Source organism: Chanodichthys erythropterus, chromosome 17 (assembly GCF_024489055.1).
Source record: "Chanodichthys erythropterus isolate Z2021 chromosome 17, ASM2448905v1, whole genome shotgun sequence".
In the NCBI taxonomy this organism is placed as follows: Eukaryota; Metazoa; Chordata; class Actinopteri; order Cypriniformes; family Xenocyprididae; genus Chanodichthys; species Chanodichthys erythropterus.
In genome coordinates this window covers 24,424,545-24,568,723 of record NC_090237.1, presented here as the reverse complement: position 1 = coordinate 24,568,723, position 144,179 = coordinate 24,424,545, and the positions used below count along the sequence as shown (strand labels likewise).

Genomic DNA, 144,179 nt, shown 5'->3' with positions numbered 1-144,179 from the left:
CTGAAGAAGGGAGGGTGCGGGGGCTTCTGTATAGGGCTGGGCGATATATCGAATGCTTTTGTCATGAGCATTTCGTCAGTAAAGCCGGTTCCCTGATTGCCGTTAAATCGCCATCACCTGCTTTCAAATGGAGCGGCATTTAATAGACAGAGCCGTAGATCACTGACAAGCTTCACAATATCGCGTTCAATATCGACGGCGATTCATACCGATATTGAACGCGATATTGTGAAGCTTGTCAGTGATCTACGGCTCTGTCTATTAAATGCCGCTCCATTTGAAAGCAGGTGATGGCGATTTAACGGCAATCAGGGAACCGGCTTTACTGACGAAATGCACGTGACAAAAGCATTCGATATATCGCCCAGCCCTACTTCCGTACGTGGCGGTACGTTAAAGGTAAAAATTGTAAAAATTAAGTTTATATGTATAGTTACATTTCAGCTAAGTGCTGTATAATTTTAATGGTGATTTTAATTCATTTTAATGATTAACTTAATAAGTTTAATGGTGCAACACAAAAATATTTAGAAAAAGTCAAAGTCAGTGTCAAAACTAGTCTAAGTGGCTAAGTTGTAGTGTGATTTGAATATATATATATATATATATATATATATATATATATATATATATATATATATATATATATATATATATATATATTCCACAAAAATAGTAAAGGGTTAGTTCACACAAAAATGATAATTATGTCATTTATTACTCACCCTCAAGTAAGTCTTTCATTCATCTTCAGAACACAAATTAAGATATTTTTAATGAAATCACATGGCTCAGTGAGGCCTTTATTGCCAGCAAGATAATTAACATCTTTCAGATGTCCAGAAAGCTACTAAAGACATATTTAGTACAGTTCATGTGAGTACAATGTTTCAATCTTAATATTATAAAGCGAAGAGAATACTTTTTGTGAGCCAAAAAAACAAAATAAGACTTTTCAACAATATCTAGTGATGGGCGATTTCAAAACACTGCTTCATGAAGCTTCGAAGCTTTACGAATCTTTTGTTTCGAATCAGTGGTTCGGAGCACCAAAGTCAGTTCAGTAAATGAGGCTTCATTACGTCATAAGTGTTTCAAAATTTCAATGGTTCACCACTGGGGGGGCGTGACTTTGGCAGTTTGATATGCACTCCAAACCACTGATTCGAAACAAAAGATTCGTAAAGCTTCGAAGCTTGCAGTGTTTTGAAATCAGCCTTCACTAGATATTGTTGAAAAGTCGTTATTTTGTTTTGGGTTTTTTTTTTGGCGCGCAAAAAGCATTCTCATCGCTTCATAACATTAAAGTTGAACCACTGTAGTCACATGAACTGTTTTAAATGTGTCTTTAGTAGCTTCCTGGGCATTGAAAGTTTTAATTATCTTACTGGCAATAGCAGCCTCACTGAGCCATCAGATTTTATCAAAAAAATATCTTAATTTGTGTTCTGAAGATGAACGAAGGTCTTACGGGTGTGGAGCGACATGAGGGTGAGTAATTAATGACACAATTTTCATTTTTGGGTGAACTAACCCTTTAAGCGGCACAACATGTTTCTTGAGCACCAAATCAGCATTTTAGAAGGATCATGCGACACTGAAGACTGGAGTAATGGCTCCTGAGAATTCAGATTTGACCTTTTGTGACAATTATTTTATTAAAATATAATAAATTAGAAAACAGTTATTTTAAATTGCAATACCGTTTCATGATATTACTATTTTTAGTGTATTTTAATCAAATTAAAGCAGCCTTAATACATACTGTAACATAATATACTAAAATGAATATATATACAGTTTTGATATGGAGTACATTGACCATTTCTATTCATATTTCTGAACTTCTAGAAGGAATTTTTCCTCACGTTCTTTTCTTCGCTGTTGGATAGCAGAAATATAGTGATACTTTCCACATGGCTGCCTGTTTCTCTCAGATCTTCAGATCAGATTACATTATTTGAGCAGGCATCGTGACCCCTGTTCCTGAGTCGAACCTAAAATAACTATAATGTGAGCGCATTATTATTTGACAGACAGCATCGTAAAACAGCACAGACTGACATTTAATTGTTGCCAAATGTGATTTCTCAAAATCGTGAGAGTCTGCTTGTGTCAAATTTTGCCACGAGGGTCAGGCTTAGATGAGATTGTTTAAGTTTGATGATCTCTTGTTCGTATTTAAAGTATTTTAGTGAGAACTGGTATTCTCTGTTCCTCTCATTTCAGTTGCACTAATGATTATAATTCTGTGGGTTTGTCAGCGTGAAACACAACTTGCATCCCATTTAAGTGAAATGGGGTATTCGTTGACAGAATTTAGACTAATGTGAGTTATGAAAGTAAATAGAGTCCATTTTTATTTTGTGTTGACTTTAAAGTAAAAGTCAACTATTTTAAAAGAAACTGTGAAAGTGAAAAGTCATTTAATATCACAAATTTCTCCAAATTGCAATATATGTAAACATGTAGTGAATGCAGCATTCAAATTTTTGAATTCAGGCTTTAGAGTTCAGTTCCGATTCTAAGCGTGTAGGTCATGTGACATGTTTAACATGCAGATCTGGACGGTGTGGTGACATGGATAAAGCAGACGTTTGATCTGACACAAGAGTCCAGGCTTCCGAGCGCTGAGGGAGAGCTGTTCTGTTAGACTGTGGGAGGCGCTCCACGCGGGAAGGAAAGATTGATGGGATCAGAGCCTCAGAACAGCCAAGGGGAGCTTGTAGGTGTCTGTCAATGCTACCGTGCACAGTGGCACACGCGCAACTCTCCACATCTCCTGGGCTCCACACACATACACAAACAACCACAAACATACACTCTATCAATAACCAACACACAGCGACATGCATCTGTCAGCGTGACATAACATGAGGGATGTGTGAGGACTGAAAAATGAATGGCTTTCTGTGCTTTCTTCAATGATGTTGACCCCTTCATCTGAGTTTATGGCTTAAATCACATAACGGGCAAAAAGAAACCTAAATCTTTGTGTAATTGTAACACTAGGTCAAGTAAACTTTAAACAGTGACTAGGCAACAACCTTGGTTAAAATGGTTTTAAATGGATTATAGCATGTTATAACACGTGTCAACTTCACAAAAGTACACTATTCTGCTCAAAAGTTTGGGGTCGGTAAGAATTTTTGAAGACTTTTCTGAAAGAAGTCTCTTAGGTTCACCAAGGCTGCATTTATTTGATCAAAAATACAGCAATATTGTGAAATTTAAAAATCCCTGTTTTCTATTTTAAAGGCCATTGGACGTTTTTTTACAAGATGTAAAATAAGTCTAAGGTTTCCTTATTTGGATGTTTACATTTGATTCTGAACAAGTTTGATAGTGCTCCGTGGCTAACAGGCTAACGGCTAATGCTACACTGTTGGAGAGATTTATAAAGAATGAAGTTGTTTATGAATTATACAGACTCCAAGTGTTTAAAAATGAAAATAGCGACGGCTCTTGTCTCCGTGAATACAGTAAGAAATGATGGTAACTTTAACCACATTTAACAGTACATTAGCAACATGCTAACAAAACATTTAGAAAGACAGTTTACAAATATCATGATATCATGGATCATGTCAGTTATTATTGCTCTATCTGCCATTTTTCGCTGTTGTTCTTGCTTGCTTACCTAGTCTGATGATTCAGCTGTGCACAGATCCAGACGTTAATACTGGTTGCCCTTGTGTAATACCTTTCATAATGTTGGGAACTTGGGCTGGCATATGCAAATATTGGGGGCGTACATATTAATGATCCCGACTGTTACGTAACAGTCAGTGTTATATTGAGATTTGCTTGTTTTCCGGACGTCTTTTAAACAAATGAGATTTATATAAGAAGGAGGAAACAATGGAGTTTGAAACTCAATGTATGTCTTTTCCATGTACTGAACTCTTGTTATTTAACTATGCCAAGGTAAATTAAATTTTTAATTCTAGGGCACCTTTAATGTATTTTAAAATGTAATTTATTCTTAATCCACTCTTCAGTGTCACATGATCCTTCAGAAATCATTTTAATATGCTGATTTGCTGAGCCAATTCTTATCATCAGTGTTGAAAACAGATGCTTAATATTTTTGTGGAAATTGTGATGTACTTTTTTTCAGAATTCTATGAGTAGAAAGTTCAAAAGAACAGCATTTGTTTTAAATGCAATTATTTGTGACATTATAAATGTATCTTCTATCACTTTTGATCAATTTAATGCATGTATTTCATGTCAGTTGCCCATTTATGAATTTAACAGTTTCATTTGAAGTTACTACTTGTCATTATTATGATCATTTTGATATGACATGAACAAATAAATCTACATTTTAAATTCCAAATTCAAGTTTTTTTTTTGTTTTTTGTTTTTTTTGCAGGAATTGAAAATTAACATCCACAGATTTGTCAGTGACTAAAGATTATCGTACAATAACTGGATGTATGTCTATAGTATTTGAGTGTATATAATTATTCGTATATAGTATATGTTTATATAGATCTTCTGCTCTCGCGTCTGTACAACTTTAGCTTAGTCTGAAAACTTGATATTGTGGCACTATATAGTATATGAGGTTGTTTCTGAGTTGCATCTGATGTTTTTCGTTTCTTGGATAAAATGTCTGCTAAATTACTAAATATAAATGACATAATGATTTGTATCTGTGCTTTAGACTCAGAAAAGGATGTAATCATTCTCATTACATTATTATCCTTTTAGACTTTTAGTAGTGTGTTTCTAATCTACTATTAGTATTAACCCTTAAATGCATACCATGGGTCTTTAGTGACCCGGGACGTCATTCACTACCCTCCTCCTCATAAATTTTTTAAAGTTACACATCAACCTTCTTGGTATTCCTCAATCAATTCATTATAAAGAATATAACAAGAAAAAAAAAAATCATAAAATTATAAAATAATTCCTATTTTGTATTCATTTTTTGTAAAAAATGTTTAGGGACCCAAGCTGTGTATGAGTGTACGTATATTTTTTCTTCACAACAATAATTGAATCTTAGATGACGGAATAAGTGCAATTCACCTTTATTCCACAAGGTGGCAATGTCTGATACACAATGCTGAAGTGACGACTCATTTAGACAGAAAACTAAATAATAAGAAAAACGTGAAATGGCTCAGCGATTTATTGCAGAACAAGTACTGAACGCAATCAAATATGACGGTAACTCTTACTGGATGGATCTGGTGAAGCTGTTAGCGATCGAAATATTGATTTTGAAGATGTTGAAAATTATATAGTTTTGAGAATACATTTGAGATCGCGAATGGGCTCATATTCGTGACCTCAAACATAAAACTAGCCTATTATTTGCTGAATTTACTGGCAAATGAGCTCTGACAAGGACAGTGATTATGGCATAAAACATCTGCACAAACTGAGCCCTTTCAAGCTCCAAAAGGTAACAAAATATGTTTTATTTTATTCTTCTGTAATTGTTACTCTAATATCAGAGGAGTTTTATATTATCGCGACAGGTAGAGATCCTTCCGTGTTAGATATTGATCCGGGTCGATAAAGACCCGAATATGTAAGAATGAAACAGTCATGCATTTAAGGGTTAATATTATTATTACTAGTCTTGTTCCTATTGTATATTGTATGTATGTGTGTGTGTGTGTGTGTGTGTGTGTGTGTGTGTGTGTGTGTGTGTGTGTGTGTGTGTGTGTGTGTGTGTGTGTGTGTGTGTGTGTGTGTGTGTGTGTGTGTGTGTGTGTGTGTGTGTGTGTGCACACTCTTTCTGCCCTTTGTCTCTGGCACAATAACATCTGAGAGGGAGGGTTCTGCCGCAGTCCTGGCTGTGCGTCAGTCCAGGTTAACGTCTGCTCGCCGAAGGGGGGGGTGTATGTGGACCCTGCTCCTGGAAATGGGAACGGTTAACTGAAGCATGTTAATAAGGAAAGGCTTGTCTCTTCCATACTAACACTTGGATGACTCTGCAGGCTTTGAAGGGGGCAGGGGTGGGGGTAGTTTGGGGTGGGTTTTGGAACTCACCCACTCATCGTCACTAACCACTACCCCCCCCCCCCCCCCCACCCTAAGGCAAGGTTGGAGGGGGAGGGGGTTATGGGGGGATTTGCTTGCATTGTCAAGTAACGCATTGACCCATCACTTTGATGTGTATCGATACTGACAGCCATCTCTCTCTCTTTCTCTCTTTCTCTTCACCCTCTCTCCGTCTATCTTTTCCTCTGTATCATTCTCTCTCTTTTGCTGCAGGCCACCGAGGCTCAGATCCAAAGTGTTGGACAGACGCCATCTCAGTTGCTCATCGAGCCTCATCCTCCCCGTAGCTCCGCCATGCACCTGGTGAGAACAGTGTGTGTGTGTGTGTGAGTGTGTAATAAAATCATTGTGTGCGTATTTGTTGTGGGTTTTTTTTTTTTCTGCCCGGCAGTAGGGAAGTTATTATTTTGAACAAGGGCAGTGACGCCTGACCTTCGGACCGCTCCCCAACACCCAACACAGCAGTCTCACTTCCATATGCCCAGAACTTTTGCAGCCATGTTGTAGTTCAGAACAATCTGTGGTTGTGATCGGTCAATAAATATAGTGACACTACTATTTCAACTGTAACATTTGAAATTTATTCATTTAACTGCATGATTAGAATATAATGTATTTTTTCAAGGAAAAATAATCTACTTTTTCTAGGGACAAAACACTTAATCACTGTTTTTAATGTAGTGTTGGGAAGGCCAAATATATTCTAGTGAAATGGTTCATTTGGAGGGTTCATGAAACCATAATGGAACAATAATTAAAAAAAAAAAATATATATATACATATATATATATATATATATATATATATATATATATATATATATATATATATATATATATATATAATATAAATTAAATAATTTGAATATAAATTACGCACACACACACACACTTTATAATACTTTATTAGCTTGTAATTTATCTAACAACTTTTTCTAAATAATAGCTTTGGCTTCAAAGTAGCTTCCTCAACACTGATGATTTTATTAACATGTCCAGTTGATGATAACACACTGTCATATGACAGCTATTGCTTCTTGATCATTAATCCAGCTTCAGCAGGAGTGGTGTTTCAGTGGTGCCAGAGCATTTGTGTCAGTTCTTCTTTGAAAGTGTAGGCTTTAACCAATTTGGAGTTTGGCCCTTGCACCGAAGTCAAGCACTGCTACTTCCAGGTGGTCACTGGTCTTGTGTACAACAACCCTCACAGAGCCCTAACACAAATACATGACATACAGACCTGGCATACTTACAGGAGCACACAACTCCATCACAGAGGCTCAGAAGATAGTTGAGTCGGGAGAACAGTGCTCCCTACTGGTCTTTGAAGTCCTCACACCTGAATACTAATCATTCCCATCTCAATCAAGCATCTGTCATAACAATCACACTGAAGTTTAGAGAGTGAATGTTGTAATGCTGTCAATACAAGTTTTATAATTACTGCTTGTTTATATTCCAAAGTAAATGTGTGCAGCCTAATGCTTTAAGTTTCATCGTCAGTTGAGCTTGTGGTTGCCAAAGATGTCCATAATTAAATATTTTGAATATCATGTTCCTCCAATCAGAGTAAAACCCAAAAATACCCCCAGATAGCACATTTACATCACTGTGACGTCTATTTAAAGTTTTTTTTTTTTTTTTTAATCCAGGCTATATCATTTCATTTTATACTTATACTTTTTCTCACTTCAATATGCAATATATTTATGGGATCAGTATTTACTATTACTTATTTTTTGTGGTCAGTAAGAATTTAAAGAAATTAATACTTTTATTCAGCAAGCATGCATTAAATTGATCAAAAAATATTGATCACTTTTACATTGTTATAAAACTGATAAAACTTTAAAATAAATGCTGTTCTTTTGAACTTTCTATTCATCAAAGAGTTTTCAAAAAATGTATCAGTTTCTACAAAAATATTAAGTTGCTCAACTGTTATCAACATTAATAACAGTATTAAATGTTTCTTGAGCAGCAAATAAAACATATTAGAATGATTTCAGTAGGATGATGTGACACTGAATAATGATGCTGAAAATTCAGCTTTGATAACACAAGAATAAATTACATTTTAAAATATATTCACATAGAGAATCATTATTTTAATTTGTAATAATATTTAACAATTAAACTATTTTTTTACTTTTTATGATCAAATAAATACAGCCTTGGAGAACATAAGAGATTTATTTCAAAAACATTAAAAATGATAATTCAGACTTTTTGAATTGTAGTGTGTGTACCATAGATAGATAGATAGATAGATAGATAGATAGATAGATAGATAGATAGATAGATAGATAGATAGATAGATAGATAGATAGATAGATAGATAGATAGATAGATAGATAGATAGATAGATGTTAGCTCTGTCAAAAGATTAATAAAAAAAATCTAAATGAAAGTTGTATATTTCTAAAATCATTTAAGTTCATTTTTTTCCTCATTAATGTACACACAGCACCCCATATTAACAGAAAAACACAGAATTGTTGACATTTTTGCAGATTTATTAAAAAAGAAAAACTGAAATATCACATGTCCTAAGTATTCAGACCCTTTGCTCAGTATTTAGCAGAAGCACCCTTTTGATCTAATACAGCCATGAGTCTTTTTGGGAAAGATGCAACAAGTTTTTCACACCTGGATTTGGGGATCCTCTGCCATTCCTCCTTGCAGATCCTCTCCAGTTCTGTCAGGTTGGATGGTAAACGTTGGTGGACAGCCATTTTTAGGTCTCTCCAGAGATGCCCAATTGGGTTTAAGTCAGGGCTCTGGCTGGGCCATTCAAGAACAGTCACAGAGTTGTTGTGAAGCCACTCCTTCATTATTTTAGCTGTGTGCTTAGGGTCTTGATGGAAGGTAAACCTTCGGCCCAGTCTGAGGTCCTGAGCACTCTGGAGAAGGTTTTCGTCCAGGATATCCCTCTACTTCGCCGTATTCATCTTTCCCTCAATTGCAACCAGTCGTCCCTGCAGCTGAAAAACACCCCCACAGCATGATGCTGCCACCACCATGCTTCACTGTTGGGACTATATTGGACAGGTGATGACAGTGCCTGGTTTTCTCCACACACACCACTTAGAATTAAGGCCAAAAAGCTCTATCTTGGTCTCATCAGACCAGAGAATCTTATTTCTCACCATCTTGGAGTCCTTCAGGTGTTTTTTTAGCAAACTCCATGCAGGCTTTCTTGTGTCTTGCACTGAGGAGAGGCTTCCGTCGGGCCACTCTGCCATAAAGCCCCGACTGGTGGAGGGCCGCAGTGATGGTTGACTTTCTACAACTTTCTCCCGTCTCCCGACTGCATCTCTGAAGCTCAGCCACAGTGATCTTTGGGTTCTTCTTTACCTCTCTCACCAAGGCTCTTCTCCCCCGATAGCTCAGTTTGGCCGGACGGCCAGCTCTAGGAAGGGTTCTGGTCATCCCAAACGTCTTCCATTTAAGGATTATGGAGGCCACTGTTCTCTTAGGAACCTTAAGTGCAGCGGAAATTTTTTGTAACCTTGGCCAGATCTGTGCCTTGCCACAATTCTGTCTCTGAGCTCTTCAGGCAGTTCCTTTGACCTCATGATTCTCATTTGCTCTGACATGCACTGTGAGCTGTAAGGTCTTATATAGACAGGTGTGTGGCTTTCCTAATCAAGTCCAATCAGTATAATCAAACACAGCTGGATTCAAATTAAGGTGTAGAACCATCTCAAGGATGATCAGAAGAAATGTACAGCACCTGAATGAAAAATTTAAGTTTTTCTTTTTTAATAAATCTGCAAAAATGACAACAATTCTGTGTTTTTCTGTCAATATGGGGTGCTGTGTGTACATTAATGAGGAAAAAAATTAACTTAAATGATTTTAGCAAATGGTTATTGTTATACAATATAACAAAGAGTGAAAAATTTAAGGGTGTCTGAATACTTTCCGTACCCACTGTATATATATATATATATATATATATATATATATATATATATATATATATATATATATATATATATATATATATAGCATGCAAAAATAAAGAAGTTAAATAAGTAAATACATATTTTCTGGCTCAGCTTATTCCTTTAAAGGCCTCTTCTCCCTGACTCTCCTTCTACGCTACCACACACAGTCTTTCCTCTGTGTTCCGACTCTTTTTTTTACCACTTTCTTCTACTCTAACAACCTCTCCTCATCTATCTCTCCATTCCCTCCCTCTTTTTCATCCTTCTCTTCCTTTGCTTTCTCTGTTCAACAGTGTTTCCTTCCGCAGAGTCCGCTCATGTTTAAGGATCAGATGCAGCAGGATGTCATCATGGTGCTGAAGTTTCCCTCCAACTCTCCCGTCACTCATGTGGCCGCCAACACTCTGCCCCACCTGACCCTCCCCGCCGTCGTCACCATCACCTGCAGCCGGCTCTTCGCCGTCAACCGCTGGCATAACACAGTGGGTGAGTGGGAATGTTTTTACATATTATAATACTAACTAACTTAATTTCACCTAAAAACACAAACACACACACACACTCACACCCCAACAAAAAAACAGCTACAGCAAATTCCACATGTTTCCACTTGGCCATGTGTGAACAACATTATCCAACTAGCCGTTCCCCCGGAGCCCCCCTCACCTGCAGGTCAGAGGTCGGGCGCCGTGGCGACGGCCAAATTAGCCTATCACGGCCTCTCCTTTCGCCTCACACTTCCCCAGCTGTCACGGCAACACATAGTGATGTCAGGACCAAATGTGGCAACCTCGCTCTCTCACACTACTAATGGCTGCAGCTGCAGGACCAGCCCACTCCGGACGTGTGTGTGTGTGTGTCGGTCCCCCGAAATAATAAGGCCACCACATTGAGCTCAAAATGGCGATCTCTGCCTTATAGGCCTGCCTCAGGGGTGCCATAGCTCTGGCCTGCCTGACACAGGAGAGGGAGAGAAATCAATAAGCACCATGGCTGGTAATCTGGCTGGTGGGTCTCCACAAGGCCCCCATGTCAAATGGGATGGGGTCAGGAAGTGGACTTGACTGTGGCGGCAGGGCAGGTGTTTGCTTGAATGATGTTTGTAAGGGTGCGCTGCATAAAAGTATTGTTGTTCAAATATTTAAACATTCTTGAATCAAGATCTAGTTATTTTAGAAGCAAGATGACGTTTTCTTAAAAATGTATCAAAATAAAGCAACATTAAAAAAAATGTCTGGCAATGGAATAAGAAAAAAAAATTTGATTACAGCTCGGAAAGTACTGCATAATTACAACAAATTTACAGCGTAACTTTCGATAATAATAGTGTACCTATAAAGTAAGTATGTGTAAGTATAGGAGAACATACTGTATGTAAAGTCTTGGCTGTAAATTAAAGTGGAGTTTGTTACACTCTTATTCCATGTAGTTACCGGATAAGTAATAAAAAAAAAAAAAACGCAAACAATCTGATATCGCTCGGAAACCTTTATTTGAAAAACAACTTAATTCAGATTTAAAATATCAGAAATAATATCATAATATAATGTCAGATTTAAAGTTACAACACTTCTTATTCGTTTCTCTTGCTTGGCTTCCTCCTCCTCTTGTTCCTCTTCTTATTTTTCTTTCTTTCTGATGAATCTTAAAGGAACACTCCACTTTTTTTTTTTTTTTTTTTTTTTTGAAAATAGGCTCATTTTCCACCCTAGAGTTAAACAGTTGAGTTTTACCGTTTGAATCCATTCAGCTGATCTCCGGATCTGCCGGTTACCACTTTTAGCATAGCTTAGCATAGTTCTTTGAATCTGATTAGACTGTTAGCATCTCGCTCAAAAATGACCAAAGAGTTTCAATATTTTTCCTATTTCAAACTTGACTCTTCTGTGATTACATCGTGTACTAAGACCGACGGAAAATGAAAAGTTGTGATTTTCTAGGCCGATATGGTTAGGAACTTTACTCTCACTCCGGCGAAATAATCAAGGAACTTTGCTCCCGTACCATGGGTGCAGCAGTCGCAAAAGTTGATTTTTAAAAAAGGAATAAATGAATAATAAGTGTTGTAGACCTGTTTTTAATTAAGTTGTTATTCAAATAAAGGTTTTGGAGTCAGATTGATGATATCAGATTGTTTGCGTGTTTTTTTTTATTACTTACCCTGTAACTACATGAAACAAGAGTGTAGCAAGCACCACTTTAATTTACAGCATGCAATTTCACACTTACCCTGTAACTACATGAAACAAAAGCATATTTCCCCATGTATTAAAAAAAAGATTGCAACAGTTCTTTCTATTTGCCTTTAAACAACTTAATAAGTGCACTTTCTCACTAAATTGCTCCCAAATGTAAGACTGTTGTCTATCATAACAGTCTAAGTACCCCTTAGTTCTAAAATACTTACAGTATAAATAATTTGTTATTTTCCTGGTTGTTACCCCTTTATTCCCAAGACTTTACATATTGTTCCCTTATACTTACTTACTTACTTGCTTTATAGGTACACTATAATTATCGAAAGTTACACTGTAAATTCGTTGTAATTATGCAGTACTTTCCAGGCTGTACTGAGGCGTTACCTAAATTTTCTCTTTAAATTAAGTTTATTTTTCTTAACATATGTGTGTGAAGGTACTGAACAATGGGTTTGTGACGTTTTTACTGTCTGTGTGTGTGTGAGACAGGTCTTCGAGGTGCTCCAGGATATTCACTAGAGCAGGCCCATCACCTCCCCATTGAGATGGATTCACTGATTGGTGGGTTTGACTTTTTTTTTTTTTTTGTTAAATACTTTCTTCTGTCCCAACCTTAACTAAATTAAGTGATCCATTCGAACAGTAGGTTTATTTCTCTGAAAAGTGGCTTTGTGGTGCTTTAAAAGCATCTGTTTTGATGAGTATCCAAACTAAAGCGACACAGCAACATTGATTCAACCATGAGTTTGGGGTGTGGCTATCTGTTTCTCCCACCAATAGCAGATGTGAGGAGTGTTTAAAAGGCTTGTTTGAAAACAGTAATTTCTGCTTATTTGTTATAGTGGCTGCGTCTGAAAGATAAAACTCGCTGCCTTATCAGGCAATGACTTTGTAGGCAGCATTTCCGCACGAAGGCAGCTCACAAAACTGATTTCGAACACAATTCAGAAGCAACGTAATGGTTTATAAATCCACAGCAAAATAGAGCAAGCTTTGGTGAAAACTAAGCAAATATTTAAAGACTACAATAGTAATTACTCGCTAGAAATGACATCAGAAGTAGAACACGTACATTTACACACAAACTGACCACCAACCGCAACTTTCAGACACTATCTTTTTTTTTTAGCTCATCAGAATGGAACACATATCTATAGGATACATGTATGCTGCCTTCAAAAATCAATCAGATGAAGGTATCTCAGGAGATAGGAAGTGAAGCTAACATTGGATTCGGACATGCTTTGATGCCTTCCTACCTTGGAATACATTCTCCGAAGGCAGCATTTTTAAGCTTTTGGACGCAGGCAGTATTAGTGACAACAAAAGTGCATGCTTTACCATTAATAAAGAAGGTATACTACATATGTAATTACTAAGTACATTTGAATTTTGCATATTTATTTACCAGTACAATTGCTTATTACATTACACTTCACCTCTAATAAAGTCTTGTACATAGACTACTAAAGTCTTGTAAATACCCTAATGTTAAATGTTTGTGATCAGTAAAAAAAAATACAAAAATCTTTTATTCATAGAGAATGCATTAAATTGATCAAAAGTGACAATACATATATTTTTATTCTTAAACATGATTTCTATTTCAAATAAATGCTATACTTTTTAGCTTTCTATTCATCAAAGAATCCTAAAAAAAAAAAAAAAAAAAAAAAAAGATTGGATGAATCACTGGAGTAATGGCTGCTGAATATTCAGTTTTGTAATCACAGGAATAAGTTACATTTTAAAATACAAAACAGTTATTTTGAATTGTAATAATATTTCACAATATTACTGTTTTTACGGTATTATTGATCAAATAAATGCAGCCTGGGTGATGAGAAGAGACTTAAAAACATTGCACTGACCCCAAAGTTTGGAATAGTATTGAATCTCTTGAATATTGTAATAATTTAGACTTATTTACTTATTAAATATCTTTTTCATTTATTACATGTCTATTCCAGCGAACAACTCGGGCACAAACAAGCGACAAATCACTGACCTGGTTGACCAGAGCATTCAGATCAACACTCAGTGTTTTGTGGTGACGGCAGATAACCGCTACATCCTGGTGTGCGGCTTCTGGGACAAGAGTTTCCGCATTTACTCATCAGACACAGGTAAGAGACATTAGGGGCTTTCGCATCGGAGGAACCTTTTCATAGTTCCTAGAACTATTGGCTGAAGTACCCAGATTTTGTCGTGTTCGCACTGCAGGAACTAACTAGAAATTATTTTAGTTCTATGAACTCCTTTTGGGGGAACTAAATTAGCTCCTATTTCAGAGTAAGGTCTAAACCAGCACTATAGGAACTATCAATGACGTGAGTGTACAGTAGGTACGGAAAGTATTCAGACCCCCTTAAATTTTTCACTCTTAGTTATATTGCAGCCATTTTCTAAAATAATTTAAGTTCATTTTTTTTCCTCATTAATGTACACACAGCACCCCATATTAACAGAAAAACACAGAATTGTTGACATTTTTGCAGATTTATTAAAAAAGAAAAACTGAAATATCACATGGTCCTAAGTATTCAGACCCTTTGCTCAGTATTTAGTAGAAGCACCCTTTTGATCTAATACAGCCATGAGTCTTTTTGAGAAAGATGCAACAAGTTTTTCACACCTGGATTTGGGGATCCTCTGCCATTCCTCCCTGCAGATCCTCTCCAGTTCTGTCAGGTTGGATGGTAAACGTTGGTGGACAGACATTTTTAGGTCTCTCCAGAGATGCTCAATTGGGTTTAAGTCAGGGCTCTGGCTGGGCCATTCAAGAACAGTCACAGAGTTGTTGTGAAGCCACTCCTTCGTTATTTTAGCTGTGTGCTTAGGGTCATTGTCTTGTTGGAAGGTAAACCTTCGGCCCAGTCTGAGGTCCTGAGCACTCTGGAGAAGATTTTCATCCAGGATATCCCTGTACTTGGCTGTATTCATCTTTACCTCAATTGCAACCAGTCGTCCCTGCAGCTGAAAAACATCTCTTAGGAACCTTAAGTGCAGCAGAATTTTTTTTGTAACCTTGGCCAGATCTGTGCCTTGCCACAATTCTGTCTCTGAGCTCTTCAGGCAGTTCCTTTGACCTCATGATTCTCATTTGCTCTGACATGCACTGTGAGCTGTAAGGTCTTATATAGACAGGTGTGTGGCTTTCCTAATCAAGTCCAATCAGTATAATCAAACACAGCTGGACTCAAATGAAGGTGTAGAACCATCTCAAGGATGATCGGAAGAAATGGACAGCACCTGAGTTAAATATATGAGTGTCACAGCAAAGGGTCTGAATACTTAGGACCATGTGATATTTCAGTTTTTATTTTTTGCAAAAATGTCAACAATTCTGTGTTTTTCTGTCAATATGGGATGCTGTGTGTACATTAATGAGGAAAAAGATGAACTTAAATGATTTTAGCAAATGGCTGCAATATAACAAAGAGTGAAAAATTTAAGGGGTTCTGAATACTTTCCGTATGTTGATTGGTCAAACACCAGCACCTGGCATTTTTAAAAAGCTGTGTAAACATATTTACTTCACGAACATGGACAACAGTGATAACAGCATTGACCTGTTGTCTGTAGGGTTGTGTTCTTTTCTCCGCCTCGTTGATTTGTAAAACTTAAAGTTGCTTTAGGAGATTTTGTGTCTTAACCCTACTTTTTGCTATTTTTGTGTTTACATTCCATCTCCGTTATCATGAAACCCACAACACAAAACAAACACAGCTCTGATCACGCCGTTTTCCATCCACCGGTTTTTAGTGTTTGTAAATGCTGTGCTTAAAGACGCCACTGTCAGACGCTTCACAGTTCCTATTCCTGGTGCGAAATCAACCAGGAACATGGCCCGGGGAGAGATTAGTTTTCAGGGAACTATCCCAGTGGCTAGTTCCTATAGGCCTAACTAAATTCCTAGAACTATTTGGTGCGAAAACCCCTATTCATAAGGGTATAGTTCACTCAATATGTAACGTTTTATCATCATTTACTCACCTTAAATAAAAGTATCCTGAAAATAGGCTATAATATGTTTGTATGTTATACTTCTGAAGCTTTGTGTGAAATTTAAGTTGTTGTTTACTGATTATCTTCCCCTTCAGTAGCCTGTTAATTCCCTTCGACCAGATCAAGTCAGTGAGTTTAACAAATTCCTGAATTAATCATTTTGTAGTTCAGTTATGTGAACTGAATCAACTGATTCAATAAAAATATCTGAAAATAATGATTTATTCACGAATACAAAGTTCTGTAATAAAACTCAAGATGGCGCAGGCTAAGGTCCTTAACTCAATCTGCTTGCAATCACATCATTCTTTATAGGGCACAGCTGATTGTTTCATGTTGTATCAGTAGCCAATGAGCTCTCTGCTCAACATTCAGCTTTTGCTGTAGCAGTTTGCAGCGCGCTTTCAGAAACACTCCACCTTCCCCAGCTCCACCTGCATAGATCTGCTACGGAAAATTCATGTATGCTTGTAACACAGTTCGTAAATGGGAAGAAGGAGGCGGGAACCGGCGAACATTCAACGTAACTTTAATTCAAAATAAACAAAGAACAAAACGAAAGTAATGCCGGCAGACCCTCGCGGACGTCTGCCGGCCACACAAACATAATAAAACATAAAATAAAGTCCAGGCCTGGTCCTCTCTCGTCCTCCACGGTAGTCGCTACTCCTTTTATGCTCCCGGAGCTCCTCCGTGACGGACTCAAGGCCGGTGCGCCTCCCAGGTGGAGCTCGTTAACACTCGCGCCACCCTGGTCGCCACATACCCCCATCGCCCCTCGCAGGCCGGGGGGTACTCCCGAGACTGCGCTCTACTCCCCCCCCCCCGGGGCCTGTCTCGGCGGCCGCAGCACCTGGGGGTAAGGACAGACGAGACGAGAGAAAGGAGACGGAAGCAAGGGGAGCGACAGGACGAGAGCGGGGAGAGAGGAAAAAGAAAAAAAAATTCTTGGTCCGGTTCCCCGACACACTGCCGCTTGGTCCTCAGCCTGCCGAGAGGCTCTTCTTCGCGGTGCCATGCGGTGGCACTGGACGATCGGTGGACGGCCCGATCCTCGACCGCCTCCTGGCGGCCGGCGATGGCTCCTCCGACTGAGGGCAGCCGGCAGCGAGTCCCCCGTTCCCTGCTCCTCCCCTTTATAGCGGACGGCAGCAGGCTCCGGCCCACGGCGAACGGCGGCGACTCCTCCGCTCCCTCTTGGACGGCAGCCACCCCACCTCGTCCCAGGGGCACGGCCTCGAGCTCTCCGTCCCACCTTTCACTAGGCTCCAGTACCACCGCCTCGGGCAGCCTCTCGCGGTCTTCACTCCCGCGCTGCCCGAACTCCGCAGCACCGCGATCCCCCTCAGCAGCGAGGGCTCTCCGACAGCATGTCCCTCCTTCCTCCCGGGTTTCGGCACCAATGTAACACAGTTCGTAAATGGGAAGAAGGAGGCGGGAACCGGCGAACATTCAATGTAACTTTAATTCAAAATAAACAAAGAACAAAACGAAAGTAATGCCGGCAGACGTCCGCACAACCATAATAAAACATAAAATAAAGTCCAGGCCTGGTCGTCTCTCGTCCTCCACGGTAGTCGCTCCTCCTTTTATGCTCCCGGAGCTCCTCCGTGAGGGACTCAAGGCCGGTGCGCCTCCCAGGTGAAGCTCATTAACACTCGCGCCACCGGCCTTGCGCCGTTCCCTCACGGCTCTCGCCCGCCCTGGTCGCCACAATGCTATATTGTACAGCAGCAGAATGTCTTAACTGCTCAGTAGCAGCAGCAGCATAGCAGATCTATTCCATCAAATCCAAACATATCAACATTACCATGCCAAACACTCTGAGAGTTATGACAAAAATATTTATCTCAAAAACTCTCATGAAATGTTTTAGAACACTTTTCAGAAGACTCTTACAGTGCAGTTTTGTGATACTTTTATGGTTCTTTTTTTGTAATTTTGTAGGCATCCCCAGTCTTCATTCACTTTCATTACATTGAAATGAGTGGCCAAGATGTTCATGTTTATCACTATGACCAACATATTTGTTGACTCTCCATGTGTTTGTTTGCAGGCAAGCTCACTCAGATAGTGTTCGGTCACTGGGACGTGGTCACATGTCTGGCACGCTCAGAGTCTTACATCGGAGGCGATTGCTACATTGTGTCTGGATCCAGAGATGCCACTCTGCTGCTCTGGTACTGGAGTGGGCGCCACCATATCATAGGAGACAACCCTAACAACAGTGAGTGACAAATGAACTTGAGCACAATAACACCAATATTAAGCATACTGCTTTATAGATGTTACATTAATAATGGAGGAGATTATTAAATATTATTATAATGATTATATTTTTAAATTTTTATATTAATCACTGTAGTAACAAAACCTATTATTGCATTACTAATGAATGCATTATAGCTCATAATTGTTCCACGTCATCTCTCTAATGAAACCCGAAAGCTTTTTTTTTTCTTTTTTGGTAACATGAGCTGCAAACATGTTAACAAGAAAACAAGTCTGCACGTCTGAGCTTGCTTTTGTATGTGTTTTGCAAGAAATCTGTGCATTTGCACCGTTGGTGTGTATCAGATGTATTGTCCTCTTTGCGCGTTGTTTCTACGTGTCATGAGCTGTGGTTTAGCTGAGCGTGTTCTCTAATTAACTTCAGTGATGCTCAGACAGTTAATTAAGGATTTCGGCTCGACTGCCTCCAATTAGCGAGGTACAGCCTCGCTCCTGTTTTCAAAGCAGAGGAAACAAAACTCCCATGATATTCACACACAACTGCTCACTGTGTGCCCTCACAAAGGCGACTAATGGTCTGTATGCTTAAAACTGGTGGGAATTATGAACAAGAACTATTTATATATTTAATGAGGAATAAACCTTTATCAAGCCCGCGGTACACCAATCTAGTACCAATCTGGTGTCATTATGCCATATGCAGTATGATAATGTAATAATTTCAATACCACTTAATTACAGTCATTTCTGAGAAAAAACTAATGAACGCTATTTGTATGTAATTATTTTATAATACTTGTATTATACTTTATAATACTTTATATCATAATACTTTGTCATTATTAATATTTACATGTATTTCATTTTACGTAAAAAAAACTAGTTCAAAATGTTTCTACAGCAGTATTTTTTTATTATTTTTTTTTTTTTATTAACCACCTTCTTGCAAAACATGTACAAGTGCAAAGGTACATAGTTATGATTATACATAAACTTTAGTAATATTACTGCATTTTTAAAGCATGACAAGAAGAATAAAGAGAAAAGAAATGGAAAAAAATAATTTATATATATATGGCATCTAATAGATGAATGTTTTAGAAATGAACAGTGCCCTCTAGTGGTGTATTTCAGAACTATCTTTAGTAGCATTTTACAATAAGGTTCAACAAATTTCATTAGATAATGCAGTTATCACAAACTTATCACAAACATATCTATCTATCTATCTATCTATCTATCTATCTATCTATCTATCTATCTATCTATCTATCTATCTATCTGTCTGTCTGTCTGTCTGTCTGTCTGTCTGTCTGTCTGTCTGTCTGTCTGTCCGTCCGTCCGTCCGTCCGTCCGTCCGTCCGTCCGTCCATCTGTCCGTCCGTCTGTCCACATGATGCAAAACTTCCACAGTTACACAAATGTAACATAATCCTTTGGTGATCTAAAGTGGAATGCAGACTAATTATATAAAAACACAGGCATTTTTTAAATATTCCCTCATTATATATTCCAGACTTGTAGCCAGAATTCTTTGAGTTTGTTAAGATGATATCAGTGTAGCAGGAAGTAAAGAAAAACAAACCCTCATCAGAGTGTTTTTTTGTGTCAATGATAAGTTCAGCTGTGCCTCATCAAGCTTCTCAACACTGCATATTTTTTTATCTGTTCCTCAGTGTTGGGACAGGAACTTCCATGAATATTCAGCAGATATCCGAGTACCGGCCCCCGCGGCACTCCGACATGGTGTAGAAATTGATTTCACAGATGCCCGTGAAAGCCGAAGTGTGTCTTAAATGTGCAATGATTAAAATCCCGTCCGGCTCAATCAAAGCCCCGGTGCTTCACGACCCCAGCAGCCGTTCTCCAATTTACACCTCTTAATTGTGTTGCTGTACCGTTGGGGGTTAGCGCGAGGGTTTAGAAGGGCCCGGTGCGGACTGATTAAATCTTTTGTGGTGAAGGTGATCTGGGATCTCCCGAGGGATCCTGTGCTGACACACATCCCCACCCAGATCACTGACAGCTGCCAGACGGGCCCCTGTGGAGAACTCCGTGAGTGAACACGGGACCATATTGATGAAGGACTGAGTAACCTTTGATTGTTCGCCAACTTTAAAAAAACATCTGCATTTGGAGCCGTCATTCTATTGATTCCTGGGTTCATTTAACGCTGCCCTGCATGCAAGGTAATGGCATGTGTCTTAATTATGTGGAAGGTAATGAACTTAGTGTTAATTAAAAATTGAAAAGGTCTCAGGCATTTAATGGGATGAACCTGTAGTTGTGAGCTTTGTTTTAGAAATCCCTCTGCCTGTACACCAATTAGAACATACAATGTGGCCACTTATAGTCATGATTTTATGCCGGCATGGGAGTCGAGCGCTCTAACAGAGAGACTCTCGTAGTCTCTAGCATCAGTTGCTAGAGTGCCTCTTGATATCAGGGGAGTGAGGTTTACACAACCAGCTCTTACCGGCTTATGTCTGTTACACCAACACTGAGCTCCTTGCCACATTCAAGTAGAGATTACTGATTCATGAACAAATAGTTCATTGAATCAGCTTATCCAGTTTTTCATCCAAAGAACTTTATAGTTTATTAAAGTTATTATAGATTCAGTGTTGTTTAAAGTCATATCGTTCCAAAAATGGTCTTCATGTGGAGATTTGTATTTGTCGCTCTTGCATGCAATTGCAGTGGACTGGGATTGAGGCTTACAGGATTCATAAAGGACATAACAGTACAATAAAAGTAGTCCAGAAGTTGTCTGAACTCTATGATGAATTTATGCCAAATTTTAAGTCTCATTTACTGAAAATCTTGACATTTTGACATCAGCTCCAGTGTTGAGGGTAACGCATTAAAAGTAACTTGAGTTACGTACTCGGATTACTTTTTTTTCAAGTAACTGCATTACTTTTAAATTTACAATAAAATATCTGTTACTTTTTCAAATAAGTAATACGAGTTGCTTTATTTTCCTGTGTATTGACTGACATCTCTCCTGTGGTCATGTTGGGAGAAATCGAGAGCAAGTGTTGTGTGCGCTGTGTAAGCATGATGGTTATTGTAGTTTTAGACTAAATGTGAACATTTACTCATCTCACTTGCACAAAAACAGTCAGTATTTCTTTAAAATGAATAAAAACAGTGAAATGCGATCTCAGAATATCGCACAAAGCTGCAATAATTAAATATATTAAACAAATACACTTTATGTATTTAATCTCACTTTATTAACAAATGTCTTTGCTGCTAATCTTCGATGATCCAATTCAACCATACTAATAAGCAAAAATTACTTTAGATAAACATCAGCTTGAAGCTTATTTATTTCACTTTTGGGTGTGAAAGGGCCTTTACATTTGCAAAAAAAAACAAAAAAACTTTTTTGTTGTTATGAAAAAATAAACTAGCACAGCCCAGGTGAGAAATAGTAATGCAAAAGTAATGTAATACATTACTTTCCATAAAAAGTAACTAAGTAATGCAATTGATTACTTTTTTAGGGAGTACCTCAATATTCCCAGACAGCAACATAGTGTCGGCCCACATCTGGTCCGCATGTAATCCACATGTACCAGATGTGGGCTGGATCTGGGTCACACTATTTTGCTGTCTGGGTTGTAATGCATTACTTTTAAAAGTAACTTTTCCCAATGTAATCCCTCCTGTCCGAACCACCCGCTCTAATGGCGCTTTTTTGGTTTCGGATTCGTTTGGCATGGCTTGGCTTGCTTTACTTTCGGTTTGCTTTTCCGCCGCAGTTTATTACCGCTTCATAGTGGGTGGGATTATAGACTGATCATTATAGTTGCACCGCCTCTACTGCCGTGGATCTGCTCCTTGGCTACTAACGGGTCTGCATCTCATCTACTGACCACAATATACCCATTTATTTTTTCAATTTGCTTGCAACGGTTGTTTGAAGCAAGTCGTTTAAAAAAAGTCGCGCAGATGACACTGCAGTGGCTGTTACTGACTATTTAAATCTAGCGGGTTTGGAGTCTAGTGTTTCACTGGTAGTGACGATTCTCTCTGACCAATCAGTGATCTGCAGTTTTTACACATCACATTTAGTATCGACACGCATTGACGCATTCAAGTAGAGATTTCTGATTCATGAGCTAATAGTTCAATATAATCCAATTTACTAAAATAATTATTAAATTTCTCCTTTTGTGTGCCACAGAAGTCAAATGTGTTTGAAATGACACTATATGCACAAGTACTGTAAATGATGACAGAATTTTGGACCATTGAAACACACACACCTTCTCTGAAAGCGATGTTTAATCCATCCAGAAACATAATGTTGATCCCCACGGCTAATAATTACTGTTTTGCTTCCTCACTGCACAAATCAAGCTAATTACACCACAGGCCCCGTTTGCCTTATGGTTGAATTGCTTCTCTAACTTACTGCAGTGTGTACAAATATAAGAGTGTGTTCAAGCGTGATGGGTACAGACCCAGGGGGCCGAGCAGTTTAATGATTCTACCTGTTATTTCTCAAATGAACTGCTTTGGAAATTGCATGGGATCTTATAATAAGGAAAATGCAGACATGATAGTTTATATCACATCTTGGCAGATTTTAAATGAGTTTTTCACTTTTTCCAAAATGAGCCGTCCAGCTGGTGCTGGGGTACCACAGGTGTTTTTAAATGACCTCATATCACCTCTTCCCTCCCCTTCATCCATCATGTGACAATGTATGGGGTCCAGAGGCTGTTGGGCCAATGCCGGTGATCATTTGGAAGGGGACGCCTCCTTAAGCAGATGTTCTCTAGTGCTCCTGACCTGCTGTGTGGTTTCCTCACATCGGTTATTGTGATTGTGGACTTGTGTTGTATTCTGACCAGAATTACTTTCCAGACACATTCAGATTCATTTATTTTGGTCACATGCACTGTTAGAATCGGCTAGAAAAACAAAACAAAAAAACCCAAGTTGCTTTTATATCAGTATAGCATGTACAGCAGGATCTTGTGGGAGTACTTCTATTTTTTCTATTTTGAATTTATTTATTATTTTATTCATGATTTCATTTATTTTTGTACTTGTTTTATTATTGTTGTTATTATTATTATTAATATAATTGTCATTATCATCATCATCATTTTAATTTTAAATTTCAAAATCCTAAAAGTCTAAGTGCTTCTGTTTTATTTATGTATTTATTTGTTTGTTTATTTATTTATCATTTTCATTTTTTTATATGTCAAAATCCTAGAAGTCTTGGACCACTAATGTGTATGCTTCTATTTATTTTTATGTATTTATGATTTTGCTTATTTTTTGCTATCTATTATTATTATTATTATTTTGTGTGGTTAAAGCTAAAACTATAAGATGACAAAAATGCTTCTATTTTTGTATTTGTTTTATTTTGACTTAGTCATAATTTCGATTTTTTTAATATCATAATTTCGACATAGTATCTCATAATTTCGACTTTTTATCTCATAATTATGACTTTTAAAGTAATAATTTCGATTCAGTAAGTCATAGCTTTTACTTTTTATGTCATAATTATGACTTATGTACGGAAGAGGATTAGGGCCAAGCAATAATAAAAAAATAAAACCATCTCGAGATTAAAGTTGTTAAATTTCGAGAAAAAAACTTGTTAAATTTTGAGAAAAAAGTTGAGATAAAATGTTAAGAATAAACTCGTTAAATTACGAGAAAAAACTTGTTAAATTTCAAGAAAAAAGTCGAGATAAAATGTTGAGAATAAAGTCATTAAATTAAAAGAAAAAAAGTCATTAAATTACGAGAAAAAATTCGTTAAATTATGAGAAAAATGTTGTTAAATTTCGAGAAAAAAGTTGAGATAAAATGTTGAGAATAAAGTCATTAAATTATGAGAAAAAAAGTCATTAAATTATGAGAACAAATTCGTTAAATCATGAGAAAAATGTTGTTAAATTTCGAGAAAAAAGTTGAGATAAATTGTTGAGAATAAATTCATTAAATTATGAGAATAAAGTCATTAAATTACCAGAACAAATTAGTTAAATTACGAATTTGTTCTCATAATTTATCGACTTTTTTCTCATTATTTAACAACTTTAATCTCGAGATGGTTTTATTTTTTTATTATTGCTTGGCCCTAGTCCTCTTCCGTACTTATGTATTTGATAATTTACATTTTGTTTTTCTTATGTGGCAGAAATGGGCTTCCATAATGTTTTTATTTTATACTTTTATTAATGTAGTTATAATTTTATTTTTGTAATCTATGATTATTATTACTATTATTATTTATTGTTATTATTATTATTTTAATTTAATATTTCAATATCATAAAGATAAAATCCTAAAAGTCTAAGACCACTAGTGAGAAAACTTCTTTCTTTTTTTCTGTTTCTATTTTTAATTTGTTTTATCCATTTACTCTAAAATTTATATTTCAAAATACTAAAATTCTGTTAAATTTCCTGTGCTCATTTGTAGGCGATTACCCAGCTCCCCGTGCGGTTCTGACCGGTCATGACTATGAGGTGGTGTGTGTGTCAGTGTGTGCTGAGCTGGGGATTGTAATCAGTGGAGCAAAAGGTGAGTGAGAAGAGCATTGTGGGATATGAAATCATATGAGGCAGTGTGTAATTCACTCATCATACATCTGTGTTTGTCAGAGGGGCCCTGTCTGGTCCACACCATCACTGGGGATCTTCTGAGGGCTCTGGAGGGCCCTGATAGCTGTGTGCTTCCCCGCCTGATCTCCGTGTCCAGTGAGGGCCACTGCATCATCTACTATGACAGGGGGCAGTTCTGCAACTTCAGCATCAACGGCAAACTGCTGGCCCAGATGGAGATCAACGACTCCACACGTGTATGTTCTTAACTCTTTTCATTATCATACAGTACACACGCTGGTCTGGTTACACTGATAGAAAACATGCTAGTGTAAAATGAAGCATGTGAACCATCTAAATCAGGGGTGTCCAAACTCGGTCCTGAAGGGCCACTGTCCTGCAGAGTTTAGCTCCAACTTGCCTCAACACACCTGAACTGAAGTGTCTAGTATACCTAATGAGACCTTGATTAGCTGGTTCAGGTGTGTGAACTCTGCAGGATGGAGGCCCTCCAGGAGCAGGATTGGACACCCCTGATCTAAATGAACTATTTAGATTTCTAAAGCAGTGCCTCTGTGGTCTAGTTACTAGTATTGCCTTATGGCAGAAATACTGTTTGTCGAAGAAAAAAAATGAACTGAAAGTGAATTCTGGTAAATGAAAAAAAAACTTTAAAAAAAATGTTTTGTTTTAATTAGTTAAATATAAGAATGTATTATTAAAATGAAAAGTACTGGCTCAAAATATTATTGTAGTTTGACAGACATAATATTTTAATTAATACATAATTAAATTCATTAGCAGTGTTGTTGTTGTAATAATAATGCTGTTTTAATATTCCAGTTGAATATATTATAAACATTACATTATCTATACAGTACATTTATATATTTATTATTAATAATAATAATAATAATAATGTGTTTAATTGGAAAACATTCAAAACATAATTGTAAAATTATAATTATATTTAATACATTTAATAAGTATATTTCATAAAAATATTGTTAATAGTATTAATACTATATATCTTTAAATAGTATATAGTAAAAAACCCAAACTTTTTAAATGTTTTTTTAAGTATCTTATGTTCATCAAGTCTACATTTATTTGATCAAAACGAGTAAAAACAGTATAATATGATTACAATTTAAAATAACTGTTTTCTATTTTAATATATTTTAAAATGTAATTTATTCCTGTGATGTCAAAGCTGAATTTTCAGCATCATCTTCAGTGTCACACGATCCTTCAGAAATCATTCTAATATGCTGATCTGCTGCTCAAGAAACATTTCTTATTATTATCAATGTTGAAAACAGTTGTGCTGCTTAAAGGATTAGTTCACTTTCAAATAAAAATTACCTCAAGCTTTACTCACCCTCAAGTCATCCTAGGTGTATATGACTTTCTTCTTTCTGACAAACACAATCTGAGATATATCTGACGCATCCAAGCTTTATAATGGCAGTGAACCGGAAACAACGAGTATGAGCTGAAGAAAGTAACTCCATCCACATCCATCCATCATAAACGTACTCCACACGGCTCCAGGGGGAAAATAAAGGCCTTCTGAAGCGAAGTGATGAGTTTGTGTAAAAAAAAAAAATCCATATTTAACAAATTATAAAGTAAAATATCTAGCTTCCGCCAGACCGCCTTCCATAATCAACTTAGAAAGAAAGTGTAACTGACGCAACATGAGTTGTGCTTTTTTCCTAAGTTGAATACGGAAGGCGGTCTGGCAGAAGCTAGATATTTTACTTAATAACTTGTGATAATTTTCGTTATAATTTTTAAATATGGATATTTTTCTCACACAAATGCATCACTTCGCTTCAGAAGGCCTTTATTAACCCCCCGGAGCCGTGTGGAGTATGTTTATGATGGATGGATGTGGATGGAGACACTTTCTTCAGCTCATAATCAAATACTTTGAATGTTGCGATCCTATCAGACTTATGATAGCAACCTGAATCATAACAAAGCACTGTTCGCCAGAGGAGAACTGGCCTCCCGACTTGTTTGCCACCTGTTGGTGTTTGGGTTCCTTGCCGCTGTCGCCTTTGGCTTGCTTAGTTGGGGACACTTGACATTTGATATTCAACAGTGCTTTAATCTGCCTGCATTGACACTATTCTTTAAGAGAAATTATGTACCAGTTATCAATGTAGAGCTGCTTTGACACAATCTACATTGTAAAATGCGCTATATAAATAAAGGTGACTTGACTTGACTCATTGGTTTCCATTCACTGCTATTATAAAGCTTGAATGCGTCAGGATATTTATTAATATATCTCAGATTGTGTTCATCAGAAAGAAGAAAGTCATGTACACCTAGCCATCCTTGAGGGTGAGTAAAGCTTGGATAAATTTTCATTTGAAAGTCAACTAATCCTTTAACATTTTGTAGGAAACCATGATGCATTTTTTTCAGCAAGTTTATAAGTACAGCGTTTAATTGTAATAGAAATCTTTTGTAACATTATACATATCTTTACCGTCACATTTTATCAATTTAATACATAAAGTATAAAAAAAAAAACATCTTACTTACCCCAAACTTTTGACCGTAGTGTATCAGTAATAATATTTGGAAACTGGCTACCTAGAACAGGAAATATCTTTCTAGTTACTGTGTTAATGTAAAGGAAATGGTGCTTTGATTTGAACGAGCAGTATTTCATACACTCAGGCCGTCCTCCTGAGCAGTGATGGGCAGAATCTAGTGACTGGAGGAGATAACGGGGTGGTGGAGGTGTGGCAGGCCTGTGACTTCAAGCAGCTGTACGTCTACCCTGGCTGTGACGCCGGGATCCGAGCCATGGACCTGTCACATGATCAGAGGTTTCGCTTTTTACTGTATACTTTTACTACACAAATACAAAGCAAACCCTAAACTGGTTTCAACCTGACGCCGTCTTCTGTGTTTCCAGGACTCTGATCACGGGCATGGCGTCCGGTAGCATCGTGGCTTTCAACATTGATTTTAATCGCTGGCACTTTGAGCATCAGAACAGGTACTGAGAGCGATCAGCCAACCAGCCTCGGATGGTGACGTGCCATTACAGGAAGTGATGTAGCAACAGAAAACATGTGGAATGAAAGAAGTTGAAGAAATCACAGCGGTTTAAGAGATGTCAGCTGCTTGAGCAGATGTATACATGTCTCAAACATGCACAGGAGCGATTGAGATGACTACTTGAAAATGAATCGAGAGAGCACAGATGGAGGCCAGCATAGTTTTTTTTTTTTTCTTTTCATAAATTCACTAATTATTTTATCTAAATGTCATCTGAGCCAACAATATTCTTGTTGAAAACAGCCTCTTTACTTATAGTCCTATCATTTTAACTGACAGTAACACTTTGCATAGAGCCTATAACAATATTTTTATGAGGTTTATTTTCTACTGGCTTCCAGTGTATTTCACTTTCGGAACAGGCCTTCGGAACAGAAAAGCTACCTAAACAATAAACAACAAAACGTCCTTTCTCTGATGCTGAGCTCATGCGGTAAAATATCTTTCAAACTTGTCTCTGAGGCTGCTTTCTATTCTGCAACTGAATTGTTTGTCCTGTGTTCATCCTTTTTGATATGATTATAAAGAGAAGAAAAAAAGAGAAGCTCTTTTGTTTTAATGTGACGTCCTGTAATGTCCGTTCAGTCATTCTCCTAATGTGAGGATGAATGGTTTGTCTATTGTGGATGTATTTGATTTCAAATTGTGAGCCAGATTGTATCTGGACTTCTTGATGGAAGATGCAGCGTTAAGACATTGTTTTGGTATCGTTTGCAGTCCAGGAATACTCGACATGTCAAGCACTAAATGAGGATCAACGCTGATGGTGCTGGAATAGATCCACTGGGCAAATATCATTGTAATTCTTGTGCAATTTTACCATTTAAAATTATATATATGGTTTTACATCATGAGAAGACAACAGTGAGGTTTTTAAACCAGTATTTGCACTTTTAACTGATTTTTTTGTTTTGTTTTGTTTTGTTTTGCTGTATCACATTCGAATACATCAAGCCGTGTACATCTCAGAAAACATCAGTTGTTAAACTTTTATTTTTCACAAGATGTCACAATATTTTGAGGATGAAGAGGGTGCGCTAAACATCATTTGTTATATTCCTTTACTCTATTAAATTGTCTACTGCCATCAAGATCTTTCAGAATTGCACTTGTAAACAGAAAACAACATTGTAAAATCACTGCTGTAAGCAATACATTATGTATGATTAATGTGCATCTTTAATTCTATTGCATAATGTAAATCAAATCTATTACTCAAGAGTTTATCGAAACTAAACTATTTTTAATTGTTTTAGTGCAAATATGTGAAATATTCTGCTGTAAGAAGACAAAGCATTGAGTTTTTTGCCAATCCACACAATAAATACGGTGCCATATAGTTACCATTTTATTTACAAGAATAGCATTTAGATTTGATATACTGAGCAATGGTTATTTTTAAAACCTTAAAAATGAGTTTACCTTAATGTCATGTTTATGTTGAAATGCCTCAGATTTCAAATGATTTATTTGATTTGAACAGTTTCCATCAGGAACATTTACATTGCAAGTAATGGTGCCTGCTAATTCAGCAGATGTGTTTAAGTTAGTTTCTTTTTAGTTCAAACTGTTCAGTATGTCCTAGTGAATCATTGTGATGAAATGTGTTAGCCTACTTTTTATTTATAATAAAAGATGATGAAATGTACTGCAACGAGTGGTGTTCCCTTGCATTAGTGCATACAAATGGTGTAGTGCGCTACATGTGCATTCGAGAGTAAAACAATTGCCCGGTTTCACAAACAAGGCTTAAGGCTAGTCCCAGACTAAAAGGTATGTTTGAACGGTCTTAACAGAAAATAACTTGCACTGATATATCTTAAAGGAACACTCCACTTTTTTTGAAAATAGGCTCATTTTCCAACTCCCCTAGAGTTAAACAGTTGAGTTTTACCGTTTTCGAATCCATTCAGCCGTTCTCCGGTTCTGGCGGTACCACTTTTAGCATAGCTTAGCATAGTTCATTGAATCTGATTAGACCGTTAGCATTGCACTTAAAAATGACTAAAGAGTTTTGATATTTTTCCTATTTAAAACTTGACTCTTCTGTAGTTAAATCGTGTACTAAGACCGACAGAAAATGAAAAGTTGTGATTTTCTAGGCTGATATGACTAGGAACTATACTCTCATTCAGGCGTAATAATCAAGGAACTTTGCTGCCGTTCCATGGCTGCAGCAGCGCAATGATATTACGCAGCGTCTCTCACAAACATCTCCATGGTTGCAAGGCACGTTCCCTGTGCAAGCAGGGGCTCACGGGCGCTGCGTAATATCATTGCACTGCTGCAGCCATGGAACGGCAGCAAAGTTCCTTGATTATTACGCCTGAATGAGAGTATAGTTCCTAGCCATATCAGCCTAGAAAATCGCAACTTTTCATTTTCTGTCGGTCTTAGTACACGATTTAACTACAGAAGAGTCAAGTTTTAAATAGGAAAAATATCAAAACTCTTTGGTCATTTTTAAGCACGATGCTAACGGTCTAATCAGATTCAATGAACTATGCTAAGCTATGCTAAAAGTGGTACCGCCAGAACCGGAGATCGGCTGAATGGATTTGAAAACGGTAAAACTCAACTGTTTAACTCTAGGGAGTTGGAAAATGAGCCTATTTTCAAAAAAAGTGGAGTGTTCCTTTAAAATATGTCAATGCCATTGTTTTGTCTCAAGATGCGCACCAGTAGTGTATTATTCTAAGGCGTTTTTATAAAAGCTACCAAAATATCCAAATTCAACTCAGGCCTAGTCCTGGCTTAATCTAAGCCTGACCTGAACTGCTCTGACTGAGTAGAACGTGAAGGGTTACCATCTCATAATTACTGAATTATGATATGCCGTGAACACAGCATAAGCTGCTGTTTGTTTGCGGTGCTCTGTGACTATCTCTAGTCTTTGTCAGTGTTGGGGGTAATGCATTACAAGTAACGCGAATTATGTAATCAGATTACTTTTCCAAGTAACTAGTAAAGTAACTTTTAAATTTACAACAAAATATGTCACTTTTCAAAAAATGTAATGCAAGTTACTTTGTTTTCCCATGTATTGACTGACAGCTCTCCTGTCCCCGTGTTGAGAGAAATAAAGTGCGGAGGTGTTGTGTGCGCCGTGTAAACATGATGGTTATTGTAGTTCTAGATTAAATGTCAGCATTTATTCATCTCGCTTGCACAAAACATTCTGTATTTCTTAAAATCAATAAAAAGAGTAAAATGCAAATGTTATATTGCACAAATATACTTTATGTATTTAATCTCACTATATTAACCCATGTTTTTGCTGCTGACCTTCGATGACCCAACTGACCATTCGCAAAGTCCCGTCCCTTAGTTACTTACTGTTGCTATGTCCGACAAGCCATGCCGCTCTCTCGCGCCACACATCATGTTGTCACATCGCGGATCAAAGAGGACACTGACAACGTGTCGACAGACAAGACAGAGCAGGTTACTTTTGATATGAAACAAGTCTCAAATTTTGTAATTTTTAAAGAAATTTAAACAAGAAATACCATTTTGTGGCTCTTTAATGTGTTGTGACAGATTGCTGTAGTGCCTCAGCGCAAGCTGCTCGTGAACCGATCATCTTTTCCTACTAGTTAATTTATAGCATCAAATAAACATGAATGAACATCAGAAGGAATGTTGTTTCAACTGTGGAAAGACGCAAGTTCACACCATTTTTCAAGTTCAAGTCCACCGACGTTAATCTACTAAATCCTCTGACTGCTTTGTTGTCGGACAAAACAGTGGATTCGGCGTTATGATTGGTTAGATTACCTCTCATTTAAAGGTGCCATCGAATTGAAAATTGAATTTACCTTGGCATAGTTGAATAACAAGAGTTCAGTACATGAAAATGACATACAGTGAGTCTCAAACTCCATTGTTTCCTCCTTCTTATATAAATCTCATTTGTTTAAAAGACCTCAGAAGAACAGGCGAATCTCAACATAACATCGACTGTTACATAACAGTCGGAGTGTACGCCCCCAATATTTGCATATGCCAGCCCATGTTCAAGGCATTACACACCCAGCCAGCAATGACACGTGGGGCCCAGATGGGTTAACTACAGGTTCCATGGGTACTGTGTGGGCATGGGCTTTGGCTGGGTGAAATCAGCGGGTCCCATGTAGGTTTTGTAGTACGAGTCCCACATAGGAAGCCCATATGAGCTGATTACATGGGCATAAATGGGTCCTGCATAGAATTTTTATGGGCCAAGTGGGCATGGGTTTGAACTGGGAACACATATATGGGTCTTGCATAACATATTTATGGGCCAAGTGGGCATGGGTTTGATCTGGGAACACATATATGGGTCTTGAATGGCATATTTATGGGTCAAGTGGGCATGGGTTTGAACTGGGAATACATATATGGGTCTTGAATGGCATATTTATGGGTCAAGTGGGCATGGGTTTGAACTGGGAATACATATATTGGTCTTGAATGGCATATTTATGGGCCAAGTGGACATGGGTTTGAACTGGGAACACATATATGGATCTTGCATAACATATTTATGGGCCAAGTGGACATGGGTTTGAACTGGGAACACATATATGGATCTTGCATAACATATTTATGGGTCAAGTGGGCATGGGTTTGAACTGGGAATACATATATGGGTCTTGAATGGCATATTTATGGGTCAAGTGGGCATGGGTTTGAACTGGGAATACATATATTGGTCTTGAATGGCATATTTATGGGCCAAGTGGACATGGGTTTGAACTGGGAACACATATATGGATCTTGCATAACATATTTATGGGCCAAGTGGGCATGGGTTTGATCTGGGAACACATATATGGGTCTTGAATGGCATATTTATGGGTCAAGTGGGCATGGGTTTGAACTGGGAATACATATATTGGTCTTGAATGGCATATTTATGGGTCAAGTGGGCATGGGTTTGAACTGGGAATGCACATATGGGTCCTGCATAGAATTTTTATGGGTCAAGTGGGCATGGGTTTGAACTGGGAAAACATATATGGGTCTTGCATGATATATTTATGGGCCAAGTTGGCATGGGTTTGAACTGGGAACACATATATGGGTCTTGAATGGCATATTTATGGGTCAAGTGGGCATGGGTTTGAACTGGGAATACATATATTGGTCTTGAATGGCATATTTATGGGTCAAGTGGGCATGGGTTTGAACTGGGAATGCACATATGGGTCCTGCATAGAATTTTTATGGGTCAAGTGGGCATGGGTTTGAACTGGGAAAACATATATGGGTCTTGCATGATATATTTATGGGCCAAGTTGGCATGGGTTTGAACTGGGAACACATATATGGGTCCTGCATGATATATTTATGGGCCAAGTTGGCATGGGTTTGAACTGGGAACACATATATGGGTCTTATATATATTTATACAACAGTTCTGTCTGGTTCTCGAATCTGATTGGCTGATAGCCATGCAATATTTCAGCGATAACAGCACTCCTCCTATCTTTTCACCGTTTGTATCACTCCGCTTGAAGTGACCGTCATGGCGGCCGACCAAATCAACCGCAAGCTTTACAAATACTACTTGTTGTACCACAAACTGCAGTTTTAATAGTTTTTAGGCGATAATGTAGTTGTTTAGACCTGAAATATGTGACTCATATTTAATAACAGCGCCTATTTTACAACTTGTTTTGACGTTTTCGGAGATGTGAGCTCCAGGGCGTCAGCGGCCGTTCAGTGCTTCTGTAACTGCCGAGAACAGCTTAATCTCGGCCAGTGCTTCGTGGATTTGCCGCTGGCTCTTATAGTGGTTAAACATGAGACATTATTCAATTTGAGTACATAGAACAGGCAATCTTTGGTCTTTATTAATCTATTATTTGTTCCAGAGCAAGTAGAATTGTGCTATGTTAAATTTGATAATAAACGACGTTATGTTACATCATTATATATAGGCTAGCATATTGGCTTCAACTAGACGGGACATATCAGACGAAGACTCTTCTCTGCTCTTCAAATACGTAAAACATTAAACTTTATAAACATAGGGTTTTTTGAGTAAAGAAAATGCTTTACAATTTTTTTTTCAAACATCAGATCTTTATTTACCTTAGCATTGCTTAGAGGAGATGTCCAAACTGCGTGCGCACTTCATTCACGAGGGGAGGCGGAATAATGTAATGAAGTTTGATTGACAGTTTGAGGATCCAGTGGAGTTAAGAGGTTTTGTCACAAGCTCTTTAAAATCCTTTTCATTCGTTAAATATTTGTAAAACCCACATACAAGCGTAAATGTTTTTTGTTTTGTTTTTGTTTTTTGTAAATAACTAGTGCTTTGTTTGACTGAACTGTACAATTGTGCTTATTTGTTGTTCAATAAATATTATTTTATTTAAATATGTCCATTAGTAAGTAATATGGATTGAGTGAAAGTTACATTAATACGCCATTAGATGGCAGCAACACTTTACAGGAGGAATGAGTCAGTGAAGCACAAGAGACTTTTAAATTGAAAGGAACTTTTGCAAAGGAAGTTGTTTTTAGCCCTGTGGTGTTATACAAAGATTGCTTTCCTCAGCGGACATTCAAACGGACTTTTATAATGGATATAATATTATGGACATCGACTTGAAGAATGAATGTAATGCAATATATCAGACAGGTAATTGCCTACTCTCTATAACAAAATATATTTTGTTTCAACCTTCATATACTTAAAATATATTTAAACATGTATTTCAGGGGCAGGAAAAATATATTTATGTATAAAAATATATTTCAGGGCGCAAGAAAATACATTTCCAATCTTACAGTCGACAATGCAAATGTGCGTGGAAGAAAGCCTTGCGAACAAAACTATCCATTATGTTTGAAGAATTGTAAACACTTACAGAAAAACATGAATTTACACATATTTTCCACATTGACATTTTGTTCACATATCTTCCCTAAAAATACAGATCTGTGTAATCATGGCACCTCACAAATGTGTGTTTTAGTCTATTACTTATTAATTCATTAATATATTTATTTAATTGTAATTTATTGTCAGTGTAATATAGCGTTTAGATCTACATCAAATAAAATGGATTAATAAAATCGCTAGATGTACGATGTTAACTGTGATGTAATTTGAATGGGAAACCACTAGCAACCGCAACGCTCACGGACTTTTGGAGTACTGCGCATGCGCGTCATTTTGAACTGTAACGGTCGTCAGTCAACCGGGAGTTCTCGGAGTAAAAGGTAAGAGCTAACGTTATAACTTTATTTTTAGTCGTCATTTTTCACATATGTAATGTTCATTGCTACTTTGAGTTTTTTTTTTTACTTTATTTGTCAAATTAATGCCCCGTTTGTTTATTTGCTCACATGAGACGCATTTGATATTTTCAGATTTCCGTTTTAAAGTTAACGTTAGTTGTTTTTAATTTGGACACTAGTGAAAACTAACGTTTAATATTTTCTTTTTAAATTTCAGCTGTAGAGTGTTTGGGAGACGGTGCTGCCTGCTGTTGTCGATCTATGATGCTCCTGTCACTGATAGTGGCCTGTAACGTAAGTTTTTTTTTTTTTTTTGGCTAAATTTAATGTTTTACTAAACTTGTTAATTAGGCACACGTTATTTTCTCGTTATTAAAGTTCAGGCATATGCTGGTTTGGCATTAATGGCATTTCATACGCTCAATTTTTCTACTATTATTATTATCATTATTAATAAAGCCTTACTATAATTTTTATTCACTTTCTGCTTAATGAAGTTGTTTTCGATTATCCAGTTGAGCCAATGATTCAGTAAGTTGCTTGTAACAGAAGATGCTTATTTGTCACGACTTACAGGTTTACATGTGTCATTCATTACTGAAAAAAATCTGCTTTTTATTTTCAGTAGCAGAAGCAGAGACGGTTTGTGCAACAGCAACAAGGTGAGAATGATGAGACACTTTAAGAAGAAGATTTTTTTTTTTTTTTAAATTAAGCATTGTTAAGCAAATTATATTATTTTATTTGTGTAATTTATGAATTGATATGTTCTCTGCACTTGTGTTAATATCTGTTTCTGTCTGGAACAGGTGCGGGTCAAAACCCATCTGTTAAGACGCTTGTCCACTTGCTGTCTGCCCCACCAGCCCAACGATTGTGCTGGAGAACCACAAGTCACAGGTACAGGATAATGTTCATAGTCAAGTCATCTTCATTTCTGTGGCACTTTATACAAAACAGCTTCACAGTAATAAACATGAAATAGTCAACATGACCCTAGTTGAAGTGAAACACTAGGTGTGTGTTAAAAAAATTCTAATATTTTAAAGTCTGTACATCCAAATGATTCCACAAGCTTTAAAACACATCACAAATTACAACATGTTGACTTTGAGCCCATATTGGACAGTTGGCAAATCTGTAATGTAACAAATTTAACATAACAGTATTTTCCAAAAACACACCTATTGTTTCACTTCAGAAGAAGTTGATTAATCAACTGAGGTCATGTGGATTACCGTCATGTTCACTTTGGTTTTTGACCTTCTTGCGTGAACACACAGAGATGGATTATTTTTCTAAATATCTCTGTTTGTATTCCACAGAAAAAGAGAATGTCATAATCAACTGGAACAGCATGAGGGTAAGTATCCCTTTGTTAAGTTAGCTTAACTGAGTGACTTTGTGATATTTCACTATCCCTTCATTTGTAAAAGTGAAAATGCAATGCAGAAGTGTAAAGAAAGGCTAATTCGACCTCTCCTCAATCATCAGTTTCTTTACTGTACTGAAAAATATGCCCATTAAATATCTTTAAAATCCAGTATACCTGTAATTGTTTTAGTTCCAGTGTAAACAAAAATATCAGGAAATCCAAAACTAGTTAGAGGACAAATTGCATGCCCTCTGTACCTGTACTGATGTTCAGCAATAGACCTTTTTCACAAGAATCGGAAATCACGTGACGCAGGGTAAAGTTAGTTCCGCTATGCGTCTACGGCTATTACATTGATATGCTCTTTTCTCAAATATCGCTTCTTACCTTTTCTGTTTTGTCTGTTTTCCAAATAGCTTTTGTATAATCTACAAATAAATTATTTTCTACTTGTTTGTAGCTTATACAGCCACTCAGACCGTTGATCGAATTTACCGGAAGATGGATTTATATCACCAGCTGTCATACAGCAAAGGCTATGCAGCTACGCAGTCAGCAATTTCCCAGATCGTATTACGTACTACGAACATTTATATAATTTATTAATTAAAAAAATTAACTCCCAATATATACTTTAATGTGGGATATAAAGTCGTGAGATACATAATATTGTCGTGAGTTTAATAGCTACGTTTTAAAAAATATATAGCATGTCTCATATGGCATCACATCCCACATTCAAGCATATGTTATCATTAATCCTGATCGATTAAAATGATTAAACTAAGACATAATTTCCAAAACCACACTGTACACAACTATCAGTCTTTGCATGTTGCAATAGCACAACAATGCTGCGCATAATACACACTTTAAGATGATGATGACAGGAAAATGAGTGAGAGATGACTGAAGTGTTTATATCCAGAAATATCATGGTGCGAGCAGTCCTGCTTCACGAATCAGAGGATCAGGCTTGTGTGATAAGGGATCTACCAGTCGATCATTTCCCCAGCACGTCGCTAAAAACACTCTATACATCTCATTATGTGCATACTATCCACCCTAAATAGTACTGAATATTAATAATGTCACATAGTATGCACGTTTAGACACAGACACTGTCTTTACAGCACATGGAGCGCGATAATGCACAGCCGCGCCAAACATACACGAAGAATATAACCAGTTTAACCGCCATCACTTCAAATTATTTATTAAATTTAGCTCTTAATGCGAGCTCTGTAGTCTCACCAATAATTCACCAAGGCCGTTCAAACATTTTCAAGAAATTTAATTCGTAAAACGACTTTGATTCCCGAACTGGTTCTGATCGAGGCTATCTATCACTGTAACCGGAAAATCTTTTACACTGCGTGGCTCATTCCGGAAGCCAAAAACCCGGAAGTGTGAAAAAGGTCTATTGTGTTTTGTCTTTTGTATGAGTACAGTGGTAGAGACAGAGAAGAAGTGCCCTTGATGAGGAAACCATGGCAGCCATATATACGGTAAGTTAATACTTAGTGAAAGGAAAATTTACTAGAAACATTGTTAAAAAAATAACTGATTTTTGTCTCACAGTCAAGAAGAGATTTCCAAATGTGTCCAAAGAGGCTTTGAGGATTTGACGTGGGGAAACTGAGACTTCTTGAAAGCAAAAAAGTTAATTTTTTGAACATTGTAAAGTATGTTCCTTGCTGATTTTTATTCAAATGTTCACGTGTTATAGACAACAAATAAAGGTTTTTCAAATGTGACGTGAATGTATTTTCTTGGGTTGAAATATATGTAGGGCAAAATATATTTTTAAATGCTTTTGTAAAATATATTTTGAAAATATATTTTTTTTTAAATATACAAAAAATGGCCAAAAAATACATTTTAGGAAAATATATTTGTATAAATATATTTGATAATATATTTTTTAAAATATACAAAAAATGGCCAAAAATATATTTTTAGAAAATATATTTATATGTGAAAATATATTTATAGCAAATATATTTTTTGGCCATTTTTTGTATATTTAAAAATATATTTGAAAATATTTTTTTTTCACCGTATGGGTTAATTTATTGCACATTTATTGGAAAGTTTGAATTTATCATAAGTCCGAATGTGCAAATATAAAACCAACTTTACCGAAGTCGTGCCGTCGAACTGTTGTATAAATGCAATATCACACTCGTAGCTGTGCGATATGGCTGTATATCAGCACGCAGTGATTACCTACGGACGAATCACAGCGTGCGGATATACAGCCATATCGCACGGCTACGAGTGTGATATTGCTCATATATCTATGGGTAAAAAAGAACATCAACACAAACGCCATGACTGTTTTGGATGTATTTTTTGGAGAGATGATTTTTTTAAAAATATATATTTTTTTATTTATTTACCGGTACGTTGTAAAATTTTAATTGATAAAGATTATGTTTGTTGTTCAATGTATTATATAATGAGTGTATTTTGTATTGTATTTTTGGAGGGTTTTTTTCAGATATTTTTTTAAATATATTTTATAGTTTACCGTATGTTGTGACATTGTTTTTTAAAGATAATTTTTGTTGTTCAATTTAATATATTTCTTCCAGTTTAAAGCATCAAGTGTCTTGTATTTATCTTGTACTTACAGTCATTCTTCATTTTTAATTTTTCTTAGATTGTTTCCTTAAATGAATGGTTGGGCTTACCTTGCATGAATTGCCCAGTTAGGACCAACATAAGATCCTTACAGAGCCCACTTTAAGCCCATATGGGCATTCACGGTTAAATACTGGTGCAAACCCACTTTAAACCCCTTTAGGCAGGTGGGGCCCAAATGGGTCTGACACAAAGACCCACATAAGACCCTTACAGATCCCACTTAAAACCCACCTGGGCATCCATGGCTGGCCCCCATGTGGATCCCGGGTGCAAACCCACTTTAAACCCCTTTGGGCAGGTGGGGCCCAAATGGGTCTGTCATGAATTGCCCGGTTAAGACCCACATAAGACCCTTACAGATCCCACTTAAAACCCACCTGGGCATCCACGGCTGGCCCCCATGTGGATCCCGGGTGCAAGCCCACTTTAAACCCCTTCAGACTGGTGGGCCCCAAATGGGTTTGGCATGAATTGCCCAGTTAGGACCCACATAAGACCCTTACAGATCCCACTTAAAACCCATCTGGGCATCCACGGCTGGCCCCCATGTGGATCCCGGGTGCAAGCCCACTTTAAACCCCTTTGGGCAGGTGGGGCCCAAATGGGTTTGGCATGAATTGCCCAATTAGGACCCACATAAGACTCTTACAGATCCCATTTAAAGCCCATCTGTGTAGCCATGTTGCAAAGCCCACTTTGGACCCCTTTGGGCAGGTGGGGCCCAAATGGGTCTGACATGAATTGCCCAATTAAGACCCATGCAGTACCCTTACAGGTCCCACTTTTAGTACGTCTGGGCTTCCACGGCTTGCCCCAATGTGGATCCCGGGTGCAAGCCCATAATGGGGCCCACATTTGCCGCCCATGAAGCCCTCATCTGGGCCCCACATGTCATTGCTGGCTGGGCAAGGGCAGCCAGTATTAACGTCTGGATGTGCACAGCTGAATCATCAGACTAGGTAAGCAAGCAAGAACAATAGTGAAAAATGGCAGATGGAGCAATAATAACTGACATGATTCATGATATCATGATATTTTTAGTGATGTTTGTAAATTGTCTTTCTAAATGTTTCGTTAGCATGTTGCTAATGTACTGTTAAATGTTACCATCATTTCTTACTGTATTCACGGAGACAAGAGAGCCGTAGCTATTTTCATTTTTAAACACTTGCAGTCTGTATAATGCATAAACACAACTTCATTCTTTATAAATCTCTCCAACAGTGTGTAATGTTAGCTTTAGCCACGGAGCACTATCAAACTCATTCAGAATCAATGTAAACATCCAAAAAAATACCATACTTACGTGATTAGACATGCTGCATGACGAACACTTTGTAAAGATCCATTTTGAGGGTTATATTAGCTGTGTGTACTTTGTTTATGCAGTGATAGAGTCGAGAGCTCGGGAGGGGGCGGAGAGCGCGCGATTTAAAGGGGCCGCAGCCTGAATCGGCGCATTTCTAATTATGCCTCAAAATAGGCAGTTAAAAAAAATTATTACAAAAAATCTATGGGGTATTTTGAGCTGAAACTTCACAGACACATTCAGGGGACACCTTAGACTTATATTACATCTTTAAAAAAACGTTCAATGGCACCTTTAAACTCAATGCGAAGGGTCAATTCAATCATACTAACAAGCAAAAATAACTTTAGGTAAGTCAATGACTGTTTCAAAAATGACTTTTTAGATAAGGAAAAGTAATACAAAAGTAACATAGCATTACTTTTCATAATAAGTAACTAAGTAATGGAAGTAGTTACTTTTTTTGAGAGTAACACAATATTGTAATGCATTACTTTTAAAAGTAACTTTGGCCAACACTGGTCTTTGGTACAGCTCTGCTTAGCTTTATGGAGCACACTGATGATGTGTGATGTCTGCGTGGAGAAATGCAAACACACAGGGTGACATTTGGAATGCTACAATTGGACAAACATCGTTTGGTCCTGAGACTTCCACAGAAGATATACATGTTTTAATATTTAGACCAATTGTGTCAGGATGTGGAGAGAGTTTGAGCCAGTATAACAAAAAGTGTATAACAAAAAAACATTCCCTGCCCTAGATTTAATCTGCTTTGCTGTGATTGCAGAAAACGTGCAGAACAATTAAAATATACAAATAATTTTTAATAAATTGAAACAGACATAAACACAAAAAAAAGGTTTCTGCTTGAGGAATCATTTATTCACAGGTTTGGCTTGTTGCTGAATGCACCATTATTCAATGCTACTTGGAAGCGAAGGCTCTTCTTCCAGGAAGTCAAGCCTAAATGACATTTGATGGGAGAGACAATGGACAAGCGATGGATATACATCTATACAAATATACAATGTGTAATCAATGCTCGTGCACTGAATTTTGCATATGAGCTACAGTAGATTATTTCCTTTATTATAATGACAATCTACATCCTATTCAAAAATAGGTTGATCATGGATTGTTTTCTAGTCTAAACAAGCAAATACAGCAGATACATTTTTTAGTTAAAAAGCAAATACATGCTATGCCTTAAAGAACTACTCTTTTAGCCTTTGTGCTTTTCATTTACCCCTTCATGGTGTCACCGGAAGCCTTTACATGCTGGAGGCTTCAATAAGCTGTTTAACAATGTTAAATATTGAGAAGCAACAAACATAACCAAGACTGGTCTTCACTGAGACTATTTGTGTGTGGATGGGGTCAACATGTACAGATGGTACAGTAAATGGGTATTAAAATGATTATTACTCAGAACACATGCAAGACTGACACACTCGGTCCTTTACAGCAAGTGTGCAAAATCCAAGAAAAACACAAAGGGATGAAAATAAAATGTCTAAACGTAAGAATTTTTGAGCCCAGATCAATTTAATAGTTAACTTGGATCTTACTTTATATTAGCCGTCTTTAACCTCTAAGTATTTACAGCAGAATAATATTATGTATATACTGCGCAATAAAAGTACTTATTGCGTACATGTTGTATTGCAAAACACTTTTGCTGCTTTTGAGGTGGGAGAGGTGAGGTGAGGACAGGTTTTGTGGCATGATTCAGTTTAAGAGTAGAATTAGCGGTTGGGTCAACAGTGTTATTAAACAATTGATTAAGTGATTACAGAAATTACATGCAGGTATTTTTAAAATGTGAAAACATGTCTACACAATAAGTACATTGTATAAAATGAATAAATGTTAGTACATAGTCTAGTAGTTTAAGATACTTAATATAAAATGGGTCCCTATGTTGGAATTTGAACAATTATGAATAAATGTATTTTAAAAATCAATCATCTTTTTAAATTGTGTTTTGCAATCTTAAGTTAAAAAGTACGGAAGAGGATTAGGGCCAAGCAATAATAAAAAAATAAAACCATCTTGAGATTAAAGTTGTTAAATTTCGAGAAAAAAATTGTAAAATTTTGAGAAAAAAGTCGAGATAAAATGTTGAAAATAAAGTCATTAAATTACGAGAAAAAAAGTTGTTAAATTACAAGAACAAAATTCGTTAAATTATGAGAAAAATGTCAAATTTCGAGAAAATGTTGAGAATAAAGTCATTAAATTATGAGAATAAAGTCATTAAATTACGAGAAAAAAGTCGAGATAAAATGTTGAGAATAAACTCATTAAATTAGGAGAAAATTTGTTCTCGTAATTTAACGAGTTTATTCTCAACATTTTCTCAACTTTTTTTTCGAAATTTAACGGCATTTTTCTCATAATTTAACGAATTTGTTCTCGTAATTTAACAACTTTTTTCTCATAATTTAACGAATTTGTTCTCGTAATTTAACAACTTTTTTCTCATAATTTAATGACTTTATTCTCAACATTTTATCTCGACTTTTTTCTCGAAATTTAACGATTTTTTTCTCGTAATTTAATGACTTTATTCTGAACATTTTATCTCGACTTTTTTCTCGAAATTTAACGATTTTTTTCTCATAATTTAATGACTTTATTCTGAACATTTTATTTCGACTTTTTTCTCTAAATTTAATGAGTTTTTTCTCTAAATTTAACAACTTTAATCTCGAAATGGTTTTATTTTTTTATTATTGCTTGGCCCTAATCCTCTTCTGTAAAAAAGTGAATAATTATGTACCATTTTTCTTGCCTCTGCCACATAAAATGATTCCGTTCATTCTGTGGTGTCGTATTTCAAAAACAACAAATGATACATTCAAATTAAAACTGACCTTTTGTTAGTTCAATTCTGAATGCAAAAAACAACAACAAAAAACATTATTTTGACTACAATATTACATTCAACTTAAAAAAAGACAAATATGTACAATCTTAGTCGTGATGTACTCTTTAAAATCACTAGCATACATTTAACATGTCTTTGTTTTCCTTTACATTACACTTTTTAAATAATTCTTACATTCAGTTCTCTTGTCAACCGTAAATTAGCGTGAGTTCTGACAATAAATGCAAATTCCAGGAAGAAGCAGAAGATTTGTCTTGATGAAGAGTGAAACTGACAGATCCGAACTTACTGATGAAGAAATTTTATAATAGCAGCAGCAGTTGGACTCATAGATCTGTCTACATAGATGCCACAATCGACCGCTCCAGACACGTCGCCGTGCCCGCCATCTTGGAATGGTCAGCGTGTTGTCACTCACAGTAACGATGCATTCACACGGGGTGTCTTGTGTTAACGCTTCTCACTGAATTGTGGGTTCTGTTGCGTCGTGTCGAAGCACCAATACAGGTGTCAGCCAATCAGATCGCCTTATGCAAATACCGTAGTGCAGAAGCTAGCCAATTGGGTTTATGCAACACTGGGAAATAATGTGACTGGCTAGTGTCACTATGACAGTCGCGTCAACACCAAGCTTCAGACATGCCCTCCATCAAGTGTCGATGCCGACGTCCTGTGTGAATTCAGCTTAAGAATCAATGATGCCACAACTTTGCGCAGCTTCTGCTTGTGAAATTTAAATTCCCCATGAAATGGGCTAACCTTTCTCAGGTTAGAATGTGTTGGTTTGTGTTTTTATATGTATTAGCTCAATATTACAGGTTTTAACTATAGTACTTTTTAATGTTTTTACCTTTACTGTGGTAACTTTTTAATGTCATGTTACCTGACGCCTTCATCTTGTTGTATTGTGTTAGTTTAGCAAAATCATCTGCTGAATATAGTTATTCATTCATGCATATAACTACAGTTGCAGACGCTCAGTCAACTTGCTATCAAGTGCTGACGAATCCGCTTTCCAATATGGCGGATGGCTTACAGCTAATGAGGCATCTATGTATATATATCTATGGTTGCACTGACAAGATTCTAGTCATTCAACGTCATACATATTAAAAGAACACACCATTATTTTTTGAAAATAGGCTCATTTTCCAACTCCCTAGAGTTAAACAGTTGAGTTTGACCGTTTTCGAATCCATTCAGCCGATCTCCGGTTCTGGCGGTACCACTTTTAGCATAGCTTAGCATAGTTCATTGAATCTGATTAGACCGTTAGCATCTCACTCAAAAATGACTAAAGAGTTTCAATATTTTTCCTATTTAAAACTCAACTTCTGTAGTTACATCGTGTACTAAGACCGACGGAAAATGAAAAGTTGTAATTTTCTAGGCCGATATGGCTAGGAACTATATTCTCATTCTGGCGAAATAATCAAGGAACTTTGCTGCCGTTCCATGGCTGCAGCAGGAGGAATGATATTACGCAGCGCCTGAAAATAGGCTAACTTCGTCAACACAACCAACGTGACCACAGCCCTTTACAACACACATAACCATGGCTAATCGCAGCAACTACCCAATTTGTGGGCTGCAACTACACAAACTTAGTGCGGTCATGTTGGAAGTTACCTAGCTGGGGACTATTTTCTGGCGCTGCGTATGACCCATATGGGCCACGGCAGCAAAGTACCTTGATTATTACGCCAGAATGAGAGTATAGTTCCTAGCCATATCGGCCTAGAAAATCGCAACTTTTCATTTTCTGTCGGTCTTAGTACACGATGTAACTACAGAAGAGTCGAGTCTTAAATAGGAAAAATATCAAAACTCTTTCATCATTTTTAAGCGCGATGCTAACAGTCTAATCAGATTGAATGAACTATGCTAAGCTATGCTAAAAGTGGTACCACCAGACCCGGAGAACGGCTGAATGGATTCGAAAATGGTAAAACTCACCTGTTTAACTCTAGGGAGTTGGAAAATGAGTCTATCTTCAAAAATAGTGGTGTGTTCCTTTAAACAAGCACCAATTATTTGAAATGCACTGAGTTCAAACAAAGCATTTCTACAGCCGCATACATCAAAAAATCATCAACTACTTAGGCATTATACACATTTTATAAAGAACATTCTAATGTCTAACCGACAGACAGAAACCAACATGTTTCTCAGAAATGCTGAAATATGCAAATAGTTATCAGGTTAAAATAAAATGTATAAACCTAAAATATTTAAAATATATAAAGTTCATACAAAAGGTAAAAACCCACATAAATTATTTTTTTTTTCCATGGTAAGACTTTGCAGGCTTATTATTGGGATCAAACAGATGTGTGTGTGTGATCACAGAGTGTGAAACAGAGTGGTAGGTTTGGCTGCATTACTCTCTATCAAACACTAGAGGGTGTAAAAGAGAGGCGGTTTACTGTACTAGATAGGATACAAAGGCAGATTGTATGGGCTGCGTCCAAAATCGCATACTCTCGAGTAGGTACTTATTATGAATAAGTATTTACTTTACGAACGCTAAAAAAGTATGTTATATATTGAATGCGTAGTATGAATGTTGAATAATGCCATGTTACTATCACATGACCTACCAGCGTCAGTTGTGTCTCTTTCACTGCCATTCACAAATCCTCTCCCGTTGCCTCATGGGATAGTAAACTTCAGAATCTCACCGGAAGAAGTGGGTCATACGGGTACTTTTTGCCTACATTTATGAGTACTGTGAATTCAGACGTACTTGTCACATACTTTTTTTCCACCAACTATAATAGTAGTGAAATATGCGATTCCAGATGCAGCTATGGTCTACAAACAAAACCTCATATAGCACCAAACATGTAGTCACAATGAAGAGAAAACTCTCAAACAATGACAATGAAAAACTGCTAAAAGCATGAAATTATTTTACACCTGTTCAGGTGTGCTGCTACCCTCACAGAATTTAAACAGAGAAAACCAGCCCATCCGCTCCTAGCTAATCGCATCGGTTCCATGTAGCAAAACATTCGATTTCAAAAACTGTCATCCTTTCTATTCACAAGTCAATTTACCTTTTACTTAAAGGTCATTTTCCATTCATTTCTGCCATGACTGGGTGTGGGCTTAAAACGGCGATGTCGGTGAGCGGACCGTCTCGGCCGAGCTGGGGGAAATGTCCTCCGACTCTGAGGTGAAGTCCGCCGGAGAGAGGCTCGGGCCGGTGGCGGGGCTGCAGGGGAAGGTGCTCTGGGTGCTGCGGGCAGCGGTGGCTTTCACATCCTGGTGGCGTCTTCGTCTGAAAACCTGCCTCTCCTTATCAAGAGGGGTGCTCTGGGGAACACGAGAGCATGGGATTGTTAATGACTCCTCAGGTATCAAAGGGGGAGAGTTCGGATAGGTGCAGAGACAAACAGGTTTTCATTTGTACGGGGATTTTAATTAAACAGTGTGACTTTCCAAGACAGATCAAAATCTGTGTCTTTGAATTAAAGGGATAGTTCACCCAAAATTTAAAATTTTGTCATCATTTACTCACTCAGTGGTTCCAAACTGTATACATTTCTTTGTTCTGTTGAACACAAAGGAAGATATTTGGAAGAATGTTTGTAACTAAACAGATTCCTTTGTGTACAACAGAACAAAGAAATTTATACAGGTTTGGAACCACTTAAGGGTGAGTAAATGATGACAAAATTTAATTTTTGGGTGAACTATCCCTTTAACATTGAACTGTGGTTAAAGTGTAAAAACAAGCAAATATGGTGGTGATAGTGAACCATTTAGATATAGTGCACCGAGCATTATATCTAAGCACAAGAACTCTTTATCTTTATCTGATTTTATTTCCTGCATTTTTTATCTGTTTGTGTAATTATATATAATATAAATGGTATGTACATTATATATAGGCTACGTACACTATACTGATCAAAAGGTTGGGGTTGGTAAGATTTTTAATTTTTTTTTTTAATGATTTTCAAAGTCTTTTATGCTCAACCAGGCTACATTTATTTGTCAAACAGTAATGTAGTGGAACATTAAAATACGGAAGAGGATTAGGGCCAAGCAATAATAAAAAAATAAAACCATCTCAAGATTAAAGTTGTTAAATTTCGAGAAAAAAGTCAAGATAAAATGTTGAGAATAAACTAGTTAAATTTAACGACTTTTTTCTCATAATTTAATGACTTTATTCTCAACATTTTATCTCAACTTTTTTCTAGAAATTTAACAACATTTTTCTCATAATTTAACGAATTTATTCTCATAATTTAATGACTTTATTCTCAACATTTTATCTCGACTTTTTTCTCGAAATTTAACGAATTTGTTCTCGTAATTTAACAACTTTTTTCTCGTAATTTAATAAGTTTATTCTCAACATTTTATCTCGACTTTTTTCTTGAAATTTAAATTTTTTTTTCATAATTTAATGACTTTATTCTAAACATTTTATCTCGACTTTCTTCTTGAAATTTAAATTTTTTTTTCTCATAATTTAATGACTTTATTCTCAACATTTTATCTCGACTTTTTTCTCGAAATTTAACAAGTTTTTTCCCTTAATTTAACGAGTTTATTCTCAACATTTTATCTCGACTTTTTTCTCGAAATTAAACGACATTTATCTCATAATTTAACAAATTTGTTCTTGTAATTTAACAACTTTTTTCCCGTAATTTAATGACTTTATTCTCAACATTTTATCTCGACTTTTTTCTTGAAATTTAATGACTTTTTTCTCGTAATTTAATGAGTTTATTCTCAACATTTTATTTCGACTTTTTTTCTGGAAATGTAATGATTTTTTTCTCGAAATTTAACAACTTTAATCTCGAGATGTTTTTATTTTTATTTTTATTATTGCTTGGCCCTAATCCTCTTCCGCATTAAAATAACTGTTTTCAATGTTAATGTTTTTGATGTTATTTTAATGTAATTTATTCCTGTGTTGCGAAGCTGAATTTTCAGCATCATTACTCCAGTCTTCATTGTCACATGATCCTTCAGAAATCATTATAATATGATGATTTGCTGTACAAGAAATAATTATTATTACTAATCAAAAAAACTTGTATTTTTGTGATACAGTACATTGTTTTCATATAACAAAATAATTTTTCTTTAACAATGTAACAGCCTTTGATGTCCTTTTTGGTCAATTTAATGTATCCTTGCAGAATAAAAGATTTAGTTTCTTTAAGTTCACATTTAATTCAATAAATTCAATATTTTGGGGGGGCCTGGCAGTGTGTGTGTTTAATTTCTGTAAATCTTTCTTTTGTAAATCATAGCATTCAATTTAATGCAACAATTACTGAAAATGTTTTTTTATTAACAATTTACACAAGAATAAATCTGCTTGTGTTTCATGAATGATTTGGTAAGGTTACTAATCTTTGTAAGGTACCCAAATATTGAGTTCCGATTTCATTATAGATTTTAGTTTCTGCAACTCTCTCTACCACCAACACATACTGTACATGTGCACATTCAGTGCATTCTCCAGCACAGGGCCGCACATTCAAACTAGTGTGTAACCCATATCCAGCATTGTCATGCATGCTGGGTACTGTAAGTGTACACTTCAAGTGTACAAGCTTCTAAGATCAGTAACACAGAGCAAAGAAAGGGAAAAGTGAAGCACTGACAAACAGAAATCAGCAAAGCACCACCAGAAAGCAAAATATGAACTGAGAAGCATAAATGAAAAAAAGCAAAAAAGCAGAGAATCACCCCACTTTATAGCAAGAGGCCAAGTGTGGAAGGAAAGGGACTATAGAGACTGCCAGCACGTTGCCATGGAAACACTGGTGGTTTGAGCCGCTTTGTGGGCATACCTTATCCAATACATTCCTGGGTGCGGGTAGCAGTCCAAAGACCCTGAACGCTTGATGGTAAACCCCTCGTCCGGCTGAGCAGAGAGAAATGAGTGGAACTCAATAGATTAGATTTTTACTTTCACCATGTAAAACAGCACAAGCTTTGAGCCATGAAGTGCTGTTCAATAATGGCGTGATGTTTAGAGGTAGTTTTACAAAACAGTAGCAGTGAGCAAACCAAGTGTTTATAATGTTTCACCGGTCCTATACAAACACTCAGTTTGGGAAATAAAAACAACTGTATATGAAGCTAATGAAACGGTAAACATGCAAAGCAATGTGCAAACAAAGTATGCAAAAGTTAATATATATATTGGGGTCAGTAAGACATACTCATTAAAAAAATAATAATAAAAAAATCACTCTTTCAACAAAAAACTTAAGCTGCACAACTGTTTTTAACATTGATGATAATAATAAATGTTTATTGAGCAGCAGATCAGCATATCAGAATGATTTCTGAAGGATCATGTGACACTGAAGACTGGAGTAATGATGCTGAAAATTCAGCTTTGCATCATAAAAATAAATTACATCAAAATTTATTAAAACAGAAAAACAGTTATTTAAATTCTAATAATATTTCATATTGTATTCATTGTACTGTATTTTTCTGCAAATAAATGCTGCCTTGGTGAGCAGTAGAGACTTCTTTTAAAGGTATTTTCAATTTTTTTTTACAACTTTTGAATATATAAATACACTACCAGTCAAAAGTTTGGAAATATTACTATTTTTAATGTTTTTGAACAGTCTCTTATGTTCATTAAGGCTGCATTTATTTCATAATTAATACAGAAAAAAACAATACTATTGTGAAATATTATTACAATTTAAAATGATGGCTTTATATTTTAATATACTTCAAAATGTAATTTATTTCTGTGTGGCAAAGCTGAATTTTCAGCATCATTACTCCAGTCTTCAGTGTCACATGATCCTTCATTGTATGTTGATTTATTATCAATGTACAGTTGTGCTTCTTAATATTATTTTATAACCTGTGATACTTTTTCAGGATTCTTTAATGAATAAAAAGTAAAAAAATACCAAGCATATATTTAAAATAGAAATCTTTTGTAACAATATACACTACCGTTCAAAAGTTTGGGGTCAGTAATTTTTTTTCTTTCTTTTTTTTTTTTTTTTGAAAGAAATTAATACTTTTATTCAGCACAGATGTGTTAGATTGTTAAAAAGTGATAGTAAAGATTTATATTGTTAGAAAAGATTTATATTTTGAATAAATTCATTCATCAATATAATCCTGAAAAAAGTATCACAGGTTCCAGAAAAATATTAAGCGACACAACTGTTTTCAACATTGATAATAACTGAGCATCAAATCAGCATATTAGAGTGATTTCTGAAGGATCATGTGACACTGAAGACTGGAGTAATGATGCTGAAAATTCAGCTTTGCATCACAGAAATAAATTACATTTTAAAGTATATTAAAATAGAAAACCACAATTTTAAATTGTAATAATATTTCACAATATTACTGTTTTTTCTGTATTTATTATGAAATAAATGCAGCCTTAATGAGCATAAGAGACTTTAAAAAAGGTAATGTTTCCAAACTTTTGACTGGTAGTATATATATATAAAGAAAAGTATAACACATGACTAAAAAGTAAAATCAAAACAAAAAAAAACATCAAATATCAAATATCATATTTTATTTAAAGGTACACTATGTAACCTTTTTTTTTTTTTTTTTGGTTAAAAATGAACAAAATCTACATAATGAGTTAATACATATATCAAACCTTCCAAAACATGTTTCTGTCTTTGATTCACTTTGGTAAACCTATTATAAGAGTTTGTATTTTAGACCTGAAGGGATGGTTTTCGAGGGAAACATCTCGTCGTGTCTGTAAATAGAAAAAAAGATGCTCTGGCTACTTTGACGAGTGTATAATGTGGGAGCGGCTGAGAATCATTTGTCACAACAAGCGAAAAAGGTTGACATTGTAAAGCATTATCATTTCATTATGGTTGTTGCAGCGCTGCACTGGAATTTATTTTCAAGTAAGTGTCTATTAATGAGTATAGCTACAGTATCATCTTCAGCTACTTAGCTTGAGATCCTTTCCATCTAAACTGGTTATTTCTCTTAAGCCTAGTAGTGAATGTTTTATGAGCAGTAGAATAATAATATTCATCCGCACAGTCACACAGAGCCGAAGCAAACCAAAATAATGTTCTTCCGCAAAATACATGCAGAGACGCTAGAGATCCAGCAGTTACATAGTGTACCTTTAAATTTACATAAGGATTTTATGCAATTGTCCTACACAAACAAAAAAATCATGAATGAAGAACATAAAAATAGGGGAATCTAATTTGATTCAGTTCCTGACAACAGTGCTGACAGTCATTATATAAGCAGAGAGCAGAATCAGAGATGTCACAGCCATAAGAAAGCAGTAGGATGGAGTCTGCCAGGAGAGAGGAGGAATGAGAGAAGAAGAGCTGATGGATGAGTCAGCGGATAGCTATGAGATAAGAGCACAGCCTCCTGAATATTTTAATACCTCAAACTATATTTAAGTATAATGTTCCAAAAGGCAAGCTAAAAACAGTAAATTTTTCACATCAAAGCTATTGACACAATTTTCTGTCACTCTGAGAATGCTCACATACCTGAACATGATAAAAATACAATGCTTTAATGCCAATAACAGTCCACTACAAATATGGGAGTATCACCTTAAAATTATGGAAAGTGATTGTCTGTGCACCAATAATTGATTTGAGAATATTCTCTTAATTCATGTGGATAATATGATAAACATGAACATTTAAACATATAGATGATTCTTACTGCTATGACAGTGACTCCTGCAGTGGTGCTGTTGGGTTTAGGGGCCGTGTTGAAATGTTTCTTAATCTTGCCGGCCACAGACAACTGGTGTTGATTCTCACACATTCTGTCATCCTGAGAAAGAACAAGACAATACCTCCATGTATCACTCACCTACCAATAGTCTGAGAATTGTACATATACTTATAAAACAAAATCTTACATTAACCCAGGGATGGTCTAACACCTGTAGAGCTGTGTATCTCTGGTCAACCTCCACCTGTAGCATGCAGGTGATAAGTGCCTGTACAGAAATAAAGTAAGAAAGAAAGAGTGAGTGAGGTTTGTTTTTCTTTCCAGAATTTTCACACTCTGTTTTGGTACACCGACCTTTGCAGAGTCAGATACGTTGTCCCAGTATGGAAGAGGGAAATCCAGCTGTCCCATCAGAATCTGGTCAAAAAGAGCCTCCTGATCATCTGTGCTCCTAATGGATCACATATGCAAAGAGTATTTGAATATTCATAAATATGTATTGTGCTGTTGCAATAAAAACTGAAGGTAAAGCTTTCAGCATCTATCCTCTGTAGATGTGCAGGTCAAAATAGAATTATAGAAAACGGCCACTAGAGGGAGTGAGACATCACAATTTAACTGCATTCTGCTTGTACTGTATATAATTTCACCTGTAAAGTTATATTATATGTCATTTTTTTGAAATTCTCATAATCTTTAAACAAAATAATTTATTTTAGTAACATCTCCTCTTCTCTGATGATGCATTTACTGGTGCGAGGGTGGGGCAACCTGTAACTCACACAAGATCGACCAATAGCAAACCACAACAATCCAATTGATTCCTGATCGACAAAATCAAGCCCCGCCCAACAATTCAAACCAAGGCCTTAACCATGTTTCGAACATTTTTTTTATAAAGCATCAAGAAACAGAACAGTGAAAGAAATTCTAGGTCTAATTCTAGTTGGGGAAAAAATAATTTTGAAATATTGGCAAATAATATTAGCATTAAATGTGCACACATGTACTTTTATTTGTAGGCTATGTAACATGTTCAACCTAATATGTTGAAAACATAACGTTTTCTTGTCTCGTCGTTTCCTTTCTCGTCACACTCAGTTACATGAATCACGTAAAAGCACATTTTCAATTCAAAATGGCCATTTTTATCGCAAAACAGTTGATGTCTTGAATGTTTTGCTACTTTTATCTTACCTCACTCTCTTTCAACATCAAACTGATACTTTCAGAGAATTCAAGAATTCAATTATTGGGGGAAACAATTTGTAAAATATGGGAGGGGACTTATCCCTCTCAATGTCTATGGTGGTTATGCCCCGTTTCAAACTGTTTTCTTGTTCAATAAGTCTATCGCAACCTCTGTTTCATGCTGACTTTAACTTACAATGATGCTGAACTCACCCACGGAAAGGCGGGAAGCCACAAAGCAGAATGTATGTTATGACCCCAGCCGCCCAGATATCAACCTTCAAGCCATACCTGTAACATGGAGAGAAAAAACACAATATGACTAAGCTATATTCTAGACTTGTATTCTGGTTTTCATACTCTGTTGTGAATATGACCATATTTGGATAACATATTCCCATTCCCTTACCCGGTCTCTGCGACAATCTCTGGAGCTACATAGGTTGGGGTGCCACATATAGTGTAAAGTGGACCGTCTACAACTGTTGCCAAGCCAAAATCCCCCAGTTTCAGAGATTTGCTCCCATCCTGGTGCTCATACACCTGGAACACATATAAATGCAAAATACTTGCTATGTAGGTTCATAAAATAGATCTATTTTTTAAAAATAAAATTAGAATTAAAATATAATTTAAAATGAAAGTAAATGGAATATGTAATTGTTTAAAATAAATTGAAATATATGCATTATAATTCAAATAAATAATATTAAATATTTTCGTAGGTGTTGGAAGGGGAAGCTCAAATGTTGGAAACAATAGCCTTGTGTTCTTCATACTATTGTTACAGAAATACACAAATTTCAATCCAGTGTTGTGTCTGATAAGATGCATAAACTAGGTCCAGTATTGAGTTGAGCTATCTTTGTTCTAAAGCTTGTGTAAGAATGGTTTCTTAAGGTTTCTTCACTTGAGAGGAGGAAAACAAACATATTGCATCTCTCAGTTCTGAGTGTCAGTTGTGAAAGTAACACTGTGACTTGTAGTGACACATATACTCTCAACACACACCAGGAGATTCTCAGGTTTGATGTCACGGTGAACGATGTTAAGGCTGTGCAGATATTTGATAGCGCTGGCCAGGTTATACAACATCCCGCTGGCGTCCCGCTCTGTGTATTTGTTGGAGGAGGTGATGGCATCAAAGAGGTCTCCACCCTGTTCATGCAAACACAATTTCATTGCTCATTCAGGGACAATATCTGAGAAGTAAAATTGAATTCAACCTAAAATACTTTACTGAAAAGTAGTCAGTTTTATATTCTATGAAGTAAAATAAAAAAGCATATAAAGCATATGAAAGAAGTCTCTTATGTTCAACAAGGCTTAATTTATTTGAACAAAATACAGTAAAAACAGTACTATTATGAAATATCTTTACAATTTAAAAGATCCATTTTCTATTGTAATATATTTTAAAATGTATTTTAATGGCAAAGCTGAATTTTCAGCATCATTACTCCAGTCTTCAGTGTCACATGATCCTTCAGAAATCATTCTAATATGCTGATTTGGTGCTCAAGAAACATTTTTTATCACTGTTGAAAACACTTGTGCTGCTTAATATTATATTTATGTAAACCATAATACATTTTTTTTATCTTGGATTCTTTGGTGAACAAAGTTTGAAAAAGCAGCATTTAGTTGAAATAGAAATCTTCTTTAACATTATACATTTATTTACTGTTACTTTTGATCAGTTTAATGCATCGTTGCTGAGTAAAAAAAAAAAAAAAACTTACTGGCTTACAATTCACAGTGCAGATATTTTTATTTTGATTTTTTTTTTTTTTTTACTAGAATCACTGTAGCACCCTATTCAACATTTTAGGAGTGCAAGCAGAAAATTTAGGGCCACATCTTAAATCGACATGCAACGCAATTATTCACATTTAGAGCTTTGAAGTGCTGGGAAAGAATTCTGTGAAGCACTTGAAAGTCTTTGAAAAGTGCTTGAATTTCACTCTCAAAAGGTTGTAGAAACCCTGAAATGAATAATGTAAAAACATTCAACTACTTCTGCCACAATACCATGGTTACAGTTAGCGTTACTACATTAAATCTATGGTGAAAGTTGGTGATTTGTGGGCTGAAAAGCCTTCTTTAACTAGTTAATTCATGGCACAATGTTTCTCCTGGTTTCCACATCAACGCTGTTGGATCTGATATCTGGGGCCGTATTCACAAAACATCTTAAAGTCCCTGTAAAGTCAATTCTGAGAATTCTTTCTAAACACTTTATAAATGTTACAAATGTATTGCTAAAACACATTACAAAGTCTGTGAATTGTGTAATGCTTAATTGTGAAGTTAGAGCGTTAAACAGTTTTTCACCAAGTCTCTGCTCAGGATTTTTTGGGCGGAGCTATAACGAGGGTCTGATGATGCACATCGTCCCCCGAGCATAGCCCCTCCCCTAACACTATATAACTGTCGATGACGCACCAAGCGTGGCGCCGCCTCTAACTCTACAGCGGTTCACTCGCTCAATCTCGAGTGTCATTACAGTCATACATTTAGCTAATGCCTTCGTCACGCAAATGCATATTACATGGTTGTTATAATATACAATATGCTCGGTCTCCTTATTTAAATTTCCTAAAACGATGATATAAAGGATTCTAAAGAGATCGTTCTACACCGGATACTTTTACAAACTTTCATCAGACAGCTGGGATTCACAGATAATCCGCTGTTTTTGATGAATGTGACTGAACAGACCTCAGCCCCCCCTCCCGCCTCGGCCTTCTTACCGTCCCGACGATAACCGATAACCCAAATTTTTGCTCTAAGTATATTTCACAAAGCATTTTAGCACTAAAACTATCTCCCGAATCTGTGAAACGTTAGGAGTAGTCAAGTGTCACTAAGACCAAATCACAAACAGTCCTAATGGCGGTTGCTGCCAATCCGCCTCAGCAATCCACCCAAAGACACTGAATACCACTGAGGGAATAGTGATAGAGCCTTGGGTGCTGAACCTTTTCCTCATAAATGCAATAAATATTTAATATGTAATAATAGATTGGAATCTACGATAAAATGCCAAAAATAAATCTTTAATAAATAAACAAATAAATAATGTCTGTTTATCTGTGGCAGTTGTTTTCACAAGTTCACATTTACAAATGATCGAATAGAGTAAAAGAAATATATAATAAGCGTATTTTGCATGCTGCAAGGGGATCCAGGCCTCTGAGCTTGGAATTTATTTATCCCGAACCCAGAGTTCAAGTAAATATGTAAACTCGTACGGGGGTGGCGGAAGGATGCAGAAAACTGTCAAGGTAACTATAGGTGAGTCAGCTCTCATCTGTGTATATATACCTCCTCTCGAGCTGATTAGATAGACAGTTTGAACGCACTCCTCCCAAACTTTGATTATAAACCATATTTGTCTCTTTAATTCTGCAATCTCTCGAGATGCAGACATATAAGAGGCTGACAATTATCTGAACATATACTAGTTTAATTAGTGACACTTAGCCTACATTTTAAACGTTTTATTTGAATAAAGCAACATTTTTATTAAACAAAAATCTTTTTTGAATAGGGCAACATTTGCATTTTAAAATGGAAACATGATACCGACATTCTACAATGTTTCTATGATTAAATCGCTGACAAAGACTCCTCCCCCATCAGCCAATCACTGTGGGCATAGTTAGTAAGCGTGTAGACATCATCCATAGCAACGAGGTGAAAGTTGAAAAGTTGTCCTCAGCAGCTTTGTGATTAGGATTTAAGAGAAAACTCTTAACTAAGAACTTTTACTGCTACTTAAGAGCTCTTAGTGGTAAGATAAAATGTTTTGTGAATACAGACCCTGGTCTATTGAATTGAAATTGAATGCTAGATATCGCAGCGATGTTATTAATTCTGCGGCAAATTCAAATGCTTTCTCACTGGATCTTCAAGCGTTCTGTAGCAACGCTGTTGTGCACTCGAGATTAGCTGCTGCGTTTGTCTATTATTGGTCCGAGCTGATAAATGCTCCACGCTGCAGCTCAAACGAGTAGCTTTCATTTCGTCTGCCGTTTGAGGTCTCTCATATCATATGCAACAGAAATGGCAGCTCTTATCAGATGGGTAACATGGTGGTCACACCTGTGCAACCTGTAACAAAATTTAGTCGCACCGGCTGGAAAAAAGGTCACAAAATACAACCATTTGGTCACAGTCTGGAGCCTTGACTTGTATGTAAACTATGTAAATGTCAGATGTTTCACCTTGACCAGCTCCATGACCAGGTAGAGCTCAGTGTATGTGTCCATTTCTTCAATCAGCAGAACAATGTTAGGATGCTTAACCCTTCGAAGAATAGACACCTCGTTCTGGATCATGTGTTCCTGTGAGCCACAGACAAGCCATGCAATGTAATGCAACAGCGATCTAGCATTAATATTTTGTGTGATGTGGGAAAACATCACATATCATGTATGCATTTTCATCACCGAACCGGATTCATATATATATTAAAGCCATCTCACCTTCCCCCTGCATTTGCTCTTGTTGATGATCTTCAGAGCGTACTCTCGGCCTGTGGATCTCTCCATACACTCTCGGACCACGGCAAAGTTCCCATCGCCAATCATTCGTCCCACTTTGTACCGCTCGGCTATGGAAGCAGGAACCTGAGGACAATCCTCCATCAGCTCAGCTAGAAGGAAAAAGATGTAACATTCTGATGAAGAAGATGATAAAACAGACTAGACTTTAGTCAAAGTTTCCCAGAGTTCCTCACCTTCACTTCCCAGCCCATCGCCCTCATCCATGGAGCTGCACACCTTGGTGGAGGCCAGAGAGAGAGAGGAGCCACTGTGCTGAGAGCCCTGTCAGAGACATTACAGAGAACGATGGTCATTTTACAACTTTTTTTTTTTTTTTGAGCCTTAACTCATTTCTCATGATCATTTAAAATACTGTTAAACAAATTATTATATAAAAACATTATTTTTGTAGCACCATAGACCAGAGGTTTTACAGAGGGAAATAAAAGGTCAGTTTCTATGGAAACAGTTTGGGTGTGCTAAGAATATTTACGACTGGAGCAGAGCAGGTGAGGTGAAATTCAACAATGTCAAGTAAGAACACATACATTTTTAGCCAGACTGTATCAGCTGCTTATATATATCTACACATATGCCAAACGATTGCTTGAAATTGTTTTAAATATTATTACCTGCTAATTTTTTAGCATTGTTGTTCTCATATACAGACAAAAGTTTGGAAATTTTGTATGTTTTTGATAGTCTCTTACGCTCACCAAAGTTGCATTTATTTAATCAAACATACTTAAAAACAGCAATACTGTGAAATATTATTACAATTTAAAATTATTGTTTTCTATCTGAATATATTTAATAAATGTAATTTATTCTTATGGTGGCAAAGCTGAAATTTCAGCATCATTACTCAAGTCTTCAATGTCACATGATCCTTCGGAAAGAATTCTAATATACTGATTTGAAGCTCAAGAACATTTATTATTGTTAAAAGTGCAATTTCACTTGTTTAATCTACAGAACACAAACAAATACTTTGAAATGTAACAGAACACCATCAGTTATTAGAACAGGGTAATGATGTCCATATGACCATGTGAATTAGGTCTATCACAGAAAGAGTGGAAATGGAGCAGGCACACAGCCAGGTCGAGATGCTTATCTGTTGTTGCTAGGAAACATTTTGGGTGAACGTGGAATTTTTTAGTACGGATGTGTTCAGTTGCAATTCAGTGTGATTCGGCACTATGTTGGCAAATTAAAGCACCTGAAAAACAATTAGGGTCAAACAGAAAGATGAAAGTGCTTGATGGTTTTGGTTGATGGCAATGAAAGACACAGCAAATATACAGTAAATAAGTCAGTTCCATGTAAATGGTATCTCAAAGGCTTTTTAGTGCAATGCAACAGATGCAAGAGAGAGACAGTTCTCACCCTTCGTCTCCTCAGACTGGCTGGACTGGTGGGAGATGGACTAGGAGATTTGCCTGACCGTGGGGTCGACAGCTGACTTCCTGCTGTACCGTTAGCTAATTTAACAGAAGAACAGGTTGGTAAATGTCAAAGATTTTATTGACAGTGTCCTAGCCATACTTCACCCCTAAATCAAAGAAAAAAGAAAAAAATGCATTATATTTTGCACGAAGAAATAAAAAAAATTAATTCACAATCCTCGGCTTGATCAAGTTGATCCTCTAAATGGAATTAGCCTTTCGCCGAGCCCCGCCCCCCTTAGTTACTGTTGCTTTCTCCGACAAGCCTTGGCGCTGTCACTCCACACGCAGTGAAAAATACATTGCGGAACAAAGAGGATACTGACCACACATCGACAGACAAGACAGAGCAGGTTACTTATGATATGAAACAAAGTCCCAGCTTTCAAACCGTGTAGTTATTAAAGAAATTCAAACAATAAAAGCCGTTTTGTTGCTCTTTAATGTGTCGTGACCATGGTAGTGACAGATTGCTGTAGATCCTCAGCTCAACCGCTCGTAAAAACCGATCATCTCTTCCTATTGTCCATGAACATGAGAATGAATGTTGTTTCAAATGCGGAAAGATGTCAATACACACCATTTTTGTAGTTTTACTCCACCGAGGTTAATCTTGTAACTACTGGCTGCTTTGTCGGACAAAATGGCGGATGCAGCGTTCTGATTGGTTAGATCGCTTGTCAATCAAACTCCCGGCGAAAGGTCAATTGAAGCTAGTCACGCTCTTCCTCTGAGGTAAATCCTTTTAGAATTATTCCTCACCGCATCTCAAAATGATGAAACAACAAGTAAGCTTGATGCATTATTTCGAGCTGATGTGGGCGTTGGCTGTTTTCGCATGGATCGCCTCAGAATTTGCGTTCGCATGCTGCGCGCTCACTGTGAGCATGGCTGTATTAACGGATAATGCAGTGACTCACGAAAGACTGACATGTCTCTCTTTTCATACAGATTACATGAACAGAGAATATTTGTTTTTGATTTGACTTACATTATTTAAAACCCGGCATTTCAAAGTTTCTTTAGTCATATGTTTCATGTTTGTGTGATAAGTATTCGCTAAGTTACAGTTCATTTTCTGAGGACTTCAGAATGGACTTCACTCAGAGAGAGAGAAACATCATGTTAGTTTTCTTTATTTTGCAAAAAGCACATTTTGTTTTTACCGTGAGTGTACACAAATAAAAGAAGACATTTCACAGATTAGAATGATGTATAACTCAGAGTATTTTGAGTCTCTTTCGCACTGGTAAGAAAAAAACCGAGGTGGTATCGCCGGTGCGACCGCTGACCCCTGAGAGTTAACAATTTCAGTCGTATCCTACTCTTGGTGATTCTATGAGCCATCTATCGCCATACGCAATTGATTGATGATTTTTCCGGGGTAAGTTGCCAGGTCTTTCCCCAATCCTCCCCATTATGTGTATGTTTTATTATATGTAGAAATAGTTTTGTGTTATTTTATCATTTATAGGAAGTATGTTAGTGATGACTTGCCATGGGACTGCAGATGAAAATTAGCCTTTGGCTAAATCCAGTACAATGCATGAAATGGAAAATTAATGTTAAAAAATTGTAAAAAACTACAGCTGCATTGCTCAGGACTCAAACACACATGCATTCACACCTTTGGACAATTTATCATCTCCAAAATGTGTCAAAAAGACACAGGGAGAACATGCAAACTCCACACAGAAAGGCCACCTGGCTCAAAATAAATAAATAAATAATATCTCTCTCTCTCTCTCTCTCTCTCTCTCACACACACATTAACTACATATATTAATGGTCCTAAAACTAGGCTTTGTATTCTATATGCAATAATATTATGCTTTTATTTCATATTGCACATGCATGACTTATTTTAAAATATTGAACATGATTGTATAAATATAGGAAAAAAATATAAATATATAAATTATACATATAAAGCATATTATGCATATATATATATATATATATATATATGATTGTATAAATATAGGAACAAAATGCAATATATAAATATTTAAATTATCAAAAAGTTAAGTGGATCAAAAAAGTTAATCAAAGTTGTCCTAAGAAGGTTTTATTAACTTTGATGAAAGGTTTTGATCCACTTCAAATGTTACTATTGTATATTTGCATAATATATATGAAGACTTCAGATGCAAAAGCCTCTAGGTTTTAAATTTTCTTCTTAAATTAGCATTTTTATCAAGCTCGTAAGTTTAGGTTCAGTAATTTTAAATGTTGATTTTAATTATGAATGCCCATTTTAAAATAAAAATGTTATTTTAGAATACAATTTCAGATGGCACTTAGAGGCTTTTGCATCTGAAGTCTTCATATATATATATATACACACACCAGATTTATGCAAATTTTCTTCTGGGGGGCATACATGCATACATATTTTATAATATATAATATAATATATATATATATATATATATATATATATATATATATATATATATATATATATATATATAGTGTTATTAAACATAAAACAGTTAGTGAAGTTAAGAGTGTTTAAAACAAATTCATATATATACACAGTTGTACGGGCAACTTCAAGACTTCAAGGTGTGCAAGATAACTTACACAAGGCTGCTTAATATTTTAAAACAAGTCACATATGGTATTCTAAGCACAATATGAAACACAAGCATTGATCTCTCCAACACTTTCACAACAAACAGTTTCTTCAGTATTAGAAGATGCTTAGAAATACGATGAAAACAAGTATCACACGAAAAATATGCAAAGCATAAATATTAACCCTTCATTCAGATACAATGACAAACTAAAAAACTGAATTCCTCTACACCACCTTAAAGCAAGAAAAACACATTTAATTCAAAATATCTCTCAAAAAAATCTTTTTTTTTTCTTTTTCTTTTTTTTTTTCAAATATTTACGAATTTGCTGCACAACACACATTTGTCCTACCTGCTAAAGAGTGCAGCAGGCTGCCAGAGCAAACTGCGATTCCTCCTGCGCTCATAGTGACTGTGAGGCAGCTAGATTATGAATGAGTGTGGGAGAGGAGGAGAGGATGTAAGTAGTGTGTTTCATAGGCAGCCTTCTGCGCACACCTTACGTCATAAACAGCCACAGAGGGAGGAGTTTATCTCACAAACATGCCATATCGTAGTTGCAGTGCTGTCTGTGTGGGTGACTATAAAGATCTCCAAAAAGATCTCATGGCAAAACACTGTGAAGATGTTTCTGAACAGCATAAGTGCAGCCGAGCACATGACGTGGTGTTTTGAGTGGATTTCTGAAGTACCACCGTGAACTGTGTGAATACAAATTAAGCTCTGATTATGCTATGACTCAGATGTTTGGCCACTAATATGATTCCTTTCAAAGCTTCTCACAATACATCAAGTAACAAATAAAGCCATTTCAGTCTCAGATGTTACTCTGTGTTTGTGTGTCACCGTGATCCGAATATCCTGATCCCTCGCCATCTGTGACACACGATCACAGCCTGACAGAATTCAACATGTAGAGAGTGAGAATGCATCATCGTGTTATTTTTGGGATGGAAAACAGATTTGAAGGACTATCAGATCAGCCGTCATTCATGTGTGTGTTTACCGAACAACAAAATTGGGTGAGTAAATGAAACTAGTGTGGGGAAAAATGTTAGTCACTTTCGAACTCAATCAGGCTTCCTCACATATCATAGTTTCAGATGCGTGGATGTTGGTTAATAGAAAGATATTTGATTTTATATGCTTTATTTTTTACTACCATTCAAAAGGTTGGGGTCAGTAATGTTTTTGAAAGATGTCTTTTATTTAATCAAAAAAGCAGTAAAAACAGTAATATTGTGCAATATTATTACAATTTAAAATAACTGTTTTCTATTTAAATATACTTGTATACATGTTATTTATTCCTGTGATGCAAAGCTAAATTTTCAGCATCATTACTCCAGTCTTCAGTGTCACATGATCCTTCAGAAATCATTCTAATATGCTGATTTGGTGCACAAGAAACATTTCTTAATATTATCAATGTGGAAAATAGTTTTGCTCCATAATTTTTTTTGTAATTTTTTTTTTTTTTTTTTTTTGTGCAAATACACCTAGGATGGCTTGAGTGTGAGTAAAGCTTGGGGAAATTTTCATTTTAAAGTGAACTTTAAATCCTTTCTAATCCTTTATATAAAATACAAAAAGTACTATCATTTTTAATTAAATTTATACCATCCAAAGAATTTTCTAATTAAAATACTCATAGATTTTTTTTTAACTTTCATTTTTCTTATTACTGATTTACTAAGTGTCACAAAACATTCCCTTTTACTCTTTAGCAACTTTTTTTTTTTTTCATTGTACCAAATGTTAGTGCTGTTTGAATGAGTTTTCAGATCAATACAAAACAATTACACTAGATTTGTTTGTCCAGACTGCATGGCAGATCTCTGTCCCTCGAGAGTTTCTGCCAGATTGTAGATGCGTTATATTTGTGATAAGGCACCTCTTTCATATATTATTCTCACTTAACTCTCTGGTAGCCAAATAGGTCTGTTCTCCCAAAAAAACATTAGCAATATCCTTATGCTCATCTATGTCGTTTCCGGACCGTGTCAACTGTTTTAGAGAATGAGGTTGATACTCAGCACCATCTCATTAAAAACAACACGCACAGTGAGTCTGTTCTAAGGGCTCATTTTGTACCAGGCCGGAATACAAAATTTGAAGAACAGGCTCAAGCTGAAGCACAATAATTGTTCTGTTTTTGTTTTTGTTTTTGACATGTCTCTATACAGCTTACAAAGTGGCAAATGCCTGACCGGATGAATGCCTGGTGTTTACCTGGAACATCAATATCAGGAAGTGATGATTCATGATCTATTTCAGGAAAAATAATGAAACCTAGATCAACTGGATGTTCAGGACAACTTGTCATGCATTTTTTGTTCAGTTAGAAACAGATACAAACAATCCAGTTTGACAGGCCTGTGTTTAAACAGAAAACATGTACTAGTGGACAAAAAAAAAAAAAAAAAAAAAAAATTAAAATTAAATAAAAAAAATGTCTGTCTGTCTAACAACTGGATGTACACAAACACATACTGCGAATACACTGCTGTCAGAAATGTGTTAACATCACATGCGTAATTGCGTACAGCACAACTGTGTCATAAACAGAGAAAAGCATCCAGAAAAAAATGTCTTATATAAGATGGTTAGTTGGTCTCCTAGCATGACCAAACCAGTTAAGCCAGTCTGTTTTGCTGCTTTTAAAATAGTTTGGGCACATTTGGTCATCCAAAGTGGGAGATCAGCTAGCTAACAGCCAGATAAACTAGTTAAACTCCTATAAGAATAGAATAGAATAGAATAGAATAGAATAGAATAGAATAGAATAGAAGTGAAGTGAAAATTACACAATAGATCATAATAAAAACAGAATAGAAAAGAACAAAATAGAAAATAAAATAGAATGAGAGAATAAAATAGAATGAAAAATAGTATAGAACAGAAAAAATGAGCACAGCAGAGAACATAGAAAACAGAACAGAACAAAACAACAGAAAAAAAAAGAAAGAAAACTTTTTTTCTGTTCTAGAAATGTTCTGGTTGTTAGTGTTTTTGGAGTCTGCTTGAGCATAGCAAATTAAACCAGTTCAATGTTTTTTTTTTTTTTTTTTTTTACTCCAGCAAATCAGACTACATCACAAAATGCAGACATTATGAAACAGAACAGAATAGAACAGAACAAAATAGAAGAGAACATAACAGATTAGATTATAAGAAATACAATAGAATAGAACAGAACAAAATAGAACATATTAGAATAGAATAGAATAGAATAGAATAGAATAGAATAGAATAGAACGTCTGTGTAGAGCTCCAGCCAATCAGACAATCAGACTGTCAACATAAAACACAGGCATCATAGAACAGAATAGAAGAGAAAGACTAGAATAGAATAGAATAGAATAGAATAGAATAGAATAGAATAGAAAGTATGTGTAGAGCTCCAGCAGACTGTCAACACAAAACACAGGCATCGTAGAATAGAATAGAATAGAATAGAATAGAATAGAATAGAATAGAATAGAAATAATGTGTAGAGCTCCAGCAGACTGTCAACACAAAACACAGGCATCTTAGAATAGAATAGAATAGAATAGAATAGAATAGAATAGAATAGAAAGTATGTGTAGAGCTCCAGCAGACTGTCAACACAAAACACAGGCATCGTAGAATAGAATAGAATAGAATAGAATAGAAATAATGTGTAGAGCTCCAGCAGACTGTCAACACAAAACACAGGCATCATAGAATAGAATAGAATAGAATAGAACCAAATAGAAGAAAATATAACAGAATAGATCATAATAGAATAGAACAACAAAATAGAATAGAAAATAAAGGGAAAATGGAATAGAACAGAACAGCAGAGAACATAAAAAGAACATAATAGAATAAAACAAAACAATAGAATAATAGAATGAAAAATAGAATATAAGAGAACAAAAAAGAGAACTCCATAGAACATAAAAAGAGCATAATAGATCAAAACAATATAATAGAATATAACAAAATAGAACATAATAAAATATAACAACAACAAAGAATAGAAAAAAGGGATCATAATCTTTTTCTATACTAGAAATGTTCTGGCATTCTAGAAACATCCCATTAAATGAAACTGTTAATATAATAGAATAGAATAGAAAGTCTGTGTAGAGCTCCAGCAAATCAGACAATTAGACTATGTCAAAACAAAACACAGGCATAATAGAATAGAATAGAATAAAGTCTGTGTAGAGCTCCAGCAGACTGTCAACACAAAACACAGGCATCATAGAATAGAATAGAACAGAATGAAATAGAAGAGAATATAACAATAGATCATAATAGAATAGAATAAAAAATAGAATATACTGTAACAGAACAAAAGAGAACAGCATAGAACATAAAAAGAGCGTAATAAATCAAAACAATACAATAGAAAAGAACAGAATAGAACAATAAAGTAGAACAACAAAATAGAGTAGAAAATAAGTAAAACTAGAATAGAAGAGAACAAAAGAGAACATCACAGAAAATAATAAAATTAACATCATAGAACAAAATGGAATACAATAGAATAGAACAAAATGAAAGAGAACATAAAATAGAACAACAGAATATAATAGAATGGAAAAATAGAATAGAACAGAACAGAACAAAATATAACATAAACAATAGAATAGAATAGAATAGAATAGAATAGAATAGAATAGAATAGAAAATATATCATAATCTTTTTTGACACAAAAAACTCATTACAGATGACAAATGTCAGCCGAATTAACTGCCTAATTTGGGACATTACTCCTCAAGCACATCATCTGAGAATGCTGAGTGTGATTTGGAGATAATTAAGGCTACAAACTACAACAAACCACACTCATCCATGTTTGAAATTTACAACTTTGAATCCTGAGACTGCAATGAATAAACTGACAAGCACTCAGTTTAGATTTCATGAGTCACTCTTGCACACACGAGTGTCAGCCTACTACCCAACCTACAGTTTACAGCTACAGAAGCATTTAGAAGCATCATGCGACAATTAAACAACAGTCTGGTCTAAAGAGGCATACCTGAGCTGCTGGAACCAGGGGACTTGCTCCTTCTTGAGGGTCCACCACTGCGGGGAGAGCAGCGGCCCTGCATGGAAGAAATACGGCCATAGGACTGCGATTTCATCACCCTGCACTCTGAGAAAGGCAACAAAAGAGAAACACATCTGAATTCACTCTGATTCTACTGCAGAGGCCTGAGCACACCTTTCTCTCTTCCAGCTCTACACAATGATCCTCCTGTCTCTGTAATACACACCGAAGAGAGTCTCATCTGTGTGGATGACCTGATGTCACCGCCGATCAATCAACCGCAACCTCTGTCTGGCTCAAGCATGTCGGCCTGACATCCTGGAGGTCTGATCGGAGGAGATCTGACAGGCTGGTTTGCTCTCAGACCAGATGCACAGAGTCAATATGTCTATCAATAGGACTTTAAAATAGCTCATGCGTGATGCGTCTGATGCGTGCTTCTGCATTGACAAACAATGCCAATTAATTTAGTTTCGTTTTAAAAGGTTTTTAATGGATTCCTACCTGAATATGTTATTTTGTTTACAAGAAGTGGGATTTTAATGGTAAAGCCTTAAAATATATGCAAATAACAACACAGATACTGACAGAGGGAAACAAATGCTACAGCTAATTAAGTAACAAACATCAATTATCTAAAGTTATTACTTCGACTCTCAAACATTATAATGCTGGAAATGATTCATTAGTCAAAACAGCTTACTTTAATTTAAATGTGGGTTTGGTGAAATGTGATTAAAAAAAATACATTTTACTAACCACTAAAACAGAATTTGAAGCAACTTATTTATATTGACAATCACAGAAGTCCATGTAACTGAAGTAAGTTGTACAGTTGTTGTTGGTCTTAGGAAAAGTGTCACATCTTACCACTCTCATCCAACAGGAAGTCATCCTGGTAGCGGAACTTCTCTGGGCCGCAGGCAATAAATATATCATCCTCACCAAAGAAGTCCTGAAGACATGTTATCTATGAACACAGCAGAGGTAGAATTATTATTCACCTAAACATTTACGTTCAAACGTTTGGGGTCGGTAAAGTTTTTTAATGTTTTTGAAATTCTCTTTAGTTCACCTAAGCTGCATATATTTGATCAAAAAAGCAGTAAAAACAGTAGTGTTGTGAAATATCATTACAATATAAAATAACTGTTTTCTATTTTAATATGTTTTAAAATGTAATTTATTCCTGTAAAGGCAAAGCTGAATTTTCAGCATCATTACTCCAGTCTTCAGTGTCACATGATCCTTCAGAAATCCATGTTGAAAATAATTGTTCTGCTTATTAATGGAAACCGTAATACATTTTTAAAAATATTTGTTTAAGTATAACAATATAAAAGTCTTTACTGCTACTTTTGATCAATTAAATGTGTTTTTGCTGAATAAAAGCATTAACTTCTTTGCTTAAAAGAAACTTTTGAATGGTAGTGCATATTTTCTTTTTTGAGATCATATGAATATATTCAACCTAAGCAATTTCAAATATAAAATTTATTATAATAACATGATTGAAAAAAATAAGATGCAGCATGTAAATATCTGCATTTTCAAATTAAATATAAAATAAATAGCAAAAACAGTTAGGCTAAATAAAAATGCATTCGTATTAAGTCAATAATAATTTAAGGAGGGTCAATTGGATCAGTGTCTCAAACCGTGTTTGACATCCTTATTCTAAAGGTTAGTGATCAGTGATTCATACTGCATGAATGAGAAGCCAGTTTAGCATCTCACTTATGTGTATCATTTACACATACCAATGAGAACATGTTGCTGTAGCAACAGCGATGTCATCACCAAGAACAGAGTAATAAGATGATTCAGTCAGGTGGCAAAAAGTGACCTAATGCTCTCATGCTGAGCTCAAACAGAGTGAAAGATCCAATATTCAGTGATATTACATTAGTATAAATGGCATCACTGATGAAAACAGCATAAGGCGGGTAATAAGCCTACTACTGTATATGTGATCTTTTGTGCGCAGCAGAGGGTTAGTTCAACCTAATCTTTGGCACATTTAGACTACTGTAAATGTCAAAGCTAAAAGTTACTGATGGGGGTTTTTGCATTTGTGAATAGAATAAAAAGAGTAAAGTTGTGCATAAATAACAGTTAGAATATAAGTTTAACTTCCTTTAATGCTGAAATATAGGCTAATTGCCATTCTGTAAGCCGATGAACATGTGCTAATATTTTCAGAGCCACTTTAACACAAAACAGGAAACTCATGAATATTCAATCATATACACTCCTCCCATTACACCCAAATTACATTCAGAAAGAGGGAGCGTGAAGTCCAGCTGCAGCGTTAGCATTAGCCGTTACCAGTAGTTTGTGGGGGGGATGGGGGGGAGGTAACCCCCCCCCAATATTCAAATGCTTCAGTTACAACCCCCCCAATATTTCAACATAAAAATCACCATAGATCAGATGAAAAATATGTAGAATTAATTTATTTTGAAGCAATAATTTCGTTTCTATTGAAATATGAGTTCGTCATAATAAATTAGAGAAAAAAATACCTCCCCCTCCATTGAACCGATTGGTAACGTCCAACCAATGCGTGTCGCACTTTCACCAAAACAACGCCAATGGCGCTCTACTGTTTGAATGAGAGAGTACGGGTAGCTCAAAAAATGAAGAGAACCGCTTCCCAGCCGACTATATTAAACTGCTGGTCAAAGAGGGACGTTAAAAAGAATAAAGCATGTACTGAGAAGGAGGTATGAGAATATTGTAATAGCTAGGTACACTCCACATATATTTTAGCTAGCTAGTCCATTGCAATTCAGCCATAGCTAACAGTGTAACTGCAACCAGTTACCAAAACAGCCGTCTGTTTTGTTAGTTCTTGTTTTAATAGTGTCTGTATTTATCAATGACAAAAGTATTCACATCGGTGTTTGTTTTCTTCCTAAATTAATCTGACTTTTGAACGAATTGGCTGAATGAACGATTTAAGTGACTGACTCAAAAAAAAAACCGAATCGCTGCCACCTACTGGCTGTGTTAATATTTAACATAATTTCTTTCTTTTTAGAATTACAGTTATGTTAGAATTTGATGAATGATTATACATAAATTTCATAAAGTTATGATAGATAGATAGATAGATAGATAGATAGATAGATAGATAGATAGATAGATAGATAGATAGATAGATAGATAGATAGATAGATAGATAGATAGAAAATAAATTATCCAATAAAGGTTACACACAAAACAGATTATTATAAAAAAAAAACAAAAAAAACAGACAGCATACCAACGTTCAACCCCCCAATGTTGAAACCAAATCTACACCCTTGGCCGTTACACTTTTTTGGCTAATGGCTGCAGGCTTGTCATCTAGTGGCTTTGCCTTCTAGTAGTCCTGAATGAACTAATTAACTGGTTCAGGTGTATTTTTGATTAGGGTTGGAGCTAAACTCTGCAGGACAGTGGCCCTCGATCAGAACAGAGTTTGCCCACCCCTGCGCTAACCCTACCCATAACTCTATCCCTCCATCCATTAGATCCACAGAGGTGGAGCTGGACTAGGTCAAGCTCAATCCATGATGTCCAGAGAGGTGGAGCTGAATGTCCTTTGGCTCTGCAGTGAGATTCAGACATCACATAAGACATGCATGGCTAACCAACTACACAGAAGGTGGAGGAGCTCCTTTTTTAAGCAGATTTATGTTCATATTAAGATCATCAGCTTGCACTTATTACAATCTTTATATTATCAAGTGATAATAAGCAAAGTTCCTTAATCTTCGGAACGCAAAGTAAGATATTTTAGTTGAAATCTGATGACTCAGTGAGGCCTCCATAGGGAGCAATGACATTTCCTCTCTCAAGATCCATAAAGGTACTAAAAACATATTTAAATCAGTTCATGTGAGTACAGTGGTTCAATATTAATATTATAAAGCGACAAGAATATTTTTGGTGCGTCAAAAAAAAACGTATTTAGTGATGGCCGATTTCAAAACACTGCTTCATGAAGCTTCGGAGCACAAATGAATCAGTGTATCGAATCATGATTTGGATCGTGTGTCAAACCGCTAAACTGCTGAAATCACGTGACTTTGGCGCTGCGATTTGATATCGACACGCTGATTCATTATGCTCCGAAGTCGTTATTTTGTTTTTGGCGCACCAAAAATATTCTTGTCGCTTTATAATATTAATATTGAACCACTGAACTCACATGAACTGATTTAGATGTGTTTTTAGTACATTAATGGATCTTGAGAGAAGAAATGTCATTGCTCCCTATGGAGGCCTCACAAAGCCATCGGATTTCAACAAAATATCTCAATTTGCGTTCCGAACATTAACAAAAGGTCTTACAGGTGTGGAACGGCATGAGGGTAAGTAATAAATGAAAGAATTTTCATTTTGGGGTGAACTAACCCTTTAAGATCTTTCAGAGCTATTGAATGGCTTTTAAGTTTAATGTCCATCACAATGGACATTAGGTTTTAATAAAATTAATTATTAATATAATTTTGTCTTCATTGTTGTGAACAATGTTGGGGAAAGGGGACCTATTATTCTCCTTTTCACAAGTCTCTGGTATCCCCAGAATGTGTCTGTGAAGTTTTAACTCCAAATACCCCACAGATCATTATAGCTTGTCAAATATGACCCTATTTGGGTGTGCAGATTAAAGGGATAGTTCACTCAAAAATGAAAATTCTGTCATCATTTACTCACCCTCAAGTAGTTTCAAACCTGTATGAATTTCTTTGTTCCGCTGAACACAAAGATATTTGGAAGAATGTTTGTAACCAAAAAGATCTCGCCCCCCATTTACTATCATACTATAAATACTATGGTAGTGACTGGGGGGCGAGATCTGTTTGGTTACTACTGACATAGTTTTTTCTTATCAGTGGAAAAAAAAAATCAGGTCTGAAGTTAAAATTGAGCAGGGCTGGATGATATGAGAATATATGTTGCTGATATAAATGATCAACTGTTTGAGATTTGCAAGACAAGACCAAAAGCTTCCATCAACTTTAATGTAAACTGCACAGAAAACCAAACTCTAAACATGCCATTTGCACTCCAATGATCATTTCTCCTGATCACCACAAGATGGCACAAGCACTTCATTTTGCAGATGCCATGAAACAAGGACTACAGAACTAATTCTTATGAACAATACATATTCTTCTTCTGCCCAAGACGTCAGCATTTCAACTCATCTCTGAGGCCACTGAGGCTCCTGTGGGCGCCTGCCATATCTCAGCACCAAAATATCATAGTAACATCTGAATGGGCTCTTTTAAATTAGGGCAGTAATACAGAGGCACACTTCAAAATCCTGATGGCAAGTACAACGCACATGTAGGTCAGAACATGAAGAACAGTGTAGTTCACTAGTAACATTCAAACCATCAATGTTATTCACCTAATCAGATTACATCCAGATAAACTAAGATCAGGAAAACCTAGGACAGTCTGGAAAATTAGTCTCCTTTACATTTTGCTTTGATTGCAAAGTGTAAATCTTCTGGCTTTAAGTCAGTCTGTTGGCAGGAACCGCTTGGAACTCAAAAACACAAATCTGATGAATTATTATGTTTTTAATCCATACAGTATCCGCAATCTGAAGTAAAAAACGGCTCTATAAGTAAAGCAAATTGGGTTCAAGTGAAAAGATGCCAAGATACGGTGTCCTCCATTCATTTTACTCAAGGCTCTGAACCTCTTAAAATATATCAAAATGTTTTTCAGACTTAAATGTGGATATTGGTTGACTTTATGTACTAAAACAAAGCTAGTAAGTAGCATCAAGCTAGTCCATATGTGTTCAGAAGGATATAACTGGTCAGGAATTACTGCAAGCATCATCATTGAGGAAGTGTCATCAATTAATCAGGGCGATACAGTGATGTGACCTTCTCTGTGGTTCTCTAATTGTGATTAGCAGCTGCATGCGAGAGTAAATGAGCACCTCCTGCAGGTTTATGTCTTGTTTGACAGGAAGCTATTTACTGGGACTTCCTCTCAATGCATTACTAGGATGCAGCTCATCTGCAAAGCCATTACAGACACTTATCTAAAGAGAATCTAATGCAGAAATGCATAGTAGATAAATCCTTTGAGAGGTTAGGTCTTTTTTCAAGTGTTTTTTTTTTTTTTTTACCAAAGCAGAGTGTCTAATTCGACAACATACCAAAACCAACATGTTCCCTTTACAAAAAATAATAATAAAAGTAAACCCAAATGGCAAACAAACATCCATAGGTGACAGTATCCACATAACGCTCTTCTTATTGTTCATATTTCATGAGGCTATTTGTCTCCTGAATAAATCTGGGTGTTACGAACTGACACGCATGAATAATTCACTAGATTTTCAAGGATTCTGTTAAATGTGTATGTGCAGACGATTTTCTGTTTCACTGGACATCCCACAATGCACCGTAAAAACCATGGAGCATCAATGCTCACTATGCTCCCTTACCAAAAATTACATCACATTTCTAAAGCTCGAAACTCAGATGACACGCAATAGAAAATTAGAAAAGACAAAGCGTTATTTTGTTTGCTTGTATGTTTGTTTGTTTTTTAATGTTAGCAAAAACACACATCGCTAGATGGTTAGTGAACACATAGTTAACATTTATAGGGCTGTTCAATGATAACCGTGGTCACTGTGTACAAAATAAGAGTCTGTGTTTACGTAATATATGTGTGTTTGTTTTGTGTATAATTATTATGTATATATAAATATACACACATACATGTATATATTTAAGAAAAACATCTTATATTTCTATACAAATATTTTCATTTATATATAATTTAAATATATAAAAATATAAATATATTTATATATTTATACATACATGCTTATATTTCTTAAATATATATATATATATGTATGTGTGTGTATTTATACATACATAATAATTATACACAAAACAAACACACATATATTACGTAAACACAGACTCTTATTTTGTACACGAAAACCACGGTTATCGTTGAACAGCCCTAATTCATAATTAATATTTGGCTGAAATGTTATAAGGATATGTAACAGAACAATGTGTTTAAACAGCACAAAAAAAGATATAGGTCTTGTCTGTTGTTGATTAAAGGCACAATATGTAAGATTTTTGGATTAAAATAACCTAAAGCCATTAGAACGATGTTATAATTTTTTTTGACTGGTGTACTTACATTATCTAATATTCCAACATTTAAATCCAGAGTAAACAGCTATTTTATCCAGTGTAACGGTCCATGTCACTGCGTCGCCTTTCAATGACGTCATATCCGTGCTACCCTTTCCCTTGCTTCCATACCAAAGTAACGTTAATAAAACGTTAACAAATTATCAAACGCATTTATCAATGTATGATCGTGCTCTGACAACGGCAGTGATGTCTTGCGCGTATACTTCAATGAGAGCGAGACATCACTGCCGCTGTCAGAGCGCGATCAGACCTCACTAAGCGAGTGCTGCATGTAGTTGGACATAGTGGTGTTTTAGAGGTAAAAAATGATATCAATACTGTTCGGTTTCTCACACAAACCGATCGTTTCGTGTCTTAGGACATCAATGTGTCGTCACAAGCTGCAGGGTTTAATTTGGATTTGTCCATGCAAGGTTTTTGGTCTCTTATTGATCGAGTTCCCATTCACTCCCATTATCTGAATGACAGACGGCAACGGTTGGAGTTAAAAATCATCATTTGTGTTCTACAGAAGAAACAAAGTCACCTACATCTTGGATGCGCTGGGGGTAAGCAGATAAACATCAAATTTTCATTTTTGGGTGAACTATCCCTTTAATGTTTTGAAAAAGCGATCTGTATTTTTGTTGATTCTGGCCTGATTATGTTGCAGTGTATGGGTGCGCTTAGTAGATTTCATAATGATCTATAATCTACTCAAAACAAAAAATATAATTAGCTATATATATTACATTATATTTTATATAATGTAATATATAGCTAATTATATTATGTATGTGTGTGTGTGTGTGTGTGTGTAAATATATAAATGTATATATTTAGTACAAACTAGAGCTTTATAGCCTTTCAATAATTTACAGTCTTTTGCTGTCCCAAATTTTCATTACACTGAGACATATGCCATCACAGATTTAGATCACCTGTGTGGGGGTTGCCTCCCATTTCAGCAGGAAGGATTTTTCTCAGGAAAACACATTAGCATATTTGCTAGAAATAGTCTGTCTGGGTTCTGAGGTCGTGTGGGGGAGGCACAGCGGTGGATCTGTCATTGGAAGAGGAAGGGAAATCCAGGCCAGTTTGATAAAGTGCACAGACTAGATGCTGAGATGAAAATTGGATTAAATGGAATTTAATCTACCATTATTATGTTATCATAAGGAAACTGCATTTCGTTATGCTTTGGTTGAAAGAAAGCATGTGCAAATTAATCTGGTTATTTTGAATGAATACAGTTTAAACTATCATCACTGCTGTATTAAAAGGATAATAGCACAACCCTTAAACAAACTCACACAAAATAAAAATACTGTCACTTTTTTATTTGACCATGTAATTCCAAACCCATAAGCTGTTATTTTCTTATATGGAACACAAAAGGAGAATTTTGAAGAACATTTATACAGTATATTATATAAAGTGCAAAAGGTTCTTTATAGCGGAAAATGGTTCTTTGGATTATCAAATGTTTTTAACACTAAGAAAATAATATTCTTTTAAGAACAGTTCACTGAAATGTACGGAAGAGGATTAGGGCCAAGCAATAATAAAAAAAAATAAAACCATCTCGAGATTAAAGTTGTTAAATTTCGAGAAAAAAGTCGAGATAAAATGTTGAGAATAAACTCATTAAATTATGAGAAAAAAGTCGTTAAATTACGAGAACAAATTCGTTAAATTACGAATTTGTTCTCGTAATTTAATGACTTTTTTCTTGTAATTTAATGACTTTATTCTCATAATTTAATGACTTTATTCTCATAATTTAATGACTTTATTCTCAACATTTTATTTCCAATTTCTCGAAATTGAATGACATTTTTCTCATAATTCAACTAATTTTTCCTCGTAATTTAATGACTTTATTCTCAACATTTTATCTCGAGTTTTTTCTCGAAATTTAACGAGTTTTTTCTCAATATTTTATCTCGACTTTTTTCTTGAAATTTAATGAGTTTTTTCTCGTAATTTAATGAGTTTATTCTCAACATTTTATTTCGACTTTTTTCTCGAAATTTAACAATTTTAATCTTGAGATGGTTTTATTTTTTTATTATTGCTTGGTCCTAATCCTCTTCCATAGAAATGTTCTTTTGGGAACTCAAAATGGTTCTTCTAAGGCACCACTGCAAAAAAAAAAAAAAAAAAAAAAAAAAAAAAAATTGGAACCTTTATTTTTTGTTTATTTTAGTGTACAACTATAACGAACTTACACTATAATGAACTAGACTGTCTAGCTCCAAAAAGAACTAAAATGCAGATATAATAGATTTGTAATCAGGGTTGCCAGGTCTGTGCCCCAATAGCCAGACAAAAGTAGCCCAAAAATAGCCCAATGCGATTTTCTCCACTGGGGGGCTGAATTCTCCACTAATTTTGTACGTCTGGGTGGTGTTTTGGGGGTGTTGGAGTGCCAAAATTGTACGTACGGGAGTGGAAATCAACCCGGGGAATATTTTTTACCTGCGGCAACAACTTAAAAGTAACCCAATTCTGTGGGAAAATCGCAGACGTGGCAACACTACAATACATTCACTTTAAATGATGAATAGACCGTTATTTAAACTATTATTCACTAAAACTCTTCACAGCAACTATGGCTGAGGTTTGACATAGACATTTGATGTCACTGACATATCAATTGTGCCATAGGCATCATATTTGACTCAAATACTTTGTATATTTGATTGTCGCTGAATGGAAAAGATCTATGTGAAGATTCTTTTAGATAACAAAATAGCAGCATACGGGTTTGGAACAACATGTTGGTGAGTAAATAATGACAGAATTGAACAAACATACTGTACTTCAACATATGTTAGTCTTGTCTGTCCTATACTGTAGGTCTTTAGCCGCTTTAGTGCACAGTTCATGGAGGTCTTACCTCAAGCTACCACACTGTGTGCTACTATAATTCAAACCACCTCCCACTGAGACTTAATGGAGACAGAGAGGCAATCACAGTTCAAACGCAGCCAGATTCTCCTACAGCAGACATCTGCTCATTATCATTTACCACAAAGCAAAAACTGATTTGGATTTTCTGCAATGAGCCTTCATGGATTATATATGGATTATATATGGATTATTTCCCTGCCATTGAACTGAATGAGAAAATTAAAGAAAAACTGAACACGAAAGACAAGCCAAACACAGTAAGATGGTGCGGCTGGGAGAGTATTGATTTCCTCTCGGCATGGACTCAGTGACACAGCAGCAGCAGTGCAGGCCGCCATGTGTCCCAGCACTAACCCACAGAGCATCGATCTGGACAGACTCCCGCTGTTAATACTCAGGCAGCCTGTGCTCTCTGATGCCGTTCAGGGTCTCTTAAACACAGGTTAAAAACACATGGGCATGACTGTGGAGGTGAATCTGTAAGACATGGACTGATGAAGCAAGTATGGGGATTGTTCAAAGCAAACACTGAATATATATGTATGAGTTCATTGCAAAATTGTACTTTCCGAATGAGACTCTGAAAGCATAATTTTACTATTAAGTATCAATAAGTGACTACATTTATTTATGCAGGGTGCAGTACGCATTGATAAAAGGCCATACACAAATGATGTCTAATCTACACCATCAAAAAATACTTCCTGTGTTGGGTAATAGCATCCTGGAGTTTTCATTTATTATTGAGAGGTTTATGGGGTGGAAATGCACCATTAGAGTTTACCATCCATGCACTGCTTCAGCCTGGTGGTGTTCTCTTAGCCAATCAAAATTTAAGAAATCTCGAATCTTGTAAGAAAAGTTTACAAACCCGAATGTGGCACTTGTGGTACTTCCTAACATAGAGGGTTTCTTTTTTCTGTTAGGACAATAATACCACTTTGCAACATGATGGCTTGATTCATATAATCATATTAATAAAGCTTCCAAAAGGGGGTTTTCACAAACAAAGCCATAGAAGAACCATTTTGGGTTCCTGGAAGAACCTTTCAGTAAAACATTTTTTTTTCTTTGTGTGATTTTTTTTTAAAATAATCTAAAGCAGTTTTTCACAAACTTTTTCTGCCAAACCCCCCTTTTGTAGAGAATATTTTCAAGCCCCACCCCCCATATTATGCAAAAGAGACTGCAGAGGTCTCTTTTGCATAATAATCTGCTAACTACTATCCCTCAGCCCTACTGCACCCCACTTTTCTCCTCCGTGCCCCACAGTTTGGGAACCACTGATCTAAATAAACTTTATTTTTTAAGAGTGTACTTAATCACAACCTCAACATCTGGCCTAATATAAAAAATTAATTTATGGAAACTTCCAAATGGTGCATAATTTCACAATAATAATAATAATAATAATAATAATTAAAGCTTCAAGCAGTGATGAAAGGGTCCTCGCACCCAGGCTCACGGCCACCCGGTGGCCTTAGGAAAACAGTGGGCGCCATGCATGTAAGTGAGTAGATACATGAGAAATATGGCAAAGTCATTTTGACGTGCCATACTTCCTGCTGCCAACAGGTGGTGCTTTGACCATAACTGAATATTGCCATATAGATGTCTTCAGGCCAGGACTATTATCATAATGTGATGACTGGAGCAGATCAGACATTGTATGCCTGAGTTACAACAACTTCCCATTTTGTGGCGTTAATCGCATACTTTAGCACTTTAGCCAAGTGTTGCATGATTTAATGTGTTTCTAATATTTGATACTTTCTGGCATATTTAAATGTGTTTCTGGGAGTGAATTACAGTGTAAAGCATGCCATTTCCTGTTGCTAGCAGGTGGCGCTTTGACTAACTGAATATTGGCATAAAAGAAGTCATTAGGCCAGGACTCTTATCAAACCTGCGAAGTTTGGGCAGATCGGACATTGTATGCCTGAGTTAGAACAGCTTCCTCTTTCATGGCGAACTGACTAACTGAATATCGGCATGTAGATGCCTTCAGGCCAGGACTCTTTTAAAACATGTGAAGTGGATCGGACATTAGCCCTGTCCAAATACCCACACTTGCGGTCTTGGCAACTTAAGAGCGTGTGCACGCGACAGGAAGTAAGTGCGCAAGACTGTCCCATGTCTTAAAAATGCCCAAGTGCAGTGTCTTTAATGATGACTAAACCCACACTATCTTGAATACCGCTTCTGAGCAGTATTCGAGGCTAAGCGTATCCCATCATGCATTATGTTCGGGAACTCAAAATCGCGAAATCGCGAGATGTCAAGGAAAACATTAGACTGTAAGTTAAGTTAATTATATATTACATATAATTTGGTAGTAAACTATAAAGCGTTGCACATTTTATTGATGCAAAGATGGGTAGGCTGTGTATTTTGTACATCATTTGCAACTGCAATAAAAGCACCACAATTTTAATATTGTGTCTTCTGTTAGTTACATAGCGACCACTGAACAAACATTTAGAAGTGTATTTTAAAATGCAAAGCACTGAAAATAATAATGAATAAAAAATAAATAAAAAAGCTCTGTAAACACTTGCATTTTTTTGCAAGACTGTAAGTGTGTCCCATCAGGTAATCAAAAGTTCTACACACACTTGCAGTCTTTACGCCCACTTGAACACTTGAGCCAAATACAGGAAATAAGTCACATAAGCAGGCAAGTGGTCAAGTGTGAAGACCGCAAGTTTGAGTATTTGGACAGGGCTATTGTATACCCGAGTTATAACAACTTCCTGCTTCGAGGATAAACATCGAAATTAGTCAGGCCGCCACGGACACGCCCTTCAGTGAAAACTTTTTAATTTAACATGACAAAGGCCTTTAGATTAGACTGACCAAATATGATGTTATTCTGACAAAATCTCTAGGAGGAGTTTGTCTTGAAATGGCAAGAAAATTTGCAGAGAAAATTAAAAATACCTCACTTCCTGTTGGGTTTTCAGATTTTCAACCCTGGGAGTTTTTTGTAGGTATTGGGCTGTTACATGTGTCTACCGAATTTCATACCTGTATGTGAAATGTAGCGCAAAGGGCGCTTAATTTAAATACTGTAGGTGGCATTACTGAGCCATTTTTCCACACCTGACTCTGAAACCCATATCAGACGTACATTTACACCACTTCTGAAGCCTGTTGAAAGTTTTAGAGTTTTTGAGCATGTTTAGGCCAAAAAAATTTGATTCATTTTGGAGAAGAAGAATAACTGACAGAGCAATTACAATAGGGTCCTCACACCATCGATGCTCGGGCCCTAATAATAATTCTCATTGCTAAGTAGTCACAGAAAAATGAAAATATTATAAAATTATGATTTCCAGGTCTGCAAAAAAATGAATGGAATGAATGGAGATAAATAACATCTTAAAGGTGCCCTAGAATCAAAAATTGAATTTACCTAGGCATAGTTGAAAGTTCAGTACATGGAAATTACATGCATTGAGTTTCAAACGCTATTGTTTCCTCCTTCTTGTGTAAATCTCATTTGTTTAAAAGACCTCCAAAAAACAGGCAAATCTCAACATAACACTGACTGTTACGTAACAGTGGGGATCATTATTATGTATGACCCCAATATTTGCATATTCAAGCCCATGATCGAGGCATTACACAAGGGCAGCCAGTATTAATGTCTGGATGTGCACAGGTGAATCATCAGACTAGGTAAGCAAGCAAGGACAACAGCGAAAAATGGCAGATGGAGCAATAATAACTGACATGATCCATGATAACATGATATTTTTAGTGATATTTGTAAACGGTCTTTCTAAATGTTTCGTTAGCATGTTGCTAATGTACTGTTAAATGTGGTTAAAGTTACCATCATTTCTTACTGTATTCACGGAGACAAGAGCCGTTGCTATTTTCATTTTTAAACACTTGCAGTCTGTATAATTCATAAACACAACTTCATTCTTTATAAATCTCTCCAACAGTGTGTAATGTTAGCTTTAGCCACGGAGCGCTATCAAACTCATTCAGAATCAAATGTAAACATCCAAATAAATACTATACTCACATGATCAGACACATGCATGCAATATGCATGACAAACATATTTTAAAGATCCATTTGAGGGTTATATTAGCTGTGTGAACTTTGTAAATACACTGTATTATAGTCGAGAGCTCGGGGGGGCAGGGAACGCGTGATTTAAAGAGGCCACAGTCTGAATCGGTGCATAGTTAATTATGCCCCAAAATAGGCAGTTAAAAAAAATGTATTAAAAAAAATATATGGGGTATTTTGAGCTGAAACTTCACAGACACATTCAGGGGACACCTTAGACTTATATTACATCTTGTAAAAACTGGTTTTAGGGCACCTTTAAAATTTAAGAACATTTACAGTGAACATAAGTCTTCTAGTCATGTTCAGCTCTAAAATATTTCACAGTTTTTGTGAGTGCGATGTATATAATTATTTTAAGAATTCAGTAATCAAAAAAAACACAGAAAAGTCATGGAAATGCAATGGGCAAAAGGTGTGGAATATGACCTTTGAAAACAAAACCAATTCTTGATGTTGACCCATGTATTTATGTCAGTCATATTTCTGTGCTTGATATTTGAAATGACAGCACAGTTTGGTCTGAAAGGACTCTTCATGTTTCACAGTGATGGCAAGAGGTGACCTTTTATGAAGAAATTGGACTGATTATTGAGGTGCATTACATAAGTCCAGCAGTGGCAGATAATGAGCAATGACTCGCTCCATAAATGCAAGTCAGCGTGTTGTGGTAACGTGTGGCCCCATTACACACACACCCACGTGCCACTCAGCATACAAAAGAGCCAGCGTACTGTCAGAAAGGACTTATATTCACACGGCTAACAGACCTGATCCGATCCATATTATGATATAGTGTTCAAAACCAACGGCTGGTTAGGTTCAGCTGTTAAAGTTAACCCCTGCTGGTAGATGCTGTATTTTCATATTCCATTATGTTATAGATATAGATACCGGTTCTCAGTTTTTTGGAGGCCTCTTAGAAATGCTGAATAAAGTAATATATTTTATTGTTTGCTGCTTGTGATAGCTATGTTCACCTGAAGGGTTTGCTCTAAAAAACAAAAAAAAAAAAGGGCATTCTAATTTATTTTCATATATAACTAGGCAGGGTATAAATGAAATAAAGTACAATACACATTTTTATTTTTAAGGCTGAATGACACCTGTTGTATTTGATAACCAAGCCAAGATCACTTTTAATAAGTATGTCTCAGCATCCCAAATGTCATCTATTCTTTTGAAAATTGTCAAAATAAATAAATAAAATGAAATGTTAAATTTTAATTTGATTACATTTTAATACATTAATTAAATTGTTAATATTTTATTCCTTGATTTAATTACAACCATTTTTGACAATAAATATTCACAACACAATTTCTGGGGTGAAAAAAAAAAAAAAACATTTCATAGGGCCCTTTTACTGTAAATAATAATAATAATAATAAAAATTATTGATTGATTGATTGATTGATTGATTGATTGATTGATTGATTGATTCATTCATTCATTCATTCATTCATTCATTCATTCATTCATTCATTCATTCATTCATTCATTCATTCATTCATTCATTCATTCATTCATTCATTCATTCATTGGTTGGTTGGTTGATTGAAAGTCTTGCTTTTTGATTATTAAAAATTCAATAACACTTTTTGGACTGGAATCCAGAAAAATTAAAACAGAAAACATGGAATTTGGGAAGAAATTAAACAGATTTTAATTAACATTTTTGTTAAACTATTATATTTTTTAGTTATTAAACTATTAAATTGTTAAAATTGTATAATTTTCATGATTTCAATTAATTAGACATGCTTTTGATTAGTAAAATTTTATTTAACCATTACAAAAGAATCCAGAAAAATTAAAATGGAAATAAACTGAATTCAGAAAAAAACAAAATTAAATTAAATTAAATGGAATACTTAAAAATTTAAGAAGAAAAAAAAAAGATTTTGGGAGAAAATGATATAGAATTTGAAAAAAAAAAAAAAAAAAAAAAGGATTTCATAGGGCCCTACTGATTCTACTGACACAACTCTGCCGAGGACAAATATATGACTCCAGCGCTCTTCACGAGAGGGACGTCCTGTACGCAAACGCTTCATTCAACCCCGCCAGAGTCAAAGACGCTTAAGCTGACACAAGCAGAAAGAAGATCACAGAAACATTCCTCTCATCCTACACAGCCGCTGTTCAGCCCTCATGAGCATGACCGCCTGTGGAAATCACATCAGTGTGGAAGCTAATACGTGAATGAAAGAGTCCTCTTAGCCTTTAAGCTAATATTTATGGCACAGACAACAGGAGACACATGCCACCCGGGGGAATTAAAGGGAAAATGCCTGTCTGTCTGTCCTCAGGCTGTCTCACATGATAAGAATAATCTTACATAAAGACGCCAGTGACATCACCACAAAAAAGAGTGGTGAATTATAACTAGGGATCACTTCACTGTGCAAAGTATGAAAGAAACTTGTTTCTTTATTGTTGGCAGATTAGTGGTAACATAAGCTCAGTAAGGGATAATGAACACTATTATCGCAAAATAAAACCCCGGCAGGGTGTATGATTAGGACCGCGATGAAGAGTGGAAATTAAAGGCCCACTGAATTGCCATGGAACATGCAGCATTTTTCAATGTGTTGATGTAATTTCAACTGAAACAGGACGACAGGGCAGGACATATCGGACAGCTCCGCCACCTTTTTAAAATAGCCAATAGCGTTTTGTTTATACCACAGAGCGGCCAGAGCCGCTAAACTCAGTAAAACCTCAGTTTCCTTCTAATCTCTAACAGTTTCCTCTCCTAATCTCCTCTATATCACTTTAAAATACAGCATTCTGTGCAGAATTCAAATGGGTCCGATACCCTTTGTGGTCTGAGCCGACTCACAGATATAATCCGCTCTGTGCTCTCGTGTCTCTGGGCCGGAGCAGACTGTGCTCGCGCTGCGGCGGTTCACGTGACACTAACGCAAAAACAGACTTCATTCACGTCAATGAAAAGCATATTTACGCTGTCTGAATCATTTCCTATCCTCTATTTAGTGCATTTATGTGCCGTTCATAGGGGTGTGACGAGACGGGTAACTCACGAGACGAGACTCGAGATTGAGCTCACGAGACGAGACAAGATTTTTACACACTATTTTTAAGAAACCCTCAATGGCGAAATACATGACTAGAAAAATATTCTGCAGGTGTATTTGAAATGTTTTAACTAATCATCTTGTAATGAATGTCATTTCAGTTCTATTTTCTGTGTATGAATTATTATATGATTTTGCATTCATTAGGGAGCCGTTTTCAAAATGCGGCGTATTGAGATCGCGTTTGAATGCGCGCTCGTGTTTACTTTCACTTTTACATTTGCGTGTACTCTGTAAATATGGAGCGGTGGCGACCGTTATCCAACTGAATTAAATGTTTTTTATTTAAATACAAAGCAAAACCACAGTGGAGGCGTAATGTAAACGTAGCGGTGGCATATGCTTTCCTAATCATCCTAACCACTCTGTCATGGCATCACGAGACTACTTTTCGCCTCACGAGAAATCTCGTCACACATTAGTCTTGCGAGATCTCGTCACACCCCTAGCCGTTCACAATGTAGAAACTAGTAAATGTGTGAACAAATGACCGATTTCAGCTGAGGCTTCAGTGTCTGTTTATAGTGTAGGAGGGGGCGGGACTTCAGATTCTGGAGAGCATTTGATTGAACAGAAGATCTGATGAAAAACTGAAGTGCGAAATCTGTGATCCATTTTAGCGGTAGTGAGAAACTTGAGGACTTATATCTCCTAATTGCGAATGTTGTCATTGTTTTGGAACACACCAGCTTATTCATAACCTTAGGGCTAACATATTCATACTAAAAGCTAAAAAACTTAAATTTTGATTTCATTTGTTATGATTATTCAATTATTATTAGTTTGATGTAGTCATAATTTTCTCTATGTTCATTTACTAGTGGTTCAACGGATCACAAAACTCAGATCATATCAGATCATATCAGGTTCAGATCATATCATGGTTATTAAGTCACAGATCGGATCATTTTTCGGATCAGTAACTTTGCATTTATTACTTAGCCCACTTTAACTACTCTGATACCACAGCAGAAACCACTAGCCTAACTAATACATTATTAAAGGCAAGTGAACAGACTGTAAAAAGAACAAATACTGTACACCAATTACAAGCATAGATAAATACATCATAAAGTTACAAATAAAGTATAAGGTCTAACTGTAGTATTCATTTTCACTGTATCAATTTAATATAGATTAATCTTTGTTAAAGCTGTGTTTTGTTGTTTGATTTACATGACAGACAACAGCAGGTATTTATAGGTTGCTGTCACTTTAAGAGTAAGTCTCAATTCATTCAATTAACACATAACCGAATGTGTTTACAAGAATTCTTGCCGTGAGGGGTATTTTGACTGACTTACTGCGTGTATGTGTCCATCCAAGTGCACTGAGGATGCGAAAGAGAAATCAATTTGGAGTTTGCGAGCGATATGAAACGCGCCTCTCTCTCTCTGTTTGCGCGCGAGTATGTATGTGCGTCTGTGCGCACCGATAACAGCGTGGCGTGCGATACCGAATTAAATCCTCTTTTGCCTCTTCTAGCGCTGGAATGGTTTTATATCTATTTAATGTGTAAATTAGCAAGACAAAGCATGTGCAAATGATAACTTTTCACTCTATTGCAGTAAAACTTGCAATTGATCCACGAATCACATGCATCCCGAACCGTGGGATCACGGATCAACAACAATCCGGTTAACCACTATTATTTACGGGTTTTCCGCATCTACTGCTGCTGCTGCAGAGTAAGGACGGGACTTGCTAATGTCAATACACACACGACACTGCTGTGAGCAAGTGAGACGTGCTGCTGCTGTACAATATATCAGGCATGAATTATCCGTAGCATGTGTACAGTATACATGTGGAGCTGGGGAAGGTGGAGGGTTTCTGAAAGCACGCTGTAAACTGCTAAAGCAAATACTGACCAAGTATTTGAACATTGAGCAGCGAGTTCATTGGCTACTGATACAGCGGAAACCAATCAGCTGTGCCCTATAAAGAATGATGTGACTGCAAGCATATCAGCCTGCACCATCTATAAACAAAATGCAGAGTGCTAGTCAGTTACTTTTCAGGAAGCATTCCTGACAAATGCTTGTCAACAAATCAACAAACCAATAATAACACTCTAACACTTTTCAAGGCTTGCATCAGTCGCTCAGAGAGCTCTGAGAGTTGCTCAGAAGATAATGGCAGGAAGTAATTGGCAAGTCATTTGTTTCAGGTATTGTTTATAAGAGCACAATTCAAGGTGAAATGCCCATCTTGCTAAGTGCTTTCACGGTAACTGTTCCTAGATAGTGAAATCTTCGAAATTTCCGCTCCATAAAATATCTAAAGGCGGTCTTCCTTGAGTTGATGCATATGAATAACACTAATATGAAATTTATTGAATTATGTAGAAATAAAACAATATATTGCCTTCTAAAGCCATTTTTGTCTAATCAATGCTTTGCCTAATCACTGCTTCGTGCGAGATGCCCGTTTCATTGCAATCCTGAACATCCATCATCCCAACCCAGGCCTGTAACATCACCACTACTGCACCCCTCCTGCCGCAGAGGCTGTTCCTAAGCAACCACCCCCGGCAACCAGATTGCCATAGAAACCGAAAAGAGAGAAATCACGGAGAGGGCCTTAACATACATGGGATGTGAGAAATCGGGGGATATTCCACACTGTTTGCAAAACATTCCACCTTAAATTGATTGCGATTTTGGGATGTTTTAGTAAATTATATATGTATTTTAATGGCCTATGTAAGTAATATATCACTTCACTATATATATATATATATATATATATATATATATATATATATATATATATATATATATAAAACATGTGTTGTCAAACTGTCAAATCGATTAATTGTGTGTGTGTATGTGTGTGTGTGTGTTTATATGTGCTGTATGTTTGCGTGTATATACTCATATATTATACAGTATATTTACAAACATTAATTTTAGATGCAATTAATCAATTTGACAGCACTAAAATATAAATTGTAAAAGCGAGTATGTACTGGAGATGAGCTAGTGAAGCACCAGTGTCTCTCTATCTGCAAACAGAAGAAAATATAATGCCACTGAAGGCCAACGAGTTTAAGGCCCTCAGGAGACAGCTTGTCACTTCATCAGTCTGCTCCTGCAGAGACACAGAAAGGTCACCATCACCAACATACGGCTACCTCACTCTGATATTTTTCTTCCTGTTCTTCACTACCTTTCTCTCCCTATCCATCTCTTTTGCTCTTATTCAAGCAACATGAATCACAAAACATCCAGGGAAAATCATATCTCAGCATGATAACAGCAACAATTAAATGAGCAAATACTGACAAGCACCACAATATGGTGGCTTTGTGGTTTAAAATATGAGTGTGCGAGGCTGCAGGTTCAGTGCAGCATATCGATTCATGAACTTTGACTCTTTTACCCAGAAGTAAAACATTTAACCACAGGTCCAAATTATAGAAGCTTCTTTCTGCCACAGAATAACAAAATGAAAAAGTAATTTCAATGAAAAAGTAATAAAAGTAAGATATAAACTCGATGAAGATAAAAAGTCGCAATAACTTTTTTTTAATTCCGTGGTAAATAATTATTGTTAAAGGTTCCCTCGAATAAAAAATTGAATTTATCTTGGCATAGTCAAATAACAAGAGTTCAGTACATGGAAATGACATACAGTGAGTCTCAAACTTATATAAATCTCATTTGTTTAAAAGACCTCCGAAGAACAGGTGAATCTCAACATAACACCGACTGTTGCGTAACAGTCGGGATCATTAATATGTACGCCCCCAATATTTGCATATGCCAGCCCATGTTCTGAACATTATGAAAGGTATTAGACAAGGGCAGAACATCCGGATGTGCACAGCTGAATCACCAGACTAGGTAAGAAAGCAAGAACAATAGCAAAAAATGGCAGATGGAGCAATAATAACTGACATGATCCATGATAACATGATATTTTTACTAGTGATATTTGTAAATGGTCTTTCTAAATGTTTCGTTAGCATGTTGCTAATGTACTGTTAAATGTGGACTTGCAGTCTGCATAATTCATAAACACAACTTCCTTCTTTATAAATCTCTCCAACAGTGTAGCATTAGCTGTTAGCCACGGAGCACTATCAAGCTCATTCAGAATCAAATGTAAACAATATAACAGTATACAATACTCGCAAGAAAATTACTAAAATTACAACTAAAAAAAAAAAACTAAATCTAAAAATAAATGCTAATTCAAAATATTATTAAATTCTATAATAGTATATAAACAATAATAAAATAACACTGAACCAAAACAACCACAAAGTATTCTTCAAGCCACACCATCCACTCAAACCAAAATGAAAGCAGTCCCAGCATAATTCATTTTCATCTCATATAACCACCAACTTTTTCTAACACAAACAAAGAGAGCTCTAGCAACACTTACAGTGTAATATGTTTTCACCAAATAATTGAACACAAAAGCAGGGCACTGAAGAGGGAAAGAGTAAGGACACCACTTTTCATTTGTCCTGAATGGCAGTCTGAGAGTACAACAGAGTGACCTCTTTGAGACGATGACACATGAGCAACATCGCCTTTAGAGAAACTAGGGCACTAAAAAGACACCTTGTTTGACTAACCAAGGTAAGAGTCTGGAGACTAACTTTGCTTTATTTAAAGGTGATAGAGAGGATTTTTTCGCCGACTGAGAAACCAAAGACTGTTAGTGAGTTTTTGAAATGAGCGCATGCGTAAGAACAACCCCCCTCCTCCTTTCATTTCAAGGGAACACCTCCCAAAACTTGTGCACAAGTATTGGAACACGAGTGTTTACCACCGGCATTCGCTGTGTTGTGTTAGTGGATTCATTATGTCGGACTCACCGCAGGTAACTCATAATCTGCAGTTGTTACTCCTGTCTCCTGACAAAAACATTGCATGCGGCGCCTGTGAAGTGTGGAAAGTTACTGGAGCGCGCAGCCGCTCGTCTCTCACAAGGAACGTAATGGCAGTGATTGACAAGCCAGAGGGCCAATCATTTACGCGATTATCACGTAAACGATTGGCTGATGTTTTTAAGGCCCTACCTCGTGCACAGATGATGTATATTAATATTATTCCTTTCAGTGCACCTAATACATAGTCTTTTATCAGTTAGTAAAGACAGTTTCAAGTAATATTGCAAAAATGTATAAAACAAAACATCCTCTTTAGCACCTTTAAATCTGAAGTGTGTTTTTGCACCACATGAATCTCGTGATGCACTGGCTTCTGACAAATAAAGATTTATGGTTATATAGTGCGTCCACTGTCCACTACTTTTATAGTGGGTCCATTACTATACAAATAGTACTTTCAACCAAACAAAAGTATCATTACTGCTGCATTAAAGAATACAAAAGTTGAATTATCAACTTAAATGGCATGCCCACTGTACCTACCATTTTGCCATCCACTGTATATAGCCTCTTGACCACTCCAGAGTCCAGTTTGATGGCATCTGTGATATCCGTGAGAACCTGCTCAAACGAGTGGGCCGTCTTCTTGTTGAGAAGGATGCGCACGGCTTTCCGAGGCTTTACCCCACTGCGGATTATGGTCACCAGTTTGGGCCGAATGAAATCCTTGTTGTCCTTGATTTCTATAGACCCCGCCTTGGCGCTGGCCAGAGAGGTGGGCGCTCGTGCTGATGCAACGGTCCTGACATTAACTGACCAGTTGGGATTGACATTCTTAGTGTATTCCAGCTTCTTGTAAGGCTCAATTGATCCACACACATAGCTCTCCCCTGTGATACAAAATAAAATAACAGACAATCAGTGAGAATCAAATCAGTTGGATTCCTAAATGAATCATTCACACAGGTTTTGTGAACCGCTTCAACAAGATTCACAGAGAAGGTTTCACTTTTTTGATTTTTGATTTGATTTATTCATGAATCAGGCGTTGATACTTACAGTATATCATTAAAAACATACCAGTGGTTTTCTCAGTGAATTTCCAAAGGTTGCTGCAAATACCATAAAAGAACGATTTTGGTTCCCTAAAGAACCTTTCAGCAAACAGTTCTTAAAGGAACAATTTTCCTTACTGTAAAGAACTTTTTTTTTTTTTTTTTTTTTTAATCAAAAGAACCTTTTTTTGTAATGGAAAGGTTCCATGGATGGTAAAGTGTCTTCATGGCAATTAAGAAACTTTATTTTTAAGAGTTAAAGGTGCCATAGGTGATTCTCTACAGAAACATTTTTCATTATACTGGTAGAAAGTCTCCTCATATGCTCATAGCAACCACTATGTTAAAAGGTCTAAATATATTTTTATAAATATATTAATCTCTGGAAGGCATAGAATCCTAAAATGTTCATCCAATCTTTATATTTGGTCCGAAATAAATAATATGATGTCCTACCTGCCTGTCAACATATGTTTTTAAATACACTCGCACACCGTTCACGCAGACATCATACGTCATCAGCACATTTCATGCTATGCAGGGTTTATAAAGACAGACCTCAGTCACAGAGCACCGCAAACAAACAGAAGCCACCTTTTACAGTTCCTACTACATCAAAACAATGAGCTTATTTTGCGTTTATGCCATAACTACTATAATTAAGAGATGACAACCCACGACGTTCTAACCGGAGCTGTTCAGTCAGATTCAGAATTATGCATTTCCATGTCTACAGTATCAACACCAAAATTAATCTGCAGCAGTCAGGTATAAGCTCTCTAAGTCGTTTACGTTCATTATTATTTTTATGTTATTTGCTTTGAGACATGAGGTAGTTTAACGTAGTGTTGTCAAAAGTACCGACTTCAGTACCTATTCGGTACTGAAATTTTAAAAACGTGACGCTTTGAGCGCTGTTGAGTGGATTCGTTAACATCTCTGATTGGCCGTTGTTTTCATGGCTCATCGGATATGTCTGTGCTAGGATACGTCTCAGCTAACGCTGTAAAAACGTTGTAAATAGTCATCAATTAATCTCTTCACTAAGCGCTTACAAAGATACACACGGGAGCGTTTGAAAGCAGGCGTCTATGGCGGATCGGTCCACTGTTAGACGCCTGCTTTCAATCGCTCGCGCTCCCACTTTCAAAACGCTTTCAAATTCAAACACTTCCGTGTGCTTTCAAATGCTCCCACGCGCTGATCATTGTAGCCAATCACAGGCATATCCGATGAGCGCGTCAACACAATGGCCAATCAGAGATGCTTATGAATCCGCTCAACAGCGCTCAAAGCGTCACGTTTTTAAAATTTCAGTACCAATAGGTACCGAAGTCGGTACTTTTGACAACACTAGTTTAACGCCGTCTCTTGTGGAGCTTTGCCGAGAGCAGCTGTGTGTGCGCGCATTCATGTGTTATGGAGGAGGCGTGGCTTTGCACAGCGATTTGCAGGTTGGGTGGGTTCAATGCTAGCAGGCTAATGTTAGCATTTCCCAGATCAACCACTACACCTTTAAGTATTGACTTCAATTTTGGTTTGTTCATCAAACAAAGCTTTTGTCTGGCTTTGGGAAAGCTTGTATGAACTAAATTTGTATTACTTTTATGATACTTTTGCTTCCTTATTAAACCTTGAATGCTCCAGTTCAAAGTTCTTTATTTTAAATGCATGGGAGAAAAAAAAAAACTTCACCAAGTTGTTACATTTCTCAAACCTGTATGAATTTTTTTCTTCTGTTAATCACAAAAGAAGATATTTTAAAGAATGTAGGAAACCAAACAGTTGATGGACTCCATTGACTTCCATAGTATTTTTTTTTTTCTAGTATTTTCATACTAGGAAAGTCAATGGGGTCCATCAACTGTTTGATTAACCATATTCTTCAAAATATCTTCTTTTGTGTACAGTAGAAGAAAGAAACTCATACAGGTTTGGAACAATGTGAGGGTGAGTAAATGATGACAGAATTTTTATTATTGGGTGAACTATCCCTATAAGTTCTCCAGTTCGGATCTCCAGCAGTAAGGAAGTCATATGGTTTTTGAACAGCATGAGGAGTAGAACACAACATATATATATATATATATATATATATATATATATATATATATATATATATATATATATATATATATATATACATATGAACTATGCCTTTAATGAGGGTTTGCTATGCTTAGTATCATATGAGGATACAGAAGGAAATTCATAAATTTGCCCACAGACAGTCAATGGACATATAAGCTCCTAATAACAGTCCATAATGACAGAGAGGTCACACAGTCAAGGTTAAGTGCCCAGTTGAGACTGAAATCACCTCCAACTCCCTCATTTACATTCATTCTACACCTGCAGGCAGCACTGAGAATGAATAAATGAATGGGTGTCCTACATAGAAAAGCATCAGAGAAACCACTGCTAATCAAATTTAACACATAATTCAAGGAACAAGTTATATGTATTAATTTCAGCTCTCAGGTATAGGTCAACATTGAGAGAAAGGGAGTGGTATGGAGATGCAGAAGCTGTTAAATATTAATGAGCATTTTAAAACGATTATCGGTTTAAATCACAGGGCACTCTGATATCTGCTCACAGATAATACAAGCTTGATCTTTGTCCAGGACAATAAACCGTGCTCTGTTTCTGGTGTCAAAGACCCTGGATGTAAACACAAGGAAAGACAATGACTTTTCACATTGTAGATTCTCTGATTGTTGTACACACTGTAGAGATATTATGTGCTTAATAGGTTTTGATTAGGTCAGAGGAACATAAGAACTGAAGGAAAATAAAGGTTCATTTCAAAATAACTAATTTCATAGTATACAGACATTACTGTCATTCACAACAGAGCATATAAGTTAATTACCTCAAACTACAAAAGTCTTGTTTTAAGATAGCTGGTTTCTAGATGTTCATTAGATGGCCCATTTGCTGTGTGAGCTTGTAGACCATCTGGGACCAGCAATAAACCAGCTACTAGGTCATCCCAGCTTTAAGTGGTCTTTGGACAGCTAATGACTACTTTAGACTAGATGTTCCAAATCCAGTTTAGACATGGTGTCCTCATATGGAGAACAGGTAGGCATATGTATGTAACCTAAACAATCCAAATCAAGACACACATGATGAACAGCACCATGTGCCTCAAGTTAAACAAGAAACAAAAGAAACTGGTGTCCTGAACCTGCATATACTGACACCCAGGCTCACCTTCCACCAGCTGCTCCATGCTGGTAATTTTCGACCCGTCAATGGCATAAATGGTCCGGACCCCCTGAGGCAGATTTACATTATCTGATAGGGAGCGGGTGAGGTCTGCGAGCAGAGCTTCGAAAGACCTGAATCTGTCGTTGGAGATAGCGTACACAATCCCTTTAAAGTACCGGTCTCCATTGCGGTAGAACCGGACCTTCTTGGCTTTCTTCTCGGAGCTCAGAGCCTGTAAGGTCCGGGTTCGGTACAGGCTGCAGTGGGCGCTGTGTGTGGGGCTCGGGAGGCCGTTCGCCCGTGAACCCGCACGGCTGTATCTTTGTGCTTTGTCCCGTTCGTCGAAATGCTCCAGCTCCATGTCAACACCAGGGACTGTAGTACGTCTATGGAAAATTGTGTGGGGAAATGTGGATAGAGGAGTTATGTTCAAATTAAAATCGCATTTATTATTTTCAATATTTCCCGATTTTTTTCCCCTGAATTTAAAAGCATTTTTGTTGCATATGCTTTTAATGAAAATTAATAAACATTGCATATGCTATATATATATATATATATATATATATATATATATATATATATATATATATATATATATATATATATATATATATAGCCTATATATAATACAATAAATAAGCTGCTGGAAATTTACATTTCCGTTTGCTTATCCAACTTACAAAAAAATATGATAGGTCTAAACATTTATTTAAAAAAAATCTATTTGTTTTTAACAATAAATTAAAGTGTTATTTATATTACACATTGTAATAATTATATATGTAATATTCAAGTTATTTAAACACGCCTAAAGGGAAAGCACAATGAAGAAGTCGCGATTCATCAATTAAAAATTGGTATTAATGCACTAATAAATCTAATGTGTCTGATGGTGCATCATGCTTCAAAGACAAAAAAAAAAAAAAGCATATTCATCTTACTTGTGCGCGTGTAGCTATCCGATGAGCACAGTCGATATGAAAGCATGCATCTAATAGCTTGTCATCTCTTCCAGCGGATGCTGGTGATGGTTTTTAAGAGCAGGAGGAGAGAATCATGTGCTCTGCTGGATGGGGCGGATGGGCTGCAGCCGGTGTCTCTCTGCCCTTCTCGCTCTTATTTAATGCAGAGAGACTGCCAGTCTTTGTCGTATTCATGGAGAAAGAAATCCCTCAATGAATGAATACGCGCGAGCAGGGCTGTGTCTCAAAACCTAGTGAGGTGCCTACCTAGACACCGACACTGTCTCAAATGCAGGTCCTCGTGGGTGGGGAGGAGACTGTTCAGCGCCGCTTGCAGTCCAGCAGAGACACTCCAGTGGTACAAGATTCATTTCCAACTGTCTTTTAATACACAGGGGCGGCGTTTACGTGGCAGTACCCTGGCATTCAAACAAAACAGGAGAAATAAACAGCTCATGATGCTGCTCGTTAATTTTGTAGCTCCATATGGCCTAAATTGCAGCTTTGAAAAGCAAATTTTAAACAGCCTAACACCGTGTCCTGTATTAAGTCAATCAAAAATCACAGCCAATCAGAAGAGGGTGTGGGCGGGCTCTCTCTGAAATGGATTAGTGGCCCAACAGGTAGACTACATTATCAAATTCATAAATCTTATAGCATTTTAACATGATTAAAAATACATACTGAGTGACTGAAACAATCTTTTTTTAATAATAGAATACTTTTGTTGGCAGTTTGAACGTCGTTTCCTTTATTTTCAAGATCTGAGGTGAATTAGGCTAGCATTATCCATTGTTGTTTTATGTCTATAAAGGCCATGAAAATGATATTCAAACTCTCATTAAATTCTCTTTACATTAAGTAAAAGCACATAATGAGTACCCAGAGGTCGAATTGTAAAAAAAATTCAAGGAGGATGGTGTGGGCATCGGCCGTGGGTGGAGTTGGTGGTCCTTTAACATTTTTATTTAGTGGTTTAAAGAGTAGAAAAATAGGCATTTTTCATTACATTATTTATATCATTGTAGTTTTGGATGAGTGACCACCAGACTCTCTCTCTCACACACAGACAATTATATACCTAAAATGGTGCCTTTTGGAGGGCACTGAAGTGTTTCTTCTCTCTACATGGGTCTGGCGTGACTGTGCGCAGCGCATTACAATACTGAGTTCTGATTGGTCAATCGCTGTTATTTATATTAGGCCTATCATACAGTTTGTATGATATCTTCTTATGATATCTTGATATATTATATTATATCTTCCAGAGAATTAAAAAAAATTTGTTTCCATGATAGGTTTTAAATACATAACACTGTTAATCTAAAGGGGATGGTAAGGGGGGGTGCTTTTTGTAATTTTTTTTAAACAAGGGGGATGCCATCCCCCCTCAAAGCGAGCCCTGTGAGTACCTGAGATTGTCATTGTCATACTTTGTAAGTTGTTCCAGCCGCGACACAGCAGAAATAGCAACTGTAAAAAAGAAGTGTGTTGTATCGCCGTCGCCGCTGGTTAGTATCCGTACAAAAAAAAAAAAAAACCCCTAGTTAAAATGGCCGAGGGCTGACATCACGTCTGGTTAGGACACGGTGTAGGCTTAGGACTGTTTCAGACTTTGCATTGGTTTCTTATTGTTGTTAAGTCTGTTGCATATCCGTACATTCATTTAGTATGGTGGATTTTTGTCCACAACACTATATTGGCAACATTTTTGGGACACCTGCCTTTATGTGCACATGAACTTTAATGACATCCCATTCTTAAACCGTAGGGTTTAATATGGAGTTGGCCCACCCTCAGCAGCTGTACCAGCTTCAACTCTTCTGGGAAGGTGTTCCACAAGGTTTGTGTTTCTTCTAAGAAGGTTTCTTCTAGAAGCGCATTTGTGAGGTCAGACAGTGATGTTGGCGTGAAGGCCTGGCTCACAGTCACCGCTCTAATTCATCCTAAAGATGTTCTTTCGGGTTGAGGTCAGGACTCTGTGCAGGCCAGTCAAGTTCCTCCACACCAAACTTGCTCATTCATGTCTTTATGGACCTTGCTTTGTGCACTGGTGATGTTGTAACAGGAAGGGGCCATCCCCAAAATGTTCCCACAAAGTTGGGAGCATGAAATTGTCCAAAATGTCTTGGTATGCTGAAGCATTAAGAGTTCCTTTCACTGGAACTAAGGGGCCAAGCCCAACCCCTGAAAAACAACCCCACACCATAATCCCCCCTCCACCAAACTTTACACTTGGCACAATGCAGTCAGGGAAGTACTGTTCTCCTGACAACCGCCAAACCCAGACTCGTCCGAAGTGTGATTGGTCACTCCACAGAACATGTCTCCACTGCTCGGCGTGCTTAACACCACTGCATCCGACACTTTGCATTGCACTTGATGATGTAAGGCTTGGATGCAGCTGCTCGGCCATGAAAACCCATTCCATGAAGCTCTCTATGCACTGTTCTTGAGCTCATCTGAAGACCACATGAAGTTTGGAGGTCTGTAGCTATTGACTCTGCAGAAAGTTGGCGACTTCTGCGCACTGTGCACCTCAGCATGCGCTGACCCTGCTCTGTGATTTTACGTGGCTGAATTGCTGTTGTTCCCAATTGCTTCCACTTTGTTATGATACCACTAACAGTTGACCGTGGAATATTTAGTTGTGAGGAAATTTCACAAATTGACTTATTGCACAGGTGGCTAGTGATGTGACATTTGAACCGAGGCTTCGGAGCTTGTGTCGAGCATAAATGGGCGTGCCAGATGAAGCCTCGATTTGTAGAAATCACATGACCAACGAAAAAACGAAGGCTGCATCAAAAATGATATCAAAATTGAAATATGTTGGTCAAAATCATACATTGATACACAAACTGAGCAGCAAATGCAACTTTTGGACGCAATCTTTATTTTTCTAGCTCAACTCACAGAATGGAAAGCACAGGATTGTGGGATATCAAAGGCAGGTAAGGATACATCTATGCTTCCTTCTAAAATCAATCAGATGAAGGTATCTCATGAGACAGGAAGTGAAGCTAACATTGGATTCGGACGTGCCTTGATCCCTTACTACCTTCAAATGTGTCCTCAGAGGGCAGCATTTTCCAGTTTCCGAACGCAGCCGAAGCCTCACTTTCTGTCCAATCACGTGCACGATTCACTTTGCGTATCGGAATGCTCGAACCCCTAGATCTTACTTTAGGAGTAGGTTTTCATTCAGACAAATTCAATGTTTAGATACCCAGTTATACAAGTAACATGAAGAATACAAATTATTTCAGGAAAATAAAATATTTGCCATATGCAATTCATATGTGTACATTTATTCTTCTGTTACATTATATTGATAATCATTCTGGCATTAAATGCCATAGTTTAATGGGTACATTCATTTATTATTGGGATAAATTCAACACACATGTGGTGCTGTTTGCGACACTCTCGAAGCTTTGAATCTTTTCCCGAAACAGTAGTGAGGGAAAAGCCTCAGTGCTTCATGAGGCTTCATTTGCCCATCACTACATGTGGCAACCTATCACGGTACCACGCTTGAATTCACTGAGCCCCTGAGAGTAAGAAGTAAGAAAAGTTTATACAGTTGCAAATTTTCTTCCAGTGAGCTTGTGTAATTACATAGTCTGACACTAGATGGCAGCATACACTTTCAATTAATCTGAAAAAAAAAAAAAGCAGCAATAAAAGTTTGCACTGGATAAACGATCATGTATGGAGAAAAATATTTATACGTGATAGAGAAAACAATATTTTGTTCATTTAATATGCAATAAAAAGAACTTTAATGTTGCTGATTCTGGGCGCTTTGATCAAGCTATAGTTTGCCATCATCTAGGCTTGGTTTCACAGACAGGGCTTAGATTAAACCAGCATTAGGCCTTAGTTCAATTAGGACATTTGAGTAGCTTTTAAAATGTACCTTAGAAAACAAAACAAAAAAACATTACTGATGTGCATCTTGAAACAAAACAATGACACTGGCATATTTTAAGATATATCAGTGCAAGTTGCTTTCAGTTAAAACAGCTCAAACATGTATTTTAGTCTGGGACTAGGCTTAAGCCTGGTCTGTGAAACCGGCCACTAGTGTCTTGGTTGGGTCTTATTTATCAATGAATTCAAAGCAATTGTTCCAATACAACAAATTTTAACACATCAGACAGTTTAAATTAAAGTACACAAAACAATATGTTTTAAATGTTTAATTTATTATGTCAGATAGGCTATTAGATTCTGTCACTGAGCAAACCTAGACTTGTGGTTGAACTTTAAACTGTTTATATTGTCAGTACATTGAAATGAGACATATTTTGTAAAGACATACACATAGAATTAACATGTTTGTTAATGCTTTACAGTGAGATGGTAAAAGTCAAGTTTTTTTAAAATAAAAAAGTGCAGCCATTGTTTTAATTAATAAAAAAAAAAAAAAAACAACAACAACTGCATAGAGAAGTTTTATGAGTGGTCAGTATCTATGGTGAATGTGATTTCACCAAGTATGACATGTTCCTGGATCAACATTCCAATCAACCAATCAGATTTGTGGGACAAGTTTACCATTTATGTCAAGTTTAGGCTTGCAACCAGGGTTAGGTGCTTCTACATCAGTGTTATTCGCTTATCTTTCCCCTCTGATTTTAGGGATAAGTTATGGGTTTAGGGGTAGATAGGGTTAAGGCTAAATTTTCAGACAGGAATGTTGTTCCAGGATCAACAAAATACATTGATCCAGGAACATGTCTTACTTGGCAAAATCACGGTGACCCAGTATCTACAGTGTAAGAACTTCATTTATATGGCATTTACAGTTTAAATTAAATATAAGTCTCTTTACTTTAAAATAGTATTAAAATACATACTTTAAACTTTAAAGGTTTTAAACATTTCCCATAAAGTCTGATTTCCCTGGCTTTTAATTAAGCCGATTTCTCATATCCGGCATCTTAATCCAACTCAATGTGCAATTATTATTATTTTTTTTTTTTTTTGCACTTATTATTCACAAGAATACCTAGCACCCATCATCCTCAATAAATGTTCATGTCTGTTCCAAGCATGGGTTAAAGTGCTTTTTAATATTTTAAAACAAAACAAAAAAAAAACCCTGAAAGTACCAAGAGCAAACAGGTCTGCAGATTAAAAAACAACTACCACAAAGCATTCTTAGCATATATATTAAAGCTTAGATATAGATTTCTTTTTAAATACAAGAATATAATATTTGTTAAGGCTCTATGGGAAAACAATAAAAACCACCTTTGGCTTGCACTTTGTTTTAAGGGTCCATTTAGAAGACACATACCACGCAAAACTACTGACGTTTTAATATGATCCAACTAAACAATGGATCTGTGAGTTCATTGGTGATATGTTTACATTGCTGGTGAAGTGTAAGGCATGATCAGGAATTTTGTCCAGCAGGCAGGGCAGTCAGTCAACCCGTAAAGGGAATTTTTAACGTCCATTTACAATTTAACCAGTGGAAATAGTAAACATGAGAGCACAATTAACTGTATTTACTGTAATGAGGTCTTCGGAATTCAGTGTCAGTCACATAAACAAATAACAACAATCGCATTCATCGGACAAGGATCCATTCACTTCTTCTTCAGCCTTTTTTTTAAAACAAGACCTTTGGTTTGCTCTTAAAAATGGACACCTGAAACGATAGGTTTGAATCTCAAACTCTACTTTTGGTCTTTATGTTTCTTAACTTGACCGTCCGGCTCTTGGACTTTATAGTCTGCTAGAATGGCATGGGCAGTCTCTTTGCCAGTCTTCTTGACCATTGCCTTGATCCCCAGGTTGTCGATATTGAAAGCGGTGACGCCCACATTGATGGCTGAGTTGACAGCATGGTCTGTGGCCTGGCCCGCTTCCGCCCCATACCTTGATTATAGATAACCCAGATTGAGTAAAAGAGAGGACGGGGTGATGAAAGAGGTGATTGAAAAAATAAGTTTTAGGAAATGGAGGTTACTCAAAGCAGAGCAAATTAGTTAAACATACATGCAGGGATTCAGTCATTTCTCTACTGAAAAATTGGTTTTAAAATGTAAAATTAATCCTACAGATGAGATTTAAAAAAAAAGTTTATTATGTTGCAATGTGCAAAAGTTGAAATGCAAATGGTCAATACTTTTAAGCACAGTTAGAAAGGGAAGGACTTAAAAAAAAAAAAAGAAAAAAAATTATATATATATATATATATATATATAGATTGAAAAAAAAAAAAGATCTTATATAAGCGACCACCATTATTTCCCACTTTTAAATACTGGATAATTATTGAAAGGATTTAAGCTTTAAATTTTAAGATCTTTATTATTGTAAAGAGTACAGTATAAGAGGATTTACACATTCACAAGTTTGAGGTCAGTAAGATTTTATGTTTTTTAAAAAGGTTTTCTTTCTGTATGCTCACCAAAGCTGTGTTTATGTGAATAAAAATAAATACAGTAATATTGTGAAATATTATTGCAATTTTTACTATATTAACACATTTTAAAATGGAATTTATTCCAGCAAAGCTGAATGTTCAGCAGCTATTACGCCAATCTTCAGTATCACATGATCCTTCAATAATTTGGTGCTCAAGAAATATTTATTATTATTATTATTATCAATGTTGACAGTTAATATTTTTGTGGATACTGTGATACTTATTTTTCAGGATTATTAAATTAATCGTAAAAAAAAAAAAAAAAAAAAAAAAAAAAAATCTGAAAAAAATGTGGTGCCATTATAAATGTCTTTATGGTAATTTTATAAATAAATATAAATAAATAAAAAAAAAACTTACTGACCATAAACTTTTAAACAATAGTGTGCAGTATATACTGTACATCTTGGTCAAATTGTGATCATGTTTGTAAGATGATTATGTTTGCCATCCGATAAAACCTGATAAAACCTTCTGTTGATGCAACATCATCATGAAAGTCATACTCAGGTTCAAAAGTTAAGAAAAATAAAGCAATAAAGACAATGAGATTAATTACTTTGGCTGTTAGAAACAGATATTCATTCCATCACTGAGCTGTGGATCAGTGCACAAAGCAACGCAGGATGCCAACGGACGTGATGTAATCATTATCTCCAATAAATCATTAGCATTGCGTGCAAGTGCTGACTGATTCAGAAACATACATAAGCTTCAGCCATGCTCCTGACCATTAAATTAAGGCCATTTTATGGGGTGCAGGGAAAAATGTTTCTACTTGTTTTCATTTGGGGTGTCTGAATTGTTCTCCAGACCCCTAAATCTGTAAACAAATACATGGAAGAAAGTTCAAGAAACTAGTGTGAGTGCAGTTTTATTTTTCTGATCAAAGTTACTGGTGAGAAACTGCGAATGCAGAAAGTTAAAACATTGGTACGATCAACTTAAAAGCAGATGGAATGATCTGAAATGCTTGCAGAGTTACTTACTTATGTTTTACCGTGGTAACAGTCTCTGCAGCAACACTCTTTGCAATGTTCTTTGCCGCAACCTCCAACCCCGTCCACATTGTTGCAAATCCTGCCAAAAGATTATAGATTACAGATTTTTAAATATGGATATTTTTTCTTACAAAAACCCATTGGTTTGCTTCAGAAAGCCTTTATTAACCCTCTAGAGCCGTGTGGAGTACTTTTACGATAGATGATTGGATGGATGGATGGATGGATGGATGGATGGATGGATGGAGGGATGGATGGATGGAGGGATGGAGTGGATGGATGGATGGATGGATGGATGGATGGATGGATGGATGGATGGATGGATGGATGGACTTTTTTGGCTTCAAAATCGCACCCCCTGGTCACTGTCATTATAAAGCTTGGAAGAGCCAGGATATTTTTTAAATATATCTCTGATTCTGTTCATCTGAAAGAAGATACACCTAGGATGGCTTGAGGGTGCATAAATAATGGGATAATTTTCATTTTTGGGTGAACTATTCCTTTAACTGTCTGATCAATAACACCTAAGAGACAATAATGTAATTGTAGTTTCTTTAAAGCTGCTTTGGCAGGAAAGAGTCTGACAGAACATAAATAAACAGCAAGTAAGTATACGTGACCAAAAACAGCAAAGAAGAGCATTATTTTTGGGTTGAACGATTCGCTTCACCTTGAACTCCACTTGCTGCAACCACCATGGCACCGTCAATATTAGAGCGTCCATCCCTGTCTTTCTTCAGAGACTCTGGGATTAGCTTTCCTCCGTGTTTCTTCACATGAGGTGCCAGCTCTCGGCCAACATGTCCAGCGACAGTGCACAGTCCATCCACTGAAACAGTACAGTACATGTTTTTGGCTCAAATCATCCACAGTAAATGAAGTGAACCTCATCTTTATTGACTTTTATCAACTAAATGAGGAATTTACAAAGACAGTAATAGCAAGTTGATAAAGACTTTCTTACCAAGAAACTGGCTGACTTTTACGGCTCCTCCTGTGGCCTGTTTGGCCACATGGAGGCTTTTGGTTACCGTCGGGCTGACTTGGGCTGGTTTGTCCTCTGGAGTGATGTGTTCTCGTAGTTTGGATGCACCTTTATGTATTGCTTTCCCTGTGTACTCCGCCCCCTTCACCAAACCCCAGCTCAGCCATGAAGCCCCTGTCCATACATTTCAAGAAGTAAACCGACTACGCTGCATGTTTAAATACTGTACATTTATGAAGTGTTTCCGGTCTCTTATCTGACTTTTCTTTTTTTAAAGGACTTAAGTAGTTTTGGTGGCAACAACTGTTGAGGTTCTTCTAACACAACCCAAATAGTTGGACAATTAACCAACTATCCTAAATGCTTAAAACACTAGATTTATGATTTCTAAATACACAATAAAGTGATAAACAAATGACAGTATCTAGGTTTTCTCAATGTATTGTCTAATATTGATCCTAAAAAATCCACCTTTGGCAAGCCTAACTTCTGCTTACATGCATCTATTTGGCATCTGGTGAAAACATAAGTTATGACAAAGTTCTAATGTTTTATTTAAGACATGATTTCTGAAGGATCATGTGACACTGAAGGTGTAATGATGCTGAAAATACAGCTTTGCAATCACAGGAATAAATGACTTATATTTAACTACCTAATATATTAAAAGAGAAACATTATAAATCCTAATAATATTTCACTGTATTTTAGATCAAAATAAAACACAGGATTGGTGAGCATAAGATATTTCTTTAATGACCCCAAACTTTTAATAGTGTATGTTGAAAACCTTTCATTTCATTCATTATTTTAATTCAAGCCTTATTTAGGGTGATCAGACCCCCTCGGCTTACCAGTCAGGATCCCCTGAGCCACCTTCTCGCTCCATTCAGGAAGTACCTTGTCCTCCTCACCACCAGGGGGTGCTGCTTCAGCTGCAGGAGGCCCCATCGGCACCTTCTGACCCAGGTTAATAGTATCGGTTGCGCCATCTGATTCCTTAGAGACACAGGATAGCGGGCAACAGTTAAAACAGATCATCATTAAGAGTGCAGAAGCAGGCTCAAGCAATCACTAAAAGCAAATGGTGACTTGTAGGATGAGTATATGGACATAAGCTAGTATTGTGAATGACACAAGGAGGAAATGCTTCCAGATTTTTCCCCGTTTGCCAAAAAAATCCTTTGTTGTCTCTAAACACTTGAGCCAGTGAGTCAGCATGGTCTGCTACAACAACCTGTTATTTCCACAACAATGAGGGTGTTTGTTGTCGCCCCCTCCTTTACAGGGAACAGCGGCACTTGGTTCCAAACTCACCAGCAGCTGATTTCTAAAAACATGTTTTTTTCTGAGTCACATAAGCACAAGAATAAGATTATGCAACTGAATTTAAAAAAACAAAACAAAGAATAATGGTGCGGGTGAGCTACTGTTACACTTGGCTGTGCTTTGGTTGACGACTATCCTGTGGTAAGAAGGGAAACAATGGTGTTCTTGGTTTGCTAAGAGCATTACAGCTAATTAATTCTCCTTCTCCTGTATGCTCTCAATCCATGGAACCGCAGGGGAGTGTGCCAGCTCAAAAGCGAAAGCCAAGCCCGCTCACTATTTCATGAATAATGAACATCATACCCAAAGCCAAAGGTGTAAAAACGGTCTTGAATATCTGCACTACAGGCAGTGCAAGCAGCAGAAAGCATAGAAGCATTGTAAGGACCACATGAACTGTCAAGTGCATTAAATGATAATAGATACAGCAGTTTCATTCAGCACATCAAACTAAATCAATCTATCTATCTATCTATCTATCTATCTATCTATCTATCTATCTATCTATCTATCTATCTATCTATCTATCTATCTATCTATCTATCTATCTATCTATCTATCTATCTATCTATCTATCTATCTATCTATCTATCAACAAACAAACATTTTTGTTTATTGGCAAAGTAGTGCTGTCGTTAATGTGGAGTCTTCCTCTCATGTAAGGGTACATTTTAAACATATATGTAGGGCTGGGCGATATATCGAATGCTTTTGTCACATGCATTTCGTCAGCAAAGCCGGTTCCCTGATTACCGCTAAATCGCCATCACCTGCTTTCAAATGGAGCGGCATTTAATAGACAGAGCCGTAGTTCACTGATAAGCTACGCAATATCACGTTCATATCGCAGATGAATCGCCTTCGATAATGAACGCGATATTGCGTGGCTTATCAGTGAACTACGGCTCTGTCTATTAAATGGCGCTCCATTTGAAAGCAGGTGATGGCGATTTAGCGGTAATCAGGGAACCGGCTTTGCTGACGAAATGCGTGTGACAAAAGCATTCGATATATCGCCCAGCCCTACATATATGACAAAGGTATGTTGGTTGCAAAACTTTTTATTTAGTGCACTTTTAAAGGGTTAGTTCACCCAAAAAAACCCTATAGACAGCAACAGCAACCACTTTCAAGGCCCAGAAAGGTAGTTAAGTCATCGTTAAAATAGTCCATGTGACTACAGTGGTTCAACTTTAATGTTATGAAACAACAAGAATACTTTTTGTGTGCAAAAAAACAAAACAAAAATAATGACATTATTCAACAATTTCTTCTCGTGATGCTGATGCAGGAGTTGGCCAATAAAGAGCCGGCATTCTGACGTAGAACCCGGAAGTGCTGCACTGTGTTTACAACATCAAGACTGACGAGGAAGAGAAGAAATTGTTGAATAAAGTTGTTATTTTTGTTTGTTTTCAATGATGCCTCTACTACCTTTCTGGGCTTTGAAATTGGTTATGACGTTGCTGTCAAAAAGATTTCATTAAAAAATCTTAATTTGTGTTCTGAAGATGAACAAAGGTCTTATCCGTTTGCAGAGACATGAGGGTGAGTAATTAATGACAAGAATTTTAATTTTGGGTGAACTAACCCTTTAAGTCAAGCACTCCAATGTGATACCCTGCTGTGTTGCTATGTGTAATATAAATATACACAACCCAAATGCACTTGTCATTCAGTGGTACTGCAATGCTTTAGTACCTTAAATAAATCTTTTAAACTCTCAAATACACCTGAAATCTGTAAAGATAGTAAAGGGTTAATAAGGCAGACAGGTGCTTTGATATGTGCCAAATGCATACAAGTAGCATGCACAAAAAAAAAAAAAATGTAAAGGCCATTCCAAACACATGCACATAGTTCATGCATTTAAAATGTGTAAACATTTTGCAAATAAAATACATAAAAATTTTACCACAGTGTAAAATTCTTGATTTTAGTCTGTTGTGAAGAAGAAAAAAAAAAGAAAAACTCAAAAAATACCAAATAGGTTCAGCAACAAGTGAGATACTGAAATTAATATTCAAAGCAGCACAGATTGTGTCAGTGACAAACACAAAGTTTGAGATGAGGTTGAGCCACCACACCTGCTCTGAAGCCACAGCTGACCCCTGTGTTTCTGAGGTGGGACCTGAGGGGACACAGGGACAGCTCACCTGGACACGCAGGTCAGTCAATTGAGAAAGAACATTCTGGAAGAGTTCACGTTCCTTCTGGGGAAGCTCGGAAGAAAGGACCACCCCAACATACGAGCCCGGGGTGGGAGCCATCATGTCAGGGAACATGTAGACCCCGGTGTTGCACAGCAGGACTGGGGAGTCAGAGGCCATCAAGGGGTAAAGCCAGTCACAGACCTGAAATTAGAAATGACGATAAGTGTGATTTACTCAAGTAGGACAGTTAAAAAGTTAATAAGCATGAATATGTTGACTCAGGAACATATGTCCTACTTATTGGGAAATACTTATTACTATTACTCCACTTAAACATATAGTCCCACCTCTAAAGTATGATTTATACTAGACAACTTTACAGATCAAATAATAAAATCTCTTACTGAATAATTCAAGTAAGTGCTTAATAATGTAGAACCACCTCTTTAAGTAGGTTTTCTAGTTACCTACAGGTAAGCAGACCTGGCAAACTATTTAACAAACCTGTCTGAGATTGATACGAGTTATCAAAAATATGGATATGGAGAAATAAAACTCTTTCTCTGAAAACTAAACTCTGAATATTTATTACACTGAAATCCTACTGATATGTCACTTGCATAATAATTTGGAACACAAATTTTGAATGCACACACCTATAATCTATCCATCCATCCATCACATTTCTGATTATTTCTATATTCCTTCAAATTTTAATATTACCTTAAAATAGTGATTTTTAAAGGCCTTATTTTACAGATCAAATAATAAAAATCTTAGTGTATAATTCTTAAAATTCTTATTGTGTAATTAATGTATATAAAAAATATACAAACCAAATGTCTTATTTTAATCTATTCATTTACTTAATATCAATATTGCCTTAAAATAGTGATCTTAAAGGCCTTACTTTACAGATCAAACAATAATAAAAAAAAAATAATCTTATGATAAAATAAATGGTAAATGCTTTATCAAAAGCATGGGAATCACATTTCTGATTTGATAGTAGTGCTTTTATAGGGATAGCTAAGCCATAGTGTTCCTCTGAAAGAAGATAGTCATATACATCTAGCATGGCTTGAGGGTGAGTAAATCATAGGATAATTTTCATTTTTGGGTGAACTATCTCTTTAAAGGCCTGTCTTGGTTTGTGAGACCTGTAGTGACCTGATGTTGCAATTAAAAAAAAAAAAAAAAAAAAAAATTCAAACATTATAAAGCTTCGGATTCTAATTTGTTTCTCATTCAACATTTGAATAAATCATAAAAGATGCAGCCTGCTGACAGTCTCTTTTCTGCAGATATGTAAAGGATTCACTTCTAGTGAAAGGTTATAAATGGAAATTGACCCTTGCATTTCTAGGGAGGATCAAAATCTGAGGGTCAGGTCTGGATTTCCTCCAAGTTGAGACAGTAGACAGCTCTGTAGTTAGATTCATTCATCTCGTCCTCATGACTGCTAGCATTAAATTGGATTACAGTCAAAGCCTAAACCGCAGCAACTGGAGGTTCTTTATTCAGCTTGATGACACGGCTAATCTATGGCCTCAATGTCCATGTGGAGAGATGATACAGTTTACTTTAGGACATAAGAGTCTTTGGGCCATGATAGGCTCCAAAAGTCATGCAAGGGTTACATATTATTACTCAATATTTTGATTTCCACACAATATGAATTTTCCATGCAATTAGCTCACGTTGCGAATTGTGAGTTTACATTAGGCATATTATCATTCGTTATCACAAACAACAGCAGGGTGGTGTTCAAGTGTAAAATATCATCTCATATTGTGATTATCATTTTATTATTGTCTTTTTACAATTGGCAGATAATACCAATATTATCAAATGTTATCACAAAACAACAGAAGAGTGGCCTTTAAAGTGTAAAATGTATTGTGCTAAACCAGGTTGTTTATATTGTCTCTCATAAAGATGAACCATTCAAGAAAATACCATCAGGTCATAAAGCTCATTCTGTAACACCGGTCCACCTGATAACTGGGGTTTTCCCATGATGAAGTCACTCAGTGAAAGCTTATTGGATATTTGCAGTGAGCATACACTCACATGACACCATTAAGAAACAACGGATGAGGTCAACCTCACTGAAAAAGTGAAAGGGAAAAGTGAAGGGAGCCAGATAAAAGGTTGTGAAAGTAGGTTACAGTACACCATGACTTGAAACAAGCCTCCATAGACCATTATGTCCAAATTCATGGAATTTAATAAATTTGCACGTCTCTATGGATGAAAAAAGCACACAACAAGCAACAGTTTTTGGTAGAATATTATGAAACTTGCCCAAAATGTGTCAGGGTCACATTTAACCCACAAAATGAAAAGACAAAAATAAGAAATTAGATTTTGAAAACATAACCTCAACATTTCTTTGTGAGATTCTCTCTCAGACGAATGACGAATGTGGTGAAAATCAAGTTTTTAATGTTGTTTATATGTCTATGAAGTGTTTTTAATATGCTTTAAGACAAACCATGTGCAACACATTATTAGCTGTTTGATAACAGTCAAGCAAAAGGCTAATTATATTAATTCATATTAATGACAGAACCATCGCAAGGGCTGTGCTAAGTGTATGAGCGCATAGGGGCTCGTGCCAAAGTGACAGCTGACTTGAAGTAAAGCCAATAAAGTTCATGTTTTTGTCCTTCGAAATACTTTAATACTATAAAACATAGCTAAAACAATATTTCTCTGTGTGTGTGACCGTGATTCATGTGCATGTCAGTCAGTATGTCCTCGCAGCACTATTCAGTGAATTTCAGTCCATTATAAATTCTGATTTTGGCCGCCTCTGGAATGGATCAAACCATAGATATTAGCCTACCTGATAAGTTCAAGTAAACACGCTGGAAATCCGTGCTCATTCAAGGATGTGCATTTATTTAATGTACGGAGAAGGCACGGGCGCCTGCAGATTTCATCTGAATGTTTTTTTAAATCTGAAAACTCCAAAAAGCAACGAAATTGTCAAACATCCATTTGGCGCATGTTCACAGAGGAAATCGGCTGCTTGTTCCCTCAAAAATGTCTGTTTTACTGAGAAATCGCTTTAGGTGATTCAGTGAGAGCAGTCCAAAGAAATGCCGTTTTGCAAAGGCATTTTACCAATTCATAATTTAAAACACAATTTAAGCGTCAGAAAATATATAAGCAGTTCAGTTACACAGCTGTTAAACTGAATATACGAAGCGAAGCAAGCTTTTTTATTAAATATCCACAACACAAACAACAAATTGTTTGTCACTATAGCAGCACTAGACTCTCCAAGTTGTCATGACTGAGTGGAGGTGGGGCTAATTTGCATATTCATTGATCCATGTATATTAAATGAGGCATGGTTGTAGAGTTACATTCGAGCTATTTTAAAGCATGAAGAATTTTTTTTCAACTGAATTTTGGTGATCAAAGATGAGTTTTATGGGATAAAATAATTGACTACAGGGGGACTTTAATAACAGAACTTGTGATTTCTTACCTGTAGGAAGGCAGGTGGCCTGTTTGGAACCCTCTCTGAGCACTCATTGGTGAACTTTACAATGCGTAGGTACCCTGGGTAAGAGGGTGCGCTCACTTGCCCATCAGGGGTAACGAAGAAGATCTGCACTCCTTGAGGAAGGAAAAAGAGTTCCTCCCCATCCTCCCCCAAACTCTGAAGAGACGGTGTAGAATTAGACGTATGGCTGTAGAACTCGTCGCCTACCAGAGAGAGCTCGCCAGAATCGGTGCCGTAGGAAATTGTCAGGTGCCCGTCAGCAGCCTGAGGGGTGTATGCAGGAGGCTGGTCGCTTATTATATTGGGCTGCATTGTTGGGGAGACCGGAACTGACCCACCTGAAGCCCCTGCAACCCCGACGTTGGAAGGGAGCATCTGTGGTGGAGTCGGCCTCTCCGGCTTGACCTTTGGGACTTCAGGGTAGAGTCTCTGAGGGGCTGCACTGCTATCCGAGACTCCGTTGGGATCTGGGAGGGTTTCCAGCATGGCTAGACGGGTGGTGATGTTGTTGAGGGTCTCCTGCATCTTGTGCTGCATCTGCCTAGCCGTTTCCCAGGAGGGACCCACGCACTCTACGCCCTGCGAAGGCACACTAAGAGCCCTGAGGAGATGCTGCCGTCCTTGCCGGTACAGTTTTAGTGCCTCTGCGCCATGGCCCGCCTCGTCCTCGGTCAGGCCTTTATTGATGCACTCAAATGCCTTTCCGTAGCCATCTTTGATCACTTGCAGCCTGGCTTGATCAAATGCCTCTTGCTTTGCTTGCTCCATAACTGAAAGGATCAGAATGAAACTGAAAGTCAGGAATGTTGTCAACTCCATGTGTTTTAATAATAATGACTATACCATGTAACCACTATAACACTTTTCTGAAGGAAGAATTTGTCAACATACGTTAAATTCAATTATTATGCGTATTCATAGAAATTAAGTCAAATAATCTTTTCCTGTCACATCTTTCCCAGCTTATTAGCCCTGAACCAGCTTACACTGACCATGACCGTGTCATATGAGGATTTACAAAACACCTGCTTAACATTGCGAAGTGACATTCAAACTTAAAGAAGAGGCCCAACTGGTAGTTTGTCGAGTGAATCTTGAAACACGAGTAACTTAAGTATTAAAGCCACAGAATCCAACATAACAAGAGTGTTACTTGCTAACACCATTTCGTTGAGCCCACATATAGCCCTCCGCCTCTACCTCTGTTACATTCAAATCATTTAACCAAACATTTCCACTTGGTAACTCACCAGGAGATGCGACAAATGAAGTGAAATATGGAGTTTAATGTGTGTTTCGCGTTATTCCGGGTTTGTTGACTGAACAGCTTCAGCTCTCTGACAGCTGAGCTGCTGCCGAACTTGTGCGTGTCTATTACGTGATCGAATAAAGAAGATGATCCAGCAGCGCGTCCACTACACATGTGCTTCCGCGTTCAGTCACTTGATGCGCTCTGAGGTTTCTGATTGGTTAGAGGAGTTTGCGCGACAGATGTAGGGTAGTTTTATTAGTCGAGGCGAGCGTTTTTTTTTTTTGTTTGTTTGTTTTGCGTTTGTTTGTTTTGTTTTGCGTTTTTTTTTTTTTGTTTGTTTGTTTGTTTGTTTGTTTTTACCAGCATTTAAGCTCAAAATGTATAACAAATGATGAATATGAGTAAACGGTAATAGGTATTTTTTGAAGACAGGCAGCTCTTTATAAAAGACAATAATGTCAATTTTCTCAATCTGCCTTTAAATCAGCAGGTGACGTTTTAATTCTCATATTGTTGGCAGATGAAGTTATTGTAATGAGGTTTTAATTTGTACAGTGAGGAATTTCCTGCAGCCTTTGAAACGCCTATAAATTTTCATAGCATGTTTTTTTCTCTCCATTATAATTAACTGGATTAATAAATAAAGGCTGTGTTCTTTGTATTTGTTTTCAAAAAGATTTCCCTCCCCATTTAATTAAGAGCAGTCACAAAAAAAAAGTATAATTGTGCTTTGGCACTCAAATATTTATGTTTATATAAAGCAATTAATTCCAGACAGTTTTAGGTATGAAGATAATTCTTCACACACAACATTGCTATGTGTTTATGATTGAATTCAGGCATCTAGTTGCCGGATAGAAAATTATATTGGGCAGATCAGTTTTGTAGAAGACTTTAAATATGACTTTTTATAAACTATTAAGGATGAAGTTAGGTACATTATGCACAGAAATTAAAATTTTGACTCATAATAATAATTTTTATGTTATGGCCGATATCCGATAAATGACTGATATACAAATTCTATGCATTTTTTTCTAAATAAACCAAAATCAATTATTTGAAATGTGGTGAATTTAGGCATCACAACATCATAATAGCCTTTATACTGTAAAAATTAGCATTAATTTTTAGATTTACTAACTAGGTATTTTCATTTAATGGTGTTATTAGATTATTAATGATTTCAGAAATTAACTTTAAGTGAGCATTAGATGATTAATCCAAATCTAGCCCAGCAAAAAAGTCCTCAGAACTTTGGCTAAACGTTCTGGCGAGGTTCTCTCAAAGTTACTAACAAACATTCTTCCAGTTATGTTTATAGAACATTTGTTCAAGTTATTATGTATTTGAATATGTTCTCAAAACATTAGCACAAATACATTATTTACACATCATTCATTGAATGTTTTTCAGAAACATTTTAGTTGGACGTTTGTCTAATGTTATTTAAACGTTACTACTGTTTTCAGATGGTTTAGAGAACATTCACAAATGAATGTTCTGGTAATACTTGTAAACCAAGTATTTTTATCACATAACCAAGAAAAAAAAAATAAATAAAAAAATAAAAATATATATATATATATATATATATTAGTTAAAGTTCTAATTACTTAATGGGAACGTTAACAAAACATTCTTAGAACATATTTTTGTTAGCTTGGAGCATGCATATTTAAATAGTCGGTAAAACTTTACAATAAGGTTTATTAGTTAACAAATAACAACATTATGAACTAATAATGAACTGCACTTATACAGTATTTATTCATCTTTGTTAATGTTAATTTCAACATTTACTAATACATTATTAAAATCTTGTTACCATTAGTTAATGCACTGTGAACTAACATGAACAAACAATGAACAACTGTATTTTCATTAACTAAAGTTAACGAAGATTAGTAAATGCAGTAACAAATGTATTGTTCATGGTTAAATCATGTTAGTTACATTAACTAATGCTTAACTAATTAACCTTATTTTAAAGTGTTACCAAATATTCAATATCAACTGATTGGATAAAAAAAAAATCTCTAATATCATAATATATTTATAGCCACTGATCAACAGAGGGCGCTGTATCTACATGATAAACTACAGCTGTAACGATGGGTGTTTGAGGTCGTGCAATCTATGTTTAGTTTTGTGTTGGTACAGTACACTGGAAAACACCTGGAGCAGAAGGTATGTAAAGTTCAATATGAGAAAAGCTCTGGCTGTGTTTTTGCAAAGATAAAGAGGAGGCAAAATATAGAAAGCTTGAGATTTTCAGACAGTCAGACAGATAGTTGGCGACTCTCATGAAGCTCTCAAGGTGCATACTACACATCTGCTTCATGCATTACTTCACATTTGAAAGGCCTTGTGTTGAACATTAGTAACGGCATCCGCCAACCAGCTCAACAGCAAAATATACAATACTTCCCACAGACAAAACAACTTACATGAGAACGAGCTGGAAAATCATATTTGTTTGTACACGTGAGACAGACACACACACACACACACACACACACACACACACACACACACACACACACACACACACACAAGTGCTAATTAATTACAGTACACATAGACGTGTGAAGAGTGAGATATGAAAACATGCATTGAAATAGACTCAAAGTGCATGACATTACTATAAGCATGACATCACAGCACTGTCAAACTAAACCAAAGCATATGGCTGCTCTATATTTCAGTTCATGTACAATATATTAAACAGGAATTCACACAAACTCCCCTGAGGAAAGAGAAAGTTATTGAACTATAAATCTTTGTATACTGTCACAACAGTGCCCTTAAAGTTCAGCAGCATGAAGGTTCCAAATTCAGGGACAGTAAACAAGCACGCTTTCAAAGATGTGCATTAAAGTCATGTTACATTTATAAAGCTATAATGATCAACATTTGTGATCCTAATTTATACACCCACTCCCGCTTCACATTATGTTGCTTGGATGATATCACCATAGGTCACAGGAGTTGATGTTTTTTACCGAGCTCTCCATGCAGGACCACATGTGTCATGTTTGACCCCTGAAGTCCTATTTATAAAACGCTGCTTTAGGGTTTTATGGGATATTTACAGAGATTTACACACAGTGCATGTGATCTGGACCAAATGCAGACCATATGGACCATGTTGATCATAAATTCTGCCACTGGTCTCACCAACACTGCATTAACTAATAGTTGAAAAATTAGTTTTTAAACATAAGGAGGCAGGTGAAATGAAAGAAGAAAAATTTAAGAAATACAATAATGCTATTTCAAGTTATAAAAGTTTAGAAATACATTAGGATTAGGGGAAGATGAGGCAAGACTTGGACACCACTAAATATTTTTAATGAAATGTATTTGTATCCATATGTCACGGTGTGGTCAGGCAAAATGAGGAGAAGGATCTAACTGCAGCACTTTTATTAAATGAAAACAAAGATAACTCAAAATGAAGAAAAAGAAACACATGACAGCGAAACGACACAAGGCAAAGAACTGAACAAACTGAGAGCTATAAATACACAGAGGCAGACAAGGGAACTAAATGAACAACAGGTGAACTTAATTATTAACGGGCAATTATATGTGTGTGTTTGTGTGTGTGTGTGTGTGTGTGTGTGTGTGTGTGTGTGTGTGTGTGTGTGTGTGTGTGTGTGTGTGTGTGTGTGTGTGTGTGTGTGTATCAGGGGCATTTCCTTCGAGGAGGCAAGGGTGGTAGTGCCTCCTCAAAAAATTAGGATGAGAAAATAATCCATATTACAAAATATGACAATAAGAAGTGTACAAGTCACTCATTTTTGTAATGAAACACTGTCCAACAGCGACACCCGCAGGTAAAGTTATGGTGGGAATCTCTTGTACCTCCCTTGAGCATCATAGAGAATGAACAGAGCCCCTAAAGCGTGCGGTAGGTTTTGTGGGGGGTAATACAGAATGAATGGGGGAAAGTCACATGAGAGGAGGCAATGCCTCCATCGCGATATGATCGGTTATGATTGGATATGATTGGTTTGTGCAATAAATCCCGCCTTTTGTTTACACGTGCGTTCCGCGCGTCACTACGAATAAACAAAACGATGGCATCAATGGGAAGATTAAATAAAAAAAAAAAAAGTAAACAGCTCACTTGAGTTCACCACTTTATATCACGTCAAAATCAAACTTGTAAAGATCTGAAAACATGATGACTTCTGGGGTTTTAGTGAGCAATTAGCTTGGGGACATTAAAAATACATCTCCGTGTCTGTGACAGAGTGTTTACCGAGCATGACTTATGATCCGAAATTGTAACGAGGCGGGACACGAGGTGAGCTCCATAAGCAAGCTTTATTAGACTGAGTTTGTCATTAAACAGGCAATGGTGGAACAACAGCAAACAGGTATGGCAGAGAGTAGGCAGAATCGTAGTCGAGGTACAGGCAATAGGTCAGGGACACCAAGGTGGGTCAGGAAAGTTGGACTGCCATGGTGGGTCAGGTGTCATGGGCGGCCATGGTGGGTCAGAGTTTGTGGGCGGCCATGACGGGTCAGAGTTCGTAAGCGGCTATGACGGGCCAGAGTTCGTGGGCGACCATGGCGAGTCAGAGTTCGTGGGCGGCCATGGTGGGTAAGAAGCGGGCTCGTGGTGGGCTGGAGCTGGCTCATCGAAGGCCAGAGCGGGCTCGTGGGCTGCTGGAGCGGGCTCTGGTGCGGAGTCTGGAGCTGTCTCGGGCTCTGGTGCGGAGTCTGGAGCTGACTCGGGATTTGGTGCGGCCATCTTGTCCGTAGACACTGTCAGGGCAGCCATCTTGTCCGTAGACACTGGCGGAGCGGCCATCCTGTTCGTAGACACTGGCGGAGCAGCTATCCTGTCCTTAGACACTGGTGGAGCGGCCATCTTGTCTGTAGACACTGGCAGGGCAGCCATCCTGTCCATAGACACTGGCGGCCTTGAGTGCAAAGCGGCCGGCGGAGGATTCGGAATTCCAGCTGCTCCTGCTGACGTCAGCGGTGGATCGTCCACACTGGACAACAATCCTGTCCACTCTCGGACGGATCCAGAGACGTGACGTGACTCTGGGCGATCAGCGGAGACGTGACGTGGCTCTTGATGATCAGCGGAGATGTGACGTGGCTCTGGGAGATCAACGGTGGCTTGACTTGGCTCATGAAGATCAACGGTGGCTTGACTTGGCTCATAAAGATCAACTGTGACTTGACTTGGCTCATGAAGATCAATTGTGACTTGACTTGGCTCATGAAGATCAACTGTGACTTGACTTGGCTCAGGAAGATCACATTTGGCTTGACTTTGCTCATGAAGATCATCTGTGACTTGACTTTGCTCATGAAGATCAGCTGTGACTTGACTTTGCTCATGAAGATCAGCTGTGACTTGACTTTGCTCATGAAGATCAGCTGTGACTTGACTTTGCTCATGAAGATCAGCTGTGACTTGACTTTGCTCATGAAGATCAACTGTGACTTGACTTGGCTCAGGGAGATCAAATCTGGCTTGGCTTGGCTCACGAAGATCAGCTGTGACTTCATTTGGCTCATGAAGATCAACTGTGATTTGACTTGGCTCAGGGAGATCAAATGTGGCAGCAATGGATGACACAAGGTTTTTATTTATTTATTTTTATTTATTTATTACAATTATATGAGAATGTTGTACACCTCCCCATGTTAACAAACTTTCAAGACTCTTAAGTTTATAAATGACCAACTTATAAAAACAAATTTATAGCTGTCTTTGTAAAGAAATGCTCACTTTATATGTACTGTATTTGAAGCGCTGTTGTGACGCTGTACAAATGTTTGCAGTGTGAATACTCACGCGTCTCTGCAGCTGCAGTGACGGTGTATTTACGCTCACGCACTGCTCACACTTGCAGTGTGAAACAGCCGTAAGAAGCGTTCAGAAATGTAACCAGAGTATACAAGACCTCGCAATGTGTGTGAGGATGTGACTAGCTTAAATAGTCCAGATAATGTGCTGCAGCTGAGTGTGGTGATTACTGATTGATGAAGTGAGTGCAGGTGATGACCAGGGACCAGGGAGGATTATGGGAAATGAAGTCTGGGAATGACTGGAACTGTGACAGAAATAAGTTGACTATTAAAAAGAACATTCAAAAATCAATATACAAATAAAATATTTTTTTAAAATGGTTATATATATATATATATATATATATATATATATATATATATATATATATATAATATATCCTGTCCTTAGACACTATATATATATATATATATATATATATATATATATATATATATATATATATATATATATATATATATATATATATATATATATATATATATATATATATATATATCCTGTCCTTAGACACTATATATATATATATATATATATATATATATATATATATATATATATATATATATATATATATATATAATTATTCAGACATTTTTTTTTATTTTTGATATATTTTTACTAGTGGGTGCAGGACACTATAGTTCATTTATGTAAGTGAGGATAGCAAAATAAAGTAAACTGTAACATATTATACCCAAAAATTCTTCATACTACCAGTAAGATTGATAAAACATTTGGAACCAAAAATTATTCAGAAACTTTGACCTGACCATGTTTTGCTTAAGTGTTATCTGACATAATTAAGATTATTTTTTCTGACATAGTTTAACTCTGAGATCTTGTCATATTTTATTACCATTTTTTAAACTATAGTGAATAAACTGTATTAATGAATGAAATGTTCAAGGTATCTGAATAAATTTTGGTTAGACTGTATACATATAATTGGGATGTTGTATTGCCTAAAGCCACTTTATGAATGTGGTGTAAATGAGAACTGTCTAATTTCTTGTAAAAATGTCTCTGAGGGAGTGATTCATTGCCGTGCTGGATAGGTCGTCTCTTTTCTTCATCCAAGAAACTGACAAGACACTGACATTAAGCAGAAAGGTAAAACAAGGCCACTATGTCTTCGGAAATATATGTTTTGTTATTAAAAATATGGCAAGTAGAAATTTAGGGTAAACTTGTAAAAGCATATATCAGCAACTGGAAAATGTTTGAGCTTGGATCTAAATTCCACAGATCTATTTTATTTCAAGATGAAGAAAAATTGATTTTGAGGAACTAAAAAGATTTGTCCAAGGATTTAAGCTTTTTGGATTTGATGCCAAAACTAACTAGTTGATGAATTACAGTTTTTCTCGATTGCTTAAACACATTTCTTGAAACTATGCCTCATATTCTCAAAACAATAAACACAAATCCATAACTTCTCACCCAATTCCCCAAACATCCTGTCACGTCAAAATTAAGCTCTACACTCAAAACCATTCACTCTTGTTGAAAAACCAAACTTTGCCCTCAGACATCACACACAAGCCCTCAAAAACACACACACTACAACATAGTCTAACACACTGGAGAGATAAATTCAAAACAGTACTACAAAAACCAAAACCAAAAACCAGTAATAAGTTGTGTTGCTTGTGGTTCTCCCCCTCAAGGAACTTTTCACATGATGAACACGTGTATTCATTTGTACATTTTTTATTTCTTAATGTACTGTACGGTACAATACACCTAACAACAATAAAACATATTCTGCCCCAGCATCACATCTTTGTTCTGGGACAGGCCAGAGAATCCCGTCAACATCACAGGCTCTACTGGCCCTATCCAGGCAGCGGAGGGAAAATCCTCTTGCATGCCTGATCCACCCCTGGCACGCATCAACTGAAATGTCTAGTCAGGCTTCTTCCATTCCACTGTCTCTGTACTGATTACTGTAACTGTAACATCCTGAATACAAAATGGAAGCAGACAGAAACTCTATCTGTATGTAAGGCAATTTGCATGATGCATGTGTGGTAACAGAGAACAGCACTCAAAAGTTACAGTAGAGTACACTGAGGTACATCTCCTGTTTACCTCTCTGAAGGTTCTTATGATCAAGGCGACGGTGAAGGAACTTACAGTTATTTCCAACTGCATACACACATTTTCAAAACTTTGTCTCTTTTTTTCAAAACTTTACACACAAATCCAAGAATTGCACACACAAAACGCAAAATGCCTCACATCTCTTGCAAGATGAAACACTGCATTCAAAATATCACAAACACATCTCAAAAGCAAACATTTGTCTTACTTTGCAAACACATTTGCCATAATATTCTATTTTTGGATATATCATATACACAGTTATTGAAAGCCTAAAGCTCTTCTTTCATAACTTGCTATGTACATTTCTGTGCAAGATTGAAAGTAATTGGCAGAGAGATGTTGAAAAATTCATGGTAAGCATGAAAGATTGAAACTTTTTTTTTTTTTTTACTGCAAGCATTTGTGGTTGTGAATACAGTATTGCACAGTAATAACAATAAATACATAATAAATACAGACTAAAGAATGCAGTCTCTAGCGTCTGTCGTGTAGTTGGATAAAAAAAAAAACTAACAACCAAACAAACTAGCATAATTTTGAAAAAGGTGAATAATCCAAAGGAATGGTGCATATAGGGGACCAAATGTCCCCACAGGTAAAGTAATACCAGTCCATTTTGACTTTGTGGGGACACTTTTAAAGTCCCCATAAGGAAACAAGCTTATACATAAATCATATTATGTTTTCTGAACATCTAAAATAGCAGAATGTTTTCTGTGATGGGTAGGTCTAGTGGTAAGCTTAGTGTAGGGGGATAGAATATACAGTTTGTACAGTATAAAAACCATTATGCCTATGGAATGTCCCCATAAAACATGGAAACCCAACATGTGTTTGTTGTTTATATGTTTGTTGGTGGGCGAGATGGTTGGGTGTATCTAGGCTTTTTCTCTCCTCCTGGCTGGGTCCAGCCACAATACCTCATCCACGTCACATACTATATTTTCTTTTGCATATCCAACCTTGGATGAAAGCAGGGTCAGTGTATCCACATGCCTCCATTGCCTGGAGAAGTGTTATGTTGACATAGTGACAATGATCATGCACTTTCCAGCACCATGTGGAGAAAAAAAAAATCCTCAATAGTGTTTAGAAATTATGAATATGGAAGCAAGTAGACAAGAGAAAAGTTGTTCAAAACCTATAACTTGACATTTGGCCTATTTATAGGCCTATTCTAAAGCCATGATTGGAAAAAGGAAATCAAGATACTTCCTGTTAGATATTTGTGTGTTACATAGAGAATTGTGTGTTGTATTTTGCAAAAAGCGTTTTATGAATTTGAAAAATGAGTCAAAGGCCAAGAATTTGTGTGTGGCTTTGCATATTTGGTGTGTGGTTCTGCTGTTTGAGTGTCAGGTTTCAGAAATTGTGTGCCAAGTAAGGATATTGTGTGTAAGCAGTTCAAAAAACTGTAAGTTTGGCTGAACTCATTGCCCAGCATCCCTCATAGTCATACCATGGACAAGGACATGGTCAACTAGTGGCACGAATTTCCTCTGAGACTCCTTACTCCTCTTGCTCATCCTCTTCCTCCTCCTCTCTGGTGTCCTCAACCTTTTCAATCACGTTCCAAACCTGAATGAACGACTCGGGCTCTTTTATCTCTCTATTGGAGGTTCTAAATGGTGTGTGATAAATTTTGACTCTTAGTGTTTCCACGTGGGTAACTGTGTGCTAATTGAGCTCAAGCTATGCTGACTTGAGTGAACAATATTGAATGCTAGTGCTTTCTAAATGACAACATGGTGTAGGCAATGAGAAATGAAGGGATTTGTGTGTAGAGTTTTGCAGTGACAGTTCAACAAATCTGTTTATAGTGTAGGGAAATGGGTGTGCTTTTTGATAAATGGCGTTATGGTTTTGAAATTTTAGTTAAAAAAACTGGTTATAGTGTTTAAGCAATCGAGAAAAACTGTAATTATACTGAATTAAACTGTCTGTGGATGTATCATTGTCATTAGGGGGCACTGTTGGAAAGCGGCCATGCTGTTTATCATACATATTTGTATTCCTTCAAAAATTATTTTATGCAACTGAATTCATAAAATGTAACATGTCTTAATTGTTAATATCATGAACAAATGTAATAATTTATGTTTATCCTGTTATGTACGAACTCTGGTATGTATAGCCTGCAACTGATTTGATGTATCTCAAGATCAAAAAAACCTTATGAGCTATCACCCTAAGTAATAATGAATGGCCTGTTTGTATCTGCTCATAGCAGTATGTTTTTTAGGAAGAGAGAAGAACTGGATGTTCTATTTTTTTTTTTTTTTTTGCACATCTCAGAAATGTATTTCATGGTGGAAAATATTTAATAAAAGTGAGTGACTTAATATAAATAGCGGAGAGTTACTTTTAAACAGAATACAGCAAAATGTATAACACTTTCTAACACCTTCTGTGCTTGCATCACATTCTTGGAGCATGCAGTGGCAAGGTTTTCTGCCCTGCAAGATTAGTAGTCGTAATATGTTGAGATAATGATGTTTAATTGGATGGTGCAGTCTGAAACAGCCATCCAAACCTGTCTATCACTCTACCATAATAACTTTAATTAGCAAATTATGTGAAATGTTCTTTATAGAATTTGGCCTAAAATTTCATCTTTAAGAGGAGATTGCAAATGTATATTATGTTACTCAACACAAATGCACCCTAGAGCTATAAAAATAGCATGCTGGGACATTGAAGCTGACCCGTTTTGTGCTGTTTCTCTCATTATCCTCTTATTATAGACACATGTACTGTATGGCTGTGTTATGGCTCCATGCATGTTTTGAATGGTAATCTGAGAGGGTGTGTGCATTGAGATACTTTCATTTTGAATTCATTTAAATTATTTAACTGGTATGTTTTGATTATCATTGAGTTTGATGGGAGATGGGAAAAAAAGATGGGAGAAAAGGTTCAGGAAATGAGTGGCCCACATTTGTACATGTCATAATGTGTGTTAATCACATGGCCACAACTTCAACAACAACAACTTAATAATAGTAAAAACTTTAAGAAAAATAAGCCCATAATGCTATATGTTCCTTTATGTTCCTCACAAGTTAAAATATGTCTTTGTGTAACCACTCCTATTTGAACCGCCCACTCTAAGTGGGACTCGAACCCGGGTCCACCGGTACGGGAGTCGAGCGTTCTAACAAGCTAGAGCACCTCTTGAGTTCAGGGGAGTGAGGATTACACACACAGCTCTTACTGGCCTATGTCCATTACACTCACACCCCTAAAACCTCACTCCCATCTGGGTCACGACAACAATGTAACCCCTCCTGTTCGAACTGCCCGCTCTAAGTGGAACTTGAACCCGGGTCTGTTGGCACTGGAGTCGCCGCTCTAACAAGGAGGCTGAAGAACTCAGTCTCTAGCATCTGTCACTAGAGCGCCTCTTAAGATCAGGGCAGTGAGGTTTACATGCACAGCTCTTACCGGCCTATGTCCGTTACACTCAGCCCCCACCGGGTCACGGCACCAATGTAACCCCTCTTGTTCAAACTAGTGTTGTCAAAAGTACCGACTTCGGTACCTATCGGTACTGAAATTTTAAAAACCTGACGCTTTGAGCGCTGTTGAGCGGATTCATAAACATCTCTGATTGGCCATTGTGTTGACGCGCTCATCGGATATGCCTGTGATTGGCTACAATGATCAACGCGTGGGAGCATTTGAAAGCACACGGAAGTGTTTGAATTTGAAAGCGTTTTGAAAGTGGGAGCGCGAGCGATTGAAAGCAGGCGTCTAACAGTGGACCGATCCGCGATAGACGCCTGCTTTCAAACGCTCCCGTGTGTATCTGTGTAAGCGCTTAGTGAAGAGATTAATTGATGACTATTTACAACGTTTTTACAGCGTTGATCATTGAAGCCTATCACAGACATATCCGATGAGCCGTGAAAACAACGGCCAATCAGAGATGTTTATGAATCCACTCAACAGCGCTCAAAGCGTCACGTTTTTAAAATTTCAGTACCGACTAGGTACCGAAGTCGGTACTTTTGACACCACTAGTTCAAACCAGTCGCTCTTAGTGGGACTCGAACCTGGGTCCACCGGCACGGGAGTCGAGCGCTCTAACAAGGAGGCTAAAGTCTCTAGCATCTGTCGCTAGAGCGCCTCTTGAGTTCAGGGGAGTGAGGAGTACACACGCAGCTCTTACTGGTCTACGTGCATTACACTCACACCCATAAAACCTCACTCCCATCTGGGTCATGGCACCAATGTAACCCCTCCTGTTCATACTGCCCGCTCTAAGTGGAACTTGAACCCGGGTCTGTTGGCATGGGAGTCGGCACTCTAACAAGGAGGCTGAAGAACTCAGTCTCTAGCATCTGTCACTAGAGTGCCTCTTAAGATCAGGGCAGTGAGGTTTACACACACAGCTCTTACCGGCCTATGTCCGTTACACTCAGCCCCCACCGGGTCACGGCACCAATGTAACCCCTCCTGTTCGAACCGCCCGCTCTAAGTTGAACTTGAACCCGGGTCTGTTGGCACGGGAGTCGCCGCTCTAACAAGGAGGCTAAAGTCTCTAGCATCTGTCACTAGAGCGCCTCTTAAGATCAGGGCAGTGAGGTTTACACACACAGCTCTTACCGGCCTATGTCCATTACACTCAGCCCCCACCGGGTCACGGCACCAATGTAACCCCTCCTGTTCGAACCAGCCGCTCTTACCGGCCTATGTCTGTTACACTCAGCCCCACTGGGTCACGGCACCAATGTAACCCCTCCTGTTCGAACCAGCCGCTCTTACACACAGCTCTTACCGGCCTATGTCCGTTACACTAGAGCGCCTCTTGAGATCTGGGGAGTGAGGTTTACACACTCACCCCCCTAAACCTCACTCCCATCCGGGTCACAGCATCAATGCAACCCCTCCCGTTCGAACCGCCCTGTAAAGGCCCGGGTACACTTTCCGCGCCTGGACAGTCGTGTCCGTGCATCTTTCAAAGTATATTTGACCACGGATGCGCGCGGATCACAGAGTTCGAATCATGCGCAGTACAATTTTTTTCTATACTCTTACCAGACATTGTGTTATCGATGGGACATTCGCTGGGCAGGATCAGAGAAGAAAATTAGTGCATCCACCATTGCAACATAGTTCAGGAATAAAAAATGATGGAGAAGGTTATGTTTTCTCGTCTAGTTTTTGAATCCCTCTTTCCACACTCTTCTTCGGCGACTGCACATTGTGCTCAGTACTGTGCGTATTGGGCTGCACGCGAACGGGGTTTACAGGTTTGATAAAGTATACTTTAGCCCAAGTGGGACTTGAACCTGGGTCCGCTGGCATGGGAGTCAGGCGCTCTAACAAGGAGGCTAAAGAATGTAGTCTCTAAAGTCTGTCTCTGGAGCACTTCAGCGCTTGAAAACAGCAGTCCACCAGAGAGTGCGCACGTGCTGTACACTTCTTTCAGCGCTCACGTCCAAAGGAGTACACTTTAAAAGGCTTGTGTGTTTAACTGTGCGCAAGAGAGAGTGGAACGCGGAAAATGAAGTATACCCGGGCCTTTAGGGTGCTTTCACACTTGGTTCGATTGCCTGGACCGAACCCGAGTTCGATTGCTCCCCCCTCCCCCTGCCCCCACTGGACTGTGTTCACATTATATTATTTGGGTCCGACCCGCGGTTCGTTTGCGTCATCAAACCAGCAGCTTTTTACTCCGTTGCTTAGTAACGATGGCGCAGGAGAAGGCGGCAAAATGCATAACGTTGCTCTCCTCACTTTCATATTTTTGTTATTGAACCGTTGGTTTTGTTCATAACAACACTTGCCTCTATCTGCCGCGACTGTAGTATGGAAGGTGAGCAGAAATAAGAAAGGCTACACTACAGCTCTCTGCAAGCAGCAGTAACGCTCGTTGGGAAAGTGAGTGAAACACACACACAAACACACATTTTTATCAAATAATACGGCATTAATAGCGGTTCACTTCCGCAATTTGGTACGTTTGCATTCATATCAGAAGCGAACCGTACCGGAGTTCACTTGAACCGCACCCCAGACCACCCTTTTTAAGCGGACTCGGGTACGGTTCGCGGGTGCGGACCCGAGTTCAGAAGACCGTGTTCACATCATCCAAACGTACCGAACTCTGACATCAATCGAACCCGGGTGCGCACCAAAAGTGCTAATGTGAAAGCACCCTTAGACTTGCTAACCTGAGAACTAGACAGAGGTCGGTCTGTAGAGTCCTTTAAAAGATGCACATCATATTCAAAAAGCTCTATTCTGTATTCTCTTCCTTCTTGGACTGTTAAAATAGCCTATATTAATGATCTGTTGTGAGACAAGTTTTGCTCTGGATTGCAGTCTGTAGCACATGGGATCTGGCTTCCACAGACCTGTCCTTTCAATTTACATAAAACTTCTCTAGAGGCAACGGATATCTGTTCTGTGTGCATTAAGATTCCAGAGAAAGCCTTTGAAATTTGTCTGCTGTAAGGCCATTACATGAATTGTGCTGGATCATGACTTCAGTGGTAGACACAGAGGCAAAAGATCATAGTATATAAATTGAGTTTGGTTGAAGCTAAACCTTTTAGTTAATTAGGAGTGACTCCATTAACCACAGAGATTGTTACCGCACATCAGGCTACCAGATGCTATCCAATCCACCACCAAAGCCCTGACTAATTCTGCCCAGACATACCTCACAGTCTCACACACATACACACACACACACACACACACACACACACACACACACACACCTCACTACATCATGGTTATTTAACGGATACTGACTCACTGCTTTGCCAGCTAACCAAACACATTTTGGAAAGATTTTTTGTCTTCCATTGATTTGTTGTTTTAACGAAAAGACAGCAAGTCAAATCGTGTGCTGAATAATTTGATCGGCCCTATGTACTGTACAAATATGGAAGTTTTAATGCAGCGCCGGTGACTCACGGGCTCACTTGACATTGTTCAAATATTCATTCAGAAGGTCAAATGTTCAATCTTAGCTGTTGGGAATATATAAAGGTGGTTTCTTTGTATTATCTTCATCACGAACTTAAAACAAAAGGGTAAGTGCTGCTGATGGTCTGTCCATCATCTGTCCGATTGCATAATCAACTGAGCTTAAAGTTTAGAGCTTACAGGAAAAATTAAAAATCTGTTATCATTTACTCATGTCATTCCAGACCTTTATTACTTTCTTCTGTGGAACATAAAAAGAGAAATTCTGAAAAATACATTTTTGGTCTGTTTGTCACACAAAGATATTGACTTTAGAAGATGTGGAATATAGTACATGTAATTTAATGAATATATTATGAACTTTGTGGTCCTTTTTTCCATAATTTTGACAACCCCATCCCCCAACCCCCCAAAAATCACGTTTTGAGTGACAAAAAAATGAAATATAGTCATACAAATTTGGAATGACATGAAGGAGAGAAAAAGAGGGCGTTAATATGCGAGATTTTTTTTTAAATGTTCGCAGATGAGTACATTCAGAACATTGCCATGGTGATTTTGGTTATATAAAAACATTTTTTTTTAATAACCTGTGTTGCTATGAAGAATTATTTCTCTTGTGATGTTCATTTCTCCCTTGCATCTACATTCTTAAATCAGACAAATCAGTGAAAATGGTGAGGGGTAATTTTGAAAATGAATCTGACCATTCTTGAGTATAGCACACATGTCATAACTTTCTCATTATGTAATTGTAGGCTATATAAAATATTGGAAAATATCATTCAGTTAAAATTTTTTAAATATTTTACAAAATATATATGAATATATAACTTAAATATCTTTAATTTGCTATCATTATAATTTCAAACCAAATTAATTTATTATATTTATCAAAAAACATTATTTGAATTCCATAAAATTCAGTGGTACAATTATAATCCTTCAAAACACTTAATCTCTGTATGTCTCTATAGCTAGTCACAACTGTTTCCCGAAACCGCACTGTCGCAAAGCTGTCGTTCAGTCACGTTGGTGAATGACGACACGCAGGTGATGGAGTAATAACAACTTTAAATGAATTAGTTTGAGATTGAATTAATGCTAGAATTTTTTTTTACTATAAATTACAGACATGGAATCTGAGGACTAATTCTCATTTTTCTCAGTTATTTTGCTTTATTTACAGATTCAAACATGGACTTGATATGTACTAGAGCATGTACGCACATGAGCACTCTTCAAAAATGGTGCTTTAAATCTCTTGCCAAACTAAAATATGTAAATGACATTTGTATATATTCATAATAAAAGATATACATTGTACTTAATGTCAGCTTGCTTATTTTGCTCAAGATAACGATTTATTAAGTCCACGTCATAAAAACAAGAACCTATGCTTCTAACCAAAGCTCGAGAGCTGTCCTTCGAACCACACAAGTTTGCGATGCAGTTTGTGAATGTTTGTTTGAACTATGGTTTTGGGAAACATCAAATCTTTAAACTATGTTAGTATTGACGGAACTTGCAATGTTAGTTGGCTAACAATGCTTTTTGGAAAAACGCCCCTGAGCAGTCAAACTGAAATGGATTTCCAGAAATGCAATTTGAATAGGATTTCAAATTAAATTATGAATGTAGCTCAAAATGGATTTGTAAAAATCACATTTCATGTGATTTTTTTTTGTTTTGTTTTTTTTTCACCATTCACACTTGCTAAATCTCAATGGATTTCAATCGGAAATGCACAAAAATCGGATTTAGACTGACAGTCTGAACATAGCCTTAAACCGTGTCCTAAACAGATGCGATGCAATGAGATTCCAGTAAAGCCGCCTTTCCAGTGCACACGACAAACAACAGCTGTTGGACCGGAAGTCATTCATTTTCAATGAAGAGTAGTAAGGGGTCTGCGTGGAGTTCCGATCATATGCGAATGCGGAAATTTCGGATCCGATTTGAGCTTCGGATGCGTTGAAATATTTGAACTTCTGCGGCTAGACCGTATACAACCGGCCAACTGGATACGATGTATTCTAATCAAAACTATGAGCGCAAAGTTAGAATTACCAATATTTTAACACTTTAATGTTATTCTGTAAACACTATTTCTTTCAAATGGTGGTTATTAATAATTATGTCAAAAAAGAAGATATTTTATGATTATTAAATCATTTTTTTACGTATTAGCTCTATAAAATCTGCTAGTATGTTTTTTTTTTATTTTAGATGCATTAAGGGTCATTTACTTTGTATGGATATATTCATACATGCATTAACGTTACAATCATTAAAATTGTTCAGTTTACCATGGTGGTTGCTGGGTTGGGTAACGTCTAGGTTACTATTGTAACCCCCGTTCCCAGAAGGAGGGAACGGAGACGTTACGTCGATACTGACGTCATGGGGTCTCGCTAGGGAGCCCAATCACCTCCAAGGATACAAAACAAGCCAATGGGAATTGGCCTGTGAGATTTACATGCCGGGCCCCTCCCCCGGCATCCGGGTATAAAAAGGGCCGGCATACTCACCTTCATTCATATTTTTGCTGAGGAGCCGAGATAGGTATCTGGCCGCTCAGCGGTGGCTCCAAGCTATGGCAGGGGAACATAACGTCTCCGTTCCCTCCTTCTGGGAACGGGGGTTACAATAGTAACCTAGATGTTCCCATTCAGTCAGTCACGCACGACGTTACGTCGATACTGACGTAATGGGGTCCCGTGGAAAACGCCATAGCAACTGAACCACGTTACGAGTGTTAGGGAGGCAGGTGCTGGCAGGCTGAGGCGTGCCAAAAACAAATGCGGCCCATACTCGCAACCCTCCAGTGCCCAGAGTAAGCCCAGGAATGTCTTCCATACCGGTGGGATGGAGAGGACAGGGCGTTACCGTGGAGAAGTTGAAGCTGCTGTTCCTACCCCACGGGCGAGAGTGCTTCGGAACTCAATCCCTCGTTTTTCAGCAATGGAAAAAACGCCAGGAAAGCGTTCCCCGAGGAGGGGAAAGCTACGGAGACCACACCCTGCCCGAAGGGAGGTAACGTGTGGAAGACACATATGGACTGGTCTGAGAACAGTAACGCATATGGAAGATCTCTGATGTAGGTCCTACCTTTCGGGAGGAACGACTAGCAATCAGAGACGGGGCAAAACAAAGCCGCCCAGGGAAAGACACGGGTTTACCGTCAGGGAAACCTTACCGTGGACAAACACATATGGGATTACCCGAGGGGAATCACGGCATATGGGCATGTAGCCCAGTACAAGGGCAGACCAACTGGGCATACACACGAGTACTGGACCTAGCACCGGACGCCTCCGCCACGTCTGGTCGCCACAAGATGCAGGAGGAACTCCACAGGGTTCGCCGTTACGGGGAACTGAACTGAGGAGCGGAAAAAGTGCTCGCATTCCCTCTCCCGAGGGAAATGGCACAGCAAGCGAACACCCATGGCTAACTACGAGTAGAAAGCACACGGGTGGACACCGGTTCCACTCGGAGGTTATAATACCTCGCAAATGTGTTCGGTGTCGCCCAGCCTGCAGCTCTGCGAATGTCTACAACAGAGGCGCCGTGCGCCAACGCCCAGGAAGAAGCAACACCCCGAGTGGAGTGAGCTCGCAACCCGAGGGGGCACGGCTCGCCTTGGGACTGGTACGCCAAGGCGATGGCATCCACTATCCAGTGGGCCAACCTCTGTTTGGAGACAGCCTTTCCCTTCTGCTGACCTCCAAAACAGACAAAGAGCTGTTCAGAGCTTCTGAAGCTCTGCGTGCGGTCCACGTAAACGCGCAGAGCACGAACGGGACACAGCAACGCAAGGGCTGGGTCTGCCTCCTCCGGGGGCAGTGCTTGCAGGTTCACCGCCTGGTCCCTGAAGGGAGTGGTGGGAACCTTGGGCACATATCCAGGCCGGGGTCTCAGGATAACCTGAGAGTAGTCCGGCCCGAATTCCAGGCACGAATCGCTGACCGAAAATGCTTGCAGGTCCCCAACCCTCTTGAAGGAGGCGAGCGCGGTCAGGAGCACTGTCTTGAGAGACAGATGTTTCAGCTCGACTGACTCTAGGGGCTCAAAGGGAGCTCCCTGTAAGCCCCTCAGGGCAACGGAGAGGTCCCAGGAGGGAATGAGGCGAGGCCTAGGGGGATTTAACCTCCTGGCGCCTTTGAGGAACCTGATGATCAGGTCGTGCTTTCCTAGTGGCTTGCCGTCGAGCACATCGTGATGTGCTGCGATGGCGGCCACATAGACCTTCAGGGTGGAAGGGGACAGCCTCCGTTCCAAACCCTCTTGAAGGAAGGAAAGCACAACACCGACCGGGCATTTCCGGGGGTCCTCCCGGCGGGAGGAACACCACTCAACGAACAGACTCCACTTCATGGCATAGGCGCGCCTCGTAGAGGGGGCTCTGGCCGAAGTGATGGTGTCGACTACCGCGGACGGTAGGCCACTCAAGTCTGCCGCGTCCCGTCCAGGAACCACACGTGGAGGTTCCACAGATCGGGCCGCGGGTGCCATATGGTGCCCTGCCCCTGAGAGAGGAGGTCTTTCCTCAGGGGGATGCGCCAGGGATGGGCTGTCGCGAGGAGCATGAGTTCCGGGAACCAGGTCCGGTTGGGCCAGTATGGCGCAACTAGCAAGACCTGCTCCTCGTCCTCCCTTGACAGTGTCTGTGCAAGGAGACTCACAGGGGGAAACGCATATTTGCGTAGGCCCCGGGGCCAGCTGTGTGCCAGTGCATCCGTGCCGAGGGTCCCCTCGGTCAGCGAATAAAACAACTGGCAATGGGCGGATTCCAGAGAATCTGGAACGGGAGCATCTTGAACGGGAGCCTGTGAAGGGCCCGATTCAAGACACGCAGGTCCAGGATTGGTTGTAACCCCCCGCCTTTCTTGGGTACTATGAAGTAAGGGCTGTAAAACCCAGACTTCATCTCGTCTGGAGGGACAGGCTCTATTGCGTCCTTCGCCAAAAGAACCGCAATCTCCGCCCGCAGGACAGAGGCGTTGGGACCTGTCACCGAGGTGAACAGAACGCCGCTGAACCTGGGGGGACGCCTGGCGAACTGAATCGCATAGCCGAGTCTGATTGTCCGAATGAGCCAACGGGACGGGTTGGGAAGGCGTAGCCACGCCCCCAAGCTCCGTACGAGTGGAACCATTCGGACAACAGAAGTACCCACAGGGGGGCAGCATGGAGCGCTGTGGCCCAACTCGGGAGGTAGTGCGTCCCGAAGTCGAGGCTGTGAGTGGGGTCCACTCACATGGCTCCGAGTGGGCAGGGTGGCGTGGGAAGGCATTGCGTTCTTCTTAGACCGTGCAGACCTTCTTATATGACCCAGAGGTTTTGGAAATTGCTCTTTTATTGAAAATGTGGGTACCTTGGGCCCTTGCGGCCAGCGGCGGAACAGAAAGAAAACACAACACAGGATTTTCCCCCGGGCCCTGTCCCGGGGGAGGGAGCGGTGCGGTCACCGTCTCCAAAACCTCCGGGTCTCCCGACTCAGGGCCGCTTCTTTGCCGCCTTCTTCCTCTTGGAAGGCGGTTTGGCGGCCTGGGCGGGGGGTGTGGTATTTTGATATTATCATTGCCATACTTTGTGTTGCTGTTACAGCCGCGTCATCGTGGAGAAATAGAAAAATAGAATATTCGCGTGTCGCCGACACGGCTGGTTAGGACAAAAACTCTGATTAACATGCATGGAAAATATACCTTTTATCGCGTGTCGCGGCATCGCGTCTGGTTAGGACACAGTACTCTTTCTGAAATTTACATCGTTGCACCAATAAGTAGTGACAAATGATTAGGTTTGTTCAACTTGAAGTGGCGCTGCACAGACCGATCGGTGTATGACAACATAAGTATGTTGCCAACTTATTCAGGTTTACAGTGTAAGAAAACATGGAGTCAGTTTCCACTGCTATGCTGATGATACTCAGTTATATATTTCATCACGACCAGATGAAATCTCTAAATTATCCAAACTGACAGCAATTCATAAGCATACGGAGCCACCTGCTCTCTAATCGCTCTATGCGGTACTTTGATGTCATACACCGGTCTGCGTAATGCCACTTCAGTCATTCATTCCTCAGATTTGTTCAAAAACAGTGATCCATTCAGGGTCAGAACAATTTGCTGTGATGTTTGGAGAGTTGTTGTTGTGGTTTTGGAAGGCTGATGTGTAATAATCACACTCGAACCCGTGCTGTTGGTCTATGATCAGCACAGCTGTTGTTATCACACTCTTTTGTGAAGTGTGATATTGCTTAAATATATTTATGAGGGGTTTTATAAAGTCCCAGAATGTGGAGAAAACCTGAGGGAATGGGATCAGTACATGACCCAGGCAAGACTCGAACCTGTATCCCTGTAAACAACTCACATGTGCCATGAGCACCTGCTCTACGTAATAAACCAACTGGGATTTAGTGATTTGCAATTTGACATGATGTGGCTGTGTAATAATATAATATACATTTTATTTATTTATTATGATCACTGAACAGTCACTATATTATATTCAAAAATACTAAATCGGTGATCTCATTTTGGTTGTTGTGATTCAAACAAATTTCATACTTTCACAGGCAGTCATATGAAAGTTATGTGAAAGTTATGAAAAGCTTCAGAAAAGACATCTGTTTTGTCAATTTTTTTCTCCCTTTTTCTGGATGGAAAAATGAATGAGGGTTATCATTCAGTCTGTTTTCCTATGTTTTGTAGTTATATAAGTTTTTCTTTAGCCTTTGATTACCAGCCCAAATTCATTCATTCAGGATCTACATATGAGTGTATGTATTACATTATAGAAATACTATTTTTGTTCTCCAAGCAGTTGCTATTGACTTGGATCAGCAGATGGACAAAGACTTGGAACAGCGCTCTGTTTTTGCAGGCAGCTGGCCCTCAGTTGCATGACACATATGCTGTAGTGGAAACCTGGCCTCAAGGAACACCGGGATCCCCATCTACGTGGCTTAACTGTTCTCACAACACTAAACTGCAACCAGTGGCGGGGAGGAGTTAAAGACAAGGTGTTTAAGACAGCGGAAGAACATTAATAATGTAGAGTGATTGGTCAAAAAGATGCCACGCTAAACCTGACGTATCCCACAAGCAGCTACAATTACAACCGAAACTGGTCTGTTAAATCAAAATAACAAATTACATTGGATTTGCACTTAAATTAGTATTTGAGAAACTTGATTGATTGCATAATGGTTCAGCGAGCATTCAGCTTGGTGTAATTTGCCTGTGTATGACTTTGGACAGGATTTTAGTCTCTGCATGCCCTTTTTTTTTAGCCAAAGTTAGTAAGACCAAAATCCAGGCCACAAAAGATTTGTCATTAGAGTTCTTTAAACCTTTTAGAATGGAACTGTCCATCTGAAAAATGTTACCTATTCATTTTCCAAGTTTGTTGTCTGATTATCTCTAGTATACATACTTTCACAGATGTTTATTCAGCATGTAGATAGACCTCTCAGTGGGAGTTCAGTGAGAAGAATATGTCCTCCCTTTCTGGAACAAATGTGACAGTCAGTCAGTTTCCTTTGCCATTACATAAAATGTCAATGATTACAGTATGTAGTTGTGTTTAAAGAGCCGTTTATATGAACATCTCGAATGTTTATCATTTTTGTGGCTTTTAACATATACCTAATGGATAATGAATTACAGTTTTAACTGAAAGAGAAAAGATACATACCCCCAGTTTCACAGACAATGTTTACCAGATTTAAGTGCCATTGCTTTGACTCAAGATGCACACCTGTAATGTTTTTCTTCTAAGGCACGTTTATTAAAAGCTACTTATATGTCCTAATTGAACTAAGGCCTAATGCTGGTTTAATCTAAGCCCTGTTTGTGAAACCAGGCCATAGTATTTTAATACTTTCTCGACTCATTGCTTTGACATATAGAGACTCCAGAGCATTAAAAAACACAGGACCTCAACAAAGCACATGTTTCTTTCAAAATTTGTTCTAGAATGCAACCTTCACATGTTATTCTGGTTGTGTTAGAACACATTTTAAAAATTGTGTAAATCTTGGACATTCAGTACTCTTGTGAGGCTTGTGGCCTATGGAGTGCCACAAGGGTCTATGGTAGGCCCTATGCTATTTTCAATATATATGCTACCACTTGGATATATTACGTAAACCTACTAAACCTTAACACTCAAAATAATTGGTTAGAGTAGGAAATACTTAAATTTAACAAATTAGTTCAGTCAAATTGACTTTTATGAGTATTTAGCACTTTCTTTTTCTTTCAAGTTCACAGAACTGATATATTTTAAGTAAACTGAATTGTTTCATTGTTTTGAGTTTCATGAACTTATTTCTTTTAATTTAGATTAACTTAATTTTAACTGGGCAGGGATTTAAAATTAAGTGTTATATAATGTTTTTTTGGGGGTTTTTTTTCGTGCAAGATTAATGTTAAGTGGGATATTTAGTAGTGATGAATGTTTTGTTATGCAAAAATGCTTTACAGTATATTGTTGTACTCATTCAGCAAGTGTTATACCATGCTATTGTTAACATGTTAGCAAATTAACAAGTTTTAAATTAGCTTGTTACAGCTAGAACATTTTAAGTTAAATGTAGTGTACTCATACATTTTAATTGTTCTTAACTTAAAATGTTTGAGTAATCTGCCAGTTTTGCTTACTGATTGCCTCAATTTCTTTGAGTTTTACCAACTTATTCAGGTTTACAGTGTAAGAAAACATGGAGTTAGTTTCCACTGCTATGATACTCAGTTATATATTTCATCACAACCAGATGAAATCTCTGAATTATCAAATAGTTTTTTAAAGATATAAAACATTGGATTACCACAAATTTTCTTCTAATAAATTCAGATAAGATTTATTGGACCAAAAACCTGTACACAGAATCTCTTTGACTACAATTTGCATTTAGAAGGATGTACTCTACAGATAAAGATTGATTATAAAGTATTGCTACTGACCTATAAGGCCCTAAATGGTTTAGCTCATGTGTATTTAATCAATCTTCTGTCGTTTACATTATAAATCATGTTGTATTTAGACAAACAATTTATGTACAAGAAATAATCCTTGCACAATTTATCGAGAATTGCAGCTGGGTCTCAGACACTATTTGTGAACACTCAAATACAATGCTTCCAAAACACATTTACTGATGTTTGTGTTTTTTGTTGTCATGTCAGAATCAACTATTTAATGGATGTGACCGCATCTCTCTGAATGTCAAAACACTGCCGTCATTTACTGTGAATAAATGAGGTATCATGTGAGAATCCATGTGTGTGGTGAAATTCGTCAGCATCTGGCTAATGTCCTGCTAAAAGGATTAATTCATCACCCTGACATACTGAAAAGCCATAAGAATTTGGCAAAGGAAGTGCTTTCCCAGTAGCTGACCTTCAGGGATCCTTCCACTTTCTTTTCCTAACATATGCACAAGATTTTGAAAAATGAGGAGGACAAGAGTTTGGCAGCTTGGGGCAAGTGTCTGTGACATCTGCTCTATCTCTCTGACAGGCTCAATCCTTTAGAATAAGTAATGATTCTCATGATAAAATGGGAAATCCAATTCAGCTGGACTGGATGGCACATGTAAACGTCAGATTGATGATACTGCACAATGAGGTGCTCACTTTAAAAAGCTTGCATGGCAATTGTACTGATTATGAAAATGTATGCAATGAACTTAAAATAGGTTAGTTCACCAAAAATGAAATTCTGTCATCATTTACTCACACTCATGTCCTTCCAAATCCATAATACTTTTGTTCATCTTCGGAAAGTATTTTTGATAAAATCTGAGAGATTTCCTTTTAAAGTCTATTCACCAAAAAAAAAAAAGGAGCAGTTTAATCCAAGTCTGCCAAAGACACATTTTAAGTTTTGGATGAACTATCCCTTTAATTTGCCATGCATCATATATTTCTAAACATTTTTCAGCATTATTTACTGCATCCAAGAATCATTTTAAACAGTGCAGGGTGCTGGACAATAAGAGGTTGTGATTGCTAAGTGTTAGTAAAAATACATAAGGTGATGCAGTAGTCTGGGTATGTGTGCTTATGCTTATGGCAGATGCTTTTATGTCTGCAGATTTGTTTTTAATGATCCATTAAGAGCCCAAAAGCAGTTTAGTCTGATATTTTATCTGTATATTTGGGGTGATTTGTGTTGAAATGTCATGTTTTATGGCTTCGGTTCTTAAGACCCTCTCTTTTTTTAAGCTTACAAGTAAGATCATCAAAATCATTAAGTGCTGCGTACTATAAAACTATCCATGGGATGGGCAGATATTGTAAAAGTTATCTATATCTGGCTCCAAGTTGGTAAGAAAAAAATATGGTCTCAGTAATGTGCTCTTAGTCATTTATAAAACATTTATATTTATATTTTCATTTGGAAGATATATGTCAATGCCTTGGAAAGTTTTGAATATTATTAAATATACACTCTAAAAAATGCTGGGTTAAAAACAACCCAAGTTGGGTTAAAAACAGACAAACCCAGCGATTGGGTTGTTTTGACCCAGCTGTTGGGTTGAATCTTTAACCCAACCTGCTGGGTAGTTTTTATTTAACTCAAGTGATGTTTAAAAATTAATTGATTATTATTGTTGCCTCTAGTAATTATGTGTCGGATTTTTAATTTCCAACATATTTTGCACTCATTTTAAGCCAGCCATATAGTCATTTTTAAACAAAAGTTGAGTTAAATAAAACTACCCAGCACATTGGGCAAACATTTAACCCAACCTCTGGGTTTGTCTATATTTAACCCAACTTGGGTTGTTTTTAACCCAGCACTTTTTAGAGTGTATTAGTACACACATTAAGGCCTGTACTATATTATCATATAGGATATTTAATGGAGTTCTTAACCTTTAACCAGTGCACAACAATATAACATACAAGCCGGTCAATGTAAAAGCACCGTAAACGTATAGCTTTGTCTGAGAAAGAATGTGTTGATTTGCCAGTCTGCATTAATTTATGACAATTCATAACAAACAAATAACAAAAAATTCACAACAGGCAAAATGAACAAAATGGAATGAAGACTAATTAATACCTGATTGTGATGTAGTAAAGCCAGTGACTGATTTCTACTGACTGAAATCAATCATTGTACTATTTATGTAATGTAATGGCAAATATCCATCAGGAACCGATCAAACCGATTTCTTTCCAAAGAATTTATCACTATAATAGATCATATGGTTTTGATGTAGTATCACAAATAACCATCTGGAGCCTATTTATATTCCATTTTGTGGCTTTCAGTTCTGTTTGTGATCAGTTTGTAAATACTGGCAATGGATCCAAAACCAGTTGCTGTTGTAAATGTGTTTTGGCAGGTGGCAGGTGAATGTCCTCCAGGTTACAGCATTGTGTAACGTGTACTGCAGGCTGCACACATACAAGCCTGTCAGATAGCAAATAAATCAAAATGACAGCACGTTCACAATTTGAAACATTTTTTATATGCATCTCTTATTCTTTATTTATTCCATCTTTATTGTTTTATTGTATTATATACTGCACAAGGGACACATTTAGCTGGTCATTAGCGCTTTTCTCTGCACTCAAAGCGCTTTCATGTGAAGAGGGGAATCTCCTTAATATTCTAACTTTCCCCCCAGAGTGAGTTTTTTTAAGGCGACCGTTATTTTAGAACTTTTGCCTTTAATGATTCCATAGTGACGCGTCATGCGCAGCCACAATAACACTGTATGACAGGTGGATCGCTATTATTTTGTTTTTCCTTGTTTATTTAAAATATTCACAAACTTGCTTACCATGTTATCAACCATCTGATATTCCGATCCTCAAATATGTGTAAGTGAGTGTGTTTTGTCGTTTAAAAGCCTTTAGTAATGATCTTTATCTTGATCTATAACGCGCCGCCATCTTAGTTTGCCCCGCAGTTCGCAGAGTCCTGTCAGTCGGATTTACAGCAGGTGAATTCATCATTTTCTCCTGAAATATATGCAAGTAAGTGGCTGGTGAACTGGAAGAATAATAGAGTAAACTTTGTAGTTACTTAGGCCCATTATGTGTGTCTGATATTAATAAATGTCTGCAAATTTTATATGAATGGATTGTTACTGCTCCTTCCAATGATGTCTGACATCAGTGTGTATTTTATAAACTCTAAATATATTGTTTTAATGGTGCTTATGCGTATTTAAATGTCTGAAACCTTAAAAGAAACATTATGTGGCTGGAAACACTGCATAGTTGTGATATATGACAAGAGCTGCGCGCGTCTGTCTCACAGCCAGAGCGCGAAAGAGCAGTTTGAATCTGGCAGTTATGTGACGTCGCTGAACGTTCGAAATCCCATATGTGGGACCGTACGCCCAGGGGCACAGAAATAAAAATCCCATATGTGGGACCGTACCACTCAAAGGGTTAACCACCATCAATGTGCATCACCCACCTGGATGATGCAACGGCAGCTATATTTCGCCAGAATGCCCATGACACATCAGCTTTATCGTGGAGAGGAGATGGAATGATGAAGCCAATGGAGGCCATGATGGACAGAAGCCAATGAGCAAATTTGGCCAGGATGCCTGGGTTTGTCACATTCATGTTCTGTTTAGTTCTGTTCTGTCATGTCTGCACCTATCTTCGTTATTCCCTGATTAGTTCATCTTCCCCCACTTGTACCTGTTTATTTCCTTCAATCACTCTGTGTATTTATACTGCCAGTTCTGTTCAGTCCTTTGTCAGTCATTGTTGGTGTAACAAGTTATGTTCTCCTGTTGGATGTAAGCTGTTCATATCACCAGTAAACATTATTGCTGTCATATCCTGTGTTCATCATCTTCCTTCATCGGCTAACCCGTGAAATAATGACTAACCCTCAAAACGAGTAAAAGAAAAAGAGAAAGAAAAAAATGGACTCACCAGCGCTGCATCTCCTTCTCCTCCCGGAGAGCAGGCCATATTTGGAGTACTTAGTCTGGATGATCTGGAATTGCGGCTTCTCCCTCACAACCAGCGAGCATGAGGCGCCCACCGAGGTTGTTCTAGGACCGGAGAACATCAAAGCCCCAGAGTTGGTGCAAGCGGGTCAGTCCACTGCAAAGCCAGGAGTGGACCTGGACCTTATAGACCAGTGGTCCATGGATCCTTTTCCCACCCAAGTCTCCACCCTTGAATCCTCCTCGTCCTTGTTGGTCCCGTCCGGAGATTTTCTTCAGCCTGTAACCCTGTCTGACTTCCGGGGTTTCAGCTACACCTGCACCCCTAAGGCATCATCAGGTTCCTCCCTCCCTTCGACCTTCCCATCGTCCTCGCTCACTCCAACGTCGACTCGGACATCCAAGCCATCGTCACCTCACTCCAGTGAGCCAGCAGCTCTGTGCCAGGGTTCTAGGCCTGCGATGTCGCCCAGGTCTGTCAGCCACGATGCTCCGCTGGTTACTCCACTTACCATGGCTCTGCCTCTGCAAATCGGCTCCAGGGTTCCATCCGCCCCTGCAGTCAGGACCCCACTCTGGCTCTTCCCATCATCGACACCACCTTGGTGCCTGTGGCCAACTCCTCCAGGCTCCTGTTCATCACCAGCTCTACACCCTCCACCAAAGCCTCTACCCTTTTTCATCTTCATAGACTTTCGTAAAGGCACAAGGACGTGCCTTTCTGAGGGGGGCGTTATTTCACGTTTATGTTATTGTGTTCATCATCTTCCTTCGTTGGCTAACCCATGACAGGGTTACAGCCCTATCTTTTTTCAAACGTCATCCTGGGATTTTTAATGACCACAGAGAGTTAAGACCTTGGTTTAACATCTCATCTGAAGGAAGGTGCTTTTTGAGAGTGTCCCCATACCGGCCTCATTAACACCTCTTCCAAGTCCAACAGTAACCAAAATTAACCAGGAGGTCTTCCATCCAGGTACTGACCAAGCTCAACCCTGCTTATCTTCAGTGGGCAACCAGTCTTGGGCTACAGAGTGATATGGCTGTTGGCGTACTGGCAATACTGACTGATAGCATGCTCACTTTGGTAGACTGCTCCCTATGAGCCTCTCAGGCTTAGCATAACATAGCTGAGGCTATGTTGTGTATTCCCTTGTTTCCAGGCTTTCAGGTTTCAGAATATTTAGGGGTTATTGCCTAAACACCTATGGATGCTGGCTTGGGGAGCAGAGCCACTGTGCATTTCTTGCACAAGTCACATAGGATATGTCCATGGGTGCTGACATTCTCTTCTGACTTCGGCTAGATCTGAAGAGTCTCTTAAAGGTGCTCTAAGCGATCCTGGATGGAGTAACTTCCTGTTGACGTTCGAAGTGTTGTCAAACAAAACAGAGGCTAGCTAGACCCTCCTTCCTCCTCCCCCTCCCCTCCGTGCATTTAAAATGGAAGTAGCTTGCGTATTGGCTGGAGCATGTTTATTATGTTTTGTGGTCCAGGCTGCACCAGTTTGTTTTTGTTGCCATTTTTGGAGCTTGTGGCGACTACAGAGACCGTGTTTTTTTACAGTGTGTTCAGGGGACAGGCAGCTAGCGGATAGTGAGGAGATGTTTGCTGTATGTGACAAAAAATGTTTTGGCCTAAAAAGGCGTGACATCGCTTAGAGCACCTTTAAGTGCTATCCCCACTCTGTTTGTGCATACTCACAGCCAAGTCATTTCTTCAGCATGGCATAGTGGGTATTGTGTTCCCCGTATAGTAAACACCAAGATTCAGCATTGAAGTTCTAATTTGAAAGGGAACGTGTCAGGTTGTGAATGCAACCCTGTTCCCTGAGAAGGGGATCAAGACGATATACATGTTATATAATACTGCCACGAGTGCCTCTGTCCATGCAAGACCACACTGAAAATAATAATGTTCTTTGGTGACACATGGCCATATTTAAAAGAGAGCACAGGAAATGTGTTTTTCATACAAACCATGTGTGTGGTTGTGTTCCGTTGGAAAAGACCGTTCTCCAGTGTCACACCTAAAAATGTGACACCCTGAACTCTACAATGTACTAAAAAAGAATTTCACAGCAGGCTGACTTTGACAGGTTGCCAAAGCTACTGCTGCAGAAATATCTGCAATGTATAAAGCAGGCTACTTGTATCTCTGAAGCAGGGCAGAGAACTACAGAAAAACAGTTATGGCATAGTGCACTTGGTATAAAACTGAAAAGTCCTTAAAATTTTCCATATCTCACTGCTGCTTGTAACTGTCTGCAATTTGTCCTTAATTGTTTCCATGCAAGTTTATTGTGGAAGAATGGTTCAGGAGGGGACATGTTCTTTATTTCTGTGTAATGTGGCCTCTTGCCTGTTATATTTTGGCCATAAATCCAGCCATAAATATCATACATCTCCTCAGGATAAACTGAAAATGAGTTTTTCTGACATATTGGCTGCACCACTATTAAAATTTATCACAGTTTGAAAAAAAAAAAAAAATGTTTTCCAGCATTTATTTTACAAAGAAAGAAGAAAGAAAGAAAGTGGAAAACAATCTTTACTATCATTAGACATTGCATTTCTTGATTCTTAACAGTGTTATCAATGCTATCTCACAACCAATTCGTACATATTTTACAAGGTGGCTAATTCGTACGAATTCATACAACGTCACTTCTATGAATTCATATGATTTGTCTAAACGCAGTGACAGGTGGGTTTAGGGACAGGGTTAGGGGTACAGTAGGTCATTTGTACAAATTCATACAAATTAGCCACCTCGTAAAATCTGTATTGCCGTGAGATTGGGTTGATATTTTTTTAATTATTAATATAGTTTATGATATACAGTAGGATTATCTTTTAGCACTTTTTAGTCACTGTAGATGTGTTTTGTGTGTGTGTGTGTGTGTGTGTGTGTGTGTGTGTGTGTGTGTGTGTGTGTGTGTGTGTGTGTGTGTGTGTGTGTGTGTGTGTGTGTGTGTGTGTGTGTGTGTGTGTGTGTGTGTGTTTCTGCTCCTCCAGGATCCATATATATATATAATATATATATATATATATATATATATATATATATATATATATATATATATGTATATATGTATGTATGTATGTGTATATATATATATATATATATATATATATATATATATATATATATATATAGATATACATACATATATACACACACACACACACACATAGTGTACTATTATGTTTTATGCTGTGCGATGTTTTGACCATTATGTTTATGCAGAATCTATTAGCAGCTGGAAACTGAAAGCATCTGGAAACCTAATTATTTGACATTTTATGGCCATTCAACTCAAAGCTCAAGTATGTATGGGAAGTCGAATGGTTTTTCATTGAGAAGAAAAACAACTTACAAGAGGGCTCTAATGAGGACTTTGCATGCACTGCAACAGTATGAGATGCTGAAAACTCTGAGATAAATGCACCAGTTACATGGCTTTAGTTGGTATTAGCATGTTTTGTGAAGACAAATGTGAGATCTCTGACAACAAAAAAAAATAAAGTAAATTGAGATGATGTTTCTTGGATGGCTCTTCAAAATCCATGTGTCTATGGACCCAACGGCTAGTGGAATGCTGATTCAGATGGAGCTGTCCACACAATTATTACCTTATTATGTGTGGAAAAATTCAGAGCGCTTTAGACCTTCAAGACCAGGATGGAGAGGTATATAATTCCTCCTTCTAGTCAGCTAAAGAGGCTGCTAAAGTGAAGGTAGTTCCAAAGATGGAACTAAACCAACGGAATAAAAATATTATTTAAAAAAACAACTCTACATGAACTCGTAATAGATAAACCTTTGGACATTTCATTAGTTTGGTGTCTTCCCAAAAAAATTCCTTTGTTTCAAGTATTTTTATTCTCCAGCATGTGACAGATAATGGCAAAATATCTCATGACAGCTGCTCTCAATCTGAAGGCTTACATGGGACAGAAGGCACTTGCATGATGATATATTTTGTTTTTATGTTTACTCTCGATGTCAACTTTGATATAATAAAATATGAGTTGATTGATGCATTTATTGGGCTCCATTTATTTGGGCTCCATTTTGATTATATAACTGCCGAAACTGCTCTATTATCACAATACAAATGATGCTGCTAACTGAACATGCAATTAAATAACTTCAGTGATTCATTCATTTTGAATGATAAAGTATTTTTTTTTTTTTTTTTTAGGATTTCCTACTAATGCACACACTTACTTGTGGAGATAGAATTACTTGTTGGAAAAAACAGTTTCAAGTATGCAGTAAAAATGTTTTGATAACCAAAAAATGTGCTTCATGTTGTCATCTAAACTAACTGGCTTTATTTAACAAATGGTCTGATAGAGTTGTATTGTTTATACCCTTTTATGTGAAGCTGCTACAGTTAAAGATGAAAACTGAATCATAGACAGGAACTAATGCGAAAAAATGCAGGATGTGGTTTTACAAAAAACAACATACTTAAGGTCATATAAACAGAATAAATACTAGTCCAGTCACTTTTTTTTTTTTTTTTTTTTTTTGAAGAAAGAATTTCATTCAGTAAGGATGCATTAAATTGATCAAAAGAGGCAATACATATTTATATTTTTACAAATTATTTATATTGAAATTTCTATACCTCAACAAACAACAACAAAAGATTTCACAAAAATATTAAGCAGCACAACTGCTCTTTTCAACATTGATGATAATAAAAATTTTTGGTAACACATATGGGGAACACATATTCATTATTAACTACAACTTTTGCCTCAATAAACTCTTAATTTACTGCTTATTAATAGTTAGTAAGTTGTTGTAGCGTTTAATTTAAGGTATGGGGTAGGATTTAGGGATGTAGAATATGGTCATTCAGAATGAGGCATTAATATGTGCTTTATAAGTACTAATAAACAGCCAATATGCAAGCTAATAAGCAACTAGTTAAAGGTGAAATGTGTAAAATTTGGGAGGATCTTTTGACCTTACATAATAAAACGTTATGTTTTTATTATTTCTGTACCCCTCCATGTCAAGTCGTCATTATGCACCGGCATTTTTCTACAGAAACACTAAACGGACAAACTGCTCTACAGAGTGTGTTTAGTCACTATGTTGTTCTTCTTCTAAATCGTTTGTGTTTTTAGAGGCAGTTTGCATCGTCAAAATGTTGAATATGCACAAAGTAGTAGTAGTAGTTAGTAGTTGTCT

At 37.3% G+C, this 144,179-nt stretch overlaps 3 protein-coding genes across 11 annotated transcripts in view; 1 reads left to right on the top strand and 2 right to left on the bottom strand.

Annotated features, from left to right (window-relative positions):
• The window catches only part of nbeab (neurobeachin b), a 377,709-nt gene extending 348,110 nt beyond the window's left edge, over positions 1-29,599 (top strand). Inside the window, exons 48-56 of the mRNA XM_067364674.1 lie at positions 6,241-6,330; positions 10,273-10,465; positions 12,667-12,738; positions 14,148-14,303; positions 18,242-18,412; positions 24,883-24,984; positions 25,065-25,261; positions 27,702-27,853; positions 27,943-29,599. Of these exons, the coding sequence (XP_067220775.1) occupies positions 6,241-6,330; positions 10,273-10,465; positions 12,667-12,738; positions 14,148-14,303; positions 18,242-18,412; positions 24,883-24,984; positions 25,065-25,261; positions 27,702-27,853; positions 27,943-28,033 (1,224 nt within the window). The 3' untranslated portion in view covers positions 28,034-29,599. The remainder of the gene's footprint in view (positions 1-6,240; positions 6,331-10,272; positions 10,466-12,666; positions 12,739-14,147; positions 14,304-18,241; positions 18,413-24,882; positions 24,985-25,064; positions 25,262-27,701; positions 27,854-27,942) is intronic.
• A 16,376-nt stretch (positions 29,600-45,975) lies between these two features.
• On the bottom strand, positions 45,976-93,831 carry LOC137004552 (serine/threonine-protein kinase DCLK1-like). 5 transcript variants are annotated; one of them, XM_067364982.1, is made up of 16 exons: positions 93,474-93,831; positions 89,743-90,089; positions 67,934-68,033; positions 67,052-67,168; positions 59,393-59,487; positions 58,204-58,285; positions 57,944-58,113; positions 57,683-57,802; positions 54,465-54,611; positions 53,863-53,996; positions 53,667-53,744; positions 52,617-52,713; positions 52,450-52,530; positions 52,248-52,361; positions 49,376-49,449; positions 46,684-46,865 (listed from the first exon to the last, which is right to left on the bottom strand). In XM_067364982.1, exons 1-16 carry the CDS (start codon positions 93,829-93,831, stop codon positions 46,808-46,810), a joined length of 2,172 nt encoding a protein of 723 aa, XP_067221083.1. In that variant the 3' UTR covers positions 46,684-46,807. The 5 variants fall into 5 exon arrangements, with proteins under 5 accessions (XP_067221079.1, XP_067221081.1, XP_067221080.1 ...); XM_067364981.1 differs by having other exon boundaries at positions 58,198-58,285; positions 67,058-67,168; XM_067364978.1 differs by lacking the exon at positions 49,376-49,449 and having other exon boundaries at positions 45,976-46,865; positions 58,198-58,285.
• Positions 93,832-98,801: 4,970 nt separating this feature from the next.
• On the bottom strand, positions 98,802-111,262 carry spartb (spartin b). Of its 5 annotated transcripts, XR_010892143.1 has the most exons (9): positions 111,125-111,262; positions 109,857-110,644; positions 106,289-106,555; positions 103,727-103,871; positions 102,852-103,046; positions 102,558-102,716; positions 101,873-101,963; positions 101,443-101,706; positions 100,226-100,330 (listed from the first exon to the last, which is right to left on the bottom strand). XR_010892143.1 is itself a non-coding variant. In XM_067364983.1 (8 exons), exons 2-8 carry the CDS (start codon positions 110,640-110,642, stop codon positions 100,129-100,131), a joined length of 1,845 nt encoding a protein of 614 aa, XP_067221084.1. In that variant the 5' UTR covers positions 110,643-110,644; positions 111,125-111,262; the 3' UTR covers positions 98,802-100,128. The 5 variants fall into 5 exon arrangements, 4 of the variants coding, with proteins under 4 accessions (XP_067221084.1, XP_067221085.1, XP_067221086.1 ...); XM_067364983.1 differs by lacking the exon at positions 101,443-101,706 and having other exon boundaries at positions 98,802-100,330; XM_067364984.1 differs by lacking the exon at positions 101,443-101,706 and having other exon boundaries at positions 98,802-100,330; positions 106,358-106,555.
• Positions 111,263-144,179: the final 32,917 nt, after the last annotated feature.

Coding starts and splice junctions, on each gene's coding strand:
- LOC137004552 (XM_067364978.1), bottom strand. CDS start 93,831: ATGGAGCTGGAGCATTTCGACGAACGGGACAAAGCACAAAGATACAGC. Junction 67,169..67,933: donor CTTCCTGTTGGATGAGAGTG/GTAAGATGTGAC, acceptor TGCCTTTCTCAG/AGTGCAGGGTGATGAAATCG. Junction 59,488..67,051: donor CCCTGGTTCCAGCAGCTCAG/GTATGCCTCTTT, acceptor CTGTTAAATTAG/CTAACGGTACAGCAGGAAGT.
- spartb (XM_067364983.1), bottom strand. CDS start 110,642: ATGGAGCAAGCAAAGCAAGAGGCATTTGATCAAGCCAGGCTGCAAGTG. Junction 106,556..109,856: donor GGCCACCTGCCTTCCTACAG/GTAAGAAATCAC, acceptor TTCTAATTTCAG/GTCTGTGACTGGCTTTACCC. Junction 102,717..102,851: donor AAAAGTCAGCCAGTTTCTTG/GTAAGAAAGTCT, acceptor GTACTGTTTCAG/TGGATGGACTGTGCACTGTC.